At 31.4% G+C, this 144179-nt stretch overlaps 1 protein-coding gene and 1 non-coding gene across 2 annotated transcripts; both read left to right on the top strand.

Annotated features, from left to right (window-relative positions):
* The first annotated feature begins 2610 nt into the window (after nt 1-2610).
* LOC124534753 lies at nt 2611-2744 on the top strand. Its single transcript, XR_006966757.1, has one exon. It is a non-coding gene; the product is annotated as a U4 spliceosomal RNA (small nuclear RNA).
* A 60458-nt stretch (nt 2745-63202) lies between these two features.
* LOC124534677 (tyrosine-protein kinase Dnt-like) lies at nt 63203-128290 on the top strand. The gene is made up of 14 exons (XM_047110660.1): nt 63203-63447; nt 89248-89375; nt 94632-94738; nt 95070-95200; nt 109635-109821; nt 111521-111523; nt 115536-115663; nt 118167-118282; nt 124106-124283; nt 124758-124920; nt 126423-126566; nt 126731-126890; nt 127071-127207; nt 127596-128290. Exons 1-14 carry the CDS (start codon nt 63339-63341, stop codon nt 127705-127707), a joined length of 1803 nt encoding a protein of 600 aa, XP_046966616.1. The 5' UTR covers nt 63203-63338; the 3' UTR covers nt 127708-128290.
* Nucleotides 128291-144179: the final 15889 nt, after the last annotated feature.

Genomic DNA, 144179 nt, shown 5'->3' with positions numbered 1-144179 from the left:
GGAGCGTCACAAACACTGCGGTGTGACACAAGTCGACTGCGCTGCGAAGTTTAATTAGGCAGTCGGCTACAGAAACACACACAGTCTGAAACACGGTACGTTAAGGCTAAATTATTGAGAAATACATTTTGTATAATCATACATTATAATGAAAATTGTTGAAGTTTGATTGATGTGGATAATTATCATACTTTTCTTCAATTTTATTATCACGTAAAGAATATGTTATTAAATATTTAACAAAAAAGATTTATTCATGAAATATTTATAAAATATTATAAAATACTTATGTTAGAGTAACTACTGATTTTCTTGCCGGTTCTTCTCGGTAGAATCTACTTGAATAAAGTTTATTTTGATTTTGATTTATAAAACCGTAGACTCTACGATACTCTACGTTACGAGACTCTACATTCTGCATAAAATAACGAATCCTCTACGTCGTAGAGGTTTCGTTATTTTTTTAAATTTAAGTTTTAAATTAAAGTTTTAATTTAAGATATTCTGATTAAATTTAATTTAGTTTTAATTAAATTTAATTAGAATATCTTTCTTATTTAATGTGCGTATCGGGTACTTATCGGTTTTCATTTGTTTTAATCTACTTTTCGAATTCGAATCCGTAGGAAATATAAAAATATTTTTTTTGTAATGACGCTTCAAAGGTTCTTGTATGATGGTACGAGTATGGTTTTTTATGACATTTATTATGATTTTATATACAAAACATATGTTATGAATACAATTTATAATGAAGAATTTATTCTGCGCTCATTTAATAATAAATAAAAACATATATTTATTGTATTGTATTATTCTATGGCCCATGGTTAAGCCCCTACCTATGCATATAGATACACAGTAATGTATTACTTAAGTACAGTCGTATTATTTTTCCTAAGCCCCTTAACAGTAATACGAGTACAGTTACCGCATATTGTTGACGAACTTTCAGTATTTGACGTTGCCTGTAGTTTCTAGAAACGTTCCAACACCGTTCCGCACTTGCAAATTTAAGTTAAATACCGAATTATATTCATAGTTAGTTAAATAAGTATATAATTTACTAAGAAATATTTTTTATAGCTATTTTTATGTCTTCACACTAAAGGTGAAATGTCATAGAAGTTGATCCTTAAGTTACATACTATGATTTCAATTAAATCCTTAAGAAATATTTTTCAATTGATATGTAATTTCTTTTACGAGCAATATCACTATAAAAGGTTTTAATACATAGAAGAAAGCTAGAGTTTTATTTAAACATTGTTTTTTAATAAGTTTAAAAGACGGATGATCTTAGGATTTCTTTACAGGGATTAAATTTTATAAGTATGTATAAACATATAAAAATTATTAATTAAATATTATAATTATGAAGTATGCGAACCGCAAACTTTGATGAATATGATAAAATACATGTTCATAATAAACTATCAAAGTGGTTGTAAGTGTTTAAAGTAATTTATAAAACTCAATACTACAGTCCAACTATTTTTTTTTAATAAAGATAATGTATTACGAAAAATAATAGAACTATTGACATTAAGGTCCTTAAATATATAAAAACAACACAGAATTAAAAATTGTTACTGAACGAAATCTTGACCGCGTGGAATGCTAGCAAACATTTCCCCGTTCGATTGTAATTGCGATCCTCTGGGTAAAAAAACGAACTTACACATTACTATAGAAAGAACTATACCTTCTGTCACCAGTAGAGGCAATAAGGCTATAAAATTGGTATAACAGTATCAGTTAATTAGTAAAAATATAAGATATTTTAAAAACACTCTGCAAAAAACATTTAAGATGCTTATAATAAAAATAGTGAAATCGTCGCACCATATTGTTTGAAACACTTTGAAGCCTGATGTAGTTTTAAAACTAAACATCGTTTTGTGCCGTTCGTTCGTTTGAAACTCGCGACGAAACTACAAACCTTCACACTCACGAATCGCAATTAAACTTGCTCGTATGCGTTTCCATTATAAACGACTACCGTTAACGTCTTTATTTAACGTCATATTTTATAAGTAAGCTGGGCTCGCGATTTCGTGCTCGTTTGAATAAACAAAAATGTTATAGTTGTAGCCTAAGTACCCTATAACATCAACTTTCTGTGCGTGAAAGACCCTTCACTACGATCCAAGCGTTCTAAACATCAGTAGGAACAAACAAACAGGCAGATAGACGGACAAAAATTGTATTCTGATGATATACTTATTGTCATTTGATGGAAAGTGGTCAACTGCTGTTCAATAAACAAGAAAGGAAGGCTTTAAGAAATATATCAACAACAACAACAGCCCATAAATTCCCACTGCTGGACTAAAGGCCTCCTCTCCCTTTGAGGAGAAGGCTTGGAACACATTCCACCACGCTGTTCTAATGCGGGTTGGTGGAATACACATGTGGCAGAATTTCTATGAAATTTGTCAAATGCAGGTTTCCTCACGATGTTTTCCTTCACCGCCGAGAATGAGATGAATTATAAAGACAAATTAAGCTCATGAATCAGCGGTACTTGCCTGGGTTTGAACCCGCAATCATCAGATAAGATGCCCGCGATCTAACCAGTGGGCCATCTCGACTCAAGAAGGCCATCTCGACTTTGCGCAGAGGCAATATCGTAACCAATGAGGTTAATCCGATGTGCGATTATTGCTAGTTGAAGAAATATATACTTTATCATTATTATTATTTTTAAGTTTTATCAAAAATCTTAGTCCCGTCTATTGAAGATGTTATCAACAATATTATTATAAATAAATAATAATAAATGGAGAATAATTTTATGTTCATTGGTCATATTTTTACGGAAGTTCTGTCGTGAACTTTTCTGAAGCTACTTTAGCGATATGTAATTGCCCTCTAGTACGACGCCTTGACTGGGTGTTTGTTTTTGTTGAGTAATCTTCCTTGGTGTTATTAGTGGGATCCTGGTTTCCTCAGTTGTATTTGTAAAATAGTAACTACTGAGTATCTTGCCGGTTCTTCTCGGTAGAATCTACTTTCCGAACCAGTGGTAGCTTAACTTAATATAGTCTACTAGTAAATACTAGTCTTCAAAGTGCTTCTAAAAGCCTACTTGATAAGGTATATATTGATATTTTTTTTTATTATGTGTATGTCGGAGAACGAGTGACAAAATAAATAGTAGAACCAATTTATAACTAAACAATATATATTTAAAACAATAGCAATAAATTATACTTATTCTTAAACACTAATTACAATTAATTCGATGTACAGAATATTTAAGGTTTAATTATTACAGAATAAATAGAAAAATGCGCTCACCTGGGTTAATCACCAAATAAACAGTTCAGAGCACCGATTGTGCCGTGTTCAACACTGAACCACTTCTGATCTGTTGTCAACTTGTCCTTTTGAGTCAATAGCACAACCGTATTATAAGATTGGAAGTTGATTAAAAATTATTATCTCCCATATGTAGATAGTATTCGGTCAGTTCACTCATAATTGGTTCACCTGTATTATTAACCGCCGTTTACGTTTGTAGTGCAGAACATTTTAGTAATATACATATATATATTCATGCCGTCTTCTGTGAGATTGAACACGTGTGAGGATGGAATCTTCCAGCCATGATATGTTCGTGTTATAGGTTTAGATTACACAGGGTTCGTTTTCTTAGGTTCGGAATGTTGTTATCTCGAGCACCTTGTATAACTTTCGGAAAGGGGTACGATACTACCAGTGACACTAAAGACATATGATTTGGACCTATTTAAATTGAGAAGAAAAAAATTATTTCGGGTCATTTCTTGTTAAAGTTTTAAATTACTACAAGTTGCTTCGCGAAAACATTTGGAACCATTGTTAATTATTTTACGATTTTTTCAATTTAACAAACTTTATATCTATGAAAACTAGTAGTCGCCCTCGTGTTTAAGGGTTTGGTTATCATGTGTTACGCAAAAAAGTAGCCTATGTCCTTTCTTGGAGTTCAAATTTGCTTCATACCAAATTTCATCAAATTCAGTTCATTGGTTCGAAAGAACGACTAGCAGACAGATATACAGAGTTACTTTCATATTTATATTATTAATATTGATTAAAACTATAACAAATTCGAAACGAGCAAATTTTTAAATATAAGTAGGCCGAGCCTTGCCCGTGGTACCAATGGTCAGTGGTAACCAACGCGTATAAATATAGGTACTGTAAGAAATATTAAACAATTCTTACATCGCCAATGAGCCACCAATTTTGGGAACTAAGATGTTATGTCCATTGTGCTTGTATAGTAATACTGGATGACACCCTTTAAACCGGAACATAGGATTATTAAGCGTAGCTTTTTGGTGGTAGAATAATGAAGATGATAATGAACAAGGTTTTAGTCACCATAAAAGTATCTAAAATTTTATCTTTTAATGTGTAAATTTACTAACTAAAAAGTATTTATTTAAAACTAGGTCATATTATATACATAATACAATGTAACCTAAAAATTATTTAAAGTTATATTATTTAGGTAAAATTTTAGTTCAGTCGGTTTGGAATATTTTAATTAAAATTTAGTTGCAAAGCATTGTAATATACGCGAGCATTATACTAGCGTATGTTACAAAGAAATTAAAAAGAACCTAAATTAGACTAGCAAAATTATTTAGATATATATGTTTGTAATATAATATAAACAGAGCTATAACTTTTGCTGCTATTTCTCATGGATTCCCTAAATCACTTTCAGTTGAAAAAACATTGTCGGCAAACAAAAAACCTACCCTCAAATCTGCTAAACTCAGGGCTATAACAGCACTCGAGTCCACTTGAACGGTTTGATGCTGATCGGGACGGGGTGTGAAGGAGTATCCTTATATCCTCCCGATATCTCAGCGCTGTAAGAGGATAAATAAAAAAAAGATGCTAAACTTTTATTAAAATCTATTCAAATATATTTCCACGCGATTTTTACGTCGCTGCTGTTCGGATTATTTATAAATTCATTAAAGTATTGGTTTCGATTGTAGTCCCCATGACTTGGCTACACGTTTTTCTAGAGTGATTTTTTATTAGAGATGTTTAACATTACTATGATAAAAATTGGTGCAAAAGAGTAACTACTGGTATTTGTACCGGATATTCGTTTCAGAAAGTAGTAGTTATTTGAATTTAGATATGCATTGAATTAACTATGGTGTAGTTTTCTAAAACTCTAGATGATGTCTGCATTCCGTGCCCTGCTCCGTTCGGTGATATTTCTTAAGTCACTAATCTAAATTTTAGTTCTTGTTATACTAGAAACCAGTAGGTGATCAGCCATCATTAGGAATCCGATTTGGTTGTATGAATTCCTAAAATATTTAAAAATAGTGAACGTAGATGCATTAAAATTATAGACGAGAATACATAATCAATATTGGTTCCGTATACTATACTAATTATTTATACATGAGAATTATTCATAACAATTTATACGTAACAAGTGTACCGCGGCACGCTGAAATCGCATCAACTATACCGGCGACAACTAATAAACTAACTTCATTAAATAACGCGCTCAAAACTTGTCCAGCGACAATCAAGAGGATCTACGAAAATAAAGTTTATATACAGGTATTCTTTAATAAAAGAATACCAGACCAGGAAAAGTTATGAACCTTGAGCGTTGATTGATGATTATATGCATAGCTGTTTTACCAGTGTTAAGCTTTGCTTTATTTTACGCTAAGCTTACTTAGTGTAAGAGTTTTGTGCAGGCCAATCTGAGTCCACTCACTTATAATTTATTCTATTGCTAAACACCAATACTAAATAATTTGGCAATATGACTACAGTTACGAGGTACATAACATCTTAGTTCCCAAGGTTGGTGGCGTATTGGCGATGTAATGGATGATTATTATTTTTTAAAGTTTTAATATTTGTGGACAGAAGTGAAAGTTCTTGATAAGGAAATCAATTCAAAGTCAGCCTTTAATTTGACCATTATCGGTAGAATATACAGAAAAGGTTAGATACGTATCTATTAATTTTTAATCAGCATCCCAAAAATAATGAGCCATATTTTTAAGGATCTAATTTCCAAAATTCCTCGTTTGTGGAATCAACCAGCCACGACATGTTATTTTTAAAGCTTAGATTTATAATTAATAATTGCCAGATAATAATGAAGGAAATATAAATAGGGCACATATTCAGGATCACATCAGATTAGTAATATTGGCTGAACATACAAATGGATTTGGCTTTCTGCCACACTTCCGACGTTTATTGTACAATAAAGAAAGATTTTATATTTCCAAATGAAAATTGTTTTTCAAAAATATTGTGTTAAATTATTAAAATTTTAAAATAAGTAAATAAAATACATGCTTTTAGTGGAAATCTGCCATTTGCTAGGAACCTGGATATAACATACAATACAATCGAGAAATCATATGACAAAATTACGAATACTTTTCATTTGTAATGATCCAACCCATGATGTTTTGAATATAATTATTGCAGTCACCAAGAAGCAATTTAGTGCAAGCATATTTGCACACATTTTGCTCGTGCTTGCTCAAGTAAACTCGATAAAGTGTGCGTATGTGCAAAGGTGAGCATTGATTGTGATTAATAAGTTTGGTAGCGTAAAGTGAAATTGGACGTAGTCGAGTTTGCGCACCATTTTTTTTGCGTTTTCATCCGCTATGTAAATCTTGACGAGCAGCTGCTTAAATATTTAAAATTATATTTGCAAGCAATAAATAATTATTTCTGCGTTAAATATATAAATCATAGGAAACATATCTAATTATTCAATGGTATTATAATACAAATAAATCTTGAGTTTATTTATGCCATCTCCGATTATCATACATCGGAGTGCATGTCAAGTATTCAGTGTTCTCCAAGTGTTGAATAGCTGGTCGTGTGGGCTATAGTTTGTAGTGGGAACAACGTCACCTGAAGTTTGAAAGTTTTAGCGTTAATACGAGCAAACTTTACCGGGAAATTGAATTTTATTAAATAACAGAATTTTATCGTAATTATCTTGCAGGCAACAGTGTTTATGAGGTTTTGAAGTTCTGAAACAATTGTGCATTGTTATTCTATGTAATTAGGAGTTATTAGTGTGTTACATACCTTCTCTTAAGCTTATTCATATATTTTAATAGTTATTTTATTAATACTTTTTTAACCAGTGGTACTGTCTGCTGATATATTTTTTAAAGATACCACAAAATGTGTCAACTAAACAGTTGTTTAAAAAAGTTTACCTGGCAGGATTTACATTAAGTTTTTATAAAAATCAGTATTTGTTTTTACTGTATGCTCTTATTGAATTTAAAAATATATATATATTTCTTAAAAATCCTCATAGAATTTATTACATATCAACTAATACTCTACTCTGTACTAAAATGTATTTGTATAGCGTGTAAAACATATATTTACCACAATGTAACTGAAAGTCAACTAGTCAAATTTTAATCTTTATAAAATTTTCCGCTAAAATGTATTTACGCTTATAACCTTGAATAGAAGTAATGCATAAATTTCGATTTCAAACTGTTGATTTGACTTTGTTGTTTTTAGGTATTGTGGCTTTTATGATATATACGAATAAGAGCTATTGTTGCCTGTTAAAGCTGTATACTACCATTAAAGTGAACTTAGTTGGAACAGTAGCTCCTATAAAAGCACACTGTAACGCTGCTAGCAAAATGTTTGCTAACAATACCACGTGTAATACAGCGTAACATTCGACGGATATACTACATTCCATAATAGCCCTTACATTTGTTAAAGTAAAGTTCAAAATCGCTTGTTTATATAGTCGATGTTTATTTGGACTATTACACAGGAAGCTTGTTGTAAGGTACACGAGAAAGCGATGCTAAAGTATATAATGTAATAATATAACGAATATTTTATTGGTTAAATAAATAGTAATGTAAAAAAATTACAAAGGAAGAAGACTCATTCTTGCTCTAATAAATAATAATGACTAACTTAATAATATTTATATAACAGTAATTGTAAAATTCGCATATTTTTTATTAGGTTTTCAATGAGCTTCTAATTAATATTTTAATAATATGATTATTATAATATCATTAAAATAAAATAGACTAACCTAGTTGAGTTTCGTTAGTCGGATAGTATTTTGCACAATCGGGAATATATGTACTATTGACATTATAGTATATGTATCTATGGACAAGAGTCATGGCCCATATAAACACAGCGAATATTTATACGGCAAAAAAATAATTAATATAATATAACTCATATAGGTTGGTCACTGAACATTGTTAAATTATCAAAAAGCAACTTTGTGTAGCTGTGAATCGGTTGGTATTGAGAATCAGCTAGCTACAGATTGAGCAGTTAGCGTAAGTACAGACATTATACATGTAAATGTGTGTACATAACAATTCCATCTTTGATACTTCGTTCGTGTTATATAAAACGGCTATATCTTTCTTGGCTAATATCTTTTCAAAATGATCTATGGAAATCGATCAGGAGGAAGTCGTCATTAACCTCTTCGTATAACATTAAGTTTCTTAGTAATGATGTTTAAAAACCACATAATTTAACAAGCACCCTAAAAACAATAGGCAATAGATGCAGATTTACTTGGTGGTAGGGCTTTGTGCAAGCCCGTCTGGGTAGGTACCATCCACTCATCAGTTATTCTACCGCCAAATAACAGTACTCAGTTTTGTTGTGTACCGGTTTGAAGGATGAGTGAGCCAGTGTAGCTACAGGCACAAGGGACGTAACATCTGAGTTCCCAAGGTTTGTGGCACATTGACGATGTAAGGAATAGTTAATATTTCTTACAGCGTCATTGTCTTTGGGTGATGGTGACCACTTACCATCAGGTGGCCCATATGCTCGTCCGCCAACCTATACCATAAATAAAAAAACTAAAAAAAAAATAAAAAATAAAAAAGATGTACATGATATTATTTTTAATATTTTTTTTAAAATAAAAAAAATATTTTAAAAATAATAATTTTTTAATTAAAATATGCACTGTACATTTAACATGTATCAATATGGTTCCTTTCAGCATGTAATTTAAATGAATATTTTCGAAAATATGACAGACTTAAAATGCACGGACATAACGGTTTGTATTTTTTAATGACAAAGAGCGGAACTTTGTAAATAAAGATTGTAGTAAATTTAGTACTGTACCGTACTGGTAGTATAGCACTTAGTGCGAAGCCAAGGCGGATCGCTAGTCAAGTGTATTTCGATTTTATTTGAATTTCGCTTATCACTTGGGTTCATTCAAATATGAAATCTATGTGTGCGTATTGACAACAAAATTAGGCAGCAATATATCTATACCGGCGACCATCACATTGTTAGGGCATTGTTTGCGAATACTATAAATTTGTTCTTCGGTTACCTTTGTTCCGTACCATAGATATAAACTAATATATTAATTAAAATAATAATTTCATACTTCCCCATTAATAAATGATAATTTAATAATGTTAATTTGTGTGTGTGAATTTTTGGTTTATATATTTCGTATAGTTCTTATAATTATTGTATATTTAGCATACAGAAGTGAAATAGATTTAAAAAGGCAAGAACATAAATAACTTTAATCAGGATATAAACAACTTCAATCATTTACAAGCAAACAAAATAGTTCTAACTTCGAAAATATCTTAACATAAATAAATCACCAAATCATACATATTGAAGTAAATTACTTACTCGGTTGAGTTTACAATTCCAAATAAAATACAAATAATACTTATAACAAATTACAAGTCGAGCCATTATTGACCTTACTGTTCGCGCCCAAAAAGATAGAATAATGACAGCTTGATGCGGTGTCGCGCGCTTTTGTTTTTTTTTTTTATTTTATTCTTTCCAGCCAGTTGCATAGTTAAAGAAATCTCCTAAGTGTATTATATTTATTTGAAAATTGAGCACATTGAGCTTGTAATAAGTTAGAATATTTATTACTTACGACGTTTTAAAAAAAATCAATTAAAAAATATGTACTAAAGAATAAAAAAAAGTTTTTAATCAATCCATCGACTCATTGAGAAACAATAAAATCCAAAAGAAGCAAACATTAAAAACATGTCCTAATGTTTTTAATATACCAAATTTAATGACACACAGGTTACATATGACTCAGTCAAGTTATGAAACAGGATAAAAACGGGTGACTATATACGTAAGTAGCATTAAATATAATGTGATCTTTTCGAAATAGGCCAAGAAATAATAGGTTTTTATTGTACAATGTAATTAGTACAATATAATTACAACAATACTGCATACTGTTGTTTAGCGGTAGAATATCTGACGAGTGGGTGGTACCAACCCAGGCGGGCTTGCAGAGAGCCTTACCACCTAGTTCACCAAAAGTTCTTCTTAAAGTTGACTAAAAATCCATATATAGATTTCTAGACTCAATATATTGATTGTTTTGATAACAAGCAGTCAAGAAAATTAAAAATAATTGTAAAATATTTTTCTTATTGACCTAAATCCAGACATATATATGAAGTTATATTGGTTATTTCGCAAAATAAATACAATTTGTCCTATAATACAGTCTTGAATCGCAAAGCCACTCAATATTTCAAGTAATAAAATCGAAAATCATATTCTTCAGAAGTTCAATTCGAAGTAACTTTTATTTCGATTTGAAGCGTCTCTGTCAAACCAAATCCTCAGATATAGAGCGGTTGATCTTGCAGTATAGAAAATTGTATTTCTGTGATATTTCCAAATCCCGTTTACAGTTCGCTCCTGAATATTTTCATTTCGTATTTCAAAGTAGAGTATTTATAGTTAATAGAAAATCGGAATTTCATGAGTAATATTAGTTCACCTCTTTTGATATTAAATATTATTAAGTTATTATTATTTCTCTAAAATCATATGTACATAATAACACGGTTTTAATATTCGTTGCATATTATAAATAATTAAATTTTGGCAATTTATTAATATTGTGTCGTTGGTAATTATAAATGTAATTGTTCCTTGTGTTCAAATGTGCTTTTGAGAGCCAAGTTGAACAATTTTAATTTTAATGAAGTTCTGTGAGGAACAATGAGTAAATAAATATTTCGTAAGACTATCGATAAATAATATAGGAATCAATTAATGTAAAAACTTACCCAAGTGATTCGTTAATAAAATAATCTGTAGCCAATCGCGGTGAACATAACAATATCGCGTATGCTTCGTCCAAACTTCTGGCGAAAGGATAAAATTTTCAGTTACCTTGTTCGGTATGAAATAAACTTTTTACAGAATATTAAGTACACTCACAATCCGTCTCTGATTTGCTTATTTGCCAACCAAAATGTATTTGACCAAGGGCTCTTAAGGGTGCGAATGCGAAAACTACGTATCAAGCATACTATTATTAATATGTTGTAAATAACTAAAATTATTTCCTTGATATTATTAGTTTAGTATTTATCCAATAATAATATAATAAAACAGATAAATTTATTATTTATTCTACTCAATATTGTACATTTGAAATAAAATCTTTGCAATTTTTTTTTAAATATGCAAAATATGCATGATTATATGGTTTTATTACATGACAGACACGTTTATTTATTATGTTAAATAATAATCAGGTTAGCTTAAACACAATGTTAGCGTAACATTGTCTGGGCAAGCCCAACGGATATATCTACTGTAATAGACAATTAATGATTAAAACAATAAATAAAATTTAAACAAAAAGAAAAACCGACTTCAAACAAAACAGTATTTTAAAACAAAATAAAATGCACTAAAAAGTAATAAAAATAATTGCATATTTAAGTTATTTTTGAGAGTCCTCCTAGGTAAAATGAAATGAAAAATATTAGACTACTTAAAAGTCGATTTACGATTATATAACGTAGTTATAGTTATTGTTATATTTGGAGCCGGTGTCAGCCACAGGCACACGCTTCAACAATCAAAAGAAAGAAGCGATACGAGCCTCTTGATTGACCCAGTAAAATATCGTATAAAAGGTAATTTGTAAGAAACATTTCTTAAAGTATTCTCGTATTGTTTTTTGATAGGTATAGTATAGGGTTGGCTGACACCGACTCCAAGTCCGTCAATACATAGTATAAAACAAAGTCGCTTTCTCTGTCCCTATATCTTTAAAACTACGCAACGGATTTTGATGCGTTTTTTTTTAATAGATAGTGTAATTCAAGGGGAAGGTTTGTGTATATAATAAATGAACAATATAGTAAAGAAACACTGACAATTTTAGAAGTTTGCAATGTGATGTCGTAAATAAACAAATTCTTTAGTACATTTAGTCATCATCAGTATTGCACCCGTGAGAAGTCGGGGCGGTTCGCTAGTTGATTATAATATTCGATTATGACAATTACATGAACATAACCACGTTCCGGAAGGTGATTCAAATATCCAAGTAACCCATAAATAAAAGATTCGACCGAGTATTGCTAACGTGCTCCTCAGAATTGTTCCGTTCCCTCCCGTTCCCTTAATTTGTCATAGATCCTATGCTCAGAACCTTACCAAACTTTCACCAAACTACCCTTAAAGTATATCCTTTATAATAAAAAAGAATCATCGAAATTGGTTAACGTGATTTTGAGTTATTCACCTATTTGTCGCGCATATACATAATGCAAATTTAAGACTTATGTCGTTTTCATACGGATACCATCATCGGAAAAAAATTTAAAAAAAAATGGGACCCCACGGGAAGCATTACCTTTCAAAAAATATCAAAATCGGTCCACCCAGTAAAAAGTTATGAGGTAACAAACATAAAAAAAAAAAAAAAAAAATACAGACGAATTGATAACCTCCTCCTTTTTGAAGTCGGTTGAAAAAAAAAACACAAGTTACCATTAATACAAGTCACATTCAATCTTGGAGAAAATTAGTCGAGGGTAGATGTGAATGATTGACTGACAACAGTACAGACTACCGAAATGTCGAACGGATTGCGGAGAGGGGATTGATTAACGGCTTATCAAATACATACCTTATGCCGAGATCATCACGTTTCTTAATTTAAATTATATTTCGAATAAAAAAAGCTATGTATATACAGTTTAATATTTTGGTATCCTGATGTAATTTGGAAGATTGGGACAATTTACGGAATTCCTGACGGTATTATTGCACCTTTTTAATTTATTTATATTCAAATAGGAATGTAGGTATAGTTGTGGTTTAAAAATAAACATTTAAATACGTAAATATTTTTTCCCTTTGAAGATCACGCGTTTAGTGGTCGTTCCCGCTCAAGGTTATTTCAAGAGGCACGGTGTAGAATGCAATTTCCTCTATAAAGGGTCTAAAGCCCTGTCCAAAATGTACACGTGATTGGAGTATTCGACCGTCCCTCTGAGGACATTTCATTCCTAGTTTCATTTTATTTTCGGCTCTTGGGTCCGTAAAATTTGATTTAACATTTTCTGTATGATATATTTTTATTAAAGGTAGCAAATAATTCTGGGCATTTGCTTTAGTAAATTATATTATGTAAATTTGTGATTGTTTGTAATATTAATAGTACATAGAGAATGAAGTACTCATGAGCGTATGTAAATAACCTTTTTTTTATTACTAGTTTTGTAATAAATTTACTATTTCCCACATTTACGAAATGAGGATACCAAATATGGACATCAAAATATTAGTACCGATTAATTATTATGTAAGTAATGTAAAAAAATACGTACGATATACTCGTAAACATAAGATTTTGTTTCTACGCACTAATTCAGTAATAGGATCTCCTAAAGTTTGTTATAGTCCGTTTTAGTTATAGAACCATATATAGATATAAATATGAACTGAACGAACTCGATCAGCACATATATTTTTTTTAATATTAGTAAACAATAACATTTCTGAAGTTTTCATTATGAATAAATGTATGAAGCATATTAATCAAATCAAATCAATTTAATTCAAGTAAACTTCACAATGAAGCGTTTTTTAATCGTCAACAATTAAATACTACCACCGTATCGGAAAGCAGCTTCTAGCGAGAAAAAACGGCAAGAAACTCGCATAGTTGTTCTTTTCAAATAAACAGATTTACAATGCTGTTATTTACAGTAATTAGTGTCCTATAATGGAATCCGAGCCTAACTCCAGGCTTTTCTTTCTAAAAAGTACTCTTTTAATGAATAATATGATTTATTTAATAAATAAATATCATTACAATGGGTTAAATATGTGACTCGTATTTGACAAATAATAGTTACAGTGTACCATAAATTTGTTTCATAAATGTCAACTGAAAAGGGGGATACGATAGACAAATTTGTCTATAGTCGATGTTCGACACCTACCGACCCCCAATGAAGGCAATCAACGGCCGTTGACCCCTGTGGGAGTAATCAATATTTTGGCTTTTCATTTCAATTGACAGTCCATAACTTATGGGTCAGGCATGTTATTACTCCGTTTTGAATAATTTAGTTAAGTGCCAAGTGTTGGAACGAAATGCCTTTTACGGTAGCGTTTGGTGTTTCATTACCCCAATTGTTAGGTAAAGCATTCAATTATATAGTAATTTGATGAGTATCTATAAATAAAATATTATTGAAATATTTAATTTATGATGTGTTATTATCATCTTCATTTATTTTATATTTTTATCTGTTCTAATAACACAACAAGAATTGTCTAGTAATACACACTGTATTATTCGACGTCTATAAAAATATTTATATTAACAATATTAAATTAAAGTAGTAACTTATAACTCTTTACTAAATTGTACCATATAACAAAAGAAATACAATTTTTATATTTTCCTAGAGATATGTTAAAAGATTTGTTTTTTTATTTATAAAAAGATCCAGCCGAGCTTATGAAATAAATGTGATGAATAATGTTGCCTTATTGTTTGTTTTCACCTTTTCCTAAAATAATGAATGATAAACAAATATAATATAATTTCATCATTTTACTTTGTCGTACGCTTCAAGACTCTTTAACAAATATATTCCCTTAAATATCGTTTTGTATTTTTATACGTACGTAGCGTAAAAATCAGGAAGTAAACTTACTCACTTTTATATCACATATTTAATATATTTTATAAACATAGATTATATAAATAAGTTCAGAGCCGTAATGGCGTAGTGATTACAGATCATAATATTTTTCAACATTATAATTTTTTTAATAATAAATTTTATAAATATCATGAGAAATTTTGCATACAATGAGTTCAAACTTTCTCCTTATTAGAGAAAGAAGGCTTTTGCCCAGCAGTGGAAACTTAACAAGTTTTTATTACTGCTGCTTACATATACGCTATATACTATACCATATATACATACATGCACACAGTTTTCATACTACGACATAAACATCAAAAGCAAAAGTAAATAAATACACCAGTATACATAAAATTATTTTATATATATTTTTTATTTAAATAAATCTTATAATACTGAAATAAAGTAAAAGTTGTCATCAATTATTTCCAAAAAATTACACCATTAGATAAATAGAAAGTCATTCATTATTTCTATAAAATTGAATACCTACAATAACAAATTATGATTTTATTAAATACTTATATATTAATAATAATAATATAGTTTGTAATTATTAATTATACAATAGTTAAAACGACTAACGCTTTGAAATTAACTTCTATCAATATTTTTAATATAATGAGATAAAATATAAAGTACATACGTAATATCGGTAGGTTAGGATTCCAAAATAAGTTCAAGCTTGTTAATAATTCTATAAAATTTAACGACATCGGTCGAGTTGTGTGTACACCGGTTTTTGCCCAGCAGTAGTGCCGAGTTCGATTCCCGGTCGAGTCGATGTAGATTATCATTAGTTTTCTATGTTGTCTTGGGTCTGGGTGTTTGTGGTACCGTCGTTTCTTCTGATTTTCTATAATAGAAATGCTTTAGCTACTTAAATTGGGATCACAGTAATGTATGTGATGTTGGCTAAAAAAATAAAATATATTTTTCAATAGCTCACAATAACATGAGTTTTGATTTGATTTGATTTTAAGTATATTTAACTTTTAAACCAAGATTATAGAAAAAGTATTTAGGATATTCTTAAATATCATGCCACATGAAATGATATTAATTAAAGTACATATAACAAATTATTAAATAATTATCCACAATAATAATTTTAAATAAAACTAGTAATCGCCCGCGGCTTCGCTTACGTTTTAGCGGTTGGTTTTCCTTTGAGTTTGAGTTTGTTTCATAGCAAATTTAATCAAATGTGGTTCAGCGGTTTGGCTGTGAAAGAGCGACAGACAGTCATACAGTTACATTCACATTAATAATAATTTAAAACAAACATTTTTGGTTATTATTATTACATGTAATAATAATATGATATAATTAATTATGATATCCAATGAAATAACATAGTTTTGTAGTTTAGGGTTGTTCACTAACGCATACAATATAATTTTAGATTCATCATTAAGCTATTATAATTTGAAAATTTATTTCAGTGAAATGAGCAGTATTTGCCTAATTTATTTGCATAAATGACTAATTTTTTATATAAATATGATTAGCAAAGTTAAGCAAGGGTCAGTAACATAGATTAATTTAACCTCTTAAGGACGAAAAATGACATAATTACGCAATTACTTCATATTACACGACTTTGTTATGAAGATATTACGTTATTAGAAGGGTGTTTCTTAATTATTCGACCACTTGAAGCTACCAGCGGCTTAAATAATTTAACTTTGCATTAATTATGACGCGTAAACCGCTGGCAGGGCTTTATACTTTACAGTGTGTTCACGCTCACGTCGATTATTCTATAGAAAAACAGTAATACATTTTATTGCTGTGATCTGATTTGGAGTTTGAGTGAGCCTATGCACTAGGGCTGTTACAATATTGTCTAGTACGTAGCGGATAATATATAGTATATATTTGTTTTGTTTTTTTTTTCCACAAGTGTTTTACATGCTTTTATACAACATAATCCACTGGGAAATATTCAGTCTCGGAAATCTGTTGTCATTTATGCCAACCACTAGACCAATAATTTTGAATAATGCGTATTTACGATGATAGTCTGTTTAATTTACTTAGGTCTTGCACATGTTATTTTACATTTTGATCACTAGATAATTGCCTCTGACTTTCCTTACATTTTTATCTCCACGCAGAGAAAATACCTCTATTTTAGTACTGTATTATTTAACTCAACATCATTATCAAACAAACGAGGTTGTCGATTGCAAATTTTTATAACAATAACGCAAAACATAAAAGACAAAAGCGAGTCACTTCAGTAATCACTAATAAGGAATTATTCAAAGCTAACAACGTTTACACTTTTAATATTAGATACAAATTGCCGTGACACACTTTTCTATGTCTCCGTAATAACGGTAATAGGCGTAATTACCAATACTTTGAAGCTATACGTATCTATTAGTTCGGTAATTTTCTTTGTTGGCCGAAAGCTGTTATATGCAACTCTATAAATAGAAAATTATAGGCAATTTTCTACACCGATTCTCATAAAAGTAACAGAAGCAAATGCTTATTTGCATAAGTCTCCTGGATTTAATTGGAGCTAGTTTTTGAGAATCATTGCAGAGTTTTCATAAATAATTAATGTAGGGTAGAGTTGTGGTGATGATATGTTTTATAGTGACATATATCTAAAGATAATAGAATAATATTATGTTTAATTAAAAAAAAAAAACAGATAATTATTATATTAAAATTAGTTTTCAGAATCATATAGGTAGGAAATTAATAACTTTTTAGCTAAAAACTTGTTTACAAAATTAATAACGAATATGAGTAGGCAATTTTAAACGTTTAACGTGCATGAAATATTGCATCATCCATCCAGCATAACGTATAGGCATGATTATCTCTTTTTAGGTATCTTTTTTTATAGATTTCACAGATAGAAATCTGTGATCGCTTTTGATAATTAATAAAATAAAAAAGTGAAGCTTAAGTAATGTTTATTTTTGTTTGTTTCTTTATCGTACGCATTCGTTGTTCGAGCTACGATGATTCTGAAGAAGTTTCATTTCACTTACTATCATAAGCTGGTAAGGTACTACGTAATATATACACAAATATACACATTATTATAGTAGGCTACGAGTAGAAAGTGTTTCAGCAATAACGTTAATAAAAAAATTAATTAATGTTGAATATTTTCAAAATTTTTCTGAATGTCGACATACTTCGAGTCGGGCGTGATTAGAAAAATCCAGAAACACAATAACAGTTTTTAAAATCAAGAACGTCCCGCTCAATGTGAGTCAAACCAAAATGTGAAAAGATTCGATCTTACACATATGCAATTACAATCGTAAGGAAGAAATACTCTTTCATTTTGTCTAAATTGAATGTTATTTAAGGTAATAATAATATAAAGTTTTCAATTTCAATATTTTAATATTCATAAAGTAATAACAAATAAATTATCATCCTTAGTAATCTCTCCATCGATTAAAAAACTTTTAATGTTATTAATTAATAATTACTGAACATATTCATGAAGCGTTGCAAGATTCACCTCTGCACTTGAATTAATGAGATGAGGAAGCACAGAATCATCGAAACCGGGCATCGAACGTTGGACCAATTAAAGATACGTCGGATATATAATTTAAATTTGTTTGTAATTAAAAACAATATCTGTCTGCGTTAATTATCTCGTCTCGTCGACCTCTTTTTTCATGATTTCTACCGAATGTCTTTTTATTTCCCAAAAATGTATAAAGTATCGATAATAATTGCACCGAATGCTTAAAGAATTTTTTTTTGTAACCGATATTCGAGTATTCTTTTAAATTGCACATCAGCTTATAATTTTGCTGAAACTGCTTCTTTAAAAGTACCAATTTTATAGTTAATTTTTTGATGACAGTACAAGTGAGTGTTTTATTTTGTTGAAACTATTAACGTTTCTAGATCTTTGTAATCGTCTAAAGGTATCATGATGTGTGATTTACTAAGTGTAGAGAGTTATAGGGTTTAGGTTACCTTGACTTAACCATTAAAGAATATATCTGTTTTTTTTTTATTTGATTGCTGTAGATTTATTAATGTTCACTTTTATACCTACAAGCTCATTTGTTTTGTCATCATATTTTAGTAATTTTTGACACGTAATTTATCAGAATGAAAGAACCTTTTAACTCCTTTAAACTTCCTTATAATGAGAAAACGAAGTGCGAATATATTATACATCAAAACCTTCCCGGAGAAATTATGAAAATGTAATTTACAATTATAATAACAATTTCTTATGACGCGTTGCTTATATGATGTAGCGAATAAATAACTAGGTCAAAAAATATTTTGTAAAACTCGTATCGTAGTATTCAAAAATTAAATATATATAAATATAATTCAGGAGGAATAAAACTTTACAAGAACTGATTACTTGCTTTGATTGAACTTGAATTCGATTTAAGAAAAAAAATATGGAGAAGTATGCTATCGGGCTAAGTGCGTCCGCAAATATTGCCTTAACACACACTTTCCTTCGATATCAAATAAGTCTAGACACGACCAAAATGACAAGACATGCTCAGGACTAAACAGTAAGATACCTCTTAGGGAGAAAGGTAAGGAGCAGGAGGACGAGGAAGGTCAAAATAAAATGGTCTGTATCAGGCGACAAGGGTGCATTCAGATTAACGGGGAGATCGACAAAGAAATGCAATTAAATGTAAAATAGGGGCTGTTTCACACGATTGTTGACATGGTGTGACGAATGAGGAAGGGAAAGCGGCTGTCAATTGCGTTTCAGATTTTTCGCTCCTTGCTCTAGGAAGAATAAATTAACAGAGTAAAAATAAAATCTGTAAAAGTTTTTACAGTTTGTACAAAATTAATTTACACTTTGCGTAATAAAGATCCGAGATAATTCAGTGAATTGAGGAAGTGAATTTTAAGGGGTTTCGTATACAGAAAAATCTTTGAGTTTATTTTTTATTAAAATTGAACACTTGTTTGGCGAAATAGTAGGATATATACCTAATCTAGTGCAATCTTATATCTTTGTATAAGTCACTGTAAAATTGTAAATACCGTGAGAGAGTCTCGCTGGATTATGAACTGTCGAAAGATAGCATATTGTTAGCAATTTAACGTATCGTAGATTATAATGTATCGAAGTAAATTACAATTCAATTATAAAAGCTCTAACCTAACCTAATCGAAAAATTATGAACTAGTGTGTGAAATTGTTTACGTTTTATTTCAGTTGAATAAACGTTTACAATCTTTGGACGGTTTGCAATTACGCGAGTTAGGTTATAATCTAACGATATTTACAATTTTACGGTCACATATATATATCAATTTGCACTAGTTGTCTAGATTCACGATTGTTCGTGGAATGATTTCTAAATCTTCTACAGCAATGCGACATTTACGAGCTGTTACTATGCTCAATGCGTACATGTATAGTTCTGTTCGCTCACGAAACCGCGCCCCTTCACGTTCAATTATCATTATAATAAAATAAATGTAACACATATAATATTTTATTGTGTATTTTTTAGTATTTAGTCTGAGTCGACTCACGCACACCAAGACACACATAAATGGGAATTAAACAAAAATAAATAAGTAAGCTCCATTACACTAACTTCTATCAATGCTAGCCGATAATAATTGATCGCGATACAATGTATGTATACATTTATGGCTTTATCTATAAACCTTGTTTGTAGGTTAATTTGTTAAACGATTTTGTTCTTTTTTTTTAATGTCATAATCACACAAAGACAGAAATGTGTTATATAAAAATATGTTGTTAATGAGTTTCATAAATAATGTTGTATTATATTAACTTTTATTTTTACTATTATCTTTATTGGAATGAAAATAATTTCTATATTGACAAATGTATGATATATTTTTACAAATATTCTAAATTAATATGATATTATTTTAACTGTATTTTTATGTATATGTACTATATTAAAGTTTAATAAGAGAATGTACAAACCCAATTAAATCCAATTGGACAATGTTTTAACCTTGATTTTCAGCCGTAACTTTATGGACAGCCGCATTTGGTACGATTTGCAACCGAAACTCGTTTAAGATGCTTTAACGAAGATATGAAATTCTAGAAATGGTCATAGAATATCTTTATTGACTTGGAAGAAAGAAAGGTTTACGATAGAATTTGTGCTCACTTAATTTTGATGTTATAATTGTTAGCGACTGTAATACATACGATATGATAATTGAAGAAACATAACAATGTCTCCTCATAGTTTGGCGATCCAGTTAACAAATTGGAATGCCAAACTGAAAGAACTGTTACACCAATATACATAAAACTAAATATATATAAATATAACTAAAACCATATCGAATACGCTTAAAATAAGAAGCGTTTCTAGCGCAATGATATAGGGTACTTAAAAAACAGAGAAATTCAGAAAGATTTCTGAATTTGACTTTTTCGGAAATTATCACCTCGCAACTACCACCTGAGATGAACGTACGAAAGAAACTCAGCGGCATATGTTTTTTCTTATTATTTTTTGTAAGTTCAATTGCAGGTTTTCTAAAAGGGCCTTTATCAGGCAACTGTGTGTTTTTCTGAAGTAAATCCATAAAAAAACGGGATATAAAACAATCTTCAAGAGTGAAGACTCAAAAAGTAGGTACTCATCTAGAAAATTTACATTGCGGTTGGTATCGTATCACTAGCGATTACCTATTCATAAAACGTAAAGTTAAATCTCGAGGGAATCCAGTTAGCGGACCGACTGAGCCAAGGAGATTTATGCATTTTAAATTACACCTGAAACATTAATTCCCCCTTTAATAATCCGAGACGACTACGACACGATAAACCTACGATATTAATTAATAATGAAAAATATATAATTTTGATAATTTAATTATAGTTTGACTGAAGGTAGGTATAAAAAAATAATTTTGTTTATTCAAAATAAAATTGTATTAATAATCTAATAAGAGCACCTGCATCTTAACCGATGATTGTGAGTAAAACCTGCATGTGTCTAATTTCATAAAAAATCTGCCGTGCATTCCACATATTCCACAAGGCCATAGCCCAGTAGTGGAAAATTTATAGGATGTTATTGTAAAAAAAGTAATCCAATTCATGGAAGAGTATAATTTATTACTCCGCGTACATATTCTAAAGATTGTGACGATATTGACTGTATTTTTCGACTCGTAAGTAATTACTATAAACATTACATGAGTACGTAAGACCGAATATGTCTCAAGATATAAAAAAGATTGTAAAGCGAAACTAAAAAACAAAGTGTATTTACAAAGTCTACTTGAACAACTTTGAGTATGAATTTTTCAATATGATATTAATGTTATAGATATACGTTTTTCCGTGTTTTATTTTTTCTGCACTAATGCCAAAGTTGCTAATGAATTACAAAATACTATTGATTCTATAATAGCTTAAGTTTTATAATAGCTAAAGGTACTTAAGATATATATTTTTAGATTTAGTTTGTTATGTGTAGTAAGTCTGCCGGGTTTGTACCAAGTAACAGTAAAGTTGGTTAATTTTTAGTGTGTTATGTGCTATATTTTTCTTTTTATTGTAACAATAAAAAACGCAAGTAACGCTTAAAATGATTATAATCTGTTTCTAATTATTGTTATTTTTTTGTAAACTTCTTTTTAAACCCTTATTATCTTACTCGTTGTATTTGCATTGAATATAAATCAAGTATTTATGATGGTTGTTGTTTCCAAAAATCGATAGAGTTACGACGAATATGCTCGCATAATGTATTCGACATTTAACATTTTGGCTGTCCCTTGAGAACTTTTTCATTTCCTCTGAAAGGAAGCGAATATTATGTTTGCTAAAAGCGCTACTTGAAATTTGTAATCCAGAGTTTTTGCCGTGTGATACAAGAACCGAAGTACAGTAATATTAGTTACTTTCTTTTAGCATATAGTATATTTGAAATGATTTTCTATAATTTCATAAGGAAATGTAACAAACCTTTAAATATAATACTTTTACGGGGTACAATGTAACAATGTAATGTAGGTACAATGTAAATGTATGTACAATTTAAATATAATGCTTTTACGGGGTACAACTTCAGCCAATTCAAGAAAAAACATTGATAAAAAAGTAAAAATTAAAGTAACAGTCTGTAAATTTGCAGGTTGCAGGCTAATGCAGGTTTCCTCAAAATGTTTTCCTTCACCGCTGAGCACGAGATGAATTATCACAAAGTCAGCATATATATATATATATATATATAGTGGTGCTTACCGGGGTTTGAACCGGAAATCATCGGTTAAGATGCACGCGTTCTAACCACTGGGCCATCTCGGCTCTAAATATTGATAAAGAAATGTAGAAATAATATGCGATTGAATTTATTTGTCTATGTCTGCTTTTTAACAAGTTGATGTGCAATGATATTGACACAGTCACGGACAATACAAGAACTTTCGAAAAAGTAACTTATTGAAGTAAAATATTTATTGGCTACGTTTATATCAACTGCAGATGTGCTCTAATCATTCACCGTCTTCCAACATGAGACGCTGGATGATTTATGGTGCGTCGGCAAGACTGATGTTCCGTCCAACTGACCTTCGACATCGCTGCTTCCGTCAGGCTGCGTTAGTTTATTAAGATTGTATTTTATTATTGTTAGCAAATGTATGAGATGGTATATGTAATTTATTATTGTATAAATTATTTATTTTATTAATATATGCCGTATCAATTCCTATACCGTTCGTCAATTTGAATTAAAAATACGACAACTCCGCGAAGGTTTCTAGCACAGTTCCATCAAAGTAGGTACAATAAGGGCATGTGAGTGAAAAAGAATAATTAATCAAAATATTAAATTAAATAAAGACTCATGCAATGCAATACAATATTTATTAAATACATGTGTAGTAAGTCTAGAAAATGGGCCATCGGACAAGCATCTACTGCTCTACTACAGCTACTAGCTGCTGCTGACTAATTCTTACAGTGCCAAAGTACATATTATGTACATTGGCACTGTAGGAATTATTCACAATCTCAATGTCTCACTAATATTTAACCTTCAGACGTATCTTGTCTGAATACGTGCCTTTCAAATCGAATGAGTTAGTAATGGCTAGACGGGCTTGTACAAGTCCCTAAAACCAAATAAAATACCCTACCTGTATATTGCAGTAGTTTTTACAAGATGAAATGATACATCTACAATAGTAAGATATGGTTTGATAAAAATACTCTTTTAGCTTAATGATACAGGTTTTGTATTGCTCTGGCAATTTCTCACAAAATGTGACCAACGGTTAGCTTTATCAGCCTCCTTGAAAATAGTGATTGATGCGTCACAAGAGTGATGTTGCTTTTATACGACCTTTGATTTTAGTTTATTCGTCAGCTCCATACTTTATTAGATAATCTAACATGTTCGGTTAGTATTCTATGTTTTTCTATCTATATATAATTTTAAGTTATCGAGAGTTGTATTCAAACAAAGAATATTTACTAAATCAAAATTAAATTAATTGTAATTATCTTTTAAATAAAATGTAGTCTCATATTAAAAATATTTACTTGTATGAATTAAATTAATATCAAATTATATTAAAGGATCACTAAATAAAAGTTACAATATATGCTCTTCATAAATTATATTTAACCTTTTTTAAGGCATATTTATAACAAGAAATTAGAGAGTTTGGTAAGTAAATTCTTCATTGGATATTGAGGTATTATTAATCTTTTGTAAATAATATTGGCAACGTATGCTATCAAAGGTATTTACTATTTTTTTAATATTTTCTCTCTCTTTTCTTCTTCTTCTATCTTATTCTCTCTCTCTTTCTAAGTGTGTGCGATGAAACTATCAAGATTGGACCGTTGAAATTCACGCCCATGAGTCTAAAACCATAAAGCTATATTCAAGAGAACCAGCGACGAAATAGATAGGTTTTTTAAAACGCCTATTTAATATAAATTCAATTATAATCTCGTTTCTTTAAAAATAATTATAGAAGAAAAGATGAAGGTATATTTACACGGGGGAAGTGATTTCGCTTAGCGAAAAGGTAAGGGTACACAGATGCACCCCTTGTTCTGAGGGTGATATAACGGGAAGATGTATAAACGTGGATAAGACTGTAATAGATAATATAGACGACATAAAATTGGAAATTATCATTTTTACTATTTTCGAATTTCTATTTTTGAATTTCGATACCAGAAGAGCTTATAAATAAAACTACAAAATATGCCAATGATTATTTGTTATTTTCCCCTCTTAAGGAGAAAGTAAGTAGTTCTCGTTGCAAGTTATACAATTAACAGAAATCCTCCCATTACAAGCAATTCTCTTCACGATATTTTTCACACCACTGGATATTTTTTTATGGTATAGGTTGGCGGATGAGCATATGGGCCACCTGGTGGTAAGTGGTTACCATAATTCATAGGCAATGACGCTGTAAGAAATATTAACTATTCCTTACATCGTCAATGTGCCACCAACCTTGGGAACTAAGATATAATGTACCTTGTGCCTGTATTTACACTGGCTCACTTACCCTTCAAACCGGAACACAACAATACTGAGTACTGTTATTTGGCGGTAGAATAACTGATGAGTGGGTGGTACCTACCCAGACGGGCTTGCACAAAGCCCTACCACCAAGTAATTATGTGTATGAGTAGAGTATTGCTAGTTCATGTAATATGTACGTTTTGTTAATTTGCTCTTTCTTCTTCTTATTGTTAAGAAAATAATGCATTAATATTGATCCGAGTTATGAATCCACACTAATATTACATTCCGTTGGCCTGTAATGCGGCGAGAATGACAGTTTGATTCACTTAGCTCGCGTAACACAGTATAAACGTGCTATCAACTCTGAGGGTCGTTTTGTTAACGGGGTGGATTTTTTGCCGTCGCCCTTCAGAGGTTTCGTATCGATTTCGTTATACTTACGCAATATTAAAAAAGTGCCTTATTTAAAAAAAAATCAAAGTAAAAGTCAACTATTGCTTTTAGTTACTTATTGGTCGATAATATATTCATGGTTTGGAAGAGAAAACTTCAATCGTGAGAAGAACTAGGGAAATGAATTCGGTTTTTATATAAATATATAAAATTATTTCAAATGTTTATATAGATTTCAGGATCATATTAATGAGGCATTGCATGTCATTTGGACCAACCGGCGTTAAGATACTTTTGACTTGACGACAGCACTGCAAGAAGTATAAAACCTTTTCCCCATAACAATGGCAGACTGTTGACATTTGGCAGTAGAATAATTAATGAGTTGTACGTACCAAAATGGGGATAAGCTATAATTAAAAGTATATAGATCAATATCTCTGTATTCTTATATAATAACAGATAGTTACAAATATATATTATTAGTTTTACTTTATAAATTAATTTCAGTTTAATTAATCTAAAGTAAATGTAATAAAATGTTATCCTTTACTACTTTTTATTTCAATATCTCACTGTAAATAGTTGCTGTTATTTTATAAAAGAAACTAAATTATATATATTTAGATTGATTTCTATGAACGCCTTTTACAGATGTAAATTATTTTTGCAAGTTAACCAGTAAGTATTATTGAGTAAATGTAGTAACATTATTTTGGAATACATGAAATGCTGTTTGCATTTCATTACTTGAGAGAAATTTTTGCTGTGGTGATTTGTTTTAAATGTATAACATACCTACATTGCAAATAGATTAAGGGTCGAAACAGTAAGAAGTACATATTTGTTTAGTATATATCTAAATTATTTATTACGATTTTTACTTGAAATTTTAATATTAAGCTCTTCTATTGTACTTGTTTATAAAATTTGTACTTCATAAAATAAATACTAGTGTTTGTCTTTTAAAATACTAGAAACAAAGTTCTCTCGTTAGTGAAAATAAAAGACAGCAAGCGAGAATGAACAAAGTCGTATGATTTCAAGCGTAACTGTCTCTTTGTCTTAATAAAAATTATGTGATGTGTAATTAATTATGTGATGTTGTCTCATATTTATTTAATAAACAATTTCATGTCAGAACAATCACAAGCTTAGAAACAAAGGATTGTTTTATGGGCGCTTTTTTCACCAATTAAAAAGGCTGTTGTACGTTAGGGTTGACAATACAATTATGTTTTTCATTTTTCCATATTTGTTATTAATATTATTTGGACTGTGAACTACGACAATCATTATATATATCTAGGAGTATCGTAAGTTATCATGATATTGATATAATTATATATCGTGCTTAGTTGTGGCAGCCCTGGATGCTCGCAACTTGTCTATAGTTAGAGCAGCACTGGAACGAGTCGCACCACACGCGGTTTTGCAATTTCGCCCGAACAGTCCGCGCTGTCCGCAGGCGACGATGCCTAACACTATTACATATGTTATTGCTATTGCTTACGTTTAGAATTGTCTTATATAAATATATATTTAAATTTTTAAAAATGTTAAGGTTAAATATTATTTATTATATAAAAATAATCTATTAATTTGATTACGAATTGCCTTACGAAAATGGTCAATATATCTCTCACTTGTTTGTAGTCTCGATACACACACATACAGGCGAAAATAAACTCTACAAAAATGTTTTCTGTATAACATATGCATATTACCTGTCTCAGTTTCGCTCAAGAAAAAAAAATAAGTTAGTGCGAGACGCGTTTTGTCCACGCATTATCCTTTCTGTTATGTTGAATAAATAGGAAGGTTTCCAAATTCCAAGACTACGTAATATAGTTTGACTTTGCGCTTATAATCAGTCAAAGCACGGTCGTTTAAATACAAATATAATTAAATGACCATCAACAAAAATGGAAATTGAATAAGCAATACGTAATACGATCCCCAGTCGTGCTGTCCGCAAGCACGGATCGTTGAAATCCGTCAGCCGTGAAATCCTTTGGCTTAAATCGCTTAAGCGCTCAACGCCTCATCACACCAGCGGTCGCTCAGCCTTTATTTGTAGCGCCTTTTTCCCAAATTCATTTAGATTTTCTTTCAATCCTATATACTCATTATTTAAATTGTTTCCTTTTGACTCTCATTCAACAGTGGAATAAACTTTTGGCATTTAAGATATTCGCTTGTAAGGATTTTAATCAAGGTGATTTATATATGGATATATAATTTTCTTTTTGTTAATCAGTCAGCAGTTATATGTTTAGACTCTAAAGGTTGTCTGGAAATTATGCAGCTTTATTAATAAGACAGTCTCGTGCTCTTTTTTCTTATCCTTTGTTTTGTTATGTGCATAAAAAAGTATTTCAATTTGATATTTTAATAATTCATTTCTTAAATTGTAGCTTTTTGTTGATTTTTTAAATTAAACGAATTTTATTATAAATATGTGCTAATGAGATTAAGATGCAAGAAGAAAACAGATTTGAATAGAGTTCATCTCAACCCGTGATTGTCGTAAGAGCCCACAATAAAAAAACATTTGATCATCAAACACAAAACAAACAAATAGAATAAATAAAAATAAAAGCAATAAATATAATAGCTATGAACCATTCCACCGTTCAATGTACAAATAAAACTATTTTATTTATTTAAAATTTTATTGATATAGCGTTTCTTGTCATGCCATTGTTACGTGAAATTCATGTTTTTTTGGTAGCCGAGAAAATCTACTCACTTCACCAATTAAAATAATTGACAGGACAATGACATGTTGTTTGAATATTTTGAATTATTATTTTACAAAACTATTTGTGTGTTACTTAGACACTGTCAGATCAGATCTCAAATAATCCGAACTCAATTAAACAAAAAATTGGTTTAAATCTAGTTTAATCTTGATATTATTGCAATATAATTATACATTGTTACGGTGTCATTAATAGTTAGTAAGTGCATAAAAAAAACAAAAGAAGATAAAAAAAATTCATTTTATGATTATGATATTATTGATTATATGATATTACTTTTTCTTTTTGAATGTTGTAAAAAAAGGTTTTATATATGGCAAAATAATGTTAATTAAAATTAAATAAATTAAGATGTTTATATAATATAGATATAAATAAAATAAAAATCACATACGTAACACTATTATATGAAACTACCACCGATTTCTAATGTACATTATATCGAATAGAACCGGCAAGAAACTCAATAGTTTTCCAACATTTAAAATACAAAGTTTTCTGTGTTAAATACGTTTATGCATATATCTTACCGAAAGTTAATAGTCTACCGATCATATTCTCACTCACACAATATTTATTTAATATAAAAGGGCTCTTGCCACCATCGACGTTCCTGCTCTTACTGAGCCTCGTGGAATTAGTCGTGATGATGGTAAGAGACCTGATGGATTAACATTGGTTCCCTGGGAACGAGGTCGGGCCCTTGTGTGGGACGCTACATGTGTTGACACGTTGGCCCCATCTCATATCCGAGAAACAATGTTAAGAGCCGGTGCCGCTGCGGAAAAAGCTGAAGCCAAAAAAAATAACTAAATATTCGTGTATTATGTCTAATTACTTTTTTGTTCCATTTGCTGTCGAAACGCTTGGCCCTTGGAGTAGTGGTGCAAAAAGCTTCATCAAAAGTATAACACCTCGCCTCATTGCCTCCACTGGTGACAGGAGGGCTGGTTCGTTTTTTGCCCAGAGGATCGGAATTGCGATTCAACGGGGAAATGCTGCTAGCATTCTTGCCACCATTCCACGCGGTCAAAATTTATACAGTAACTAGTTTTAGTTCATATTTGTATATATATATTTAAGCATTTAATGTTGTTAATTCTTATGTTAATAAAGATTAGAATTTTTCTTAAAATTTAAGTGAGCTACAGCAAGTGGCACAGAGGACATAACTTCTTAGTTCCCAAGGTTGGTGACGCATTGGCTATGTGTGGATTGGTTAATATTTATTACAGTGTCAGTGCCTATGGTGACTACCATCAGGGTCCATATGCTCATTCGCTAACTTATGCAATAAAAATAACAATAAGCAAATTCCATACAAAACAAAGACCGCTATTTTTTCTCAGTATATTACACAATGTTTAATCTTCACAAGAAGTATGCACAACTTATTATGTCGGACGAGATGATTAAAAGTATGCGCCTTTTAATACACGTCATGAAACTATTTTAACTCTAGCGAGTGCATACAGGAAACTCATTAAGTAATTAAATAGTTAAGAAATTTGAGAGTTCACCAACTCACAGTGCAAGCATTACGGGCACTTAGCAATTTTACTGAGAAAAATCAGGTTTTAGAATATTGTATTTAATTGTATATACGCTAAAAAGATTTATTCACAATTATCTACCGTAATAATGAAGGAATAAATCTAATGAAAAATAAAATAAAATGTATGACCTTAAGTTCGTTAATCGTTTGTTTGTTGTAAGTTTTTCTCTTAAAAAATTGAATTTTCTGTCTACCTACGATCGTTTACTAATTCGCCTGTTCTTTGTTAAATGGAATTCCGTTGATTCTATAACTTCAAATACGTTTAATAAAATGTTCAGCCAGAATATAAGCTGTTCAGCATTCCTGTAGACTCTGCGAGATAAGTCTTTTTAGAAATTTCAGCTTAATGTATTCAATACAAATACTGAGAAAGTTGAGACAGAAACATCAGCTCAATAAAGGCCTAACACTATTCATTTCTTACACGCTCATCGTTTTGTTGGAAATAATTGTATGTATGTATAAATGCATGAATAAATTCCACATGAAATAGCATGATATGAAGGATATCTCAAACAATGTCAGGGTCAGTAAATCGCATTTCCCCTGGACTGACAAGCGACAGATGCAACGCACCCTATCAAGTGCGGTTATCATACATATATAAAGTTGTGATTTACGACACAATCTATGTACGTGAATGATGACGATATTGATCCGTTTCCAATTCACGGTGGCGACCAATATTAATTAGCATACTAATCAAACGGTATAATTAAGATAATGAATTTACGGGTAATTCATTTATGTGAAATATGTTTCTTTCAATGTATCGTTTGGACACTTTTTCCTGCCTGTACAAACAGATATCGAGATATAATAAAACAATGCGTGGAGAGAATATTACTTTTTTATAGATCTACAGATCTACGTAAAAAAAATCTTTTTGCGAAGCCGGGATGGGCCGCTAGTAATATAATATAATGCTGCTAGCATTCTTGCCAACATTCCACGCGGTCAATATTTAGATAGAAGCTACTTTTAATTCATAATTGTATATATTTAAGGACTTAAAGTTAATAATTCTTTTGTATAAAAAAACACATATAGTTATATAATTTCAGTTGTGACAGAGCAGACATTTAAAACATGTATAATCCATTCCAATGACAAAAGGAAACATTCAAAACATACCGTATTCTTCAATATCACAAGTGTTTTGTTGATAATTCCACTATATGATTAACTACAAACAGTTCTTGATTAATATATCTTCATTTGTAATACAACAATATTTCACTAAACTACATAAATCCACTTTAATTTCACTTCCAAAGTAACAAAAACAGTTTTGTCGAGATTCAAGAGGCCATATTTCGATGACGAACATTAAAAATAGAGGCCTCAACTAAGGATGTCGCTAAACGAATGTAGACTGAATGAATTTTTACAGATAAAAAATATTTTATTTTAGTTTTAAGACTCATTATAGATAAATCAAATCAAATCAAAATAAACTTTATTCAAGTAGGCTTTTATAAGCACTTTTGAATCGTCATTTTACAATTAAGTGAAGCTACCACCGGTTCGGAAAGTAGATTCTACCGAGAAGAACCGGCAAGAAACTCAGTAGTTACTCTTTTTTAACATTTAAAAAATACAACGTCATGTTAATTAAATACAATTATTTCAATTAATGTATCCTGCTTGGAAGTCAACAGGTATTAACTCCACGCTTTTTTATCATCTACAAAATCTTGTATCGAATAGTATGCTTTTTCTACCAATGTATTTTTAACAAACGATTTGAATTTACTAAACGGCAAAGTTAAAAATTTCTGCGGAATTTTATTATAGAAACGGATACCTTGCCCCAAGAAGGATCCATTGACTTTGCGGAGTCGGAAACTTGGCGTTATAAGTTTATCCTTACTTCTAGTGCATATACAATGATTATCACTGATTTTATCAAAGTGATCAATGTTACTGTGAATATACATGATATTGTTGTAAATATATTGCGACGCAACAGTAAGTATTCCTTATTTTTTTAATATTTTTTTAATATATATTTATTTAATTGGTTGTAATATATAATATGAATTATTTATTAGAAACGTAAAAATTTACCTAACGATAGATAAAAAAGTAATTTTTATACAGTAAGGTTTTTACATAAAAATAATATTTTTACCAGAAATGTTAAAAGAATTATTTTACTTAAAATAATCTCTTATCTCGAAATGTAGATCAGTTTTGTGCATAGCAATTTTATAGTTTTGAAAATAATACAATGGTAAGAAAGACATTCGTCTCTCATCTTTCGTATCATGTGCACGGATGCTTATTCGGAATTCTCGAGAGGTTTTTTATTACGACCTGGCTTTATTTAAACGGAAAATTACTTTTAAAATCAAAAAAAAATATATCGTTCTTTAGCATTCATTCAATTATTTTCACCTCACTAGTCGAACGCAAATGACATATCAATTCAAGGTCAAAGTTGTTTATTTACCTTTTCTCCTGTTCCCATTGGAATAGACTATATATTTCTTGAGCTGAGATGGCCCAGTGGTTAGAGTTCTTAACCGATGATTGCGGGTTCAAATCCAGGCAAGCACAACTATATATATATATATATGTATAATTTGTCTTTATAATTCATCTCGTGCTCGGCGGTGAAGGAAAACATCGTGAGGAAACCTGCGTGTGTCTAATTTCATCGAAATTCTGCCACATGTGAGTTCCAACCCGCATTGGAACAGCCTGGTGGAATATGTTCCAAATCCTCTCTTTTACGGAAGAGGAGGCCTTAAACCCAGCAGTGGGAAATTTACAGGCTGTTACTTCACTTTACTTTACTTATATTTTTTTTCAACTTCAGGGGAACGAGTCATATATTCCCGAACTAATTAAAATTTTATTCATTCTCTTGACCTTATCACATCGAATTAGAGTCGGCGTAGTGTGTTACTTGCACGGAAAGCCTTTGGTGGACTTTTACAGCCGGCCGCTTTCCTGAGCCAACCCTCCCCGGGAATGCTATTGCTGGTGATCCCCGCCGACATACGTTATATGTCCCAGCCAATATAAGGGGTGGTTAAGGCACTTTCGTGCTCGATTCACGGATGCGTTTAATGAAATTTCCTTTTATCACACAAATTGAAATGGATCGCTTGCATTTGTTGTATATATAACAATAATTAAATATCTACTCTATATATTTGGTGTTTTATGCTTTTAAAAATAACAAAATATTTTTAATAGAAACTAATCAATTGTTTAAAATATAAAATAATAATATAAACTTGTAATAATAAATTAAGATCAATTAAGCTCATGCAAAAGCATTGATAACTAAGGCAGATTACTCAATCGAAGATTATATTAAGGATAAAAAGCGTGAACTTAGTATTTATTAATTTCTAGGTACGCTATATAAAAAAAAAAATTGTATCTATACTGAAATACTCTGCAATTGAAATCGCGGATAAGAATAACTTCTAGCCTGTTCTTCTCGGTAGAAACTACTTTTCCAATCGATGGTAGTTTTACATTTAATGTTTTACTAACATGACATGCAAGTGCTTTTATGATAGTACTTTTGAAAAAAGAATATTGTTTTGATATATTATTTTGAGTATCAAATTAAATTTGTTTTAATAAAAAAAAAGAAAAAAGAAACGTTCAAAAAAATTCATTATATAATTCTTAATTTTATTTTTACTAATAAACTATTCATGTTTAAAAGCTTTATATATATTCTTTAATGTCCAGTCATTTAGTGTTCGAAGTATTTTTTCCATTTGAAAACTTGGTAGGTCGTTATATTTCTGTCGGAAAGGATATTTCAATTGGCGTGCTATTTGAATAAGTTACCCTCTTCCTTGATGGAGCGATGATTGATTTCTGTTTGCATTGAGGGTAGATCGCAATTTAATATCTTATTGTTAATAGACTCGTGTTGGCTCTGAGTTTCTCAGTTGTTAATTGTTGTAAACGCCTCGGCTATTGTTTTGTTTATACTCGTATTAAACAGAACTCAAGTCAAATAATTGTGCTGATATGAATTTTCGAGTACAACATTATTATTTTGAATTTAAAAGGTTACATAATGAAATTGGTTATTTTGACGTTATTTGAAGCCATACACTGTTTCTGCAGCATATTTATTCTGCTGTAACCTTTCACGAGTTAGGTTTTACATAGTATACATTTAAAGTTATTTTTTACTTATAATTTTCCTGTATATTACTAGCAATATATTGCCTCGTATTATTGTTGAAACAATTATACTACTATTCTAAACATATAACGTCATTAAATCAAAGTTTACATTTAAAGTACTACTTTTAAAATTTCATGGAATTTTAAAAAGAGCACGTGTCAATGTTACTCAAATATAATTCAGATTATTTAAATAACTACTAAAATTTTAGACTAAGTATCGTTATCCTTACAAAATTTTCAATTTTCTCAAGTAGTACCGATGTCATAAGTCAGAAGTAACCGCAGAAGGGGTTTATATTGTCTTTTGATACACACCACCCTGACGATTAAAATCAAGTTAATGGAAACATAGCTTTCTCGATTGCAAATGATTGAATAGATTTATACGCGTGTGTTTCTTTGCCTTCATTAAACAGTTTTAACTAGTCAGTAGTAGAAGTAATAAATCATTTTAATGATATGAATAAATCTGCATAAATATTTTCATCGATTATCATGAATTTCTCTTAATATGGCTATCTTCAAAAAATACTTTTTTAAATTTTGATATTTTAATATAAACAGGTTTTTTTTTAATAGTAAAGGTAGGTTGCCTATCTGATATTAAGAACCACCGTCCATATACATTATCTTATTAATAAATATTAAAAATTCCTTAAACACACCATCAAGTTTGGGACCTGTGATGTTATATCCTTAATGGTCGTACACTCGCTCACTCACTCTTCGAACTAGAATACTAAAATACTAAGTATTGCTGTTTGGTGGTAATATAATGGGTGGTACCCACCCAGTCGGATTTGCACAAAGCCCCAACCACCGAGTAAAGTTGTCTTTACTTAAGTCATCCTTATTCAATTTTATATAACGTCATCAATAATATACTATTATTGTAAACGATAACTTTGTATACATAAATTTAAACGTAAGTCCGTGTGTATCATACGCAAAGAAATAATCACATTAGTGTAATTGCGATGCAAGGCGGAAAGTTTGTCCATTAGAGCATTATTGATGGGTTTTAAATTGCATCGGTCCCGCCGGGACATCCCTATCATTTGACATCGGGGGTGACGCGGCGCATATTTTTGATTTCTATAACTATTGCTTCATATTTTTTAATACCTTACCGTCTTTTGCACAATTCAACTCAAATAAAATTTCAGGTAAAAACATTTTAGAAGAGTGCTTGTAATGTTTGTATGTTTAAAGTATAAAACTTTATAATTTTTTTCATTGAAAACTTCACTTAAGATATTAATTATGTGTAAAGCGTTGGTTTATTAATCATTCACGGTAAAACAACTAAAGCGGCTTGATTGAATTTTTTTTGATAAAAATCAATACGTTTTGCTATCACCGATTAAAAACGTGAGTAAATATTACATTAGAGGGATAAGGGATATACAACAAAAGCCAGTAAATTCACACTGCTGGGCTAAAGGCCTCTCCTCTCCTCCTCCTCCTCTCCCTTTGAGAAGGTTTAGAACATATTCCACCACGCTCATTCAATGCGGGTTGGTGGAATACACATGAGGCAGCATTTCTATGAAATTTGTCACATGCAGGTTTCCTCACCGCTGAGCACGAGATGAATTATAAAGACAAATTGAGCACATGAATCAGCGGTGCTTGCCTGGGTTTGAACCCGCAATCATCGGTTAAGGAGCACGCGTTCAAACCACTGGGCCATCTCGACTCTGATCTGGAGGGATATGTTTATAATAAAATTGAGATGAGCAAAAAGACAATTGAAGGTGAATATGAACTAGGATTAACGGTTATTGGCTGTCCACTGTTCATGTTCTTACCTTATATCAATGCAACTGTAAGAGCGTTAAGCAGGTTTCCTGTTTCTACTTGCAGCCGTGTCATCGTATTTGAAACGGTGCCAGGTCTGCAATCACGGCTATGTAGGCCAAGAGGCTGCGTCGGCCGTGGATGTATTGTGTTACGTAAATAAATCATTATTTACGAATGTAACGCTACATTCGTCGTGTTTTAATGATTTTAAAATATATTTTTTTAAATTTATTTTTTATGTGTATATTGTTATTTAGTTTGAAAATTATGCATAGATAAAATACGTTGATCTTATGAGATAGACGAAACTTCAAAAATTTCGTAATACATATCTAATGTGTTACGGAATCGTATCGAATAGATATAAAGAAGAACATAGTATAATGCCGCATATGAAATAAGTGAGAAAGAAAATTTAAGAAATTTTAAAGAAATAAAAGCAAGAATTACTCAGTGAACCAATAAAACGTGCTCCTGATACCGCAGACAACACTTGAAGGTTAGTTTAGTAAGCTTTTCTGTTACATATTAGGGAGTTCGTTCGATAGTTTAGAATGAAGAAATAAGGGGAAAGGATACCAGAATTATGAACGGAAACTTTAAGTAGGAGAGTATCGTTCAAACATAGCCCGTCGTGTTTGTCGGATAAGAATTTTAATGATGTCTTAAAATTCTTCCGTGAAATTGAAAACTATTTTTTTTTAATTGGACTGTTATTTGTGCCAAGAGGGCATAGATTATTTCGCCAATGTCACGCGCGAAAATTGAAAACTATTTAGGATTAGCTAGGATGACAGACGTCAAAATAAATAATAATATAATCATACAATACAAGAACATCTATCGTTCACTATTCGTTCAATGTTGTCTTAAATTTTCGCGATTATTACACATTTAAATAAAACTAGTTATAACGGATTTTAATCGCGTATATTAATTATTTTTGGCATGCCGACGTTTCGACCACCTTACAGCGTTCGTGGTCACGGGCAGACTAAGGTGGCATTTGTCTATTTGAGGAACAAAAGAAATATTATTTACAACTACCGCCAACGATTTCTCAATTGGTATCTTGAGTAACGTTTCGGTTGCACGCAGAAGGCACTGACTGTGTCTTTAGGTCTTGCAGTCTGTTGGATTTGGGATTTTAAATTTTTAATAAGTGGATTCCAGGTGTTAGAACACCACGACCACCACGTGCTCGAAACGTCGGTATGCCAAAAATAATTAATATACGCGATTCAAATCCGTTATAACTAGTTTTATTTAAACATCTATCAGTTTTTTTTTATCCCAATGCGTGGTATCCTTGAAACATTTAAGAAAATATCGGTGAAGCTGAACAACTAAACCGAATATATATAATATGAAATACAAGATATATTAGATGGAAGTGAAATATATATTTTAATTATTAATATCAGCATGCCGAAGTAAGATTAGTAATTACCTGCACGGCAGTAGTTAAGGTTTCAATAAAACTTCATTAATATCAGGTATGAAATATCCTTTCCACCTTCCGGTGTGATATTGAAATGGTTATGCAATTTAGAAAAATATATTAAGTCTTTTCATACTGTTTGCTCTTCGCCATAAAGGGATGAAAGCCATTCAAAAATTTATGATGTGAACCTACTTATATCAATTAATTATGTATATTGAATTGATTCTCACAGTGATGACCCAAAGTTATAAAAAATCCAGCAAGTCAAAAGATATAACATTGTGTTAAATTAGATTTGACATCAGTAGTTCCAAATTAAACAAAGGAAATATTATTAGAATATTCGTAAAAATCTTATAAAAAATTATATTAATAGCAATTTAACTTTGTTAACTGTTATCATAATTAATTAATAGAAGTTTCTGTAATTTCTAAACGGAATATTTAAAAAAATGTCACAAAAATAATGTTTCCATTTATTTTTTTGTGTAAAAATGATTTTGACACAAATATTATACTGCATAAAACCGTTTCACGCGTCATACTTCACTCACACACACGCAACCCGACTTTACAATAGTTTACAAGCGAAGTACTTCTTAAATGGAACGCAGTTTAATTACACCATAACGGTATAATACGCTAAAAAGAGAATTATTTTAAAAATAGCCAAGTTAAACAAATACAAAGCAATGTCAGAAGTGTAAAACAAAGCCTTTCGGGTCAAAAATAAAAGTTCTTTATTTATTCGATGATATCGCATCTTATACGGAAATATATTAAAACATTCCTGTTCGGTATTCTCACAGCAAAAGAGTTTTTTGCCCGATATTTGTCGGTAAACCTGTCTCGCCGATCAAACAACATATCCGATGGAATATTTGCTCGTCACTAGATATTTCTACGCCGGTCTAAGTCATAAACATGTCGAAACAAAACACATACCTATAATTGCGATCTTTAATAATACTGTCAGTAGAAATTACAATAAATTTTACTCTGAAAACCAAGAAACATAAAAATTTATGTTAAGTTATGTTTAAAATAAAAGTTATCAGCTATATAATATTAGGATATCTCATTAGAAGAAATATACATGGACATATAAAAATACACATTTCACAAACAGATTGGGTATTTGTTTTTGTACCGTATTACGCGATAAGCTTTTATTATGGACGTCTGGATGGAATCGTAGTGTTGAGAATGTTTTCACTTTTCTACACCGTTGAGCCGGATACTATGAATACATAAGGAAAAATTTTAAAGTGGGAATCTTCCGGAGCGACTGCAGTTCGAAAACACCTTCTACCTTCGATTCAGGAGATAGTGTGACCAGAGAATAAACATTTTATATTTGAATAAAATACAAATCATTTTTCTAAAATTTTTGAGTGTAATTGTGATATTTTTTTTATAGATATATATTATGGATATGATAATTCAATTCCCTTGCAGATTCCTTCACTAAAACAAAAATAAAAATTTGAAATATAATAATAGTAGAGGAAGTAGAGAAAATACTATTATACTGGAAATTGGTAACCGGTAGTTTTTTTTTTATGTATTTACAATTTCTTCAGAGCATCTGAAACATGTGTTCTTAACTGGAATATGTGTTCTTAATTTTGAAAATTTCTCTATATTTTAAATACAAAATTAATCTGCTCTGAATTTTAAATCATAGTCAAAGTCAAATCGTTATTCAATATTTCAATATTATATTGAGTAACGATTACTATTTATATAGCGTTAAGCTCATTGATTGTGAAAAATCTACCACCGGTTCGGAAATAAAGAACTCAAATCTAAACAGAATCAATGGAACCAACTTAGTAGGATTAATGACATTAAAAAATGTTGTTTCTATACAATAATTAAAAATATATTTTCTTTCTATGGCGTGAAATTGACTAATAAGTCATTAGTTTTGTGGTATCCCTTATATTATATTACAATAATTTTGCAAATTGAATATTTGAATAACGTTCTCTGAAACCTTGTAACAACTGAATTTTTGAACCTGTAAAAATTGAATTTTTATTTTAGTGAACTTAGTTAGTGCAAAGATTGATATTGAATATGTATTTTTTATTTATTTCTATTATAAGCATTTTGCCGTTGTAGGAGTAATGGTCTAGTTCAGTGATTCCCAAAGTGGTCCAGGTTGGCCCCATGGGTTCAGGGGAGACATGATGGGGGTCTACGTAGGCGTGAATTAAAAATGGGGGTCCATAAGATGTTAATGGGGGTCTACGAAAATTTATCTGCTTTTGATAGTGAAGAGCTAAAATGTAAGCATAGTTATATATTAGTTATATATATATATATTACCTTATTATTCTTTTTTTGTAATTCTATTCTTTTAATAAGTAAAGTGTAAGAAAATGTACTTTTTTTCGTTTTTAGTTTACCTATCGGTATATAGGGACAGAATTCAGAAGCGATTCAATTTTTATTTTTTGGGGTCTTTAAGTTTGTGGTAGAAATGTAGCAGCAGGGGGGTCCATCGAAACCAAGAAAATTTTGAAAGTGGTCCACGAGAGAAATAAGTTTGGGAACTACTGGTCTATTTAAAAATGACAAATTGGAACCCAAAGCTAGTGCTTGATTAATATTTAAAATTATCCTGTACTAGTTATAAGAAAATGTCTCGAGGTAACCTACATGTTTCCCGAGACACTCTCATCTGTTATAGAGCAGCGTGGTGAAATCATCTCCATATCGCCTTTAATAACGCCAGATGTCTTTGTTCATACTGGGAGTTGCAACTCGTGAATGTGTAGTACAGATAGATTATACTTATATTTATCTGTATGAACTGAATGCAATCATGTTTTTTGTATCATCACAAATAAATGTGAGGAAGGTTTAATTGTGATATTAGAAACCTCTATATCATATTTGAAGCTCCTTTGAAAAAAGTTCCTAGTTTTCATACATTTTTGGAAACCTAATAAAAAAGTTATGTTTTTAAAATAATCTGCATAACAAGTTTCATAATGATATTTTTAGTTTTTAAGGCATTTTTGAGAAAAGAAAATTGAAATAATATCGATTTCCGCCTCCCATTTTGGGAGGGCCCCAATTTTGGGCCGATAATGGTTGTTTAATTATTGACATACATATATCCAGTGTTTGTTCGTTTTTATAAATCAGAAGAAAAAAATTGATTTTTATTGATATTTTTTTCTAAATAAATTTTGGAAGTTGGACTTTTGACAAATTTTGAAAGAAGCTAAAAAACGCGATAACTCAGAAATGGTGCACTTTTGGATGATGCATATGGGTATTAAAATTATTGCAAATAGGTGACTATCACTATCACCTCCTAACAGATGTACGTCGAATTACCAATAACCCTGTATAATGTTCATGTAATGAATAAGGAGACTAAAAACGTTCTGAAATAGAAATAAGTGTTATTTCTCAGATAATGATATATATGATAAGCCCCAGCAAATCTATTGTAATCTGTTACGGAGTCGAAATTGGATTTTTGAAATCGTATATGCATAATGAAAGACGAACATGACATTGACCGTTGTATACATGACACCAGCTGTCCTATAATGTATAAAAAATGGCTGCATGGCGGCACTGCGACGGTGGTGCGGTTTTTATTCCTCATAAATTAACGGTGCGACACCGATGCCACTGCTATTTATGAAGGTTTTTATAACTACTTTGTTACATATTGAACTAATGTTTAGCCTGCAAATGTTTCTCTCATAGTCAGGGTCTCCACTTTTCTTGAATGAGTACACGTTCTTTCAATGCGGAATAATAAAAAACACATGAAACTACACATTAACACGCGTTTGTCCGTCGAATAGACAAACAGACATGGTCATAAAAAAAAATACGGTTTACCAACTTTATCTATGTTTGGAGGTGTGGTACTTGCCAAATTTATTGATTCTAGATCAATAGAAAATATTCTATATGGTTTTGGTTTCTTTTCGAATCTATGGAAAATCTTTAATTAAAAAAGAGTCTTGACGGACAGACAGATAACTAAGTAATCTTATAAGAATTTTTCTTTAGAGGAGAAGAGGAACCCTAAAACTTATTAAATATGGTTATTTGCAGAATTACTGTATTAATTTTACTGTATTAATTATTTACATCTTGTAATGAACGAGAATATTCTATATGGTAAACCACTTCAGTGCTACATAGGTATTATATTGTTGGCTTACTAAGGTTTAAAAGCGGCAATTGCTCTATAAGTAGCTAAGTAAAGCCTGATTTACAGCCCATTAACTGTACAATGTTGTTGCTGACCATAATGTTGGAACATCACCTGTTTTTGTTGAAACAACTAAATTGTAAGGGATTCTCAGATAAGGAATGATTTAGTAGCTGCAGAAACTAGTTGTTATTTGAATTGAAACATATATTTCCTATTATATTAGGGTCTATGATTCCGATATAATTTTTTTACTAAAACATTGGTAAAGTGTCACGTACTATAATTACTACAGTAATATTATAAATACTGTATGCTACGCTTTTACAACTAGGCATTTGGTATAAAGCTAGCTTAAACCCCAAAGAAGGACATATACTATTTTTTGTATAACTTTTTAACGGAACCGATGCCGAATAAAATCCCGTATTAGTAATTATATTATTGCAGTGTCTTTAACAATCAACGTAACTTTAAATTTTACAATTCGTGTCTTTTAGACTAAAAAGAAGTAAAACATGCGACACGTGAATCATAATTTGTGCTACTCAGTATATAATTGTATTTAATATCTCTTTGTATTTGTGAATATATCATTCGAAATCGGAACAAGAGTAATTTTCAAAACAAACATACAGTTTTATATTAGTAAAAAAAAACGAGTCGTGAAAAAAAAAATTACATATTAATTAATATTTTTTATCTCATAAATATATAAATAATCGTTTGATGTTATGTTACATTCATTGCGAAGAGTATTTTTTTTTATATGCAGTTTCTTAAAGCAGCACAATATTAGAATTTAGTTTTTAAATAAACATAACAGTAAATGCTTTGGATATACGTTTTATGTTACAGAAATCTAGCGCAATTCGCTATCAAAACACACGAGAATAGTTTCGTTTGCTTGTATGTGCAATTTATACTTGCGCCAATCTTATAGAGTCATTTTGTTCTTTAAAGTTCGTCCCGGAGTCACGAAGTGCGATAACACTTCAGCGTGATAGTCTGAGAGCATTCTGACTTCAGCAATTAGATTAGAACGTCACAGTTGGAAACTTAGACTGAAAAACTTTGAAAATCTTCGAGAATGAAGTGGAGTAGGTTGTATTATGTTAAGATTTAACAACTTAGCGTACAAAAAACCTGAATCGATATAAGTAACGTACTTTTCAAGTATTATTACATAAAACCTGTTTAAATTGATTGAATATGTAGTTCTTATTTGTTAATGATGTATAATGTTGTACTAACATACGGCTTATTAAAAAAAAATGTTAAATGTACAATGTGTTTTTTTTAGTTTAGTGAGGCTGTTGTTGAAAAATAGTAACTACTGAGTTTCTTGCCGGTACTTCTCGGTAGAATCTACTTTCCGAACCGGTGGTAGCTTCACTTAATTGTTAATTGACGATTCAAAAGTGCTTGTAAAAGCCCACTTCAATAAAGTTTATTTTGATTTTAATTTTGCTGTATGCAAGTGGCCTTTGTTATAGAGGCGAGAAGTAAAAGTCACTCCTTACACCTTGAATGTGGTACTAACCATAAGGTCTAAAACGTTGTACATTATTATTACATTGTGATTGTAATGACTCTGGCTCTCTCATAGTGGAACACAAGCAGTACAGACCATTCATGTCAGACGATAGAATAGTTTTTGTATGAATAACTGAAATCCTAGCAGTTCGATCTATTTTTTATTTTGCAATTTTAAAATCTGTTATTATTTTATTTAATAGAATCAGTTCAATAAGAAAAATATAAAAATTAATATTCTTAAGCAATTAGGTCGCATAAGATTTAGAGCTGTGAAAAGTATTTATGATTTTAGTGTTGGTAAAAGTGACGGTTCGGAAACAAAATAAAGTATAAGGTTTATGTGTCTACATCATGCTACTGTGGTGACCAATGTCCATTTGCATGACGGTACATCGTTTCATGAAAACCATGTGTGGTGCATGGTATACGTTTTAGCGATTTTTTAGACACATAATTATATACATGATTCTTATTATATAAGCTGCAGATTAGACTGTTAGGTTTAATAAGAATTGCCGTAGGTCCAAAATTAAAAAAATAATCTTATGTTAAAGCGGCAGTTCGATCTACTTTAAACAATACATTTTTTTTTTATTTATTCGTTACCACAGTTTACATAGCATATTTAAAGTTGGGTCTCTCTAGTGAGCATGTGTCATACTTGTGTCAGAGGGACCCACTCTTCCATAACATAATGTGTTATATGTATAAGCAACCAGTGTGTGTGCGTGTGTGTGTGTGTGTGTGTGTGTGTGAGTGCGCGCGCGCGCGCGTGTGTGTGTGTGTGTCTCTGTGTGTGTGTGTGTTCGTGTGTGTTTTGTTTACTTCCTACGAACGAGTAGTTCGATCTCGTCGTAGCTTTTTGTTATTAACCATTCAAACGTTAATTTTTTAACCTTAGCATATTGTACGGGATAAATATTAAGTATTTCATTCATGTTATTGTAGAGATAAGCACATTGTGTTAGATATTGATGACTAGCAAAATAAGTTTTGGGAGCATACACGTCAGTAACTTTGTAGGAATATTTAAATGTCGGATCATAGACGAGGAATTCCTTTTTGCCCAAAATAAGATACATAAATTTCAGTGTTTATAAAAAAACAAATTAACCAAAAGATAACCTCCATTTTTTATCGCCGTGACTTCCCAACGAATTATAAATATCGGAGTTCTGAGATTACCAATACATAATTTTTCTTTTTCGAAACAAATATACAACATTTTGATACAGTGATCAACAATTGGTAATATCTTTTTTATTTCAACAGTATCATTATTGTTCTATTTATAAAATCCTGAGATATTGATAGATTGTATTTAGTAGTGATTTCAGCTAGATATTTCAAAAATTAAATTAAGTTAATACCAAAAGACCCGCCCTGGTATTCCATACACGGCAATATAGGTATGTAGTATGTATGTATGTATGTATGTATGTATGTATGTATGTATGTATGTATGTATGTATGTATGTATGTATGTATGTATGTGTGTGTGTGTATGTATGTATGTATGTATGTATGTATGTATGTATGTATGTATGTATGTATGTATGTATGAATACAGGGCCGGTGATAAAGAAAATTATATTATACAAATATATAGGTACTCTATAGCACTCGGATTAAAGCAACATTTTATTAGTAAAAAAAAACTTTAAATAAAAACAATTAAATTTCCTCCTTATAATATGAATAAATAAGAGTGTTATATTTCTCTCATGCTTTTTACAAACCATAATCAATAACATAACATGCATTTTCAATAAAGTTTACTATAAATGATGTTGTAAAATTAAGCTAAATGATACAGTTTAATTTAATTACCTTGTACCATCGTCAATATTAATTCAAATTTCTAGGTTTACGACTTTATAACGACTCGCTAACCAGTGAAATATGCGCTTGGGAATGTGTTTCACAATTATTTGATAGTGTTCACTTACTTATATATACATTGTATTGTATAAAATGTATGATTTAGAAGCCACTAGCTAAAATTATAGGTTAACTGTATGAACCTATTTTTAGAATAACATAGCATAAGGAGTGAGAATATACCCCAAGCCACCTATTACTGTAAAATTAATGAATATACCTCAGATGTACAAGACTCACGTGAAGATGTGAAAGTCATAGGCCGTAAAGTATTGAAGTCGTAAAAAGACTTTTGATCGTTTCTTGCTATATAACAGTTTTATTAATATAATACTTTATACTCATTATCCAGACATTTGGCATAAATCTCTTACATTTCTTTGATTGATCCTACTACTATTATAAAGGCGAAAGTTTGTATGTATGGATGTATGGATGTTTGTTACTCTTTCACGTAAAAACTACTGAATGGATTTGAATGAAACTTTACCACAATATAGCTTATACATCAGAATAACACATAGGCTACAATTTTTGAGGTTTCTAATGTGAGGTCGTAAAAAAACACATTTTTTGCGCTTACATTGCAAACTTTGACTGAATCCTACAAGATAGATCAAAACAATGTACTACAGTATTGTACAACTTAAAAAGGTCTACAAAAAGTTGTACGAGAAATAATGACTTATTTACGAAGCGATTTTAAGCGATTACTAGACTAGACGGGACGAACCTGAAGTCCACGCGAACGAAGTCGCGGGCAAAAACTAGTTATTCATAATGTACTTGTATTGGATTTATGAGCATTTTGGTTGGAGCTACTATACTCCTTATTGTTATGGAGTTCAGTTACACATTATAGTTCAGTAAGAAAATTTGAACAATATGTTTCCCTACTAAACGAACTGTTTAACCCTAAATTAATTATTGATAAAGAACTATTCACTTTTGAGAACAGAGAAAGACTTAGTGGTACTGCTTAAAGGGAGAGGAGGCCTTAGGCCATATAAACTACTGGGACATCTCCGCTTTTTGAGGTACAGATAGAGTAATAGAAAGCCCTTATTATTTTCAAACGTGACCATCTGCGTACATTTAAAAGTAAAATAATATAATGACATTACATCTGTAATAGTCTTTATATTATCGTTATTTTCCTATTAAGTGTTTCATGGCCGTAGGCAGGCGGGGGTTTTGGGGGTTCAAACCCCCCCCCCGAAATTTTTTCGCTAACCGCTATCGTATTATTAAAAAACTATTTTGCGCTAATTAAACAAACAAAACGTAAGTATTTATTGATTTCTTCACAAAATTAAGCCGTTTCGTCTAGATACAACAATAAATCTAAACAAAATGAATCATTTTACGCAAAGACTAGAGGCAATTATAATCATACCCTTATTAATATTTTATTAAGATACAAATTTTTGATGTCATAATGTCACGTTAGTAATTTTAGATACTAAAGAAGACCTTTTACAGAGTGCCATTACATTTTGAAATGTGTAAGACAGATTGTAAAATTTCGGATACATTCTATGTACAGGGTTATTGGTAATTCGACGTATATCGGTTAGCAGGTGATAGGGGTGACTATTTGCAATAATTTTAACGCCCATATGCATCATCCAAAAGTGAAGCATTTTTGAGTTATCGTGTTTTTGAGCTTTTTTCAATTTATTTAAAAAAGTATCAATTAAAATCTATTTTTTTCTTTTGTTTTACAAAAATGATTAAACACTGGATATTTGTCAATATTTAAACAATAATTATTGGTCCAAATTTAAAAATGCAAGACGGAAAACGAAATTATTTCAATATTTTTTTTCCTCAAAAATGCCTTAAAAACTAAAAAAAAACATTATAATAAATCTTGGCCTGCAGATTATTTTAAAAGTATAACCAATGTTCTTAGCTTTCCAAAAAATTATAAAAAGAAGGAAAGTATTTTAAATCAATCGAAATAAAATGATCAGAAAGGACGCTGGTGGAAATTGGTAGTCGAACATGAACGAATTCGTACTCTACTACTAAGTTTTGTTTGAAGTCGGTTTTTCTTTTTGTTAAAATTTTTATTTATTTTTTGATTTTAAGTGAAGCTGATGTTTACTAACTAATTTTTTTTAATATGGATAGATTAAGCGTTCCGTTTATATGAGTCAGAAACTACTTCGAGGACAATTTCAAAGGAAACTTGCGAATAAAGCAAAAATAGATTTTCGAAAATGCGGATTTAATACGTCACGCGGCGTAAACCACAAGGATCCCTCGAAAGAGCTGTAATCGAACTCAGCAAAAAAACTTTGAAAAAGACCAACTATATTTCGGACATCATATGACATCATATCACATACACAAAATTTGATCAAAGATAGTAAGAAATTCTGCCCCATATCGCACCCTAACTGCGAGCCGTATAGGAGTGCCATCACTACATAGTATAAAACAAAGTCGCTTTCTCTGTCCCTATATCTTTAAATCTACGCAACGGATTTTGATGCGGTTTTTTTTAAAAGATAGTGTGATTCAAGGGGAAGGTTTGTGTATATAATACATGAACAATATATTAAAGAAACACTGATAATTTTAGAAGTTTGCGATGTGATGTCGTAAATAAACAAATTCTGTAGTATATTTAGTATCAGTATTGCACCCGTGCGAAGCCGGGGTGGGTAGCTAGTTGATTATAATATTCGACTATGATAATTACATAAACATAACCACATTACGGAAGGTGACTCAAATATCCAAATAACCTATAAATAAAAGATTCGACTGAGTATCGCTAAAGTGCTCCTCAGAATTGTTCCGTTCCCTTCCGTTCCGTTACTTTGTCATGGATCCTGTGCTCAGAACCTTACCAAACTTTCACCAAATTACCCTTGAAGTATATATTTTATAATAAAAAAAGAATTATCAAAATTGGTTAACGTGATTTACAGTTATTCACCTATTTGTCGCGCATATACATAATGCAAATTTAAGACTTATGTCGTTTTCATATGGATACCATCATCGGAAAAAATTAAAAAAAAAATGGGACCCCACGGGAAGCACTACCTTTCAAACAAAAAAAAATTATCAAAATCGGTCCACCCAGTGAAAAGTTATGAGGTAACAAACATAAAAAAAAAAAAAAAAAAAAAAATACAGACGAATTGATAACCTCCTCCTTTTGGAAGTCGGTTGAAAAACAGATAGACGGCGCTTTTTACCGAATAGTCACCGACTACGAAAGCAGCCGTACTTCTGGAAGACTACTTTGGTGCATCCTATCCCTAAAAAGAGCAACAGCCCAGACCCGTCCAATTATAGGCCATTAGCCATCACCTCCTTGTTTCGTTTCCATCGGGGTCGTTCAGCCAGTGATCTTCTAGATTACCTTAGTCATAGATGGGCGGAAGCAGTTGAGAGCAAGTGGGAGGCATTGGCGGCCAGTCTGGAAGGCCTTCGATAGCGTATGGCACAAAGCGCTTCTTTCGAAGCTCCTAAGGGCCCCTAAGCTTCCTACAGCCTGACCGAGGAATTATGAAATTGGATCACCAGATTTTTGGCAGATCGGAACATTAAAGTCGTTATATGGTGCATTCTCTGATTTAAAATTCGTCAATGCTGGTGTTCTAAAAAGCTGCGTTCTATCACCCTTTCTGTTTCTTCTGCATATCAGTGACTTGTTGCAAATCTGTAACATTCACTGCTATGCAGATGACAGTACTGTAGACACCTCATACACCGGCCGGGCAAATATTTCTCGGGAAAACGTCTGAAATCGAGTCTTCATTAAACAAAGTCTCTAACTGGGGCCGGCTAAACTTAGGCCACATATGATTGCTATTTTGCTATTAAAATATCTGATGGCGGGGAAGTACTTTCCCTTAGTAGTCCTTTAGGCTCACTTAGTAGTTTCGGATCCCTAAAATTAGTCCACTTCAACCCCAAAAAAAGGGCAAGTTTGCGCGTTAGCTGCTAAAAAATTACTATTTCTCGTATCTCCACGATTTCAGAAGATTCTAATAGCTGCCACAGCTAGTATTGACGTGGATATTTCGAGCCTCGTTCAGTTCCGCGGTCAATTGGAACGCAAAGCCAAATTGGCATCAAAAAGCTCGGTGTGCTCAGCAAGCCATAACAGTATTTCACGCCGTCCCATCACCTAAAACTATACAAGGCGCAAATTGAACCCCACATCGAATATTGCTCACAACTCTGGGCGGGTGCTCCTTAATACCAGCTTCTTCCATTTGTCCAACGCAGAGCGGCTCGAATTATCGACGATCATGCCCTTTTCGACCTGCTTGATCCTTTAGCTTTTCGTAGAGATATTAGATCACTCTGCATCTTCTACTTTCGAATATTTCACGGAAAATGTTCGGACGCATTGTTTGGATTAATCTCGGCTGCGGAATTTCCAACTCGTCAAAATTCTAAGTTTCACCCACACCACCTTAATGTTCAAAAATCCACAAGATCACGATTTTTAAGACATTTTCTACGTTGCACAACCACTCTGTTGCACCAACATTCGCAAACGTTTTTTCCGAACCGATACGACTTCGGAACCTTAAAAAAAGGGCGTACTCCTTCCTTAAAGGCCGGTAAAGCATCTGCAAGCCCCACAGATGTCCATAGGCGATGGTAATCGCTTTCCATCAGGTGAGCCTCATGCTCGTTTGCCCCTTATAACATAAAATAAGCCATCGGTTGTCTTTTAAATAAATGTGTATAAATTATATCTAATTTTAATATACCTATTTATGCTTATTTTAAAAAAAAGGGGGGGTTCCTGGAGCACGAACCCCCCCCCCCCGAAATGAAATCCTGGCTACGGCCCTGAAGTGTTTAATCTAAACCAAAGATAAAATCTTAGCTCTATATAAGGCAAACGTAAGCTTCACTGTTACTTCTAACCCTATTCGACGTGTCCACTTTATTGCGAATACGTGCATTTCACGTGGTCTTGACAAGTTTAACTTACTTAAGCTCAGTGCACACTGATAAAACCAACATATTGCATTTAATAGATTTTTTTTAAATGTAATTTAACACAAACTATTTGCGACTATTAAAAGTATTCTATTTTTGATTTGTAAAAACTGTAACATACTGGCATGAAAATGAAAAACAAAAAACTAAACGAGGTGTGGTTCATAAATGCGCTAAGGATAAATGAAGGCCTACTTGTTGCTTTTGTCGGTCTAGTCTTTTAGTCTTGGTGCTTAGAAAAAAACGGTACGATAATAAATTTTTTACTTTGCTATACATTCGTATGGAGAAAAAATTTGTAGTGAGACCACATCAGTATGCCCTTATATCTGCAAGTCAACTGTCGAGTTTCAAGTTGTAGATTAGGAAAGCTACAACAGACTTCAGCAACACTCGGCAAACTTCGTCTGCTGAAAAGGAAAACAATACAGATAGGAGGAAACTGAAATTGGTTTGTTTCAGCCAAACCACGATACATGATGCGTGGCTTTGTGCTGAGTTCTGAGGTGAAACTTTCGTTCGAGTCTGATTTGTTTTTATACTTATGTTCTAACCTTTAAGATGTCTGAGTACATTCAGCTTGATTCGAATTTTTAAATGAACACACCTAGCCAACCAAAATCTGGATCTAGATTTATTTGTTCATTAATCTTTTCATAATTTGAGTAATAATTTAATTCAAAAAAAGAACATTTATATCAGTAGCCAAATGTTACAAAAGGCTACTACGTAAATTCCTAGACAGGACTAATTATATAATACAATAAAAGCAGTTGACAAGAGTATCTTATTTAAAAATGTCATTTACCGCGAAATTATAACTGTTGCTGTTATTTACATAGTTTTAACATTATTAGTGACTATAGCAAATAAATGATACCAATATTTTAGCATAAACTCTTCGTCTTTGTAGTTTTTTGAAGCTTGTCTGTCAGTGGCTAAAAATTGCTGTGTGAAAAATGCATTTCAATAATAGATGAATCGAATTATATTTTATAATATTTAGTAAACCTGGTAATATTTTCTATTCTATTCTCATTATGATATACTAAAATATTATTTCTGAACTAGATACAATTGCAAATAAGAACTTTATTTGATTCGTTCGACAAGGATAATTGACTGAAATAATTGATCATTACGATAACATATTATATTATACATAGATAACTAGGAATATTACAAGAGCTTAAAAAATGAAGAAATATTACTATGAATTATTACACTATTACAGCTAGTAGCTCACTTACGGTCAAAATTAAATTGAATTCAAATATCCCAATACGCCCAATTGTTCATTAACAAAAACATCTTATAATGTTATTGTTATTTTAATTTATTAAAAATTAAAGTAATTATTAAATATGTGTATTATGTAAATGTTTGAACAAAATTAAACTGCCGTGTAATCGGCTCGATTGGCTCCGTAATTCGGGTTCCGTCACAACCAGAGCGGTTACCTAAATCAGATTGCATTTTGCGGCAACGCGTCTAAACGGAATATTGAATGAGTTTATAATGATTTGCATCTAGTTAACGATCTCTCTTACTTTGTCGCTTAGCATTTTATACACAAAGGCGCTTGGGACTAAAACTTTAGAATTACAGGCTTTGTAAGGAGCTGCGGTACAATGATAATATTCTCATGAATTTTCCTTATCTATTTTGGTGCTGCAAGAAAACGAGAAAGATACAGTCGAATCAGATAAATGATAACTTGAATCATTAAACATTTCATTATAAAATATACGTCATAACAATAAAAAAAATTTATTAAATTATACAGGCAGACTAACTCTCTTGAAAAGTTTAGTATTTTTTTTTGTTTTTCACCTCCTTTTTTTTAAATAAGTAATCAACTCAAATGAATAATTACGGAAATCAGTGGTGCGTACTGGGTTTCGAACCCATGATTTAATGTTAATATACACCATCCACTGCTTATCTTCTATGCCCTAACCATGCCCTATCTACTGCGTCATTTTGGGTAAAATAATAAGACAAGAAAGATAAGAATTTGTACCGGAACTTGTTAAGTATAGTTAAGATTTTGATAATTATTATATCATAAATATGCATAAATTCTAAACCTTAAAAGGGGTAGACGTCTTTACTTGGTAAATTTACGAGTTGTATACAACTTATGTTTTACTTTATATAGGATATAAAATTGTTTATTTTTATATATTTTAAGTTGAAAGAAAAGTGACTGTTGTTTTATATAAACAATGCACAATTGTATTAACGAGGTGATTTGGTTAAAATGGAATAAGTGCGACTAAAAATTAGGTGGCCCATATGCACGTCCTGTGTTACCTGACTACATATGTTGTAAAAAAAAATATTATCCGTCATATTTGAATCAAAAGTGGTTTTAAATGCTACTTAGAATTACCTAACGTACAAGATCAGGGATTAGGTTAGTTTAGTCTTAATTTGATTATTTTCATGGTATTGTATTACACTTAGATACGAGTATATGTATTTATAATAAATCATTTTATATTTCTGAGTTATTTTGAATGCAACAGATATTGGAACACCTTTCAAGATTTGTTCGGGCTACTAACAATCTCAGAGATCGAGAATTCCTTAGGGATTTTTTAAACAAAGTTAGTGTACTAACAACCGCTTTAGTGTATTTATAAAAATATTATGAGTATTTTTTATTATTACAATAGAAACTATAATGTTTTATAGAAAAAAAAAATTACAAACTTAACACCTATGTAAAGTCAATGCAGCCTTTTGGGAAGGTGTTAGTTTCTAATATTAAAACAATAATAATCTTGACTTAATAAAATACTGTCAAGGGATAAAAAGTGAGGTATATCTAATTATCATCGATGTTCTTGCATGTATATTATAATATATTTATTATTTTTACATTCACATGTACAAGATGAAGATTTAACTTTAATTTAATTTAATGAAATATTGTTTCAAAAGTGCGTGTACATGCTTGAATAAAAGTATATATATATATATATATATATATATATATATATATATATATATATATATATATATATATATATATATAGTATTTGAATCGATTTAATTATAATTATAACAAAATCGTTTTTAAAGGAATAAATTAGTTTTTTTTTAATGAACCTATGTATTTTTATACTACTAGCTTAATCATACCGTAATGGATACATTTTCCGGGATAAAAGGTTACCTATGCCTGTGAATGACCGACAAAGATCCATACATCCAATATATCCAAACAAAATCATATAAGTTTAAAAATATCAAAACAATCAGCCTCAAAAATTGTAGCAAATACTTTGTTTTTTTTTAATTAGACAACCACATAGTACTGTGAAATATATATCGTATGGATTCCATTCGCTTGTGTAAAAACATTTGAAAGCGAAATCTCCGCATCCGTTTCATGGTTTGGCATACCGTTCGTTTATTTGGTCGCGTCATTCTATCCGACCAAAGTGCCCTGGCAACAAGAGATTTAGGACTATGACTAATATTTGCCCAGGCCTGGTGAAATATTAGATAATGTATTTGGATTGCAATATCAACGGACTGAGATAATATTAAAGAAGATGAAGTGGAAATATGAATTATATATTTCTGAAAGATGACGTACTATATTCATTTGTATAATTAATCAATGTCTAAAATTTATTGACTGGATTAATTTAATTATTTTCAATACGTTATTAGTCTTCTTGTTATATACCAGAGTATATTAAGAGGCTCCATTACACAATACTGGTAGCTGCTAATAAAGGAATTTCATCGAATATAGTAAGCGTATACTAAAATCTTTAACTAAAATATAAATTGTTATATGCTAGTCACTACATATTAAAAAACAAAGGCCGCGTCTGTCTGTGTTCGCGATAAACTCCAAAACTACTCAACGGATTTTCATGCAGTTTCACTAATAGACAAAAGGATTTGAAAGGAAGGTTCAGGTATATAATTTATGAAGGCTTTTGTGTAAATAAGTTGAAATTGAATGACAATTGTTAAATATGTCGAAAAAAACAACAAAAAGGTAGGTAAAAATATAAAAAAAAAAAACTTACGTCCACCCGTGCGAAGTCGGGACGGGTCGCTAGTGTATAATATAAAATTATTTATAATTTATTTTATTATTAAATTTATTTATTATATTAAGCTGAATAGTTGATGTGGTAGAACACGCTAATCTCAGTAATTATTTTAGATATTTTATTCTGGATACTAACTAATGAAATACACAATTTTAAACTGACACCTCTAAAGAATTAGGGTCAAACAATCTAGCAGATTGTTCTGATAATTATTTGTGAATTAAAACGTTTTCACCATTATCAACGAAGATTAAAAGTGAAACGCTTCCCAATTAATCAGATTATTTTGAAAGTGTGCTCTTTTATATTTTTACCAGGTAATTCGATTTTAATCTGGTTTTTGTTAAAGAGTATCTCAGCGCTGGTTTAAATAATTTTGGTCAATATTTCATATTTGGATCTATGAACAATTAATCATACCTATAAATAATATATATATATATAGGTAGGTACATATGCATATAAAAGCAAATAATATTCCACCAAGTTCACTGCCTATTGCGATGATTATCTTTGTGTTACAAAAAAAAAATGAAAGTAATGGATTCCATAAAGTTTTTTTGCAAAAGTTTTGTTTTTTTTTTAAGAAATGTCAGTTTGAATGGGAAAATTTAAGGAAAGAGTCATAATTACCCAAATCAATCTGAGCCCACGGGGTATACATAGCTTAGCTAGTTTTATAAAGCTTAACAAGAAGTAATAACCATTGAACATTAGTGTGTTTGTGAGACCGTGATAGATCACATTATAAAAATATTGTAACACGAATTCTATAAACAGTCTTAGTCCTCATCCGCTCTGAATAAATCTCATCGGAGATTATCATAAAGATTTCCGATATTGTAAGAGCGTGTTTGCGTAGACTGTGCAAACAGCTAAGTTGAGCATACAACGAATCGTGAATCATGTCATAATATTTGCGTTATATGATACTAACGTTATGATTACGATGGAGTTATGTAAATAGTATTTTTAGCATTAAAAATATAACATTACCAAAACTATCACTGTGAAGACCTGAGCAATATAATTTAGTGTATTTTTTTAATTAATTTATTGTATAACGTCTACGAGCTTACAGTTACTCGTGCCTTTTTAAACATTCTACTTATGCACATTTTGGCGTTTTATATTTTTACTCAACATTAGCACATACAGCACATCTTCCCTGGACTTCAAGCCTGTCATATTGGTAGACGTAGCGCAAACTGATATTTAATTTTTTTTAATTTTAAAATGATATAGGTATAAGTAATCCATAATAAATAATATATATTGTATGTTCATCGCGTTATCGATTGATTGTAAGGAATGTTAACTCATCCAGCCAGATTGGAAACTGTTGAAAACTTAACAATTTGTCTAGGATTTAATGGAAAATGTTCGTGTTTAGCGTTTTCGACGTTGACAATTTAGCGCCATAAAGTTCATGTGATGATGTAACTTATACAGCAGCGAAAACATTCTCAATTACAGTCGGTATTTTGTACATCGTGAAAGTACTTCACTTTGATCAACTTAAATAGTCGTCAACCAAAAATAAGTGAGTATATACAAGTGATTTTAATAACTGACATGTACTTAATTTCATCATTTTAATAATATTACTACAGGCTTTTGACGTGTATAGGGGTTCCATTATTACGACTAATAGCATGCTTATAGCACGTGAAATGCTTATTTAACAACAACAACAACCTGTAAATTCCCACTGCTGGGCTAAAGTCCTCCTCTCCCTTTGAGGAGAGGGTTTGGAACATATTCCACCACGCTGTTCCAATGCGGGTTGGTGGAATACACATGTGGCAGAACTTCTGTGAAATTTGTCACATGCAGGTTTCCTCACGATGTTTTCCTTCACCGCCAAGCACGAGACGAATTATAAAGATAAATTAAGCACACGAATCAGCGGTGCTTGCCTGGGTTTGAACCCGCAATCATCGGTTAAGATGCATGGGTTCTAACCACTGGGCCATCTCGACTCTTATTTTTATTCGGTTTATTTAAAATCGGTTGCAAATTATTATCTCATATCTACATTAATATTATAAATGTGAAAGAAACTGCCTGTCTATGTCTGTCTGTCTGTGACTCTATCACGACTAAACCAATAAAATGAATTTGATGAAATTTAATGTGAAGCAAACTTGAATTTCAAGAAAGGACATAGGCTACCTTTTTTGTGACAAACAACTTCCTAAAACGCGGGCGAAGCCGCGGGTGACAACAAGTAAGTTTAATATATTAGTCGATATACTTTATAAAAAAGTCGATATACATACTTTGTAAAAGCGCGCTGAAATCAATATATTTTTATAGAAATAGATTCATCAGATTAATAGCGTGTAACATTGATGAAAACATTTTATAGAACTCAATAAAATTTAATGTAAGGCTATAGTGAATAATAACTAAATCTGGCATATAATAAAAATATATTACGCACATAGTCTGCAACACAGATGCTTAAGTACTTAAAGCTGACATAAATAAGCGTTTATTAAAAGTCACAGAGTGCAAAAAACGGGAACAAGCTCAATATTGTCCAACGTAACGGTCACAAAGCAAATTGCATGGCTTGTGGCTTCGTTTTATTTGATATGAACATTGTTTTACGAGTGAACAATAATAAAAAAGTATGTGTTCAATAATAAGGTTTTTACAATAAGGTGTAATATGGAAGTATATTAAAATATAAATTTTTAATATAATATAATAAATTCTCGCCGAGACGTAATTTATATTGTGATAATTATACATATATTCTTACATTTGTTCTATTATATTCAGGCACCACAAAATATTTTTTCTTTAAATATGAAGTTCTTAGAGTGCCTTTTCAATATTATTGTTAGAATTTTTGTATAATCAGTTTTAAATAAATTCAAAGTTTGTTTCGAATGTTTATACGATTCATGTTTAAAAAGTTTTATTCGTGTCCACTACAATAATATCGCTATTACTTGGCCTAACATTAAAATATGGCGTAATAAAAATAACTATTCTGAATTCGAAAAATTCGTAGCAAGTCGAGCGTGAAACTCAGCATCACAACTTCATTATTCAATAGACGTTCCTTTTTCAAAAATAAAAAAAAATAAGCAAGCGGAAAGTTTGCGACGACGTGCATACTCCACGCCCGTGTGAGTTTCTACAATTTTCCGTCAGAGCGCGCTTTAAAGCGTAAATAGGGTTACCATTTATTTTGAAGAGTCCTATCACGGTAACCAAAAAGCATTTTAATTAAAATAAGCAAATCTTACGTAAAATATAAGCTTCGACATTAAATAGTTTGAAAATACAAGATATATCAATAAATATTATCACATATGAATATAATTGTTACTATAGAATATTCGAATTGTGTTTAATAAGATAGTAGAGTCATCATTAAGCAGCTTAAGCGCTGCAAGTTTCAACACGCTCAAAACAAATAAAGGAAATAAATAAATATAAAAAAATCCATGGAAAGTCTTTTTTATGGTATTCCCAAATATAGGTGCATCCTATGCGAGTCTACATAATACAAAATATGGTAGTAATTATGTTTATGAGGGACTTGAATTCAATATGAATTGCAAGAGAGTGTTTGAAATGTGCCAGTATAATAACATGAATAAAACAGTATTCATTCGATGCTTTCTCAAAAGGCGTTTGCATTGCAACGTTTTAAAATATTTTCTTTTATTAATTATCTATAATTGTAACATAATTTGAAAAAATAACACTTCTTAATGTCAATTTAAGAATGAATGTCTTATTGAGCACCGTTCGATTCGATTGAAAAAGTGTTCGAATTTTGAAAATATAATGAATCGATTATAATGATATTTTTTTTTATGAAAACGACTTTTTGCTTGTCCATATCTACTCTGAATATTTATCGAGTAAAGAAATATCCTTTTTAGCAAGGTCTTTAATTTAGACGGTTCGATAATTTATAAGTAAATAAATATTATATGGCCTCATTGATATTTTTTATTAGTAGGTTTGTATAAAGAAACAAAATGACAGCATAAGTGAAATGGCGGCGTCTTATGTCGTTCTAACCCCAAGGTGCGCCAGTAGATGCCATGTCATATTAAAAGACAAACAAGCTTCATATTATTTGATTTGGAAACGAAAGTTACAACCAGTAAGTATCATGGTGGATGTTCAGGTTTTAGGTGTATCTATCAAAGGAAAAACAATTTTCTCGATGACTTAAATTCTAAATTAAGAAATTAAGACTTGAATTCATCAAATTAAATGGTATCCAATGAGGATACCATTTGATTTGATGATAGAAGCATGTTTTTCAAGACGTATGCAATAAATGATTAGATATGTGAAATCTTCCATTCAATATTTAATATAAAAATAATTTATAGCATAACCTTTGAAAGTTGATTTACAAATTGAATGAATACTGCAGATATCTGAGTGCATAACAAGTTCATCTATCACTGCCGTTGTCTTTTAATTAATTATTTATATAATCGCTACGAGCAAGAAATCCTTACTGAGAAAAACTTTTATAAGTTCAGAAATCACTTAGATTTGTATAGTCGCACTCAATTTATTTATAAATGAAGTTGTTTTTAAACATTCAATTAATTTTCTAGGAATGTAGGATGTAGATGTTTTGTTTATTTAATACTAGGGATAATCTGTTGGATATTATTCTTTACCTGGTGGTAGGTCTTAAGGCACCACCCACTCTACTGTCAAACAACAATACTTAGTATAATATATTTTATAATCGGAATACAGCCGGTTTGAAGGGTGAGTAAACTAACATCACTACAAGCATAAGAAAGAGACATCGTCTTTGCTTCCAAATTTGGAGACGCATTGGTATGACGTAAATAATTCTTAATATTTGTTATAGTGACAACAAATTTTTGCGGTGGTAATCATTCTAATTTACCCGTCCAACATATTACATTAAAAAATATCTTGGTCTTAATAAAAAAAAAATTCTGATCAAAGTTCGGTCACCATTGACATTTACTTTGGTGGTAGGGCTTTGTGCAAGCCCGTCTGGGTCACCCACTCATCAGTTATTCTACCGCCAAATAACATTACTCAGTATTGTTGTGTTCCGGTTTGAAGGGTGAGTGAGCCAGTGTAACTACAGGCACAAGGGACATTAGTTCCGAAGGTTGGTGGCACATTGACGATGTAAGGAATAGTTAATATTTCTTACAGCGTCATTGTCTATGGGTGATGGTAACCAGTTACCATCAGGTGGCCCATATGCTCGTCCGCCAACGTATACCATAAAAAAAATTCGGGGATGTATAAACATCGAATAGTTTATTATAAGGTACAAATGTAAGCGCAAACATAGGTTCTACTTAATTTCTACACTCTTATAAGTCGCTAGAAGTATGGATCGATCAATCAGCAATCTGGCAAGAGGAGAGAAATCGAGCATAAGACCGACGGTTTAGGTGCCTTCCGAGGCATGACAGTTCATAGACAAAAACGTCTATAAAATGGGCTTAGTTTAATGCCGTGCAGTGGCGGATTTTCAAATCAGCTGCTAGTAGGCTAGTAGACAACATTTATGCTTTGTGTTCTATCGTCCTCATTACATCCCGTTATTAGTATGATTAGAAACTAGGTGATATTTCTGTCAGTTACTAGATTATTTTTCCAACCCGCTATGTAGGACGTAATGTGTATACATATAGTTATAAGATTTTCTTAAATTTCTGTAAAATAATAACAAATTTGCGCAAAATTTGCCGCCCCTCTAAATCTGCCGCCCTAGGCTCCAGCCTGCTTAGCCTATTGGTAAATCCGCCACTGATGCCGTGTCAAAACCGCATATTATATATTAGATTGTCTATACATCTAAAATAAATGTATTTATATACAAGTAACAAAGTATAATGAACTCAGATCCCACTATAGTTATATTATGAAGAATAAGATCCTTCATCAAGATACACTAATAATTTATCAAGACACGTTTCGTAATGATTTAAGTTATATATGCAATAATTCAATATACATTTTTATTTACGCTTTACAAGAAAATGTCATTTACAAACATTGAAACATCTAATTTCATCGAATAGTATAAAAATATATATCTCGTAGATGCAAAATCAATGAATCATATTTAACACTTAATAAAATCATTTGAAAAAATCCGCAATCGCTTAGATGCAAACATATGACCGAAGCTTTATAAATAACTACGTCCCATCCCTTCGCTTGGTCGCGCAAGTGTGTTCTATCCTTAAAGTTTTTAGAGAACGAAATAAAACGAAGACGCGATCCACATCACAACCTATGCATGCATGCATGCTGTTTAAAAATAAAACAAAGAAAATTTTAATAAAACATGAAAAAAATACGGCATAATTTTCTAGAAAATAACAAGATTTAATTTCACTAAAAGATTTCTGAATGAAATCCATTGTTGCCTTCATCTCATTAACTGCCTGTAGTGTAGTGTAAAACGGATAATGAAACGGTAAATTCCCGTTTATTAAGCTAGTTCATCCATCAGTGCCATCGTGTACTTAATTATTTATACATTCGCCACAGGCGGGTAATCGCAACGAGAAACTTGTTTGATGTATTAGGTAAATGAAAATATACTTTGCTTTGTTAACAATAAACGAAACATTTTGTATTGGTTAATGGATTAATCCTACATACTTACACTTCAAGACTATAATTTCTATCTTCATCACCTACCATCACCATACCTCCTTGATTAAAATTTTTTGCTAAAGTGTAAATTAAATCCATATCCATGTATACCCGCCTGGATTTAAAAGTCTCATTGTTAAGCTGTACTCCTTTATGAGGAAATAGTTCGGAACCTAATCCACCACGCTTTTCCAACCTGGATCGACTGCGGCAGATTTTCATATAACACATGCTGGTAGATATGATTTATTAAGAAAAAATAAACACGTGTCAGTTCAGTAGTTATAGTTCAGTAGTCAGGTTTAAAACCGTCATCATCGCTAAAGAATCACGAGCTATAACCGCTGGGCCATTCGGCTCTAGTAAGATACAATTGTTTGTAATTCTACACATTGAGTCAATGATGTGACCGTCTGAATTCTGATGTATTTCGAATAGAACTTGAATATGTTGGCGGAATACGAACAGAATGGTTTGTAGCAGATGTGTGTAGTCATTTGTTTAATTTTACATTTACAATCGATTATTTTAGTGTTAATAAAAGTAATTAAAATCGGAGCCGAGATGGCTTAGTGGTTAGAACAAGTGCATCTTAACCGATGATTATGGGTTTAACCCAAGCAAGCACCACTGATTTTTCGAGTGCTTAATTGTAATTGTAAAATGTTTGTAGTTCATCTCGTGCTTGGCGGTGAAGGAAAACATCGTGAGGTAACCTGCAATTACAACGAAATTCTGCCACATGTATATCCATTAGAGCAGCGTGGTGGAATATGCTCCAAACCTTCTCTTCTAAGGAAAAGGAGACTTTAACGCAGCAGTGGGAAATTAACTGGCTGTTGATGGTGATGATGTTGAATTAAATAATACCTATAATGTTATATTGTATTACTTAGATTAGATATCTGTATGTATTTCCACACACTACACAAATTCGAAATCTGCTTCGTATAAAATATGCCAATGACTAACAAATTGGTAACATAAATTTATTTTCACATGATATTCGAGCAAAAGAGAAAATAATTTGATTAGTGATGCGCGAATGGGCCTAATGCAAAACGGAAACACCACTCCCTTGAGACAAACTCAATTAATTCTCTTTGGGCGTCGCTGGAAAGCCTTTCAATTTTTAACGCACTTTCACTCCAATTGAAAGAGTCGTAATACGACTGCCTTTGTAGATAATAATATTTATTTTACTACAAGTAAATGTTTTCGTTTCGAATGAATATTTTAGTATCAATGCCATTTCATATTAAATACGGCATAATTATTCGTTAAATTGTTGTATAAAATGATAAATATTGTAAATGTTTGGCTTTTACTGACACGAATTATGATCTCTCTCACATCATCAGTCATTATTATTAATTTGCACATTTTTAATTACTTCATAGTAATTGGAACGGGATATTTTGTGTTTTTAGTTTTATTTACAGCAATTTTATGTTAGTAATTTTTAATTGTTAACTTTATGTCAATCTGTGGCTGTGTCAATATAACCGTAATGTATTTTCATATACAATTTAAAAAATAAATAATGTATTAAAAATCTTGATTTTAAATTTGGAATAACAGAGATTCGTGAACTATTTTCAAATAATTATATGACAATTATTGACAATATGACAATTTTTCTAGATTATTTTTCTAAACTGAGGACTAACTTTAAAATTCCCGAACTAAAATGTCCAAAATAATTATTTCATCTAAAATGAAAATATAAATTAATTTTATATGAACTCGTAGTTGGAAAGACTAACAAAACTATAAGATAGTGTCTATCTGTATCTAGTGTAGTGGTCCATTGCATATGACACTTCAGTGTGAGGGCTGGGGTTAAGCGCGCATGTCAGCGAGTAACTTGTTGGCTCGCGATATCCGAACGACACGGCAGTGCGGCGCGGTATGGCGCCCAATGCGTAACTGTGTTCCGTGTTCTAACTTCCGAACGATTCCGAATTCGAATTTCCGCGTCGCTAGATTTGATAGTTCGATTTTCAAATTTTGATACAATTATATTTTTAATATTTTGTTTTCAATTTGATTTGTGTTTGTGTTTTATATTTTCTTAAAGCATGAAATCAAAGGCATATTATGTATTATTATTATTATGTACTTCTTTAATTAAAAAAATAGTTATTTTTAATATGAGTATTTTTTAATCATATTTAAAATAAAACTTTAATTTTTTTTTCTGGAAATGTTTCTAGGCTGAATAAATAAAACCGTCGTGTAATTTTGTTTTTTTAAATATTATTCAAAATGGTTTGGACATAGTTATGAATAAACGTGGACAGTGTAACAATGTATTCACGAGTGAAACTGAAATGATCGAACAGTGAATTATTTGTAATGGCGTCGAAAAGGCTCGTTATCGCTTGGGCGGTCTGGCTCGCGTTGCCCCTGGCAACGGGCCATCTCAACGTGCTCATCAGCCAGGCTGAAGTTATGAAATTGTTAGGTAAGTTTTACGTTGAACATTTCATTTTCGAAGTATGCAAATTTACTGTATAATAGTGATATTTGTCTTATAGTAAAAGTTAATATAAACCAAAATAAAAGTATAAATATTCAGCTCGCTTGCATCCCAGGGGAATCAAGCATTGGAAATAATTAATATCTTAAATGAAGAATGAAACATTTCATTTATGAAGCAAAATCATGTATTACTTTAACGTATGGGTAGAATTATAAAAAATAAAATATAACTGCATTATAAAATAAAAAGTATCTTATTAAAGTATGTAGGAAGGCTACCTACATAGGTTTAAATCGTCTTTATATTATGCTTATACTGGAAATAAAGATGAAATATATTAATGTATTTTGATTGTATTATTAATGTGTTATAATCATTGAGTAATTTCGACTGAAAAGCATGTATTTTTACGTGTGCTCAAGCAAAGTCGGATGAACTTGCTAGTACCTGTGTTCAAATTATGTTCATAGTATATCTAAATGTTACAAACATAGTATTGACATAATGTTAGTAAAGTGTAAATTGTTTATTCTTAAATGTCTATAAATAGTTTTACGATCGTCTCTTGTTTTGAAAATAATATTTTCTATTACAGCCATTGTAAATAAGTCATTGATAAATTTGTACTGAATTTTTAATTTTTACGATTAATGTTAATAAACTCTTGTTCAGATGAAGATGACAAACAAACAATTTATTTACTAAACATATTATTTTTTATTTCAACTGATTGTTAGTGGTAAATACCGCTCATAGAAATTGACACTTACAGTTAGTAATATTAACGAAGTAGGTAATATTCGTTGTATCTTGAAAATAAAGTTAGTAAGTATTGTTACATATTGATATATGATAGAATGTATGTATATGTCTTGAGCAGTTGGACCTAGCCATCGAATCTCAATTAATATTGTAAATGTTAATTGATTAAATATGTTTCCAGCTTAATGTTATAATGAATGCCTGAAATAAAATACACATTACATTTACTCTGAATGGATTATAATGGAGAAATAAAAACAAACTTCAAAGGGATCATTCGAATAGTACTCAGTCAATTTCTGTTATACAAGGCTATAGTATACGTTAATTTGATAACACTATTTTAACATAAGCAAAACATGTTCATACATTTTTTTTTATAGTATAGATTGGCGGACGAGCATATGTGCCACCTGATGAATGGTCACTTTCACCCATAGATAAAGACGCTGTAAAAAATAGTAACTTTTCCTTATATCGTCAATGTGCCTCCAACCCTGGAACCTAGGATGTTATGTCCCTTGTGGCTGTAGTTACACTGGCTCACTCACCCTTCAAACCGGAACACAAAAATACTGAGAACTGTTGTTTGGTGGTACAATAACTAATGAGTGGATGGTACCTACCCAGATGGGCTTGCACAAAGCCCTACCACCAAGTGAATGTTAACCATTGAGGATGTTTATTGTCTGTAATCAATCTTGGATAGACTCATTATAATCATGGAAATTATTGTCACCGGAGTTGGACTAGCAATTATTATTCTTTGTAGGATGATTGTTAGTAGTTCTAAGTCGGTTTGTAAGATCTGAGAAGCTTGTAAATAAAAATACGACGTTCTCAGATGTAGTCTATAATATCAAAGTAGAGTTAGGTTTTTATATTTGTTTCAGTATATACCCACTTTAAAAGTAACACATACGATTTTCGTTAACGGAAATAAAATATTTATTAAAGGTTGAAATGTGCAGAATAAATATTATGATTCTCAACGGTTTATATATTGACTTTATGTATTAAACATAAGCTACTGCATTTATGAAATTTAATGCAGTATCAAGATACGACGAAAATTTCATCGATGTTTTCATCCTAGTTAAGTGATTTTCATCTGGATTTTGATGCTGATCGAACTTTTTTTTAATAAATGGTACACTAAAAATATATGTATTATAAATATTTAATAAAATCTATAGTGGTTACATGTTGTATGTTGTAATATCTATATAGATACCAAATTATATATTTATTATTTTTTATCCATAAAATATTTATTTATTAACACGTTTTTAATTGTTAAAAATAGATTAAAATTAAATGATTTTATGTATGAAATTGTAGGCGAACGTTCAAATAGGCCACCTGTTAGTAAGTGGCTACCACCGCCCATAGACGTCGGTGCCTTAAGATATTTTAATCACTCATTACAAATACTTAGTATTGTTAGGTTTTGGTTTGAAGGGTTAGATATCCAGAGTAACTGCAAATCTGCAAACACAAAGGAACACATCCTAGCTCCCAAGGTGGCGTAAATATTTTTTGAGCACCAATGTTTGGGAACTGGTGGTAGGGCTTTTACTTGGTGGTAGGGCATTGTGCTAGCTCGCTTGGGTAGGTACCACAAACTAATGAGTTATTCTTCCGCCAAATGACAGTACTCATTATTATTGTGTTCTGGTTTGAAGGGTGAGTGAGCCAGTGTAACTACAGGCACTAGGGACATAACATCTTGGTTTCCAAGGTTTGTGGTACATTGACGATGTAAAGAATAGTTAATATTTTTTGCAGCATCATTGTCTATGGGTGATGGTGACCACTTATCATTAGGTGGCCCTATGCTCTATATGTTCTTCCGCCAACCTATACCATACAAAAAACTGGTGACCACTTACCATTAAGTTTCACATAAGTCAGTCAGTCTGTGTATTATACAAAACACTCAATAGGTTATAGCTGCATTCCCCTATGGTCAAGTAAACGCAACCAGACAAAGCTATCCACGCGTCACATATCCTTGACACTATCAAAACACCTACACGACAATAGCTCTGTACTGACGTCATCCCCCGTTTTCGAAGATCAAAAAAATGTAATTATCTACCCCTGATCTACCCTCAACCATTTATATTTGTTCTACAAATTCGACGTATTTCCTATACGCAATTGGGTGTATCTCCAATGTTTCACGATACGTCATAACTGCATATGCTTGTTTTTTGTCAAGTTTCATTTTTATATTAGTATTCTTAATTTTTTTTATTTTCTACGAAAATACAACAATAATTTATGTTTAAGTACAATAAAAAAATATTTATTAATAGTTTATTAATAAACAATAGCAATTTATTTTTAACTTAAACAGAATGTACGTTGTATACATTTAAAAAAAAGATTTACTTCTCGCTTAGACTTTTAAATTGCATATATACTTTTTACTATATTAAGTTTTCTTAAATCCATACACTGTATGACAACAAACAATAATACGACAAAACAAGTAAACATTATACATCATAGAGTAGCGAATTTCCTAAACTAACCCGTAAAAGTAAAAACTTTGAGACTAAAGTCATTTATATCAACGTAATAACTTGCCGCCATAAACAATGGAGACATGGCCACAGCGCACTAGTAGTTTATTACTTTAGGGAGCCCGCGACATTCGAATTGGGATCTTATTAGAGATAAAAGAAACTTGCCACCGCGCAATGCATACTGAGCCCGCTATAAACTATAACGTGGAAATAAATAAGATGTGATGAAAGCAAAAGCAGAAAGCAGATAATAGATTGTTAACTTGTAAATTTATATTACACTGTTCCTTAATACAATTACGTAAAAAAGTCTATAGCATTGACTCAATCCTGTAGGGATTTTTTAAATATAAATTTAGTAAGCGTTGGAGCATAATAGTGGTCACCATCGCCTATGGACAGAACCGCAGAAAGACATATTAGCTATTCCTTCCAACGCCCAATACACCACCAATCGGCACATAGCCACCAATCTCATCAATGTTATGTTTCTTGTGCCTGTACGTCATGTGAGCCATTTTATTATGTTCCTTGTGCCTGTAGTTACATAATTTAAGTCATTTTAGGCCGGAGTACATCAAAACTGAAAATATTTGTTTGGCTGCAAATAAGATGAGTGGATGTCTTGCAAGAAGCCCTGCCCTCTAGTACTTTACATTTAAAGAGTTAATTTTTTGACCTCCTAAAAATATATATAATTATGGTACTCGTCTCATCTGTTTTATTTAAAAATTATATAATACTTGTTTTAGAATAAATTCCTAATTTAATATTATACATATGTATAACTTAGATTTACTTTCCTTTTATCATATAGTTTGCGGTCGTGTACAATGCAACAAAATCCACTGCCGCGTCCCCGGTAGTGTTAGCTTATATATATGTACATATTATAGATTCTTTCTTATGTTATAATCGAACACATTTATCAAGAAATGGGCATTCTAACGCAAAAAAAAAAACAATTAAATAGGATAAGTAGATGCTGAAATAAGCGCGTTCAATAAATATATAAAAATATTGATACATTGATCTTAGACATTGTTGTGTTTCAGTTATGAATATTTTGAGACATGAAAACCTACAATACCTTCTAATAATTATTGTACAGAGTATGTATTAAATTCAAATGTATATTGAAAAGTAATAACAAAGTTATAGCTAGTGAAAATGTACATTCAATCTTCATCAATTTATGCAATTTAACCTCTGGAACATAGAATCGATTCATAAATTTAGTAGTCTACAATACTGACGCTGAAGCATAATTTGAAACGTACAAGAACTTTCCGAAGTGTATTCTCAAGCGATTGCCGAAAGTTGGATATGAATATTAAATTCTATGAACTAAATGAAATTTAGCCGTCAAGAACGAATGTGAAGAAAGAAATAAACGTTTTCTGTTTTCCTTCATACATAATGAAGAAAAAGTATAGTGACAACTCATGAATATCTTCTTAATGAGCTAAGATACTTTTAAGAAGGTTTGCTTAAGAAAATTAATCTTCCTTTGTCGTCGACTACGACATCTGAACAAATATAAAAATGCGAAATTGTTTTAGTTTATTTATTAACCGATACATAGTAAATGACTTAAACATTATCAGAGATACAGAAAAGATATAGGTAGAAATTATTATTAACTTGCTATTCGCCCCGGTTTCGCACGATCAATGCAGTATGTGTATGCTGTTTTTATATATAATGTACGCTTTATATACAAAAACCTTCCTCTCGAATTGCTCTGTTTTAAAAAAAAAAAGCATCAAAAACCGTTGCGTCATTTTAAAGATCTGAGTTTAGAAAGCGGTAAGCGACTTTGTTTTATACTATGTAATGATATTTAGTTGATCTTACTCGAATTTGAAGCCGCGAGCGTCGCTTAATATCGACACGTTTTATCAACAATACATTCACGCAACAATACGATAACTTAATTACAAAGCATTCTAACGACAAATGACAGTGTATGAGTCAAAAATAATAGACTGAAGCGACATCTGTCGGGCGCGGGATTAATGACAGTTCAAACATCAATTCAGTTGAGTCTTATCGCGGGACGCCAGCGAGGGGTGCTACATTCACTAACAAACATTCACACATACATATGTAGTAATGATGAAAAACGTATTTGGGAAACAGACTACAATTTCAGAGTCATTCTATGAGAAATGTACGTATTATTATTGCTGTGATACCATTTTTTCGATTATTTTATCGTTGTAAATACTATTTGCATCCATCAATAGAAGATTTTAATACGGCGCGTTTTAGATTCGCAAACAAATCGCGGTTAACGAACTGTTATTTTAAATTTAATTTTCACGTCGATAAATCGAGATTCATTTCATACATTCATTTCAAATTTACGTCTAACCAACTAGCGTACACGAAATTTAAAAATGCCTAACCTAACCTTCAACTAACTCCAATTTTTCAGATAAAGTTTACATTACTTAACACAAATGTTTCCAAATGGTAACCATTTACGGCAGCTTAACAGTCATTCTACTTTCCTCTTCCAAATAGAAGCAATTGGTTTTATAGATATTTATACTGTTACGAATAATTAGTATTACTGCTTGATTTTAAATGAAAATCTCATTAATTAATTATACAAACACGTGCCGCGTAAGAAAATTAAGTGTATTAGATCGAATAAATAAAAACCTGTGTTTATTCCTCTCTTCAAAATCTGGGATGGCAATCCGATAGGACCGCAAAGTGAAATTAAGGACTCGACAATACATTATTTTCTGTAGCACAATAAGACACTATCAAAACCCCTAACTCTAGGTTGCTACTGATAATTTCCTATTATTTGAGATTGAATACTAGTCCTTAATCCGCAACCTTGGGATATGTCCTTGCCACTCAACTAATTATGTCCTATTGGTTTAATACTACGTTAATAAAATCATGTCTTATAATTCAAGATAAGATTATAACTAAAACGACTTATGTGATTGAAACGATTTTAGAAATAATTTTAAAGTATACTGTTCTATACAGGTACAAAATGTAATAATGGCTTAAAAGTATAAGCAGATATGTACCTAATTTATAATGTAAGAGCTATAAATGTACTTCATAGTAATTTATAGGTCTTCCGTGCAGCTGTTTTGTAACTCGTTAAATTTATCATGTTTTCAAATATTTTATAGTCGTTTCCTTTTTACTGCTTTTATTATTACTTATTGCTTGTACGAGTATTTACCGTACTAGATGGTTTTAATTTATATTTTCTTGTATTGTTTGTAACTGCGTCTTATTCTAAATATTGATTAAAAGCGATATAAAATATAATAAAGGAAGTTCTTAGTAATATTTTTTTATGGACCTTCAGACCGTAGTACAACAACGCAAAGAATTGCTCCTGGGCGGTAGAATATGTGATGGTACCCACCCAGATGGGCTTAAGAATTTTAGTTAGAATTGTCTGTTTTCTAAGCAAATGCGTGAATGGACCGATTATTATTCAATAACTTGAAGAGGAGGTTACAACAAGGCATGGCAGGCAAACTACAACAGGAAAGGCAATAAATTAAAGTAACAACTACATATATTGATTTTCATTTACGCAGACCTCTTTAATGTCTCCTTGATCTTGTAACTATATAGACACAGATCCTGGTTCAAACCCAGATTGAAGACTAGATTTTGTTTTTTTTAATTTTCAAAAAATCTCAGAAGCAATTCAGAGTCTGGAAGTTGGTGAGGTCTGTGGAAGTGTTTACGCTAGCGTGATTCAGAAAGCACGTGAAGCAATTGGTCCTTCGTGTAAACTCTTACTGATTTTTGCGGATTTGCTGTTCCATCGGATTATGAGAGTCAGATTTGTGCACAAACTTGTGATCTATAATATGCCCTAAGTTTAGCTGGTTTTCCTTAATATTAGCCTCCAGACTAATCTCAACTATCTTGTCACTCCTCCTCTTTTCAAAATCATGTGATTCTCGTAAGTATTAATCGTTTTAATAAACTTAAGTTTGAATAAATGAATATCTTATCCAGTAACGTATTCGGTTATCGGGTTATTTCCTCAGTTGAAATGCGCTACTTGTTGCGCTTGTAATAATACGAACAAACACTAGAATCCTTATCGAGGGCGGTATCCATAAAACTACAAGTAACTTACAAACTTTCGCAATACTGGTAACTTGTGTAAGAATAAATTGCGAAAGTTCTAGAATTTCTGGGTTAAAGTTATTAGCACAATCGCTATTTGTCTCGAATTTGCATTGCTCGTCTTTTGATACACAGGCAAATGGACCAGCTGATGGTAATACGTCATCGTCGCCTCTAGACTTTGGTGCTGAAAGAAATATAAATGCGCTGCTTACTTTCGGAACCAACATGTTATGCCCCATGTGACTGCACCCGTAATTCCTCTGGCTCACTAGCCCTTACAACTGGAACACAAGAATACCAAGTATTGCTATGTCGCGGTAGAAGAATATATTATGAATGGGTTTTATTTACTGAGATGGATCTGAACCAAGCATAATTACTGTTTTAACGTTATTCAAGATTAAGTAAAAATCCCACTTATGTAAGTTTTAAAGCCGCTCCATTCAATTTAAGGATCCGTTAAAAAAACTGTAAAATTTATGTTTTAGCTTTGAGATATGTACAATCTTTCTTTTTATATGCGATAATAACCTGACATAACCAGATAATGACGAAGAAAGAGAAAGAGAGAGTAAGAAAGGTAGAGAAATATATCAGGTGTTTCTAAATAGGGAATATGTAAAGATCATTGTAAGATTTTGGTCAGCAAAAAAGGATCACTGTGAGAATTAGTGGATTCGAACAAATAAACAAAAAACTTTTTAACTTTATATGTTAACGTATTAGTAGCGCTACATAATATAATATGTTCTAAAATATCTCCAGATTACAATGTAATGTTATATATATAACAACAATTTTATAAAAATAGTTTTTGAATCGTCTTTAAGAAAGCGCTAGTTTTCTGTTTTTCATCCCACTTAAGCTGACAAAGACTCAACATAAAGAATACTATGTTATATAAATCGGATCTGTTATAATTATGTCAATTAAATAAGGATTTTAGTTCCAAGAAGAATAGACGAACACCGTTTTGCTTTTTAAAATATTATTACGATTTTAAAAGTACCTACCAATTCAAGTTATTATAGTATGGTATATGTATTTTAAGTGCAGTCACATTCCTTTCGATTTATCAAAGCTGAATAAATCATAAACTTGAAAAACTGAGAAAAACTGAACAAGTTATCATATAGAAATATGAATATATTATAACACAGAGTATGAACCGGCACTAGCATGCTTATTCGTCCGGCTGGACGAAATTTTAAAACTTGATAGGTATTTATGTCGAAACCAGGAAGCGAGTTACAAAAAAAAAAGATTAATTGCTAGTAAAAATTACAACAACGGTTTCACAATTTCACTGAACAAATCATCTCAAACATATTTCAATATACCTGTACGAAGTGACAAACGAGATTTTTAATAATGCTTGACAATTTAGCACGTATTCCGTTGCTTTTTAATTGGACTCTGACACCCGAACTGCGAGAATGATTCATCACGACGTATGATCGAGAGGGTGCGTAGTCAATACAAATTGGTGGCTCTAGGTTACTTCATTAACTCACTCGACTTGATTTGTAATGTCTCGTATTGTGACAGTTGCTAGTTATTTTTTATGATTGGTGAGTTATGCTGAAATTTATGTGATGTCTTTTTTTAGATTAACGAATGGTCTTTAAGACGTTTCGGCATTAAACAAATGGCTATTCCACTTTATTAATACAAGCCTCTGTTATAACGATGTCAATGTTCGTCCGATACAAAACAGAGTAAGTGGGCTTATACATTATATCCGATTTTAATATAAAAATTTATGTTTTTAAAAAAGAATAGGCATCTCGCCGTGCTATATTTACCGGCACGTGCTCAGCCTGTCAATCGCTAATAATTATACCTATGTTATATTATTAGGGTCTGCGGTTTTTGATAATGTAATGTTTGAAGATATTTCTATTTTGTTTTGTATACTCTATAAAAGTATCATTGTCGTGAACAAAAAAAAAAACTTTATTTTTTTTTTGAGTCATCGTAGTTTTGAAATTCTGAAAATTTTTTTTTTTTTTGAAACACCAAACGTAATGTTAATTCTTTTTTTTTATTCAATTATATTTTATTGTTCGCATTGCACTTGACTACAGATTAATCCTTTGTTATTCGCGGTCAGCACCAATATAGACAGATTCAGAGAAAAAGTAAAATCTTCATCAGAGCTTGAAGCGATATGTGGAAAAATATTAAACTCAGCTCTATAAAATTGCAAATATTGGATATGCCTATTAAAACGAAAAATGAAAACGATAATAAATCTGAAAAATAATGGATAGCGGTTCAAATATGTAAAGTGAATAGTTTTTTAATCGGATAAGTAGTTCCTCAGTAAAGCTGCAAAAGTAATTAGAAGTCAAAATTATTTAATAATAATACCTATACAACATTATATTACAGATTATATATTAATACATTAATTATAAAGCATCAACTCACATCTATTATTTGAGTAGTCTTAATTATAATTACAACTTATACAGATTCGTGACGTAGTACAAGTATCACTTACTAATCCTAATACTTATCAACCAATAATTACTTAGTGTAAATTAAACGAATGCAATATCCCGATTGTGTGTCTTTGTGTTTTTTAATATGTCGTAATGTCAACAATTTTTCCAAAGTCATCAATTCTCTGTGAGTCTGAATTTGCTTTCCCTTTTGATGCTTCCTTATATAATATTAGGCGTGATCCATCTGTTTTTTCTTTTATAATCTGATACCGCCAAGTATAAAACGATACATACAACAATTAAACAGCTATTAATAATTTTATTTACGCTTAATAATTCGAAGGTGAATACATAATTAGCGACACATTAATCAGTACAGATAATACATCCCACGGGCCTTCGTTAGCAAAAATATCATCGTAATAAATGAATATGTACGTGTGCATGGGTAAATATATGAATGCATTTATCGCTTATCATTTTTGGGCTCACCTTGCCCACTGGGGGTGATTCGGTTTGACATTACAAGTTATCACGGCGCTCGCTTGTTTTTCAGCAAAACGTTGTTATCGAAACCATGTTGCACATTGCGCTTGTATAATCTTTCATTTGTTATTTACTGCTATGTAATATTTTGTATTGTCGAACAAACAGATAATTAATAAAGTAATGCTTTTATAATCGATGAATACAATATACAAACGATTCAGATTTTCGATTTTTGCGAAGTATAGCTACTTATATAGTTATATTGTATGCGAGTTCGTTCAGTATTTTCAGATATAACAAAATTATGTCAGTTTTTTAAAAAGACTAATATCATTTTGACATTTTTTTAGGGGGCAGCTTTTTTTTTATGGTATAGGTTGACGGACGAGCATATGGGCCACCTGATGGTAAGTGGTCACCATTACCCATAGACAATGACGCTGTAAGAAATATTAAGTATTCCTTAAATCGTCAATGCGCCACCAACCTTGGGAACTAAGATATTATGTCCCTTGTGCCTGTAGTTACACTGGCTCACTCACCCTTCAAACTTCAAACCGGAACACAACAATACCGAGTACTGTTGTTTGGCGGTAGAATAACTGATGAGTGGGTAGTACCTACCCAGACGGGCTTGCACAAAGCCCTACCACCAAGTATATAGCTTAATTCTATGTTTTACAATTTGTATCTCTTATATTATATTTGAAATATATCACGAACAAAATGCCTTAACAAGCTTGTTTATTTAGTATGCTGTATATATATACAATAGAAAAAACGTATTGGTATCATTTGCTAAATTCTGATACAAAATATACATATTTAGTCAATTTCATTAATAACATATTGCAACAGTTATCGAATGTGATAAATATAATCTTTAATGACATATTTAAGTCGTGTTTCCTCATGTTTAAATATATTTTATGTTTTTCAATATTCATCCCTCCCCTCCGAACTCATGGGGTGGCATTAAACGAAGTGTGAACGGTTTACATTCGCACCTTATAAGTAAAGCGTGAAAGTGTGCCCTTAGCCCTAAGAGTGCTCGCGCGTGATTGAAATATCGCCTGTTTATTTTCTGAGTAAATATTTTGTTCTAGTTAATGTTATAACGGTAATTGCGAGCTACGTGCTAGAATATTCATTACGAACTCACTTTGTAGTTATGACGTATTAAAAATTAACAAATATGTCCTTTATACATTATTAGTTAATATCAATTATTTTTTATTTATTACGGAATATGTACGAAGAAATTCGAAACTCACCTCGGAACAAATTGTAATGTCAGAATCTGATAAGCGATTTTGGTTGTAATAATCATAAAATTTATAGAATTCACGTACCAAAATGGCGTATCACTGCTAGTCATCGTTTCACAAGTGAAATACAAAGAGAATTCTTAAATCGAATTCTGTGGCAAGTTTCGAGTTTGCTTTTAAGGAATAGTGCTACTATTGATTGATATACATATATAGAAATTTCGCAATTTGGCTGTTACTGTTTTAATTGTTACTCTGTCTTTAATTACTTTCTATTTTATAAATATAATTACGCAAGAAACAATTGTTACAATTATCCTGGGCTCAATTTTAAATTAAAATTAATCTTGTATATAATAAAACAGAAGGGCTTCTAAGAACGTTTAATAAAGTTTATTTTTATGTTGTTTTCCATAACTTTGGAAGGTTTGTAATTTAATTATATAATTGATTAAATAATACTAATCATATGAAACTTATAGCCAGTTCCGTAATTGTACATATTTTATTATAAATAAAAATACATAAAAAGTGATCACGAAATAGTTTATATACCATGTTCTAAATGCGAACTATTGGAACCTTGTACATAGAAAACTCTATACATATTTATTAATCCATCAACTTTTGATACAAGATAATTTATAATTTATATTCTGATATTCTTAATTAAACGGTATCTTAATTTAAATAATTCATCCATAAACATTTCGAAAGGATTTCTCTAACGGCTTAAGTTTCAAAGTACTGATACATTAGCACTCTATAAACTTTCGCGATGTGTGTTATCCATTTCGCATTACTGCGAGCAGAAACCGGTCGTTAAATGAAACATAAATGCAAGTAACTCTAATTCAATAAAATTAAGCAAAGACACTACAGTACCTTAGTCTTTTTTTATATGACGTAGGTGGCAAACGAGCTGGAGGCTCACCTGATGGAAAGTGACTACCACCGCCCATGGACATCTGCAACATCAGGGGGCTCGCAGGTGCGTTGCCGGCCTTTAAGGAAGGTACGCTCTTTTCTTGAAGGATCCCACGTCGTGTCTCTTTTGGCTGTAAATTTTTTGTTCAGTTTGATTGACAAAACAACCTAATCTCTGCATAGTATAAAACAGAGTCTCTTTCTCTGTCCTTATCCCTATGTATTATCTAATCTTAAACCTTTAAAACTACGCAACAGATATTGATGCAGTTTTTTTAATAGATAGAGTCATTTTAGAGGAAGGTTTTTGTATATAATAAGTACATGGACAATATAGAAAATAAACATTAATAATTTTAGAAGTTTGTAATTTGATTTCGTAAATAAACAAATTCTATGGTATATTTAGTAGTAGTATTGCACCCGTGCGAAGCCGGGGCGGTTCGCTAGTTCACAATAATTATGTTCTCCAGTTATTCTATAACCGAATTTCCTAAATTGACCGAACAATGCAAAGGCAGAGAAATCGGTTTCAACAGTTTATATCAGCAGTCCTCATTAATTGGTAGGATATTAATATCATCGATACGAGAGAAAAAATGCTTTATTATTAGTTACGACCACTTGTTGCGAATGGCCGTACGTGCGTGCAAATCCACTTAGCCCTGGAGTAATGTCATTGTTATCCCCGAAGCCGGAACGCGTTCTTTTATTAACAAATTAAGCGTAAATCTCGAACGTCCATATTGCGTAATATAGACGGATTATTGCCTCCGCTTTGGCAAACGTCGAGGTCGAAGATGATATGTGACAAATTGAGTATTCGACGACACGTTTGACCTCTACGTTGATTAATTATTTTTTGTTGGAAATTAAAAATAAACGTTTATGTTTAGACTTTTTTATACGTCTTATGTTTTTTGTATAAGTGAGACCGAAACGCTGATTAATTAATTAAAAACACTTGCAAAATGAAATAAGTTCTAACGTAAAACAATTAAAATATGGATTAATAAACAATAATCTTAAAATATTTTGTAATTGTGAATAAGCAAAACTGCGAACCAATTTTAATGATTTTGAACTTAGTGAACTAAGATCACAAATTTTATATACGGGTACATTGTTCAAGTTAAATGTAATATAAAATCTATTTATATCCAACTATTAATATTAACAATTGTTTGAGTTGAGCAGTTAAACTTTACTTTACTTAGATTAATAAATACGAGCGATCGGCTACCCTCTGAGCGAAGATATTACGCTATGGTTTTTAATTACGTCTGGACGTTTCAAATAGCAGAGAAACCAACACGAGTCGTATTTAATCCACTCAAAACACAGACAGCGTTCCCACTAAACGATTCAACATTAAATTTAGCTACACGACAACAATTGTAGCATTAAGGCGGGCTCTAATAATGTTTTTGCTCGGTCACAAGATTTGACTAATGGTGCCCTTGTCGCTAACACACCGCGCTTCCCACGGACTCTTTGTGAGGGATGTAATTTAATGTCTCTCCTTGTAATACGTGCTTTTCAAACGAGTTTAATTTTAATTTTTATGAGACCATTTGTACAGTTTTGAGCAAAAACGTCTAGCGGATTTACACGACAAATTGAAATGGGTTTTGTGACGAATATAATGGGTTAAGCGGGGACGGAGAAATTGTCATCTGTTAACACGTCTTCAATGGGATATCATAGTTAATAATTTTAAAGAAATAATCAATGTTAATTATGAATATTATGGATATATAGATGGGCTTTAAAAAAAATGAAATTCAAATACGTACACATCAAATAAGGACAGTGTTTGAATAATAGGTTATTTATCGAAGAATTTTCGACAGCTTTCAGAACTTCTATGGTTTTTATTGTTCTCGACCCTGAATAGAACGTTTAGAATTAATGATACGCACGAATCCATGTATAAATATAGAAATTTGCTACAAAAATTCATATTAATGTACAAGTATACATATAGGTATATTTCATCAGTGAATTAAAATTAAAAACTAATTACTTACGAAAACTGTTACGCTGAAACCACCACCTGGAAAATGTTGAGTCATTTAAGAAATTAAAAGAAAGCACAAAATCCACGGTATGAATATTACATGAATATTCGCGGGTTGTCGGCTGGCTTATACTTCCGACAGCCTTGACAGGTTTCATTATAATCTACAAACTTAATGAATCACACTATTACGAATAAAAACGTTCTTGACATACTCAGCTGTGCCTGTAAATTTGGTTGTAGAAGATAATAGTTATTTGTACCACAGTTTGTTGAACAGACCAACAATAGTACATGCAAAAGTTAAGCTAGTTTTATACTTGCTAATAATACAATAATAGGGGCTCGAGAGAGAAATAATTAAAAGTGTGTCACCACATTAGCAAGCTGTACAAAGGTCTGATTTCAAGTGGTGGTACCACCTAGATCTAGTCAAGTGTCTGATACGGCTTTGGAAGTTTTATTGCCCCCCAAGTACCTTAATAACGTTACACCAGACGGTATGTTTAACCAGACAACAAAACATTTGTGGCTTATAAAGTATACATGTACTTTGATACTGAGGAAGATTTTTGTCTATCCATTGTTGAAAATACAATATTTCTAATTTTTCCCTTTAGAAAGTTTCTTGCTAATGTCAGGGCATCAAGCTCAAGGTATACTCAATTACACTATGCAACTATATGTAACTAATGTGTGCAAAAATATCAACATTCTCTATACCCTCATTGTTATAATCCTATGGGATGACAATCCGACACGACCAAGGCGAAAACCAACGTGCATTCCACTTGCGTATGTGACACTGGCAAATTCCAATGTAGGGGTTGCTACTGAAAATTATTTGGCAGAAAAACTCGATGAAATGGAGCCTGCAGCTTATGAGCTAGACTATAGAGACATCCAATATGCCCAACTCTTACAAATTAAAAATGCCTTTCCTTATACTTGTCACTCTGCGTTGGCGTTGGCCTAAAACAAATGGAAAAATATTTATAATGATGTTACGAGTAATAAAACTGATTTCGAACTTTAAGAATAGTAAGGCTTCAAATTATATTTAATTTAATTGAATAAATCCTGTAGGTACTATTTATTAGTAAATACTTAAACTGTTGTTTTTTGCCATTCATAGCGCCTTTTACCTTGAACAAACATAAAGTATTACAGGTTTAATAATCAGCTACGAAAATATTCTTCCAAGTAGCAGACAGTAATTTTCAATTACAGCTACCGAGAAGGCGCGAAATAAAGGATTTATCTCCGAAAATTAGGTCACGAACAAATTGATATTTATTGTTGCGATAACATACTTTGGAAGGTTTCATAAATTTTCGGAAGTAAGATATTTTATTTGGACACAATTGCATAATACTGGAATATCTCTTTGTGTTTAAAATGATTAAATGAAACTAATTGACTTTTTTGTCTTATGGTAAGATTATACGGTTAAAGATTATAAGTATAGTACCAAAAAGCTTTTCTACCAGACTATTGGATTTATCCGAAAATTTAATTTCAGTAGCACTTCATATTATGGTATCTCTCCACTTGTTATTCCCGAATAAGATACTAAAACAAAAGAGATACCTATATACCTATACCTATATTGACATTTTCTGCCTCGCACAACCACTATGTGGAATCAGCTTTCACCGGCGGTTTTTCAGCGCCGATACGACATGGGAACCTTCAAGAAAAGAGCGTACTCCTTCCTTAAAGGCCGGCAGCGCACCTGCAAACCCCCTGATGTTGCAGATGTCCATGGACGGTGGTAGTCACTTTCCATCAGGTGAGCCTCCTGCTCGTTTGCCACTAATGTCATAAAAAAAATATAGCTCCGACAAATACCATCTCGATTGACTGTAGTGATGGCTGTTTCTGATATTGGTCAAGAGTACTTGCATTCTGATGACAGTACGAATCTAAAGACATTCAAATCTCACCAACAACTGCTACGATCCAATTTTCATAATTATTTTTGAGTTAAATAGTTCTTTTATTGAAGAAGATCCTCCGAGGCAGAGCAGTGTTGTTAAAAGAGTGATAAAATGTTAAAAGTGGCTGGAACCGCGTTGAACAACTTGTTTTTTTATAAGACAAATATATACTTTATATAATAAAAATTCGCGTACGTAGCTAGTTTCAATATTATACGAATTAGGGCTTACAAGTGCGTGTTTAATTAAATTTTAGGCAGTATTCAATCATACAATACGATAACCTTAATGAATAACACTACTTAGCACTTACTTTTTTACTAATTACACAAAAGTAAGTCCTTGTTATATGAACCTTAATAAAATTTAAGCACGAAAATTGTATACTTCATAACTACATATAAAATAAGCATATAGATTCATTTCCGTTAGAACTGCTTTCATTCTGTTTTTTCCCTTCAAAAATCCTCAACAGCAAAGCTAGATAAGCTGCAACAGTACATACTAATGCCCTGAGCATTGTAGCTCGCGTGTGTAACAAACGTCTAAACAATAAATACACGGTTATCGCCATTTTAATAAATGTCCGTGAAAGTTTGCTGAATAAATAAAGTAGCAAGGGTATATACGCTTATCTTTGAACACTGCACACAGATAGAATTGTATATGATGTCTGGAATGTCTTTTGAAAGAGTTCATTGTTGTTATTTAAATATAAAACTGTTTTGTTTGAACTACTTTTTTATTTATGAAGTTTATTCAATGGATATTCCATTGAATAAACCTACCTATACTGAAGTAAGTAAACTATACATAAGAAATATTATCATTAAGAAATAACGTCATACCAGTTGCTTATACTTGTTTAAAATAATGCATATCTTATATTTAACTAGCGACCCGCACTGGCTTCGGACGTGTGCAATGCTGAACTAAATATACTACAGAATTTTTCTTGTTTCTTTACTATATTGTCCACGAACCACTCTTTCTTTTAAAAAAAACCTCTTCAAAATCCGTTGCGTAATTTAAAAGATATAAGCATACAAAGGGCGGTAAAAGACTTTGTTATATACTATGTTGTAATGAGATGTAATTCAGAACTAGTATCGTAAGCTTTGAATTTGCAATTGTATAATTAATATTTGTAACAATAGCTACTTTACAAAGTTATTCCAATTCTGTCCATCAACTCAATTATATGCATATGTATATATTGGAACGGAAGAGCATTATTCGTAACGATGCGATGAACAGTTAAGTGTGGTCATTGTTAACTTTATTGTACAAATGAATACTGTTTATACACATTATTCATTTTTTTCTATAATTTTTATTTCAGATTTTATTTAAATTCAGTTTTAGTAGACGTGGTTTAATATTAAAATATCTTATTTAACTTGCAATTTATATTTGTTCGGATGTGATCTCGCATAATATTGCAGCAGATGTGTTCAACCGATTGAGCTGAATTTTTTTGATTGGTGAAAGGCCAGTAGCACCTTACTCATTAGGCAGAAGGAATAAAAAAAATATTCCGATGATTGATGATTTCATACTTTCATTGTAATAACAAATGTCATCTAATACCAAAAATATATAAACATGACTTTTTTCATAAGTTATTTAAATTTTTTATTTATTTGTAGATCTATATTTATAAATGTGAGAGTAACTCTGTTTGCCTGTCGCTCTTTTACGACTAAACTGCTGAACTGAATTTGATGAAATTTGGTATAAAGCAAACTTGAATTCCAAGAAATTAAAAAAGCGTACTTTTTGCCTAACACATGACAGTTATCCGCCTTAAACGTGAGCTAAGCCGCGGACGACTACTAGTGTTATATATTTTATGGAACTAACAAGAAATTCTATAGCTTACAAAGAACTAACAAGACCCTTATTTACTTTAAAATCGTAGTAGGTACAGTGTAGTAAAATGATCCAAATTACAGGTTCAATGGTGACTCCATTGTCCATAATTACGTATAATGGCTCATTATACGTTGAAACCGGAGTGCGTGTCGCTGGCCGTTACATTGTATTTATAGACACTCCAGTGTTCACGGGTCTTTAAAGGCTGGATTTCGTAGTTATGACAATCCTGTGTAAAAATTCATTTTAACATGTAAGTGTAACACTGCCGATAATACTTGCAATTACATTTAAAAGGCATAACCTTAAATTTTGAGTCTTCACAAAGGCTACTTTTCACGATTTTATCTTTTCGTGATCTGTCGGTGAATAATCTCACCTATGCTTCGAAGGCCGGCAAGTTGACTCCAATTTCGTGCTTTTTGGTCTAGAGTGGCTAGTCTTTTTCTTCGGGTACAGATCTGCTCACCGCGCGAGCGCAGACGAGTCTCGCATACTTGCGCAATCTGCATCGACCATCAGTATACCATCCGACGTTCGGGACGACCCACTTAAAGCATACATATGTATATACGTCACCGACTGACTTCATCGTAACTCAAAGCCCGACCAACTCATCGTCTGGATCAGAAAATACTTTCTTGGTGTCAGATATTATGAACACGATCATCCATGACGTTCCATTCCGACACTATCACACAAGTCATATCGATCCAATTGAGTAACGTCTCCCCTCTTAGATCGTCCCTGGTATTACTACTACTACTACATTTATTTACAAAATTTACAGTTTTATTAACAATGTTCTCATATTTTACAGGCCTACCGATGATATATAGTGTATACTTGATACATTTTGGTCCTTTTTTTATGGCATAGGTGGCTAACGAGCAGGAGGCTCACCTGATAGAAAGTGACTACCACCGCCCATGGACATCTGCAACACCAGAGGGCTTGCAGGTGCGTTGCCGGCCTTTCAAAAAGGAGTACGCTCTTTTCTTGAAGGTTCCCATGTCGTATTGGTTGGGAAAAACCACCGGCGAAAGCTGGTTCCACAAAGCGGTTGTGTGAGGCAGAAAATGTCTGAGACATCGCGCTGTTGTGGATTTTCGGACATCAAGGTGCGGGTGAAACTTAGAATTTTGGCGAGATGTCCGAAGGTGAAATTCAGCATCCGGGATTAATCCGAACAATTCCCCGGAACATTCCCCGTGAAAAATTCGGTAGAAGATGCAGAGTGATCCGACATCTCTACGCAAAGCCAAAGGATCAAGGAGATCGGAAAGGGCTTGATCGTCGATAACTCGAGCCGCTCTACGTTGGATGCGGTCAAATGGAAGGAGCTAGTACTGGGGAGCACCCGCCCAGAGGTGAGAGCAGTACTCCATGTGAGGCCGAATTTGCGCCTTGTAAAGTTTTAGGCGATGGGCCGACGTGAAATACTGTCTCGCCTTGCTGAGCACGCCCAGCTTTTTTGAAGCCAATTTGGCTTTGCCTTCCAATTGCCGCGGAACTGAAAGAGGCTCGAAATATCAACGCCAAGTATTCCGATACTTCCTGTAGCGGCTATCGGAATGTTCTTAAATCGTGGAGATACGACAAATGGTGTTTTTTTGGCGGTCAACGCGCAAACTTGCGTCTTTTTGGGGTTGAAGTGGACTAGATTTAGCCGGCTCCAATTCGAGACTTCGTTTAATGAAGACTCGATTTCAGACACAAGTTTGTTCCGGTTCTCTTCGACGTTTTCCCGAGAAATATTAGCTCGGCCGGTGTATAAGGTGTCAACGGTACTGTCGTCTGCATAGCAATGAATGTTCCCGATTTGCAACAAATCATTGATATGCAGAAGAAACAGAGTGGGTGATAGAACGCAGCCTTGTGGAACACTAGCATTGACGAATTTTAAGTCCTAGAGGCAGAGTTATATTCCTTTTCGAATGCGCTGGTATTTACATCACGAGACGCAGATGTATTAGCCCAGGTTTGATAGCGTTCCCACTTTCGGCGTGATGCCGTTTTGCAAAAGCGACCAAACCAAGGCTGAAACTTGCCAACGATGGGTACTACAGAGTAAGGAATGAATAGTTCCATACCGTGAAGCACCACATCGGCAACAGAGTCAGCAGCAGCGTTCGGATCATCCGACGAGAAACAAATCTGCCCCCATGGGTAAGATGCAAAAAAAGACCGCATCCCATCCCAATCTGCTGACTTGTAGTGCCATACTCGGCGGCACCCAACAAAGCGAGGCCGTGAGTACCGCACAACCGGGACTGTACTCCGGACGAGACAGTGGTCAGACGAGCCCAGAGGGGGATCGACGATAACCTAATAGCCATCCGGATGTGAAGTCAGCAGAAGGTCCAACAGGGAAGGTGTATGATCCTCCATATCCGGTATTCGCGTTGGCGAGTTGACCAGTTGTGTCAGATCATATGCTAGAGCGAAGTCCAGAACATATCTACCCTCATGATCGGTGGTGCGTGAGCCGAGCCATTCTGCGTGGTGAGCATTAAATTCCTGAAGGATTTACTAATTTTAATTAAAAAACAACAAAAAAACCTGACCTGGAATTTAAATTTGGAATTAAAACTCCAACATGAAACATCACAACATCAACAACGCTCACACTATACTAATGATCAAAGTTTTATTTCCATTTTCCATTGTTCAATTACAAAAACAACTAAAAACTAGTCACAGTGAACACGATTCGATAATATAAACATGTCGTTAACAAGAAATGGAAAAATGTTGACAAAAGGCACGACATGAGGGTAACTATGAACATGCAGTATGAAATACTAAGGGTGGTCTCATTAACAAGTACAGATTGAATCTAGTAACGAGGTACACATTCGCGCCTTGGTAACAAAGGCACCGCCGCGGGGTTCATCCGCTTGTTAGTACGTTTGTATAATTAGAAAACGATTGTTTCAAAGAAAATGTATTTAACAATGTTAATTATGTTAAAATATGCTTTTAATTTTTATCCAAGATATTTGTAGTGATTAACTTTAATGATATAATTAAGAAGGATTTATTCCGTTGAAAAATATGTTAGTAAGAATGTTGTTTTTAAAATATTTTTAGCTTAAAGCTGAGCAAAAAGAAGGCAGATTTGGTAAAAGAAAAGTTTGTTCATATTTTATTATTTTGTTTATGTTTTATTATTTATATAAAATATATTTCTAATAAAAATACACTTTTACTGCGCTAGCGTATATTACAGTTTGCTTATTACTTTATATTAATATTTACTTTGATAAGTATTAATAGTGTATTGTAAATGAATCGAACTAAAGTTATTGTTTATAATTGACAGTTTTAAAAACATGAAAACAGATCCTGCGTAAAAAATGCAGGTAAAAATTTTAAGACCAACATATCTTTCATAGAAAGATTTTCGTAAATCTCCTATGAAACACCATAAATTCAGTATTTTTTTTAAATGTTAACATTTATCAAAATGACAATTTTAAGCTCTTAGTGAAGATGTCATCATACACAAATCATTTAAAATTCAGACTATACTATTATTGAACCGACCCTTATTGCGACATAGCGGCATAACCACCAAACTTTCTCCATTGGATTTTTTTTATTTTACTGTAGTTTCTCCACGCACGTGCTACCCATACTGTTGTTATATCTTTAAATTTTAATTATTTTATTTTAATGCGTCTGCATTATGGCCAGATCACAATCTAAATTTTTGGGATGCAATATGATGTCGAAAGTGAATTTAACTCTACGACGATGCTTCTTTATTGACTTTAGTTGGCCTTGGTGGTGTTATTTGGCATCCGGATATTGTTGATTGATGTTGTTACGTGCCTACGAGCAATTTTGTAGTTCGCTACTGATAATATATATATAATATTAATCTATAATTACCTAATATTACTGAAGTACGATGAGAGAACTATTACGTGGGCTTTTAATAATTCTAATACTGGGTTTCGTCCGCGACTTCCGTTCCGCAAAAAGAGTAGCCTATTTCCTTCTTTTGGGGTTTTCTACATACATTTATGAAATTCGGTTCATTGGTTTGGTCGTGACAGTGTGACAGACATACAGACATAGTAGATTGATATAATTGAATATATAAAAATAGCTACAAATACATAAAATAAAGACTCTGAGTTGATTATTTTACGAAATAGCCGTGCTAAATATCTACAAACGAATTTTTTTACGAATTTAACGAGTGTTTTCGAATTGATGAAAAAAAATTGAACAGGGCATTCATTGAAATTTTTTAAATAAAATTCACATTAAAACAGTACAAAAGCAATGATGTACGAAAATCTATTTAATTGGAACTAACTATACGAAATAATAATTAATAAAAAAAAAAACAAAAAAAACGTTAAAAATAAGATACAGTGTGTGTTATCCTCACAAACATGTCTATAGCAAACAGATAAACACGATGATGCACTCAAAGTGGCTACATGGCGATGTCTAGGGTGTCCGACGTCAGTATTGTCTAAAGGTACAAGGGAGACTGGGGTGCCGGAGCACAGGCGTAGGGTTGTATATTTGAATGTAATTATTTTTATTAACTATATAAAAAATAAAAGAAAATGAAAAATAAGTCTACTAATAAACAGTAATGTTTTGTATTGATGTGTTTCGGTTTGAAGGTATAATTAGCAGTTATATAAACATTAGATTCTGTAGTTGGTAGGCCTTGACATGTTAGGATATGAAGAGGCTTACAGCTAAACGGCCCTATTCTCTCATCTAGCGTCCTAAAATCAATTATAAAATAACGTCTAAATTAAAACAAGATCTTCGATGTAGTAAGTTTCTTTAAGTGTAATGATTTTATAACAGCTCAAATCTGAACAAATTTTAGAATCTTTAGGTTTGTAATTATTTTCAATATATTTTTTTCTTTTTTAAGAACACACGGACAATTTGTCAACCCTATTAGCTATATGTGCATGTTCAAAGTAGGGGTAGTGATTCATCAATTGTGCAAAGTGCCACTTCATATTCAGTCCGTTTGACTGTCGCGTTCGCTTTGCCGCCTCCAAATGAACGCTGATTGCATGATCCACCATTTTAATTTTTATCTTTTTTTTTTCCAACCGTACTAGCGATTTCAATACTGAGCTAATATTACAAGTACCACTCGAAAATGATACGTTTCACAGTTTGTTTTGTTAGCTTCCATTTTTTCGTTATTTTTTGCAATGCAATGTTTGCGCAAACATATTTTTTTATCTGTGATAATACAATAAATCACAGACAAATAAATTCAAAATCTTCTAACAACTTTGTATTACAAATGAAATAACCAACAAGTTATGTTAACTGTAAACTTGCTTAAAAAATATTATTTTCTATCAACAACATTGTCAGGTTGTGTTGAAATATTAATAACTTAAGCGCTTTCTCTAAAATTAGTTAGCGAAAGAAATTATTGTAATGAGGCTTCATCACTTTAACTTTAGTATTTATTACTGTAATTATGGCATTAGTAGCAAAATCGACATTAGCATTGGTAATATTGAAAAAAACCCACCTCACGTAGTCATTTTATTAGACAAAAATGCTAAAGTACCAGAATCGCTCGTCCAAGTACACTTTTTTTTGGCTTTGGAAATGGAGTTAGTTGGATAATTTGACGCACTACGCCCCACGGGAATCGAACTAGCATCTGGGGTAGAACACCATTTGCTCAACGCATTCATTCGTCTGTACCTTTTAAGTAACATCGCGTTTCTATTATCAAGGAAATTTGGATTCTATGATGTGGTTTTACGGATTACGTTCCTTTGAACTCAATAAGCCATTTCAAAAATTAGAATAATTTGATTTTTAAACAGGATGCATCTGAAATATTGATGAGGCAACTTGGATGCAATGCTCTTATCAACATATGTACACTTCGCAAGGAAAAGGGAAAAGTCTTGTATGATCAAGAGATATTTTTGGTGTGAACTATCTATTGGCGCCTTGTGTTAAAACCATTTTTATGCCGTGACGGCTTACGGCACGGTCACTTGCGCTGTCTTGTTCCCCCTCCGTTGACGATTTCTACTCCCTTGAGTATTTCTAACATACTTACAATATGTGTCCTTATTATATATTAGGTCCTTAGTGTATTTATTTATAAGCTTTCTTTAATTTTGATTTCCTTCAATAGCCATTCATTTCAATTTTTCACAATTTTCTCCTGACAAATCATTTTGGAAATTATTTCAGAATAAAAAAAATGAAAACTGATATACATGTTAAAAGTTCTTAATATTTAAATCATAAGGATGATATGTATTGACAAAGATAATTTTAATTCAAGTAATAAATATTCCATTTTTATTTTAACAAACATCAAAGTTTATCTACGCGAAATTAAATTACACTGTATTTGGTAACTTTTTCTTAAATGATGAAAAAAAATCTTGAATTTACTTTAACTTTTTCCCTTTCCTATGTGTCACATGTGGTACATGCTTATTGTTTAATTATTGTGTTCGAATATTTAGACAGGGTATCTGAGCCGTCTAGAATTGTATCAAACAGGCTTTGCCAATATCTCGACCAACAATCTTTTGCGAAGAAATTCCGTATTGGTTTTATAATAAATATCCCGTAATCGAAGAAGCTGGACAAATGTTTTTCGGAAGCTTTTTTTAATAGAAGATACTCAATCCACCGGATTCCAACACTTCCTTCCGTATCTAATCTAAGCCTATATCCATTGAACCACTCGAAAAAACACCCAAAAATTTCCTATAAATCGTCCCGAGAAGTAATTAAATACATAAGTACAGAAGATTTATGTACTTATATAAAACTACCTAAAGGCTAGGTGCAGAAATTTATATAACACAATCTTAGAACTTATATCGAAATATTAAATTCGATTTAAAACCCGTAACACGTATGACAACTTTCCAAGCGAAATCGAAAGAAATCATGATTTATGTTTATGCCAATGCATTATTGTAAGAGCAAATCGAACACGTAGAGAATTTGCGTTATTTATTGCATCCTGCCATTTAAAACGATATCATCTTAAAAACACAACTTTTATGTCTTTATTTTTAATAGTTAGAACTTTGTCAAAAACTATTCGAATTTTATTATTAAGAGTGCATTGATAAATAATGTTGACATTTTACTTTGGTATTGGACAGTGAATTTATTACACTCGTTCTAAATTTGAATTTTATTCGAAAGTTCGCAAAGGTGTTCTAAGAAATTCATATTTAGTTTAAAGAAAGACAAGTGGTAATATATAAAAGATGTGAATAAATAACTAAAACCGTGTTTTTTGCAACAAATTTTGCACAGGATATAATTTTATCGTCAAAAATACAAGATTGTCTTTATACGAATACTTTCTAACAAAGTGTCTTTTTGTTTTAGGATTAGACGCAGAGCTGTATTACGTAAGAGAGGGTGTGGTTAATACCTACGCGACAGGCTTCATAGTGCCAGTGCCGGCGCATATTGCAGATTTGGAATTTATGTGGCAGGCGCTCGGGAAGAGACCGGTAAGATATAATATACAAAATCAGAAGGTTTTAATATCACTTCATATATTTTAATCAAACTAAATAAGAGACTTTGTATAAAGACTTCATGTAAGCCTGTTTGGGTAAGAAACGCATACTCATTATTCAATAGCCAAACATCTTTCCTTAGTATTATTGTGTTCCAGCTTAAAGAGTTAGTAAATTGAACTAATAATAATAATAATAAAGAGACACATAGCTTGGCCAGGTTTTTAATTCATTTACAGAGGCATTAAGGAGCCACTTACCATCAGGCGGCAGACATAGTCAGTCCGGCAATGTATTTGAATTTTTAAAAAGTAATAATATTAAAAGTAGGCAAGTGAATTTGTAGGTTCTGCCCCATTGCGCATACGAGACGAATGAAACAAACATATAAAATATAAAAATGTTATATCCTAATTAAAAATATATGACGAATTGTCTCGTAGCAAAGTTATGAGTAAGTACGGTCTTAATTCGTTACAAACCAATTTAATATCAGTGAATTATCTAAATATAATATTAGAACTGGCGAGACCTTACTATAAAAATAATTAAAATATTAATATTTAATAAAAAATAATCGAGAAGGAATACTAGAAGTTAACGAAAGGTTGCGGTTACAGATTCGTGTTTAAAATTAATTTCCTATTCGATTATAAAGTGAATTATGCATCTTTTGATATTCTACAACCACAGAGTAGAAGGTCTTCTAACGAGAAGTTACCATTGACCAGAGTGACATTTACAATCGAGAACTTATTTATTTTTAATGTATAAAAAAATGATAAATTTATGAATACGAAAATGTTTTTTGTATAATCATTAATTTTCTTAAAAGATTTTTCTGATCCGTAATCAACGCTGAAGATACGCTATAGCAGTGAATTAGTCTTCCATTCAAACACTGTTTCGAATCGCAACTTTAATTGTTCTGATGTTGTTTCCTCACTTTCCAATTTGGCTTTAAAGCGCTTAATTTTACGAAACAAAAGACCAGATTATGTCGTCGTTTTTCATTGAAATTCTGAAGCGTGTTTCCGAGTGTTCATTCTACAATTTATTTGATAGATATTTTAACTAATTAAGTAACAGGCGTTGATTGTAACTTCATTACATTAACAACATTATTACCTAAGCTTGTCTTTTCTTGTGCTTTCGTTATACTGAAATTCGCTTCTCCAATTGAATAAAACCTACATTCAAAATAGTACAAATTTTGTAAAAAATTAAATCAATTTATAAAAACGTTTAATCTTATTTTAAATGTGTAAACATATTTTTTAATAAGTATATTAAAAAATAGATGTAAAAGAAGAAAAAATTTATTTAATTATATGTTAAAATAAAAGAGAGAAATATACTTATCAAATTATAATTAAAGAAAACTAAATAAAAAAATATTCATATTGAAACAAGAATAAGTACTTTATAAGCCGAAATACAAGAAGAAACATTCCATGCGATCTAAACAGAAATTGCACGCATGTATTATGTTTCATTTCATAACTATTTTGAAATGAAATGAAAATAGTATTGCCGCTTTAATAAAATCACGTTAAGAATTGTTCACTGCGACATTTTAAATTCTGCGCAGTTGCTTTACGTGATGGTTGCAGACTGAGAGCTGCAATTTCTAGTTTTGCGGCGAATTTATTAGATCAAAGTTACTTAATAACTTTTTAAAATTCATGACATGGAACTAGGCAACTAAAGATATTTTAGATCATTTTTTTGTCTGTAGAATAGACAGTCCTTGCATGCAGTGGTCTGGCAATGTCGCCTTACCCCTTCCCAAAAAACATTTAAGAGACATTCGGATACACCTTACCAATAGACTACGACTTCATTATCATGGAAAAGGCGCGGCGCGCGACCTGAATTTTTAGCATCTGCAACCTAGAATTAAAGGAGCCTGATACAAGACACTACAGTCAGTCACTTTTTCATTCAGAAGCATTTAAATCAATAATACTTTCCTATTAAACGTCATAAAATCGTGATATTTATGCTGTTAAATTTACCTTCCTTTGTTTTTGTATAATATAAAATATGATCAGAGTAAGGTGATATTTATGTTGACGATTGAAGTCTAAAAATCTCTTTATGCGTGTAAGTACAATTTAAGTGCCTTGCTAATACTCTATTTAATAAATATTAAAAACAAGATACGTTTAGTCCCAATTGGATAATACGTATAAAATTGTAAGTTAATCACTTTTGATATCATCTTTTGAATCGGATAAGACGTTTTATGATGCCTAACTCAGTACTGCCTCACTGAGGGGCTTTTAATAGCCGACTTGAAATGGCTTCACTCTTCTTGTGCTAACTGTGGTTCTAAGCCTACTCGTTCTATGGAACCTTTTACCATTGCATTCGATAATGTTGACAGATAGTAATGGGTAAATTTCGCACCCATAGTTAATGGTCATTCTATACTAGTAGTTACTAATAGTTAGTATAACACCTTATACTAACTATTAATAACTACTATTATAGAACGTTACAATTCCTACAGTAATAGTTGTTTTGCATATTGTGATAAGGTTTACCTCCACAATTATATCATCGCTGTGGCTGGCGGGTGGCGGGGGGTGATGAATGCCGAAATTGTTGATGGTGGTGGTATCTGTGGTCGTGACTGTGTAAAATCGGCTTGGGAAGCTCTTCAAATGTGAGAAGAATTGATAGAAACAGCAGGATTTATTTTGAAGGGGCTTGCTTTCATAGTTAATATAACTTGTCTAATAAATATACTAACATTGATTTAAAAGAACGTGTATATTTTTCCTTCGCATATTAACGTACATAATTATAAACCTCATAAATTTAAATTGAATTTCTTTAGTCAAGTACTCCTATATTCAGTGATTAATTTTTAAAGGAATGTCATATTGCTATACGTCCTTACATCAAAGCAATGTCTTTTGCCGAGTAAGCTTAACATATTAAATTTTCAAGGCATACGTGCAATGAAAACGCATGCATCGTTTTAATCTTAAAGCACAGTTAAATGGTATTTCATATAGTCGTTGGATTATTCTGTGCTGTTTGTTATCCTGAGCGCTGCGAAATTTGATGGAGATTGTATTTAATCTTTATTCGCAAATCTATGGATCTATCACTGTAACAATCATTTTTTAATCTTTAATTTCAAAAGTATTCTTCATATATTTTTATTTATTTATTTTATATAGATAGACAGAAGAGTGATTAAAAGGTGTCTTGCTATCAATATTTAATTATAATGTCTTATTCCTTGTGCCTGTATTTATTTTTAACCGACTTCAAAAAAAGGAGGAGGTTCTCAATTCGTCGGGGCCTTTTTTTTTTTTTTTTTTTTATTTTTTATGTATGTTACCGAATTACTCGAAGATGGCTGGGCCGATTTTGACAATTCTTTTTTTGTTTGAAAGGGCATGTTTTACAGGTGGTCCCATTGTCAGGAGATCAGGATCTGATGATGGGATCCTGGAGAAATCGAGGGAACTCCTCAAATTTTATAGGCATACCTATAGTGATTTTGGTTTTATTCAAAGTGCCTTGGTCATATGCTCACGAAAAGTGACATTTGATGAAGTCGAACTGATGATGAAGACCACAACTGGTAATCAGAACCTATTAGTAAGTAACTATTTTACGGGTTTAGTTCTATTTCTTTAAGATAGTCGTCAAGCAATTGATGTTAGTAAACATGCCTATGATGAAGTCTAGCTGATGGTGGATTACCCGGAGAATTCCTCAATGATTAACGGCATTGCATCGGGAAAAATGGTATTGTCTAATTGGCGATGAGCAGTTAACATTAGGCTATTGTAACTTAGGTAACGCTTAATTTGAGTTGGAGTCCACATCGTATTGAAACGGTGTTGAGTTATGTTTAGAGTCGAAAGCCGAAATGTACTGAGTATAATAAAGTGAATGATAAACACTACCAATTGTAATTATAAATAACAAAACAACACTGAAAAGCATTAAATAAATTTTTATAAATAAAAAAAAACCGCCTTCAAAAATGAACTAAAAAGAAAAAAATAATCAGTTACATCCATATCCAATTTACGATTTTTTAATCACCTTTTGAAGTCGGTGCCAACAAAGTAAATAAATTCCTATATTGAAATCATTTAATTTGTATCGATAGTAAGGTTTGTCTAATGGTGTCATCTATACAATAAATAGATTTAGTTTTTGTATGTATGTATTATGTATTATGTACCTATATTAGCAATGTCGGCACCGACTTTGAGAGGTGATTAAAAAATCGTTAATTGGATATGGATGTAACTGATTATTTTTTTCTTTTTAGTTCATTTTTGAAGGTGGTTTTTTTTTATTTATAAAAATTTATGACTCATTCACTCCTTAAGCCGGATATGCTATGTATTGCTGTTTGGCGGTAGAATTTGTGATAGGTTAATAATCACCATACACAGGCACAAAGCCCTACCATCAAGTAAAAATTGTGTATTTATGTTCTAATTAGGTACGTATTATTTACTGCTACATTTTATGTTATGTATATACAATTTCCTTTTTTCATTTTCCCAAAATTGTATTATATATACCTACATATATCTTCTTATATTATAATTTACCGAAGGAAATTTCAGTTAAATTTTAAAAACACTGGTTAGTATTTTAAAATATAAACGTATGATTTTTCAAGTTATAGGTGAAGTCGAAATAATGTCGTCTAACCGAAATATTAAAACTTATTCAAAATTTCATACATTTTGTTGTAGCTCATAAAATTTTCAAATAAATAATAATCTGCTAGTATTTACAATTAAATCACAAAGTAAAATTACTTAATCATATAATACACGATATCAGCATTGTTGTAATAAGTTTAATAGGGGGAGTTTATTGTGTGAAGTTAAAATTCAGTTGAAAGGAAATATGTTTAATTTTCTTCATTGTATTTACTGAATAAAATAATCTATTTGTCGTGACCAGAGATATAAAATAGTACTTGTATAAAAAATTACAAATACTTACAAAACAAAATTATAAATTTTAGACATTAAGATAATTATTATATCTTACTATTCTTACAAATACCATGTTCGTTCAAGTTAATGACCTACCATACCTAAATGCATGTCACAAAAACATTCTCGATTATTCATAAAACTTACCACAAAGTCATCATTTTCATTTACAGATGATAATTAAATTCAAGTCGACTGTTTTCATAAAATGATCTCAAAATCATTCATTATTCATACAAGTGTTGTTTGCTCGCAGTTGCCGTACGTGATGGGTATAGACTACGAGAGCAGAGGCGCCATGCTGCCGCCGCAAGTCAATATATCCGAGCGAGGCTACGTGCCTACCACGCTGCAGACGTTTAGGTAAATTGGCCTTACCAAGGTCAAAGTTTCCCCTTGTGATTTCAGGGAGTTTGAACGGAATTGTTGTTGTTCCGTAAGTTTTTTCATATTTGAGATACTGCGATTTATATTTTCTTGGCAATGTTTTTATGTTTAAAACAAAATGATTTTTAAATAGATTTCCAAGTAATTTAATATTAATAAATAAACACTGTTCAAGTCGCTGCTATATAAAAAGAGAGTTTGATATTATTCATATATCTGAATGCAGAGTCTGTATTTATCGATTCCATAAATATATATTTTTTAAATTTTCATAATGTTATATAACTAATATTAAAATTTATACTAGGGTTAGACTACCGTGTACGGGTTCGAGGAGTGCGGAGATCTTAGTTACGATGCAGCTGAATATCTCAGCACCAGATCGCGCCCACAAAGACGTAAGACTGATCTTCAAGAGAAATAAAATTTGCTTGAAAGGTGAGTTAATTTAATTGTTATCCCACTTTTATTAAATAAAAGAAATCAAAAGTATTTTCAATTGGATTTAATATAATATTAATTAGAAACAGCATGAAGTATTTATTTGAATCCTTTTTTTGAAAATTTTATGTGTACAATAAAGAGAAACAAATGATATATTATTCGCATTAGAAGTAATATGCAGACAAAATTATACCAAATGAGAACTAAGTAATAAAGGCGTTATCTCTTATAGAGATCGTTTCTAGTATACCCAAGGAAGAAAATAATTTGATAGAAAATTAAGAGATACGCCACACGTAAAGTCATACGAGAGCAAAACTACATTTGTATTAATATTAATGTTACAGTAGCTCTGTCTGCTGTCTGTATGTTGCGCTTAGCTAAGCTAAAGGCTAGAATCGATTTTGATAAAATTTGGTTCGAAAGTTTGTCAAGTTTAAGTTTAGAGGCGTTTTTTAGGGTTCCGTACGTCTGAATACAAAAACGGAACCCTTATAGGATCACTCGTGTGTCTGTCCGTCCGTCGCTTACAGTCAATTATCTCCGAATCTATTAGACCGATTAAGTTGAAATTTGGTACACATATCAATTCCTGTAACCCAAACACAGAGGTGTGACGTGAGTAGATGAAATCTGTATATGGGGGGTCATTTTGGGGGGGAAGGGGAAAATTAAAAAAAAAATATCTGAAAACTGCATCGTGTGGCATATCAAATGAAAGGTCTTGTTGAGAAGATCTTAAATGTTTTTTTTTGTAATTTTAAAATAAATAGTTTCCAAGTTATTCAAGAAAATAGACGAAAATCGACCATTCCCCCCCCCTTATCTCCGAAACTACTGAACCTAAAATTTTGAAAAAAATACAGAAATTAGTTTTCTCCTTATAGATTATAGGAAAACCTATAAGAAGTCCATGATATTAAAATAACATGGTAAATCACTCAATATTGTGCGTACCAACTTACATTTGCAGGTGGAATGTGTGGGAGAACATATTTTTAACTCCAATGTTAAGTTTTGTTAAATCGGTTTGTAGATGAATATTTAACGAAAAAAATAAGCCCATAATGAGCATTCTACGACCAATGTTTTAGGAGATATTAATTAATTTTTCAATTTAATTCCGCCCGCGGTATGACAAATAAATGCTTAGTAAGGCGCGGGCCCTTACTACGGCATTATGAGACATGACCTTCACGTTGCTCTACTTGAGACAGATTTGTGCGCTAGTGTCTTGTTTCAATAATATAGTTGTAAACAAATCAATGAAGACATAAAAGTGTTATAGTATGAATCGTTTAGAAAAATTAAAAATTTAAATGTAGAATTTATGGGAAAACCGATCAGGATGAAAATGTGCATAGAAGTAGTATTCGAGTCCATAATTAAACTTTTTTTTTTAAGTTATTCATATTTTTTTTTCTTTTAATTATAAGAATGTGACTGATTCTTTTTTATTTTTTATTATTATTTTTTTCCTTCAATTATTCGTAAATTTTAATTCATCTATTATTTGCAGTTAAAATTATAGGTAGGTGAAAAATAAAATGTAATGTGTTATACGATTTTTTTTTAATTTATTTAAAAATATTATTTAATTATAAATCATGATCAAATGGTACATGCTTCCGAATAATAATCATTATAAAATATAAATTGAAAATATTTCGTATGGGAGATTATATTTCATTTTCTACTTACCTCTAATTTTCACCGCAGATCATAAATAAATAGAAATTTACAAAAAATAAAAGGGAAAAAATTAATAATAAAGAATAACTAAGAAACAGTCATTTTATTTTTATAATCAATGAAAGAAAATATAAATAAATAATAATATATACATATATACCTATATTATACAGTATATACATATATACATATATTATACAGGTAATATATACATATATACCTGGAATACTACCTTTACGCACATTTTCATCTCAATAGATTTCCCCAAGGTCGTGCCCTCCACTAGTCAGTCCGATCAAAGTGATTAAAATATATTAAAAAATTCATCTCTACATTATATATATTTTCATTGGTCGGTAATCTTATCAAATACAAAATTTTCACAGTTTGAAAAGAAAACATATTTCGATTACACTCGATTAAAATTTAACATTCTCATTGCTTTATAGCGTCAAAAATTCGAGGTATAATTAATCTATTGTTATACAAATGTCTCGATCTCTGATAAATATATTACAAAATATTGTAATAAAATGATTGTTTAAGCAATTGGTTTTTTAAACAATAAGTCTTATAATTTTCTTCAGGGGTTGTTTGTTTTTCATATTCGATTAATAATTTAAAGAAAGAAAATTAAAAATCGAACGTTTTTGAAGCATTTAATGACGTATTGGCTGGAGTAATATTAATGTGATGCGCGCTGCGCTGCGAGTGTGGTGGGGATTTCGAGTCTATGTCACAGACACAAGGCCCGCGCGGCTCATTCGCGCGGTCGGCTCCCTATGCTGCAGACGTATCCCAGACTTCTATATATTGATGTGATAATTTTCGTCGTTTCTATCGTAGTAAGATTTATTACAAAAAAAAATATTTCACAAAAAATATTTTTCCCTATTGAAAATGACTTCTGTACAGTTATCATATAACTATCTGTTGGATAATGGTAGTTATGTTGAAGAAGATGTTGTGGAGGAGTTTAACTCCTTACTTAGAGTAGTTCATGGGTATCAAAACCGAAGTGTTTATGAGATAACAACAGAGAGATTGCGCCAAAAAGCTCTCCCTGTTGATCCGAACTCAAATTTTCTACAGGTTTTATTTCGTCCTGATTCTGACGATTTTTCGAAAGTTGGGCATTGGGTTTGTGTCTATTATTCATCTCATACGCTCAAAGTTTATGATAGTTTGTATAAAAATCTTAGTGAAATACAGGCAGAGTATTTGAGAAAATTGTTTCCTTACATTCTAGAAAATGAAATCATATTTCCTGTTGTACAAAAACAACCAAATTTGATTGATTGCGGCTTATACGCAATAGCATTTAGTACTTCAATTGTGTTAGGCCTTGATCCATGTAATATTAAATTCAATGTCGAGTTTTTAAGAAGTCATACTTTAAACATTCTTTTAACACATAGGCTAACAGAATTTCCGTCTACAGTTATTAATCGTGGTGGACGTCCCCAAAACAAATACTGTGGCACTAAGTTAGAAAGAAAACGTATTGGTGAAAGAAACAAAAAAAGGCGCCAAAAAATCAATAAACTATCGAACTGTAGTCAAATAGAGGTTTTAGGGAAAACTGTTCTCTCGATTACTATTCCTGTTTCCTATGAAACATTGGAAAATCCTAATTGTTCGTATGATCAGAACGCCCCTATAAATAGTAATTTCAGCCCAGTAAAAAGTACTTCGCTTATTGCTTGTAAAAGAAAATCGTCAAGGATATTAGAGAATAACCTCAAACGAGAAAGATTATCCAGATGTAGTGATGACACTAAAAATAGAAAAAAAGAGCGAGATAAAGAGTCGAAAAAACTGCAACGTTCAGTACCTCGTAGACGCAAGACGGAGCAAAAACGCAATACTGTTTCGCGTCGCATTTCACGTCAGGATCGTACTTACAGGGAACGCGAACGGGTACTTAACACTGCATCACACCATATTTTACGTCAGGATCCTGCATATAAAACGCTAGAACAGGAACGTGATACCATAGCGCATCGTTTATCACGTAAAAATCCAGAATACGCTACTCGTGAAACCGAAATTCGAAATATACGAAATCAGAATATTGAAAATGATTGGGACAAAATTGAAAAACAATTCTTTGATTCTATTTTACATGGCCACACAAGCATTTGTTCGTGCTGCGGAAGATTGTGGCATAGAAACTCCCTGAAGTCATTAAAAGTAAATCATCTGTCTTTTTTCCTAGATGAAGTCATGAGAAACATAAAATTAAGTACATTTTCTGATAATAATAATTATATGTTTTGCTACACTTGTCATAATAATTTGAAAGCGGGAAAAATACCGAGATTAGCAATGAGTAATGGTTTACTGTTCCCTGATATTCCTGACGTTTTACAAAAACTTACACCACTTGAGGAGCGATTGGTTTCACCAAGACATATATTCCTTAAAATAGTAAGAAAAGGGCAGGGCCTTGGTTATCAACATGGATTAACAGGTGGAGTTGTTAACGTGCCTGTGGATGTAAATACTATGATTTCAGCGTTGCCTAGACATCCATCTGATAATCACATTATTACAATAGAATTAAAACGGAGAATGTGTTATAAGCATGGTCGAAAAGAGCGAATCCGGCCGGACGTAATCAGAGAAGCTGCAAAGTATTTAGTGCAAACTGATTTGTTTAAGAAAATAGGTATCAAATATGATGAAGAGTGGATTTACGATGACCAATCCGATGACGAAAATTGTCTCGAAAAATGTACGTGTGATGTTTTGGCACAAGAAGAAAAAAATATTAACCCTGGAAATGTAGAAACTCTATTAGATAATGAAAAAGATGTTACTATTACAATGGCGCCAGGAGAAGGTAATCAACCAAGGTCACTAATTTATGATGAATATATGGAAGAATTAGGCTTCATTAAAATACACGGAGGGGTTGAGCGGAAATTCAAAATAAATTTGAGTAATTCCGAAATTATGAAATCAGAGATAACAAGATTTGACCGGAGAGCCATGAGGGCTGACTATTTATTTACTTTGTTGAAAAAACAACAAATGTTACAGCTGCGAAATAATATTTTGACCTGCTTACGAAAAAAAGTAAATAATTCTGTACCTATTATAGTTTCCAATCTGCTGAAAGATGAGTATTTGAATAATCTTATACAGCATGATGACGGGTATAGAGTTTTGTGCGACGTGAGAAATTCACCAGCTCATTGGGAAAACGAAAAAAAAAAGGTACTCGCTATGGTTCGACAATTCGGAGTGCCAACCCTTTTTGTTACTGTGTCAGCTGCAGAGGCCAAATGGCCAGAACTTATAAAACAACTTAAAAAAACTGTTGATAAGGGAGAAGTTAGTCTTAAAGAGGCACGATCTATCTCTTATGAGGAAAAGGCACGTCTTATTCAATCAGACCCATTTATTTGTGTCACATTTTTTGAAACAAGGCTTAAAGAATTGATGAAGACATGGTTAGTTCCATCAGGACCATTTGGGGACAATAAGATTAGCCATCAGTACCATAGGATAGAATTTCAACATCGTGGATCGCCACATGCACACATAATGTTGTGGATAGAAGGTGCACCAATATATACTCCCGAAGACGAAACTTCTATTGAAAATATCATAAAATTTGTTGATATGATCGTATCTTGTGACAGTAATGAAATAAGTAACGATCTTGTAGCAATACAAACACACAAACACACTCACACATGTCACCCAAAACCAGACCGACCATGCAGATTCGGAATACCTTTCTTTCCAATGGACAAAACAAGATTGTTGACTGAATTGTATAAAGACGATCCTTCCACAGCAAAATGGAAAAAAAATTCTAAAAAGTTAAAAGAAGACCTATCTAATGTTTCTAATGATATCACATTTGATGATTACTTGAAATCCACTGGATTAACTATATCCGAATATATTTTAGCCGTAAGAGCTACACTCAAACGACCAAAAATATTTTTGAAAAGAAAACCCAAAGATATCTTGTTAAATCCGTTTTGCAAAAAAATATTAGAACTACAGCAGGCGAATATGGATTGCCAGTTTATATTAGATCCTTTTGCATGTTCAGTTTATATTGTAGACTACATTAATAAAACTGACAGAGGTATGTCCAACTTACTTAGAGCTGCTGTAGAGGAAGCTAAAAATGGTAATGCAAATATAAAAGAATCTCTACGTGCGATATCTAAAGTGTTTCTCAATTCATCAGAAATTTCTGCGCAAGAAGCTATTTACTGCCTCGCAGGATTGCCTTTGTCTCGTGCCAGCGAAGCTGATATTTATATTAATACGGGTCATCCAAACGAACGAGTAGGTATTCTAAAGCCGATGGAAACATTGAAGTCATTGAATGCTTCCTCTACTGATATATTTCAAAAAAATTTGTTAGACCATTACATCAATCGACCACAGGATGATTATTTCGAAAGAATGAGCTTGGCATATTTTGCTGCCTATTATACCTATTCAACTAAGCTATCAAAATCGTACGAGAATGAAAATATGGAAGAAAATACCGAAGATAGAACAACTGGTAGCTGGATACAATTATTAAATAATGACGGCTACATACGAAGAAGATTAAAGCCTAAAATAATACGTTTTCGACGATATAATCGTGAGCAGGACCCAGATAACTTTTATAGAGAGCAGATTATGTTATATGTACCTTGGAGGAATGAAGAGTCAGAGCTTGTAAATGACGAATTAAATTTAGAAGAAATTTTCCTCAATAAATGTAATATGATAAAATCAGAAAGTATACAGTTCAATTCCTTAGGAGGGCCAGAAGAATTTGAAGCGTTATTAGCAGCGGTTCGAAATGCAGAAAATGATGATGAAGAAAATGATAACAATCGAGCTGAAGCAAGAGCCTGTGCTCTAGGTGAATATGAATTGGAGACCCAAGAAATTGATCCCGACCATTGTTTGCAATTACAAGGGGAACAAGGCAATGACTTGATATGTAGAGTAATTGCTCAACCATTATTAATGAACGAAGATCATGTGCTCGCATTACTAAGAATGTTGAATAGTGACCAAAGAAATTTTGTTTTGCACCTAGGAAATCTGTTCACGCAACAATTAGAGCTCCCATTTTATTATTTTGTCAGCGGCGGTGCTGGAGTTGGTAAAAGCTTGCTGATAAAGGCCCTTTATCAATATTTAATGTTAATCTTTAATCGTGAGCCTGGAACTAACCCAGATGAAATAAAAATATTACTTTGCGCCTTTACTGGCAAAGCCGCGTTTGGTATTGGAGGACAAACTGTTCACAACGCATTCTGTTTGCCAATTTCACAGTGTGGTAGTACTATGCCGTCTTTGTCGGCAGGCACGGCTAACACATTAGCTAGTAAGCTATGTAAAGTTAAATTAATAATTTTAGACGAAATATCTATGTTGGGAAGTAGGACTTTCAATCAGATTAATCGCAGATTACAGCAAATTTTTCATACAGACGTCCCGTTTGCTGGTAAATCTATTATTTCTGTAGGAGATTTTAATCAATTGCCGCCAGTTGGAGACAACTGGATTTTTCAGCCTAATACAGGACGTAATCCGATGGCAGTTCTAGCTGGTGCACCATTGTGGGAACCATTTCGGCTGTTTCCGATGACTAAAATAATGCGTCAGAGGGATGATCTCAATTTTGCTATTGCTTTGAATAACATGGCTACTGGTAATATGAATCACATTGATATTCAACTTATCAAGTCGCGGTGTTTCAAAATGAGCAGCTTACCTGCTGATGCTGATGGTGCTATACATTTATTTGCAAGTAACAAAGAAGTGGACAATTACAACAAACAAAAATTATCACTAATGAATACTGAAGGTTGTTCTGTCAAGGCTATAGACATAGTTTCCGGTTCACCCAATCCGATAGCAAAAAAAAAAGCATTACAATCAGTGAACGCATTACCAACAATGAAGACATACGGCTTGCCTAAGATACTGTATGTGAAAATAAGTGCCCGATATATGATAACAGTAAATCTAGATACATCTGATGGACTAGTTAATGGCACTACAGGATTACTGAAAGCTATAGAATATGGTCGCCATATCACTACTAATGAAAGAAGACCTTTGCGATTGTGGTTACAGTTTGATAACAATGTCGGTATTGCGACAAGGAATAAATTTGAGGTTCATACCCGGAATCACCATGCATATATAGAATCTCAGTGGACACCGCTAGAAACTTCTACGTATACAGTGAAACAATGGAAGTCATCGAACCTCAAGGTACATCGGTCTCAATTTCCAGTAGTACCAGCTGAGGGAATGACGATTCATAAATCTCAAGGCTGCACTATGGAAAAAATAGTTGTTCATTTGAGTAGAAATGTGAAGCGATCAATGTTATATGTAGCCTGTTCTCGAGCTACTTCAGCTAGTGGCCTTTATTTGGTTACATCAGATGGTAATTTCAATCCCCCAGCAAAGGTATCAGAAAAAAGTGCAGTTCATTTGGAAATGATGAGACTGTTAGAAAATAAATTGATACCCCAGTTCGAAGTTTTACAGTCACCAGGAGATGAAATTCAAATAATCTTTCATAATGTACAATCATTGCGTAAACATTTACTAGATGTAAAAGCTGATTGTATAATTCATTCATCTCATATTACATTATTCGTAGAAACTTGGGGCTCTCGAAGCGACAATTTTGAGTTGGAAGGTTTTGAGCAAGTGTGCAGAATAGACGGTCCCAATGTATTGAATGCAAATCCCGGAAGGGGTGCAATAGCATATATAAATTGTAATTACGTCAATGAATTAGATGACGGTTCCAATAAAGGTTTATTTATAGATAGTCCAGGAGGTGGACACTGTGAATGTCTTCAATTCAAAGCATTTGGTGTTCAATTTTTAACCGTATATAAATCACCAAGATGTCTTCCGAAAATTGCAGTCGAATGTATTAAAAAGGCTATTAGTGCAAACGAAAAGATTATTATTGCCGGTGACTTTAATATTGATTTTAAGGACAAATCAAAAAATGAAATATCAGAATACCTTCTGTCACTCGGTCTTACTCCGCGTATTCAAGAATATACAACAAGACAAAATTCAACAATAGATAATATATTTAGTAATATCCCTCTCCAATCAGGGACCATTCATACTTTTTTTAGTTACCACAAACAAATTTGGGTCAGATTTAAAAAAAACATATAGGTAACATCGTACGGAACCCTCTTCACGCGAGTTCAACTCGCACTTGCCCCCTTTTTTACTCTTTACGTGAGTAATATTGGAGGTAAATGGTTTTGTACGTTTAACAATAACTGAAATCACTTACCGCCGAAGCCACTCATTGAATTCTACGTTAGTAAATAACATATACTACATTCTCAGTCATATTGCCTTGTAATATATCACAGGCAATAATTACGTTCATAATAATAGGAAAGAGATAAAATATTTCAATATCTTTTATGAAAGTTGTATGAAAAATAGTTAAACTTATACCGTATCATCCCCTCGAATCTCTTTTTAACAACCAATAGATGCACTTAAACCATATAAAGCAATATAAAACGAAGTTCCTCGAACACTTTGTCTGTGGTAATAATAATAACAATAAATTTGTCGACGACTGCCTTTCGAAGGAGGGCTTATATCACTCCGTATTTATTCAGAATAGCTGTTGTACAATCCACAATAAAGGATGAATACTTTAATCGCATTAAATAAAATTATGTAAAAAGTTTTCCTATGAATTAAGCTACTCAGAAGGTACTTTAATTTATTTACATTGAACTAGATATTATGTAAAATATTTTTACTTCAAATTGCTGAATGAATTCAATAAAAAATTAATTACGTATATTCAAAGAGATAGTATTGATAATGTTTTATCTTAATAGAATACATTTTAAATAACCCAAACTCATAAAGACGTAAGAATAGGTAGAATTTTATATTTATTTGACTTTATTTAAGAAATGTGGCCATAAATAGACGACACACATTGTGTAACGTATGTAGAGTAAATTAATTACTACATTGTTGCAAAGGAATATTATTGAAAAAATATTTGCTTGAAAACAATGACCATTAGATCATACACAAATAATATAAAACATCTAAGATTTACTTTTCATATTGTTCTTATATATTCTTTGATCCAGTTGTCTATTTTATACCTCTATTCAATTAAATATTACTAGATCGATCTACTTTAAAATGATTCGAACTTTCTATTACGATACTTATGACTATACAAATATAACCCAGCACAACATATAACCTACCTTCCAGTATGTGAATAATATTCAAAACTATGTATATACTGCTATAATATCATAAATACGAGTGTGTTTGTAAAATTTTCTTAAAGAAGTAAAAACGCCACGGATCGAAATGATTATTCACAGTTCATGGGTCGCATAGTGTGACATACCTTTAATCAGGGAAAATCATGTTTGTAAACAATTAAAAATACTTTATTTATAAGAAATACAACAGTTACATGTTTTTTTTTAAGTTAGATTAAATTTAAACTCTGACGTAAGGTGCCATTTTTTTTATTATCTACCAAACAATTTGTCTTACTATACAATACCGTGCCTTATCTACATGTAACTGTTCCTCTTTGTCGATTTTCATCTCAAATTATTTCGAATTCGTATATTATTATCGACAAAGCGTAAAATTCTGCCCAGATGAGCAGTTGATGATTTGACGTTTTATTAGCATAACAATAAAACTTATTTAAATTTCAAAGGCTTTTATAAGTCATAAAATAATCTATAAATTAATATGTGATTATCGAAAACTGGTGTGTTAGTGTTTACTAATTCAGTTAAACTTATGTGCTTAATTTATGTAAGTTATCGCTTTTATAAATAGGCCTGAAAAGATGTTAATATTCGTTTTAAAAAACGTAATAATTTTATTAAAGGAATGTCAAAAGAAAATAGATAGTCATCATAGTCAAGTATGGTAAAAAGTTTTATGTCTTAATAATAATAAGAGTATATCGTCTGATATACTAGACCGAAGTATAATTTAACTTTTATCGTAGAAGTTTTTTTGTTTTAATAAATTTATTGGAACGTTTCTGACAACTGCTCCAGGAATATTTTCGCCGCCGCACGATTCTTAAAACAAAATTGTTCTTTAATTTTTTAAATTTAAGCTAATCCTTCTTTACTAATTATTATTACATTCTTGCGTGTGTATGATTTTATCTTCATTTTATTATTATATTTCTTAATTTAAATACGCATAAATAAAAAAAATTTAAACAAAATTCGTACTTTGATGATTTTATCTTCATTTTAATATTATATTTCTTAATTTAAATACGCAGAAATAAAAAAAAATTTAAACAAAATTCGTACCAACATAATGGTTGGTACGAAATGCTAAACGTTGATGTAATTTAATAAAAAATAGGTGATTCAAAAAAGGTATTTTACGTTCTTTGTAAGAAATATCTTTGAAGCAAAATCATTTGATTCAAGTAAACTTGTATTCGAACGGATACAAGTTTACTTCACAAATCACTCCCTCGAATTCTTTATTAGCATGTAGACGAATCAGTAAACGCAACAGGATATTTTGCGAGGGATGAAGACGTATTATGAGGGGCGGTACTCGAATCCCCTCTTTAATGTGTTTACAAGGAAGTATCGATTGTTCTATTGTACTTTTATTTGACTTGGAAATTTTATGTTCCCTCTACGAGCCTCAAGTTTATTGTGCGTTTTATCAAATTCACGATTCGAATGTCGGTAATTGTGAGATTCGAAAATGATTAGATGTTTTGTTTTTGAGATAAATTATCCAATTGTTTTATGTTTAGTTCTCGTGTTGTTATGTTTATTTAGATTAAAAAATTAATAGCATTTGTTTGTACTACAGTCGTTTTGTTTTTTATATAATAAATTATTCTCACTCTTTAAGCCTACGTAAGGAATCTTTATATTAAATACAACAACAACAATAGCCTGTAATTCCCACTGCTGGGCTAAAGGCCTCCTCTCCCTATGAGGAGAAGGTTTGGAACATATTCCACCACGCTGTTCCAATGCGAGTTGGTGGAATACACATGTGGCAGAATTTCTACGAAATTTGTCACATGCACGTTGTTTCCTCACGATGTTTTTCTTCACCGCTGAACACGAGATAAATTATAAAGACAAATATAGCACATGAATCAGCGGTGCTTGCCTGGTTGCGCAATCTTCGGTTAAGATGCACGCGTTCTAACCACTGGACCAACTCGACTCTACATACATTGTTGTATATTTAACTATTATTAACTAGTTGTCGCCCCCAGCTTTTTACTTTTAGGGGATTGGTTTTCATGTGTTAAACATAAACGAAGCCTATGTCTTTCCTTTAAGTTCAAGTTTGCTTTACACCAAATTTCAACAAATTCGATTCATCGGTTTAGTCGTGAAACGCCATAGACAGACATACTGAAAGAGTTATCAATACATATATTAATATTAATTGACATATTGTCTGTGAAGTAATTAGCTATACGATTTATATTTTGAAAATTTTGTTAATTTTATCGAACTATGTTTTACAGATACATTTATATGATTATATTAATCAGTGTTTGTAGCTTTTTAATTACAACTGGCAGATAGAGTGCGTCGAACATTATGGCGAAGTAACAAAAGTGAATACAAAGTCAAAAGCGAAACCACTCATCGTTTTGTTTATACGTTAAAAGTGCTGCCACTTTAGTTATTAATTTTAATCCTAGGTGAATGTTTACGGTTAAAAGCAATTAAAATCGTTCGTCATGTTTTGCCTGAACCTCTATTTTCGTGTACGGTTATGGATAATATGGAAATATCAATTCTGGTCAATCTCCCACAAAATATTTAGAGCTTGATCACGGGATATCAAAATATATTTTTTTACTTGCTTTTTATGGATTTAAATGTTTAATACAGATGAGTTTTTCTCTATAAGAACTTTTGTTATACGGTGAGTAATATAGTGACTGCTTGTCAAATTTCCATTGCTGGGCTAAGGCCTTTGAGAAGAAGGTTTGGAGCATAGTTTACCAAGCTGCTCGAATGCAAGTTGGTGGGATATACATGTGGCAAAATTTCATTGCAAATAGACACATGCAGGTTTCATCACGATTTTTCCTTCACTGCCAAGTACGTAATGAATTATAAACACAAATGTAGCACATTGAAATCATCGTAACCGATGCACGCGTTCTAACCACTGGGCCATCTCCGCACTTAATATCAGAGAGTTATTTTATTGAGTGCACATGTACAGTCAAAATAATGAACTATACTTATCACATATAAACGATACATTGTGTATTCCCAATTCAAAATATTTCCAAAAGTATGACAATTTTATTCGTTAGTTTAACTTAGATACTGCTATCCGAAATTAATGTTTAAAGTTAGGCTCATAAATGCGTGCAGTCTGTTTTAATTGCAATTTTAAACTTTGCTAAGAGGAATTCGTTAAACTATTATAGTTTTGGAAATTTGAAATTGGCTTACGTTATTTTCATAAATTATTTAAACAGTTATGTTATGTTTTTTTTGTATTATATTTATATGCTAAGAATACGACATAAACACTTCAATTGTCAGAAGTATACATTTCATCAAATTGCTAGTATGTCTAGACTTAGCCATCACATAAAATGCATTCATTACGATTAAGCCGAATCAGTTCACTGCTGGACATAGGCCTCTTCCATTGTACGACACTGAGCTCGAACATCAGTTCTCCTCCTCCAATACCCGTACGCTGTCTTACGAATATTATCATTCCACCTGCTGTGGTCTCTAATAATGAACCAGTCTGCTTTAACTGCCATTGGTTTTGTGAGACACGGGCACTGCTGCTGCATTAATCGAATTAATGGTAACGGATTGTACTATAATAATTAGTGCTTCATGTTGATTATCATTTTATCCAGTTGCACGGCTGCATGTGAACAATTTAAAATTACGGAAAAATTCTCTATTCCCACCATCAACACCCAGACTGACCCCATCTCAATAGTTACAGAAAGCAAAAACTTATATGAAAGTAAAGCATATTTACAACAACAATTTTACTTGCTCTTGGAAAAGCGTTTGAAATTGAATTATTATTTTAGTTCTAAAAATAAAAGATTCTTGTAAATATAGTTTAAAATGAAAAGCGTTTTTGAAAATGGAAAACCAACATGCCTTCATTTTAAATTTAAGAATATTAAAAAATCGTCTGCGAGAGAAAGTTAGCTAAACGCTTACAGTTGCACCTGTCGCCATTTCGATCCCTATTTCTTTCTAGCATTCAAAATATTCCATTTGTCGATTTCTGCGTAATATTAAACGTTTTTAACTTGAAACCTTTTGCGAACTATTTTCTAAGAATACTGAATGAAATCATTTCAATGATTTATCTAAATTCTTGATTAAATTAATTCATATAAATGTTTGTTTTATTTGAATTTTCATTCATATAACTTATTTATAATATTTTCCTTAAACAACTATTTAATTGCTAAATAAAAAATATGTAAAATCATAAGAACCTGACGTAAACTACTGAACTATGGACCTAACCCAAAGATTTATAGAACAATTTTATAATGCTTTATTAATTATTCCGTCTTCTAAACAATAGAACTGTGCAAATTTTGTTACGTAAGCGTTGTTTTTTGTATAATATGTAATTCTTAAGAGCAGCTCACATTTTTATATAGTTCTATAATATTTTGTTATTTTAATAGGCTTATCAACAATCGTAACGCACAATGAAACAGCAAGACTAGCTGGCGATACAAATCGAGGTTCTGGTGGAGTGCTGTTCGCAGCCGGAGGCTGTGCTGCAGCTGCACTAGCGCTACTCGCAGGTGCGGCTGCTGCAGGCACATTGTACAAGCGGGGAAATAAAGCTAGGCATCATGATTCTATACAGTAAGTAATTTAAGATACATTAAACCTATTAAAGTAAGTTATTTAAATTAGTATTACTGTGCAGAGTAATTAAACAAGGTCACACAAATAAATTTGCTGGCTAATATAAGATATATTGATAAGAGCATAATGAATAATTAAACATATCAGATTGTAAAATATTCGCTAAGTTTTTCCGTCGTCGTTGTATCTGTCTGTAAAAGCTGAATTATTGTTGATAAATATGACGTCATCATGATTTCTATGACATGATATTTACATAAAGCAAACACAAATATTGAGGAGAACCTCAAAAGGGAGAGTTTTTGTTGTAAACATGCGAACCTAGCTGAAAATATCTCGCGCAAAAATGGGCAGCATAGTATAATATATATAGACTATACTACAGCGTAAACCTATGAAACAGTCATAAGTCAGTAAGCAGACATGACGAAGCATGTGTTATGGAAGATTACCTAAGCGCTAGTAATCATGCTATATATTATATATTCTAAAACAGAATACATAATTACCTCGAATTAATTTAGTTATGTTCTAGAGAAAGGCAAAATAGAAGTCTATAAATATTAGCGAGAGCAATCTACAAAAATATTGCTTTATTTATTCAGAACACATTTTGTAATCGAAAACATAAGTTATTTTATATGGTGTTAAAATATTATGGACAAAACAAAGATGACATAATTTTATAATTATTATAAAAATATACGATAACAACAAAACGACTATTAGTGAAATACAAAATACAACATGTTTGCTTTTCGTCATACTAATAAATGTAGGATCACTCTATTTAACGCTAATGAATATTATTTTGAACAGATTCATCTTAGAGCATAGTTACTTTTAATAATGTAATAACACTCTCAATGAACACTTAATTGAGACTAGTCACTTTGCACTCTTTTGTCCATCGGACTATAAGAGTAACTTAGTTTCGCTTATAGCCTGACGAGAGTATAAATTATAATACACACAAGAGCATCAAAACAATCAACTTATTACTTATTCGGTTGATATTTAAAATTAATTGTTGAAGTAAAGTAAGAAGTGGACTATATCATCTATCCTTAGATGTAGGTACAAGAAATATAAATAGATTTCGTACTTTGAAAGGACTTCTAATTCAAGTATTGTTCACGAGAAATTATGAGTTCACTGAACATTCCCAACTCGGTAAATCCAAAACTTTGAATAATTTAACGATACATTTTACAAACAAATAAATACTCTATCTTAAGCCATGTGTCTGAAAAAAATATCAATAATTTTAACCAACGAAAATACAGACGAGTTTTCTTTTTTCGCCTTATTTTCATATAGGCAAATGGAGCACCCGGTAAGTGGTCACTATCGGCGATAGATTTTGGCGGTACAATATATAATAAGTGGTTGGCTAGGTGGGTTTGTAAAAAGACCTACCATCGGATAAAAAAAGTATAATAAATAAATGTAATCACATTTTCATCACGTAGGTATAAAACAGGCAAATATTTATAAATACTAAACTTATTATGAAATATACATTCAAAAACTTTCCTTATTTAACAACAAAATTTTAATGGGCTCTGTAGTATCTCGGTGGCTATTACGATATAATTTAGAAGGAGTTAAACGTTGTTCCTCAAGAAAATGGGAAAACGGCGAGTTTCAAATGGAGTTATCTCACTTTTCAGCTTTGACTAATTAATTGTGAAAGTTCGTTCGAAATTTTATTATTTCTATAACGAGAACCTGTCAAATAGGATATAATTAATGGCAAATTTTCGGAAAAATTCCGTTTGTTTTAACGTTAAATCTTAAAGATGATAAACGAGTCGTTTGCATCGACTTGCTATTATTTAATTAGCAAAACGGTATTCCACGTTTAAATTATAAATGTAGTTTTTTTTTTCGCCAAAATTAATAGCACATGGTATTCAATTCTAATATCATGTTATAGTTTATCTACATTTAAATTATATTCACTATCAACATAAGAAAAAAAAATTAAATAATTTTAATATATCACAAATCTATATGATCGGCAGACTTACAATATGTAGTGATTTCTAATATCTGGATTAATGAAATCTGAGCTCAATGTCGATGAAATGAGAAAATAGTTCACGGCGCTTCATTTTGTACAGGCTGAATGACACTCATACAATCTTTGATCAATACTAGTATAGTTATAAATAGAAATTAATAAAAACAACAATATAGTTGTTGTAGTTGTATATATAGATTGGGCTGAACTAAGCTGTGAATTCGAAACTGTAATATTAAAATTCTTGCTTTTGTGTGCTATGATTTTCTTCGGAAAATTGAGTTGGCTATTTTCGTCATCTAATTCACAAATTCTTAAGATAAATATGGTCTAGCTTATTCTTCTTGTTATAGTGTCTTGTAATCGTGAAATGATTTGGTACTGCCGACCAGACAATTTACTAAAACAGCTCTACAATGCCTACTAACTAAGACTAATTTAGTTTATTTTGACGAGCGTTCCCACCTACCATACGTAAAGTCAGCCATAAACTTTAAGCAAGCTCATATTCAACATTAGAGCGAATGTAATAAAGACTGCATTTTTCGATTACACTTCACGTGAGCTGAGCTGCTGACGAGAGCTACTGATTGGCTAACCAATGTCCGCAGCGTGTATTGTCGAAGTATTTCAATAGGTAAACTTATTAGATTATCTGTACGCATAGCGTATTAATCAATATTAATATTATATAATAGTATTAAAAATCATATATGAATATTATAAGTATGAATCAGGTTTAAGTTTAATTTCGTAAAGCCAAACCATAAAAAGACTTCGTTCTAGAATACTCGTGTTAAATATGTAACCCATAGTGATAGCTTATACTCTTCCCTTCGTCTATTAACATATACGTGAGGGTAGATCGGTGATACCGATCTTATCGATAGCCAATAAATTATCCAGTGACGGTTAATTGCCCGTTGCCTGTGTTTTAGATGAAAAATGGTTTGCTTTCACATAGACGGCGGAGGAGGCTGCTTTACGACGATATGTATGTCTATTACATACTGATGCTTTTTTTATATTATTTTAGCCGAGACATGTTTGATAGGTTTTGTTATTCATTTTAAAGTTATATATATATCTTTATGATGATAGAAGTCAAATTGTAGAATGTATTTTTGCGAGCATGTAATATATATGTTTCAAATACTACTGACTATTAAATTTCTATACGATTGATTTAAATTTCAAAATACGAGTTGAAATTTATTGAGTTTCAACTTTTATTTCTCGAAAATTAAACAGAATACGTTTTACTCATTGAAATAGTTTTGCCTCGTTAGAATTTGTGGCATATCAACTTGAAAGACTAAAAACTGTTATCATAGCATTGTGTGGGTAATTATAATTGTTATAAAAAGGGTATTTTTTCTACTTGTTTTATTAAGTACTTGATACGAGTTTCATATTGTATCTGACATAAATATTTGCAAAGAGCTATACAGAAACCGTAGGTACTTGTTTTTCGCATTCAGAAATGTCAACATAGAACAATGTTGTTATATAATATATATTTTTATGTCGCTTGTATTGTTATTGTGTTTTTCTATTATATATATTAATTAAAACGCGCACTCGTCTTTAATAATGTAACATTTGTTTAACAAAAATAAATAAAATATATGTATATCTGGATTTTATAAGTATAAAAATACAATTGCTTGTTATTTAGACTTTTGTTTTAATTTAAATAATTAAAACAATTATTTATTATTTTCTCTAGATTACTCTCTGATAACGGTCAACCCCAAGCCGCTTGTCTGGATTTGAAATTGTACCGTTCACCTTAAATGGTTTCGCGTATCGTATTCCTATTAACGTATATCTAGATTTTATGTTTACGTTCCGTTAACAGTGAATAAATTAAATAGATGATTATCATGGTTTAAATTAAAATATATATTGTCTTAAAAATTTAACGCTGTAGTTTGATAATGTGTATATGACCACAAAATGAAAAGGGAAATAAAATTTAATGATCATATTATGTAACTTTTTTGTACAAGATTTTTATTTAAGAAATAAAATTACAAGTCCTATATTATTAAAATGTATCGTAATAATTAATTTCGGAGTGTGTTACAGACAGAGCGTGTTCTTTGTTCTTAAATAATAATACAGTAGCATCTTAAGCTACCGCCTCTGGAGCATTACGTACGCTGCATCTAAATCTTTTAATGTATAAATGTTTTGCAGAAACATCTGAACAGCAATTCTCTAGACATTACTGATATAGTATAATTATAAACAGGAAGAGAATTGTATTTAATTTTGTAAAATATTTAATTGGACGTCCAGGTGTGCAATGCACACTACTGATCAGATATTTTACCGCCAAAAATCAGTACCAATTAGTCTTGTTATATCTGGGTGTTAAAGGTGAGAGAGTCAGTTTAATAACAGGCACAAGAGATATAACATCATTGTTCCCAACTTTGCCAGCGTATAGGCGATGTAACCCATATTTATGGCCTGTGGTTCCGTCTTCCATCAGGGGATAACATATTGTATATATATATACAGAGTCGGATTTAAAGGTCTGGAGGCCCTGGGGCCACAAAGCAGTGGAGGCCCTAGACCAACAGGAGCGTGGAGATCCTAATAATTATATCATGGATTAATGGATTACTTTAGCTTTTATTAATTTGAATCAGTAAGTATTTCTTGACTGGTATCGGTAACTTTTAAAATAATAAGTAGTAAGATTATTATAATTTGACTATATCTCGGTATTTGTAATCTCACTGAAAACTTTTGTGGCCCCCACTTATGTGGAGGCCCCAGGGCAGTTGCCCCGGTGGCCCTGTATATATATATATACAACTGTAACATATTGTAATAAATAAATATCTGTTCTGCATCTGGCGGGGCTAGTGGTCAGGGTATACGGTTTTTTAGTAGTAGTCACACTATTGCGAGTTTTATTCATGGTTCATGAAGTAACTTCAATACAAACTCAGAATTAATTTCGACTTTAATAAATGTTACATGAGAGCAAAAATTCTGTCACAAGTTGCCAAGATTGCCTACTTAGGAATCAAACAGTTGCTTTAATTTTATTATTTCCATCGCCCACACCAATCGTCTAAAGAATCGAAAGAGAAATCGTATAAATTATACTAAAATTGATAACAATAGATTTTGTATGGTTGTATGGTTTCTTGGTGGTAGGGCTCTGTGCAAGCCCGTCTGGGTAGGTACCACCCACTCACCAGTTATTCTACAAATAACAGTACTCAGGATTGTTGTGTTCCGGTTTGAAGGGTGAGTGAGCCAGTGTAACTACAGGCACAAGGGACATAACATCTTAGTTCCCAAGGTTGGTGGCACATTGACGATGTAAGGAATAGTTAATATTTCTTACAGCGTCATTGTCTATGGGTGATGGTGACCACTTACCACCAGGTGGCCCATATGCTCGTCCGCCAACCTATTCCATAAAAACAAAAAACAAAAAACATTAATTTTAAATTTTTTGAATGAGTCACGAAACGTATTATTGTAAACCATCTAAATAAAATATAATTGATATTTTAAGAAAATTGAATGGAATTCTGTTACCATGTAGATTTGTACTAGAGTCCAATACAAACCGTTGAAAAAGATCACATATTTATGCATTATGATTGACTATGTTTTTGTTGGGGCTTTATTTATATTAACGAGACTGTGATTGCAGCACATCATATACGACTGCAGCGTACGGCAGTCACCAGAACGTGTTGCTTCGCCTCGACAACCTCGGACGGCCTCCAAGCTCAACTGGATCATACGCAACTATCGCAAGCCTACATAAATTTCCTTTCGGTAAGTATACTGAATTTGAAAATAATAATTTTAAAATTACTATTAATAATTCACACTGGTGGAATAACGGTAAGTAGTCGTCTGATGGTAAATGAGAGTTACGTTAATATAGATCTTGACTACCACGGGCACACTACTCGTATCATAAATAGTAAATTTATTTATAACTATGTTATTACCTTTATATTTTTCTGTAACAAAACATAATATGCTACAAATGTATATATTTCTCTACTACTTATTAACCGTGCCTCTTTGAGTTTCCTTAATGCATTATCGATAAAAAGGTACACCTTTTAGGTTTCAATTAGCGATCCGACCGTCTTCGCACGGGTGCAATATTGATACTAAATATACTACAGAATTTGTTTATTTACGACAACACATTAATAATTTGAAAAATTATCGGTGTTTATTTAATATGTTGTCCATGTATTATATAAATAAAGCTTCGTTTCGAATCACTTTATCTATTAAAAAAAAAAAACGAATCATTATCCATAGTGAAATTTTAAAGATCTCATCGTCAAGCGACTTTGTTTTATACTATGACGTTTTGATTAATTATATTAATGATGATAATGTAATAAAGTTGCTTTTATTAATGACTTAAAACATAAATTTTTTAATTATAATAAATACTTTAAAAATCATAGTAGTTGATAAAAGAAGTTAATTAAAAATTACCACTGCAATGAGTTCTAATATTTCTTTCATGACAATGAGTATTGAAATTCGCTGTGAATTAAGTTTTTGTGCCGTCCCTTATCGCTAGCAGCCAACATTTCATTGCGTTATTGAATGATGTTCTCATTTTCATTTTCAAACGAATTAATCAATTTGCATCCGCCTGTGGTTCTTTTGTTCACTTTACACTGAATTTTATCAATTAATGTTTTTTTTTGTCTTTGTGTTTACACATGTCTCCCGCAAAAATGATGACTAATTATAAAGTAAATCTACGATTGGAAGTGATTTTAAAGTCAACCTAAAAGTTTGATTTGTATTAACATAATCATGATCTAAATAAAATAAAAAACGGAAACAAAGTTATACTGTAACGACGACAATCAAAGTAATGTTATGGGAATAATTACAAGTTAGGACGATGCAATAGGCCATCACTGTCCATACACAATGGTGCTGTAAAAAACGATAACTAAAATTTACATCGTCAATGCACCACCAGTCTTAAAAACTTAGTTGATAATTATGTCTCTTGTGCATATAGTTACACTGGCTCACTCATACTTCGAACCGTAACACATCAATTATGAGTACTGTTATTTGGTGGTAGAAAATCTGATGTGTTTGTTAGCTACCCAGGCGTATTTGTAAATAAATGACAATGAGTCACTACGGCAATTAATCTATTGTGATACGAAAAATCAACATCTTTTAGGTTTACAATATATATACAAATTCTATTTTCAAATATTGTTAAATGTCCATGCTATTTCGTTTTGAAACCTTTGAACAAAATGCAGAATATATAGTTTATTTAAAAAATACTTTATAACTATTTTTGTTTTATTTAGTTTTCCTTAAATTAAACAACTATTTTTAAACAGAATAATGCCTTGGTTGCCTTGCCTTGAAGACCTTTAGCAAAGGTCAGGTAGCAGAAAAGATCTTTGCATTATTGGTATACTTGATGTTTATCTAGCCATTTTGTTTAAATAAACCTAACATTACTTCATTCGGGTATTTTGATATGTTCCATACTCAATTAAATTATTTTTATAAACATTCATATAAATAAGTTCTACAAGTATTATACTATTAACGAAACAAAATTATAATAAATGTATAACAATACCTAATACAAAATAATAATCATTAATAAAAAATACTTTAATCATTTTCTGTTTCGCTAATACTATTTACTATTACATTAACAGTATTACAATGATACGCCTGACCGTATTTCGCGCTGCCTCCCGCCAACAAGTGAATGAATTTGAAAGCCATCTAAAAGCTTGACGTATGACGTTCGGAAAGTCACACTAACTCATCTTATGGTTCTCGTATTTTACTATTTATACACATATAACTTGTAATATGTTTATTAGCCCGGATCCGGGGTTTCCTCCTAAAACTGACCCTGCTCATTGGTCAAGGGGTCAGCCGTCTGCCATTTCGTTCCGTCGAAGTTTGAGTTCGAACTCGTATCGTAAAACCTTAAACATTTATATATTTATTTTTCTATAAAGATTTCTCGTCGCTGCCAGTAGCTAGGAAGTCAACAGTTTTTACACATCCGTGCCTCGGAAAGCTCGTTAAGCCTGCGCTCGATCTCTTTTCACTTGCGTCGTATTACTGTCCCATGGGGCTAAGAAACTAATCGAATAGAGTGCATCTCTGTTCGCGCATAATTTGTCTACTTTACTGCGCATATGGCATATCTGAGATTAACTATCCTGGCAAAAATGATTATGATGACATTCTTAACTCTTGTACACTAAAACTCCAGGGCAAATATAATTAAAGCAACTCTTTGTAGGTAGTCGTCGGTCTCCATCACCCTATGCGACAACACACATCGGTGAACACATTTACGCTAAGCCAGAGTCACGAGTTTCCTACTATGCTGCGTCAAACCTCACACACGTGTCTCAGGTAAGGATTAAAACTTTATTTTTTATTGTTATTCAACCTCTTTATATTCACAGTATTTTTAAATATCGAATAGTGGGAAATCTTAAAATAAATAATCCTCCATTGTTGCGATGAAGATCGTTGCATACATACGGTACATCGTTAGTTACTAGTAGTATTAAAAAATCAGCTACATTAATTTCAAAATTAAATAACTTTAAATAACAATTCTTTGAATTATAACATTTAAAACATTTATCTCAATTGTGTCAAATAAAATTTTATTTTATTTTATAAGATTTCTTACTATAGGTACAATAAATTTTCGCAACCCTAATCCATCAATCTAAGAAGTACCGGAAAACACCAGAAATAGTCCTTTTTCGTTTTCGCTAATACTTTATTAGAACGGAGCTCTGGATAAAACATAACTTAAAGGTATAATATTATATTAACGTATAATATAAAATGTATAATATATATTTGTTTTAAATCAAAATTATATTTCCAAAATTTTTTAAATTACATTTTAATGTTATTCATAAAATGTAGGTAATTTTGGAGATGGCCCAGTGGTTAGAACTTGTGCATCTTAACCGATGATTTCGGGTTCAAACCCTGGCTGGCCTGATATGGGTATAGATATGTGCTTAATTTGTGTTTATAATCATCTCGTGCTCAGCGGTGAAGGAAAACATCGTGAGGAAACCTGCATGTGTCTAATTTTATCGAAATTCAGCCACATGGACATTCCACCAGCCCGCATTGGGACAGCGTGGTGGAATATGTTCCAAACCCTCTCCTTAATGGGAGAGGAGGCCTTAGCCCAGCAGTGGGAAATTGACCAGGCTGCTACCTTACTTTACTTTTACTTTAGGTAATTTTAAAACGTATTTCAATTTTAAGTACGTTTAGATTTCCAAATTTACAGTCTAGATGTGTCGGTATTGTTCATTATCTAATAAGGGCCACTTTCTTCAAACTTTTTGAGCGTCGTAGGAGATTGAATTGCGCAGAAAATGAGCCCTTTACCTCATTAAGGATCCAATTTGAGCGAGCAGCAGACATCCCTTCAGGTGATACAAACGTAATGCAATTAGTGATCTTCTTGGCATGCCTTCTGTTTTGCTGGAAGAATTATCGCTGACCTCAATTTTATATGAAAGTTCTACTTCAACTTTGTGCACGCTCTCATATTGATGACTTGCGTGAACTACTTTTAAGGCTTTTCTAGTGCTCTAGTACTTAACCCGCATTTAGTATACTGCGTTCAAATACGCATAAATACTAGGAAGAAATTGTGATCACCAATGTTTATGGAAATGACATTATAATCAGCCAAAGTAACTTCACTAATTTAATACAAAAAATGCAATACGAATGTATTTTTTTTTACTTTTACTTATTTAAACTCTGAAACAAGTTCATTAGACTGTTCATATCTGTAACTTCAGTAACTTGTCTCTTCTAGTTTCGCATATCTTTCCTCGTAAGCCTTGGCACGGAACGGCGTTTTTAATTTGCGACCCCTTTGTTCTTGAATTTATCGCCCCGTTGAGTTTTTAGGAGAAAATATGAATTAGTGCTCTATATAGAGTAAGGCGCTAACGAAGGTGGGAATTATAAAGAATTTCTCTACCGTACCAATTGCGAATAAATTAACTCGTAATTACTACCTTTCGTACTATTTTAATATTATTCGTATTTTAAAATGTGTTAATAAATATTGAAACGACAATCAATATTTATTAATTAAGCTATTCATGAAATTAACTCTGCAATAAATCAAATAACTTAAAAGAACTCAAATGAGTCTAAGCGTAGTTTAAATCAGTTTCTAATATATACATATAAAAAAAATGTTATGCTATGTATTAATGATCAGCCATTTATCAAAATAGAAAAAAAAAACTAAAACTATAAAGTAATTTTGTCAAGTTATACACATCACATATCACACACTTACCATTATAAGAGTTAAGTAAATTGAGGACTTAAAAAATCAATTGAGTGAATCAAAATCAAAATCAAAATCAAAATCAAAATAAACTTTATTCAAGTAGGCTTTTATAAGCACTTTTGAATCGTCATTTTACAATTAAGTGAAGCTACCACCGGTTCGGAAAGTAGATTCTACCGAGAAGAACCGGCAAGAAACTCAGTAGTTACTCTTTTTTAACATTTAAAAAATACAACGTCATGTTAATTAAATACAATTATTTCAATTAATGTATCCTGCTTGGAAGTCAACAGGTATTAACTCCACGCTTTTTTATCATCTACAAAATCTTGTATCGAATAGTATGCTTTTTCTACCAATGTATTTTTAACAAACGATTTGAATTTACTAAACGGCAAAGTTAAAAATTTCTGCGGAATTTTATTATAGAAACGGATACCTTGCCCCAAGAAGGATCCATTGACTTTGCGGAGTCGGAAACTTGGCGTTATAAGTTTATCCTTACTTCTAGTGCATATACAATGATTATCACTGATTTTATCAAAGTGATCAATGTTACTGTGAATATACATGATATTGTTGTAAATATATTGCGACGCAACAGTAAGTATTCCTACTCTGTTAAAAACATCCCGAAGAGAGTCTCTAGCTCCAAGATTATAAATAAACCGAATTGCTCTCTTTTGTAAAATAAAGACAGATTCAATATCTGCAGCGTTACCCCAAAGTAATATGCCATATGACATAATACTGTGAAAATAACCAAAATAAACTAAACGAGCGGTATCAATATCAGTTAGTTGTCTAACTTTTCTAACCGCGTATGTTGCGGAGCTGAGTCTTCCTGTTAGGGATGATAAATGAGAGGTCCACTGAAGTCTGGAATCTAATTCTATTCCTAAAAACACCGTAGTATCAGCTACTTCAAGACGGTCACCATTTAAAGATATATTATAATTTTGCTTGCTAACATTAGGTAGGGTAAAAACTACACATTTTGTTTTTTGAGCATTCAAAACTAAATTATTTACTGTAAACCAATTGTGTATCTGTGATAATGCACCGTTCACATCGTCATAGTCATTTTTTTTCCTGTCAACCTTAAAAATCAGCGAAGTATCGTCAGCAAACAACACTATATCACAAATACCCTTAACATAGAAAGGAAGATCATTTATATATACTAGGAATAGAAAGGGACCCAAAATTGAACCTTGTGGAACTCCCATTTTTAACGTAGATCCAGAAGCTTTATTCCATTAATGAAAACTTGCTGGATTCTTTGACTTAAATATGAAGCGATGAGATCAAGAGCTTTACCTTTAACACCGTAATATTTGAGCTTATAAAGAAGCGTTTCGTGTTCTACACAATCGAATGCTTTAGATAAATCACAGAATACTCCAATAGCGTTCTGTGATTTCTCCCAAGCATCGTAAATATGTTTGAGAAGCGCAATTCCCGCATCAGTTGTCGAGCGACCTCTTCTAAAACCGAATTGCTCACCATGAAAAATAGCATTTGTACCGAAATGGACGAGAAGTTGATTTAAAATAATTTTTTCGAAAATTTTACTTAAAGATGGGAGTATTGAAATAGGCCTGTAATTACCGGGATCGCTTCTGTTTCCAGTTTTAAAAAGTGGTAAAACTTTACTACATTTTAACAAGTTAGGAAATGAACCCGTGTCCAAACTCTTGTTAAAAATTACTGCTATATACGGAGCAATATCGTATATGATGTTATTAAAAAATTTTACCGAAATGCCCCATATGTCGTTAGTTTTTTTAATATTTATAGTTTTAAATACTTTTATGACATCTATTGCAGAAACCGTTTCAAATGAAAAATCAATAACGCATTTAGAAACACTATTATTTAATAACCTAGCTGCATTTGATGTAGATGATTTTAAATGAAATGTTATTTTATGGGGTACTTTATCAAAAAATGATTCAAATAAATTAGCAACCTCTAATTCAGAACTCGTGTATCTACTACCTGTGTTCAATTCTATTGGTATCATTTCCTTTTTGTGTTTTCCACTAACACTACTAATAACATCCCATGTGGCTTTAATTCTATTATCAGAATTCAGGATTTTTTTCTTTAAATATAAGGACTTAGCAGAAATGCATACTGTTTTAAAAATTTTTGAATATTTAATGACGTATTCTAAAAAGGCTACGCTTCGATTCCACCGCCTCATATCATATAAGTCGTATAATTTATTTCTACTTTTATAAATACCAACAGTAGCCCAGTCACTAAACTTTAATTTTGTGTTACTATAACATGATTTCATATTAAATATATTGTTAAATTCTTTTAGTATTACTTCAAAAAATGAATTATAAAGCTCATTTGGATCCTGTGTCGTAAGATCTAGATTAGACAATTTATACGCCACAATATCTTTAAAACAATGTAATTTGTTAGCCGTTATTGGCCTGTATGTTATTTTTTTTAAATGATTTATTTCTTTGTGTTTTAATGAAAACTTCTGACCACAATGGTCAGAAGTTAAATTATTTATAATTGATACTTCATATATTTCACAGTCACAGAACACATTATCGATACACGTAGAAGTGCCGTCGGTTATTCGCGTCGGTTCATTAACTCTATGAGTTAAATTAAATGACATAAACAAGGCAACCAACCGAACACTTAACGTAGTTTCTTTAAGTAAGTCGACGTTAAAGTCCCCACATACAATTATATATTTATTAGTTTTACATAGCTTTTTAAGAATGTCCTCCATAGTGGTTTCAAACAAATAATAATCTCCCGATGGGGGCCGGTACACGCAGACTATAATGTACTGTGGAAATTCCACGCAGGATAGTTCGATAGTACGTTCGATAGAGAGGGCCACAATATCTTTTCGAGATTTACAAACGATATCATTCCGTACTAATATTAATGAGCCACCACGAATAGCACTCCCTCTTACGAACGAACTTGACAGTTTAAAGTTTGAAATATTAAATATGTCAAATTTTTTAACCCAATGTTCTGTGAAACAAAATACATGTATTTTATAATACTCCGAAAATAATTCTATTTCATGATCTTTGCCACCTATGCCCTGTATATTTTGATGTATAATATTTAAGTAAGAGGGCGCAGATGTTGTCGTTTTATTTAGTTTAAACTATTAATTTGAGTATTTTTAATTTTGTCGGTGTTAATATAAATTAAATTATTATTTTTATTATACATATGATCCTTGGTAACATTACTTGTAAAATAATTTTTGATATTGTAGGCAATTAGGTTACCAATTTGTCTTTTCGATTTCATTGGTAGGTACATAGTATCCTCTGTCCACTTAAATCTATGAATAAATTTATTAATGTCAAATAACATTAAATCATTACTGCAATGTCGAGTCAAATTATATAGACATAGGTTTAAGTCATAAATATGTAAATTCTGTGCATCTGTCAAGGTATGTGAATATGGAAATAAACTAATTATAAATTTGCATTTCTTTTGATTTTGGATTTCAATTAATAATTTAATATCCTTAATTAAACTCTTTTTGTTTAGAGACAAACTGTCACCATGCATTAATACTACTACATTATTAGAACCCAGATGCATAGAATTTATTTTATTTATTTGGTATTGATAGGTTGCCCCGGGTGAGCATGTGTTAAATACATTTTTTATTTCACTTTTAATTATTGAGCCAAAGCCCTGTCCTAACTTATCCGATACTACAATAACATCTTTATTTAATTCTAACCCCAGTTTATTATGGTGTGTGGTTTATTATTACATATATCAATATGTTTACTTGATATTTTTTCGAATGTGAGTCTTAGTTACGTCACAATAACACTAATCCTTTTTTCATCTTTTTCGCTATCCAACAGCAAACTATCACAAAAGATCGTATAACCGACCCAGCAGAACAACTTCGTCACTTAACAACCCAGCGGTCTAACATACGTCTTGAAATCCTCGTCCACGAGGGAACTTTTGGAAGGATATATAAGGGTGTTTTCAAACGAGGGGACACGTATGAAGAGGTACTCGTTAAAACTGTTTCAGGTAAGTCAAGTTAAAGAAAATGTGTGTCTACAATTAAATTTCACTTTAATACTAATTATAATAAAGCCTTTGTGGTTGTTCTCATTGATTACATATAAATTAAATAACTCGTTTTTAACTTTTGCCTCAAAATTTGATGTAAGATATCGGCCCACGGTCGTTGATCTCTTACAGTTTGTCGTTTAACAAAAGCCTCCTCTAAAGATTTCCATTCATACCTATTACGAGTCCTTATTGTCAAATTTCAGTATTGTCGTGACGCAAATTAATTGTATCGAGTACATTTAAGTTTTTATTATTGATCAAGATATTTTTTATAAATATCCGAAGCCAAAGAAATAGTATCTCATAAAAATGACTACGAAATGGCAATAAAACTCACTTATAAAAACATTGTAAAAATTTATACGATTAATTGCTAAAAATATTAATAGTAATATTAATATACATGGTAATATTATTCTATAATATTAGAAGCAGCGTCAGCAATGCAAGCAGCACTGCTAGTCGCTGAAGGTCTAAGACTCTGTGGGCTTGTCCACGGGAACGTACTAGCTCCCATGGCTGCTTGTGCTGAAGAGGCCAGGAAACCAATGCTAGTTTATTGTTGTGTGTCACATTCTTCAAATCTTAAGCGGTAAGTATTGATAAATAACATATCGTGTGACTATATTGAAATAACTCGTGAATATCTCTATCTCATGTCAGTCGAAATAATCCAGATGGTAGTTGAAAATAAATCGAATATAGTATGTATTACTAAGACATGGATACCGAACTCAATTATACAATAAATTGCTTTAAAACTTAGTTTAATAGTGATAAATCTTGTAGTATAATCATACATTATTTCGTTGTCATTAGTAGTTATAAAACAAAAGAAGATGACAGAACATTCGATTTTACACATAATTTTTTTTTAATGTTGTAAAGAGAACGTTTTATATATATGGCAAAATAATTTTAATTAAAAATAAATGAATGTGGATGTTGTTAATATAAAAATCGTAAGCGCGAACAGTAAGTAAGATGTTAAAAATAATCAATGTTAAAAAAATGAAGGGTACAAAACCTAAAAAAGGACTCTGTTTACTTACCAGAAGTTATCCTCTGCTTCAATAGTATATTACTCGCTGTTACTTAAAGGATCTGTACATTCATCACGACAAAGTCAATTTAAAAAAAGAAACGAAATAGGCACGGCTCAATCGAAAACGTACATATTATATTATACATACACTTAATTTAGAAAGAGAACATCATACCTAACGTTATTAATTCAAGGAAAGAGCACGTAGCGCTTCCACACTAATGTGTAATTTTAATTTAAATACATAAAGATACGTACTCATAAAATCAACATAATTAAATAATTTATTTTTTCACCCGTTGATAAGAAGTTTTCATAAGTTCATGATAAATACAATTTATTTACATGGAATATATCTACTTAACTAATATTTTAATTGCCTTTCGAAATAATACTCGCTTTTACGAGAATATATTTTATGACATGGCCATAATATTATATTAAAAACACGACAATAATCCAATAGACATGCAAATGAAGTCTCTTCGGAATTGGAACGAATTGTAATCAGTAATACATACGATTAATAAAATCTACATTTTTAAGTAAAGCCGACAATATGTAATGAAATTCCAACGCTAACGTATTATGCTAGTGCCTATGTTTTAAACACAATATTATATTGATACTGATAATGATAATTAAATAGAGTACAATTATTACCAAATAGAAATATAATTATGTTCTAGGTTTAAATTAATAATTCAGGTGTGGTTACGATGCGGCCGTTTTTCGTTTCAAACAAATCCGTATTAAATAGATTTCTGGTTACGTTATCGATTACGCCTTTCTCGTTAATAAACAATAATGTATGATTATTGTATTTAAAATTCAAAGTAAATCGAATTACAATTAATAATTATTACTATTGTTTCTTCTGTTTACATTTTAAATTGATTAAAACAATGGTTACATTCGAAGTATTTTAAATTATAACTGTCAGTTTCAATGTTCATTTGTTTTTCATTTTCGAAATATGAATATTTTTTTAACCTGTGTCTTTTCCAGAATATGTTGTTAATTTATAACGAATTTCGTTTTACAAATAGGTTCCTAACATCATGTCGGCTTGGCCATCAAGCGGCTCCAGCGACTAGAGAACTAGTAGATTTAGGTGCTCAAGCGGCTTGCGGTTTGGCGTATTTGCACGTTCAACGACTAGTACATTCTGATATAGCTGCTAGGAACTGCATGTAAGTTGTCACGGAACCATTTCTATGCTCCTCGAACAAATAAAGTCTTTATTTTAACAAACAAAAGAATATTAGTAATTTTACATGTTTTAATTTTCGAATGTTAAATTAAAAAAAAATAAATAGAAGAAATAAATAAGTTCATTGACCTTTATTTCCTATAGAGTGGACGAGAAGTTAAGACTGAAGGTGACCGACAATGGTCTGTCACGCGATCTCTTCCCTGATGACTATCATTGCTTAGGAGATAACGAAAACAGGCCGGTAAAGTGGATGGCGCCGGAATCATTACTTCAAAATCAGTATTCGACGGCTTCCGATGTGGTAAGAGCAATATATTAAGCCATACATACATAACGATAAAGTAATGTTTAACAGTCAACTTTTTTAATTAGCCTTTCAAATCTCTAAGTGGTGTCGTTCAACGAGCGGCCTGATTCACTTAAAGCCAATTTATAGTATTATTACACACTATATTATTAAGGTAGTGTTGTTTTGAAACAGTGGTCGATAGGAATTACCCTCTGGGAGCTGGCTACTCTCGGCGCGTCTCCGTTAGCAGAATTAGACGCAGCGGACGTCGGAGCCTTCCTCAATGGAGGCTACAGACCTTCGCAGCCACACAATTGTCCTGATGAGCTGTAAGTAGAAAAATACATTTTATATCATACTCAATAGTATCAATTGCGGATTCATATCCTAACAAGAGTCCCCACTGAATTTTAACGTAAATAATGTGATACTGAAGAATAATATCATAAAAAAACAGCACGACATATTGGTTGATTTTAAAATTGGAATGATTTTCAAAAGTTGTTTTATATCAGGCTCCGTAACATGGCATTTACATATAAATGACCTGTTTGTTAGTCTGAATAACTTATTGAAAACTAATAATGATTTCTTATAGAATTTTCTATGTGATCTTCGTCTTGAATAAAAATAAACACTCGTCAGAAATCTTCAAGATTAGATTAAAAGTATTGGTATCTTTAGATGTAATGTAAACGTGCAACGTAATTCTATCAGGTATGGTTTAATGTCCTGGTGTTGGACCACCTCGGCACCAGCTCGACCAACAGCTCCGCAACTTTTAGCCGCACTCCATGATTTCAGACAAGCACTCAGTACTTACATTTAAGTCTATCTACTAATATACTAAAAACATTATTTCTAAGGAGTCCATTTTTTTTTAAATTTAGAACGCACACTATACTTAACTATTTTTGTTGATTCTCGTAAATCTTCTACGAACTTTATGTCTCTTGCAATAAAAGTCAATTTTCCAAAATTTCAAGGCGATATATAAGTTACTTTTTCTTCTCATTTCTTCTAATTTAGATAATACCAATGTGCCTACTACATGATTTGAATATCCAATGATATTATTTGTAATGGTACAATTTTAATAATAGCCAATTATTATTTTTCCATTATGATAATTTTTATCGCCATATAAATTATGCCGTTAAGAAGTTGAAGGCATTTGTCATCATTAAGATTTTTTGAAGTAAAACTATAATCATATAAGAAATGAAACTGTATATTTTTAATAAAAGTGATATAATATGTGTATAGAATCTTAGGTAGATAGATATAAAATTGTATGTTTACTTAAAAGAATTCTTAGAATTCAGATAAACTCGAATTACAATACCAAAGAATATTTGACACAACGGAATTAATAGTCTGTAATCCTAACACAAATTCGGAATGTAAACAGTACGCAACCATATTTAAAAGATAATCAAAGAGTTCATTAAATACAGATAAATTAAAACAACAATCAAGCTGTACATAATGAATAAAATATATTCCTCTAAATAAATGAACTAGATGATACATTTATATAAGATGTAAATACAAAGTCGATGCAAAAGGAATTAATTTCTATTAAAATAATATTAAATGTCGTAAACAAGATAATGCATTTAGTAGCTTAAATATATTGATGTTTTAGGATAAAGCTAATATAAGTTAGGTTAGAGTTCCTGAGGACATTGAAGTCCGTCCAGGCCGACATAAGGATCAACACCAAAACAGTAGTTAGTCATGGTTTAAATGTAGAAGTGGCTTCGACGGATTACAATACAAGTTCAATGACCTCAAATCATAATAACAACGAATATAATAAACAACAAGAAACAATAGAAGTCAAAATTAATCGTGGAAGTGTAAATAAGAGCTCAGACTTAAAAGGCGTAAATACTTTTAAGCGAGCGTTGAATGAAAATCAATCCGATACCGTACAAGTTATTGTTTGTAATAATAATCCCTCGAAGCCATATTTCGGCGTAAACCATGAACATGAAATAATTGTCTATTAACCAAATATTATACATAAACATTTAATTACGGTTATTTATATAATTTACTCTGTAGTTAATATTGTAAATATTTAATGTCACTTGTTTACATTTAACACGTTTATGATAATTGTGTAAGAGAATAAATATTCATTCTATACTATTCGAATAAGTACATTTTATAAAAAAACTAAAGCCACTAGTAAAATGGTAGCTGTTTTCGATCGATTTCGAATTTATATATGTGTAGTTCACGTCGTTTCTCATATTCTATATCATGGATAATGATTAGTACGATGGATGCTTCTAGAATATTCGTTTTTCAATTGTTTGTTATATGATTGGCTTTCATCTCATTCTCCATGTTAATTAAAAAATAAATCACCTAACTGTTACCTAATTATCACACAGTGCAATATTTTCACCGAATCGAACTCTTTTGTTCTGTTTGACTATCCATAGCTTTGTATAATTGTTATTACAAATTCCTACCTCGGAAATATTTGAAAATGTTACACGATCCCACTTAAATTTAATTTATTTTCATTATTTAGCTGATTTGTCTGTAGTTTATTTGTCGTGTCAGTTTTCGTTATTATTATTAATTCACGCATGTGTGTTAGAGTTTTGTTAGCGTTGTTTTACTTATATTTAAAACGCGTTATGGATTATACAGGGTGTTTAACTCTTAGGCATGTCATGCGAATGGTAGGATTTTCATTATTTATTTGCGCTTGTCTGCGCTTTTAACTTAAGATTGATGTTTCTCGTGGAATCGGTGTTTTATATTATTGTAGGTTAAATGTCTATTTAAATATCTTCGTAATTAAATGTATTCTATTCTAGATCCTGCAATAGATCGCTAGAAGCGCTATCTGTACTAAATACTATTTCTAATTCTAAGTCTTTTTAATCTAAATGTTTAATTAAGCATACAAACATTTTCATATGTATGTACAGGCGAATAATAATTTATCCGAAAATAGAATATAAAATTCATATTATTTGGAATCTTGCTTACAATATTTTTGAGTAAAAATTATTTATTGGTAATCATAACACATTTTAAATGAAGTATGGCCCGAGTTACATTCATTTTCTAAATTTTCAATAACTATTTTTGAATTAAGCGGTTGCAAACAGCTTTCAGACATGATTTTTATGAGTTCAGTTGCTAACCAAAAAATGACAGATTAGTTATTATTCGTATTTCTTTCTTTGTTAACTTAAAGATATAGGCATTTTAATATTATTAAAATATAATTCAGCTTCATCACTTCAAACCAAATATATAAAGGGATAATCCCTTATTTATCTCGAACTAGATATTGATATTTCCACTTCATAATACCCAATGAAAGGGTAATATACCCATACTATTAAACAAAGATCACATTTCGCAAAGTATTCGTTTACCACAAGCTAGATTAATTTTTGTTTATTTTAAATACCTTATCGATATTCGATCGAATAATATTATCATTACTACGGCCAGAGTAAATGTTAGTTATAATTAATTTATGATTTTGCCAACGGTTGGGCTTATCTCATATTTATTCAATTGCATTTTATGGTTCTGTAAACGAATGTTTACACCATTCATTGTCATCACTTGTCATGTCGACTGTATCAATATTATCAACGAAAGGTTACATAGTTCGTGTATTGATTTTGATTTTTATGATTTATAGAATATCACTGTTATACCGATTATTAGTGAGTGTACAAGTTGTCTAATATTATTGAAGTATCATCGCAGCCTTGTTAATAAGTTGTTCTCAATCTTTTGAATTAGGTATTTCGTATCATAATTTTCTAGTACAGGATAATTTATAGAATAGTTTTGTTTTATAATCAATAATACTCATTATGTATATAAGCATATTTCGCTTATAAGTTTTTTTCCGTAATATGTATGGAGACTTCAATCGATAAAAAGTAATATATAATATGATATGTTAGCAAGTTAACTATCTTATTTATAAAATGCGCTAAACGCTACCTATTGTTATATTCATGTAGGTAATTTGTATCTATAAATAGCTAATTAATGAAGCCCCAAATATAATACATAAGACATTTGTAATAATTTATATTTTTGTGGTATATTTAAAGTATATTTTACACGGTGCGAAATATTAGTTAATGTTACACGTAATATTTTGTCTTAAATATAATGGTACGATCATTCAAAACAGAAGCAAAGACCTAATAATATGTATTATTTTATTTTATCTGTGTTATATACAAAAAGCAACTTAGATTATTTTTATATTATATAATTTTTTTATAACATTTCTTGTTTTTATTTAAATGGATGTGCAATACGTTTAAATGGCTCATAAAGTATTCTTATTTTTTAGATATCATAAACGAACGAATGTTACATAACGCGTAAAACATTAATGTAAATTAATCATACATACAGAATAATATATATTATTATATGCTTATATCACGTTCATAAATATGAAAAGCGTTTACGCTGTATGTAACTGGAGTTTGTTTCTACATTAAAATTAATATTATATAATGAACTTATATTGAGTGATTCATAAATGTCAAATATGACATTGAGTGCCAGATGAATGTGATTGTATACGTGTTACGTGTCTAAATAACGTCTAATATAATTGTATGTATGCAAAATTGCTTCAGTGAAATATAAGGATGAAACAAGATGTTATTTTATAATAATATTGTAGTTTTATTTCTATATCCTCTTTATTTACTGTATGTATTGAAATATGTTCTATACTTATTTAATACCGCACTAATATGCACAGTGGGTTGGTTAAACGCCGCTGCAACTTTCATATTATGACATGACGATAAATATTATAATAATTTTTAAAAACACGACGTTTATTTAACCGAGCATTAGTTTATTTTTAATATGTAGAATAAAATGAATTCATTATGTATGACTAAGATGTTTAATGAATTTTGTATAGATGATTCAACTTCTGGAGATAGAATTGTTTTTTTTTTTTTATTTAAACGAAAATAATAAGTAAATCAGTTTAAAGAAAATTAAATGATGGTCATTTTTTTATTTCGGCACTATTTTTAGACAAATGGACGAACAATTTAAGCTGACGGTAAGTTTTCTGCTTCAATTGACACTGGTACTGCAAGCTTATGTTTATTTTGTTTCTTATTATTAGACATGGAATTATATGTATATGCATTTTTGAATATGCAAATTCATATAATACTATTTTTGTAGCCTTATTGCATATTTAGATACTTTTTCATTAACAGTGCTTATTTCCCTAGTTAAACATGTTAAGCGTGTAAAGTTACGAACTTATCGGTCTTAACTGATAAAGAGATTTGACGCGTTTTTAAACGACACCGGTCAAACTCTTCCTGTATCTTGTATCTTGTATGTATCCCCAGGAATGGCGCCAAATATCAAGGTTTGTCTAGTAACGTCAGTTTACGTCGAAAGGTTATTTTCTGCGTATGTTATAACTTATAGTTATATTAATTATAATTTATTATAACAATAAGTTATAATTTAAATAACTGTCAAAATCTAATTAGAAATGGTTTTTTTATTGTGCATATTTTGGCATTTCGATAGTGCATATAATCCGATGTCTACTTATTATACTTCTTAATATGATGTTGTCCCTGTATGGGCTTTGGACATAGAATTCAAATGGTTTACAGGCCGTTCAAATCGAATCACAGCAATATAGATTATTTCAGTTTTTTGGTCAAATATTTGGTTAGTGTGGTATGTATTCAAATAAACTGAATCGGCAATAATTCATTTTTGTGTAATGTATATATTTTAAGAACATGCCCGTAAAATTGGCCCTCATTTTTTTGTATATAACGGCAAGGTTTGACCTTCAACAATGCAACATAATAAAGTTAAGAGCTGAATAATCAAATAATTAATTGGCTATGGCAAAACCCCTTAGATTTTGGACTAATTTGATTTATTTCAACAGATCTTATAACACTAAAATAAGTAACAATTGACTGAAGATAAAATTAGAAGGTGGAGCAAAACTCTTAAATTCCTACTGAGCTTCGAGCTTAAGCTCGTTTAATTGGTTTGGAAGTATCCGACATATGCACATGGTGAGGTACATATATATCATAATATAACAGAGGTAAACAACGACTAGTGGAACTCTTCCAATCAAAATCAAAATTTCATGAGATTTGAACATTAAAAATTAGAATCGGTAAGATTTTCTCATGACCTTTGCAAAGAGTAATGTACTATGTAATGTTAATATTAAATAATATAAGTAATATTATATAATAATGATTTAAATTTATAATTTTAATTAATTAAGTAAATAATAGAAACAGTGATTGCTAAAGTTTAGTTAATATTGCGGGAAAGAGATGTCGTGTAAAATCGTGCTTAAGGGTTTATATAATAACAATAATATAATCAACTTTGTATCTATAAAATATAATAGTACCATTTTCTTTAAACTTTGAATAGCCTTAAAAATGACTATGCTCACTTTATTAAATATACATTTACTAGAAGTAATTCGGTTATGAAAATCAATTTCGGTAAGAAATTACTAAACAAATTTAGAGGCAAAGTGTTTTGGTGCTGATATATAAGTACTTTATGTGTCAATTGTGATAAATCATTATAAATATCTACTAAAACGAAAATACGAAAATTGCTATCGGTCTATGAGCAGCGGTGACCATTTCTTGACTAATACTTCTTACGGTACTAAATATCAGTGGCACAAGCCTTGGGAACAAAATATGCGATAAGTCCCCTGGGTCCCCTGGGTCACTTACCCATCAAACAGGAACACATCAATACTAATTATAACTGCTTGGCGACAAAATATATATTATGTGAATGGCTACCCCGAGGGTCATCTGAGTATCATAATAATAAGAATTATTCAAAATCTTGTATTTGAAATGTTGACTAAAGTAAATTTAATAAGTATATTAGTATACTGATAAAACAATGCTTATAAAATAAGGATATGTGGATGCTCATGTTGCTAGGCTTCTTCTAAATCGCAAAATATAAAACGAAAAAAATTAAAAAAAAAAACGGGTGGTTTTATAAAACATATTTACTACGGTAAAACCCGTCTAAAGCTTCGTCATATTAAAAGAATTAAAAAACTGCACGAGGAAAACGCAGTCACGTAAATTCCTTTGGAACGATAAAAATTTTGCCACGAGCAAAGTTCGTTAAGCCAGCAAATCACAAAGCTACGAGAGATTTTCTTTGCTTTTTGAAAATTTTAAAATTTTCCAATATGTATTTTCCTGCATCAACACTAGAAAAATTGCAACGTCTCTGTCTACAAACAGCCCGCGGGAGGCCGCGCGACAAAGTGGCAATATTCTATCTCGACGGGGCTCTTTAAACAAGGGGACGAGAGTGAGACGGGAAAATACAAATAACCTTAAGCACAAATGAGACGGCGTCCGGTTATTAATTGGAGAGAATTGACGGAAGTTCAGACGGAGCCGTGTTTTTGACAAATTTCGCTTTGATACGGCGATTACTTTCACCTCAACGCTTCGAGGGTCGATTCTTGAGCGAGACGAGATAAATAATGTCTCAGATGACTTGTTTATAAAAACTGTAGACGTTTACGCAATAAATAAGTCTTAATAGAGATTGCATGAGCTTACTTCGAAATGGGGACTCTTTGATTCAGTTACAAAACGAAATTAACAGTCGCTTCGAATAGATTAAAAGAGAAAAAATAAGAGTACACAAAACACAGTGACCTGGAAGTCTCTATAGAGGATGGTTTTAAAAAGTATTTGAATCGAATTTTTTGAGCTTCTTGATTATCAAACAACTTTTTATTCATTAAAATAATTGGACGGCTTATAATAAGATGAATACTTGCAAAAAGATCGTGACATTTCTTATTAATAATAAAAATATTTTCGAAGGTAAATAATTACAAGTTTTAATTGGAAAGTATTTTTTATAAATTTTAAGCTAAGTATGTTACTTTGATTTGTATTTAGTATTTTATAATTACATATAATATTATGAAAGTTTCAAATATTTTAAAATTATCATACCAATATGTAAACGATTAATCTTATTTGCTTTTTTCAGAGTTACTAACAAAGTAGGTCTTAGATCAACTGTTTAATTGTTTATTAAATCATTCATGTGAAACATAAATAAAAAATCATAATAAATCAATTATTCTTTCACAGTGACTATGGGACGACACCTGCACATAAAAATCTTAATTGCAATTTACTAAATTGTTACAATTATATATCAATTTATCATCACAATATTAATTATCAATTTTATAGAGCGGCAAAATTCTACTGACCCGTTAGAGTATAAGAAAAAAAAAATTAAAAAATACGTTACTTTAACTTTGTTTACAAAATTAAAGTAACTTGTTAGTCAATAACAAATAACTCTAATTTAGTACTAACTTAACTAATATAAACTGGTGGGTGACCTACTAATACAAATTTAATAATTGAGTAACAAGTTTTGCTAGAGTTTTGCTAGAGCTAGAGTAACAAGTGTAAGTACACATAGGTATGTGTACTTACACTTTTGTATAAAATTAGTATAGTTTATATTTTAAATAATAATTCATAATTATACTATCGAGAAAGGTAGAATCCATGCTGCAAGTCATGTGTGTAGTTCCATATACCAAAGTATTAGTTATATATTATTACATAGTTGCATTTAATAAGCTGATATTCAGAAATCATTACAACATTTTTTATAGATTTGTATACGAGGTAAGGCAGGAATTTCTCTATGTGGACGTTGTATGTTTGCAGAACGCGTTATGGGCATTTTTATTAGTGCCATTACACGAATTTGACGATGTCATAAAGAAACAAAAACACGCTATGGACATATTTTTCACTCAATGATCGCTTGTCTTCTTGGGCTCTAACATAACAGTCTTTGAGTTTGTTAAAAGAAAACAAAACTTGTACATATTAACATTATTAAATTTTTATGTTTTACAAAATATTCTTGTAAAATTTTCAGAGGTTTATCAGTTCCAATAGGTGCTCGGCATCGGCAAACCCACCTTAGGGCACCCTTCAACCCAACCCTGGTGTATGTGGTATACAGAGAGCTGCACAGTCTACATGCCGTGTACCTTGGGAAAGGGTTAAAACTTAAATGGCATTTTTAAAAACAAAAATGATTGTTTATTTACTTTATTTTATATGAATTTGTTTTCAAGTGAAAGTTCAGTGGACTTACGAATTGTTATATTAGTTGTTGTTGGCGGATTCGTTCGCATTTTAGGGTCATCAGTAATTAGGCATAAAGAGTAGCCAAAGGCGTTATCCTTTCTTGAAGTTCAAGCTGGCTTCATACGAAAGTTTTATCAAATTCAATTCAGTAGTTTGGCTGTGAAAAAGAACAGACAGACAAAGCTACTTTTGGATTTTTAATATTAGTTCAGATGTATTGTTAGGTACTTTTTTAAAAGTACCAACATTTTTGACACAAATAATTCTTAAAATAAACAATGAATGTGATGTAAATATAAATTTCAATTATTAAATGTTTGTGCGTTAAAATTAATTGGATAAACATTGTTAAATATAGATAAATAATGAAAATTAAGTCATGTGTAAAAATGGATTTAGGCGCCCGCTGGAGTGATATGAAATTCGGAAACAACTGAATAAAACTCGTTCGTCACCCTTGCCCGTCCAATTTGAATCGTAATTTAATTAAATTGATATAGACAAAGCTATTTTTCGTTGTGACGTTCAACGGCTCACGTAATCTGATTATTTTGATTGGTCTGCCGTTTAAAACGAACCTTTTTCAATCCTATGATCTCGAATTTAGCTGTAACCCTGTTTGTAATAAAAAAAATACTTATATCGTTTTATTTCATCAAACACAATATATTTTATAACTTTATTTTATAATGGTCAAGGATTTTAAATAAAGCTTGAAAATGACAATTTTATCAACCGAATGTGGCTTTGTTATAAGTAATAATTGAATATGATATTTGACATAATTAAAAAAGAGTTATCAAATGTATGGTATACCAAATTTTCACTTTTTACGATTTATTTCAAAGAATAATCATTTTTGTGGGCATGAAATTAATAAAATATGGTGTATGACTTATGATGACGACAATTTGTTGCAGCATTTCATTCATTTAGAAAAGATTTAAGTGTGACAATATACCAAAATAAGATTAAGTACAAGAGTCATAACGAGATTTTATTGTTGTTGGAGATTTTGGTCGTTGTAAAGAACATAATTCCCGAGTTTCCAGTTATTATTTTAAATGACACTGTGATAAGCTATAGCAACTGAATATATTTTTTATTCAATGAATATTTAAAGTCGGATACTTTATAAAAAACTTTCCAAGATTTACCTATAAAACTTTATGTTTTCTGGCACGGCATCATGATTTTAACATCTTCGGCGCCCATGGAAAATACAATTTACCCATCTTGTATTGCTAATGTGCTACTTACTCGCTCTTAAAATCGGAACTCAACGATACTGAGTTATGTTATTTGGCAGTAGAATAAGATAAGCTTCTCTCACCCAGATTATCTTGCCACAAGATAAGTCAACTATTGTTGTAAGATTTGGTATCAATAAATGATTTATTAATAATTTTAGTTTTTGAAATACTTTAAGACATTTATGCTTTGGCTACATATTTTGTTCTTAATTTAAAAATTAAATAACCCATTAAAAATGTCGTATGTTTGGCGGGAAATGGTGAACTATAAAGACGTGTGACATCGCTGTTGCAGTCATAAAAATGGACAAACGAAGTATCTTGGTTGTTGGCGCGACAAACGTTCGCTCGTCCTCGTAAAGGCATTTATTACTCCTCTGCGGGTTTATGACTTGTTCAACAGAGTAACGAAATTATCCCGGTTGGTTTAGAGGTTTCTTAAATCTACAAAACTCTATAAATATTCTTATATAATTTTCAAGCGAACTACGATTTTGTTTTAATTAAATCAATGCAAATTCTACTCACAAGACCATCTCGGTTGTTTAATATATCATCATAAAACTAATTGCAAAACTATTGTACTATCATATTAATAAAAACACTGTAAAATATATTTTTTCTTTAAACAACAAAATATTTTATATGGATTCACAATTTCAATTACTGAATTAAACTTTAGCGCGTAATGTTACGGTCGTTTCCAGCCATGACAGCAACGGGTCTGTGATTTATAACATTTCATAACTGACCACCAATCATTGCCCTTATTCTGTTATCTTTAGAACAATATCAAGTTTCTCGCACCTTTGCAACATGTGCCCTTAATGTACAACCTTCGGAAACCAAAACGTCTTATGACACAAGTCTTTCAAGCGATTTCATACCACATTTCACTCGTGGTATAGTTAACGATTGTATACATAAATATAAATGAGAAGGTTTTATTATAGGTGAGGTTTTTGTATTGCAATGTCATCTGTTTTGGAGGCGTGATTTAGTTTGGCAACTGACCTACTATTATTCTGTGACTTGGACAAAGCGACCAAGTTTTCCTATAATTTTGTTTGGTTTATTGCTCTGGACTGAGAAATTTATATTTAAGTGCAGAAGTTTTGTGAAATTTCTTAATAAATTAACGTAAAAGACGCTTTAAAACATTTTCTTAAGGGATATCAAATGACGATGTAAAATGTCTTTAAAAATAGATGAAATATTATGATGAATTTACGAAAACGTAATAACTTTCTTATTAATTTATAAAAAAAATTTAAGTTGTCTATTTATAGTAGGTTTAGTCACGACGCCTATGAAAAAGCCCTCTCCACAGATCTGCCTGGAAATATGAGTGAATCATCTTTACGAGCTAATTTCAAAACGAATGGAATAAAATTTTCTACACGCCTCAAAAGATCCGTTATATTAATAAATAACTTGTTTTAAATTTAATTTATTATTATTGTTGATTTATAAGTAATAAATATTATTATAGAAATAAGTGAAAAGTAAAGAACAAAAAGATACAAGCTCATTGTTTAAATAACAAACAATATTTCATTATTACGTCAGGTTCGAAGCAAAGTTTGGGACTTCGAAGTAACAATTAAAACATCGGTGCTCTGTACTTCCGTCTGTTTGTTTGTTCTATTATCTTAAATAAACTTTGTAAGGAATACGGAGTGAAACGTTGCTATTTCTTCGAGTAGGTAATTGATGGTATATATCTTTATACATAATGTATATGTATACAAATTAATAATTGTTCTTTATTGAATTGATACTTTGCATGATTATTGATAATGGCGTTTAGGTTTTGACATTGTTAACGTACAAAATGTGTCGTATGATTCGTACATATACATATTTATGTTGCTATTACAATGAATATAATACATGGAATTAGCTTGTTATTTATGAAGCGATACAATGGATAACTTATAATAATCTGAAGCTTATAAAATCAGCTAGTTGGTAAAGATGTCGCAGCGAACTAGTTAAGTCAACCATTAAATGAAATACCAAGCTATTTTACTAAAGGGCTCTGTTGAACCAGTGGCCTGAATAACATCGACCAATTCATCTTCCGTTCATAGAATACGGTCATTTGTTCTAGATCTTTGTTTTCTTTTTACATTAAATGACAAAAGTCGATTCCGATAACGGGCTAACGCTAAGTGTTTATGTATTAAAATCTAGAGTGTTTTTAGGAGATTTGAATGCCATCGAGTGTTGAATTTATTGATAAACAATCTCATTTACAGAAGCCTATTCATTAACATATATAAAAAAAAAATTAAAAATCACAGTCGATCAACCGAAAGGGCCAATTCTGGATCTTCAGTGGCGTGCAAGCCTTATTTCATAAATAATTTTGAACGTTAATTTTTAAACTAAAAAAAATGCTTATTATGTTATTTTACGTGAATATGTTTTATATATCTTAATGCCAAAATGTATTTCAAATTTTAATTATATTTCCTGCTATATGTAGACATAAATAAAAGTAGGAAGAATAAGTAAATATTTGAACCAACTTTGCACAACGTTTATATTGTCCAAACAATCGGTCATTGCCCTAAAGGTCCATGTAGTAAAATTTATGAGAGCATTGGAGAAGCCATCAATCCCGTTTAGCATCTAATAGCAGGCCATCGCACATTTGTCACGGTGACGCGATCTGACGCGATATTAACGTTTTACGTGAAGATGTACTCGTTGTGCAGAAAATTCCACTATCAAACGTGATTTCTGACTTTTCTTTCGACTAAAACGAATCTTATATATTACTAGAGTAAGCCAAAAATCGAATACAGTTTCATTTTGGAGAGATGTGCAGATAAATAAAGAGGATTTTTGATTTGACAAACAATTAATTTTCGAGAGCGAAATAAAGTAAGAGACCACTTAGAGAGCAGTGATAAGGCTATCTAAAAAAAAAATGGAAATTGTGCGAACAGACGTCTTCAGTTTATGACATTAAATTGTAAAAAAAACCTGTCATATGTTAATAAACGAGAAGTTTCGCGTGTTACGAAATTTAATTACCTTTAACATTAACAATACATATGTATGTTTTTTTTTTATTATAAATAAATATTGTTAATAAATTGACTCCGTTAGATTACTTTGTCATACACGATTACTTTGTAACTGATATTAGTAGGATTCATGTTATTTGTTCGTATGTATTCAATTACTTGGAATCGGAATCATTCATTATTTTAACAATTACATTCTATTTGCAGAGGTAAAGTAATTGATATGTATACGCTACCGGATTATTGTAAGGACTGCTGTTATATAGTAAACTAGCAGTTACTCGCGACTATACTCACGTGGAAGTTAAATATAATTTATGACCTCTCTGTATTACCACAGCTTGTTGCATACCACATGCTTGTTGCATAAAAAATGGCGGATTTCCATTTAAATTTAAACTCTTAGGGATATCATTTTCAAAATTCCCTAGTAGGCATCTACTCAATAAAACGATCCTACTAACCAAATATCATGTCCTTAATTACCCAAAAATATCAGCGGTCACTAGAGATAATCAACGCTATATTGTATAGCGAAATTTTATGGACGTTATTGTTAATTGAAGCATTTAATTTCTAGTTTTCCTATCGTTATCAACTAAGTCTGAAATTGTTTGAAAACGGTTCTAAAATTTTATTATGGTATAATAATAATAATATCATTTGTACCAGTCACTTACCACCAGCTAGCTCATTTGCAAATATTTATATAAAATAGTAACAAACTTACAATAAACAATATTTTTAGATTTATGAAGATTAAGTGGTTGTTAATATTTAATAATGATTTAAAATAATTCGTCACGAAATATGAAGGAAAAATTCATTCGTCGACCGCCTTAAGACAATATTTAATTAAATTTTGATTTTAGCGGGGAACTTAACATTGAGTGGGCACAGTTTGAAGAATTAGGGGATACCCACTCAATCTTCAACAAGATCCAATGTACCCGATGGATTATTATTTTATAAGCAAAATTAGCATTAGTAATATTAAAGAAATTTTAATAACAGGAGACGACGAGTGGTCGATTATTGAAAACACCATTGGTCACGTCACTTTGAGGTCCCGGGTTCGATTTCCGGAGTCGATGTAGACAAAGTTCATTAATTTAAATAAAATAAATGGTCTACCCGTGACCACGAACACTGCAAAGTGCTCGAAACGTCGGGATGTTTAAAAATAATTAATATACGCGATTCATCCGTTATAATTAGTTTTATTTAAATGTGTAATAATCGCGAAAATTTAAGACAACATTAAAGTTCATTAATTTACTATGTTGTTTTGTATCTAGATGTTTATGGTATCGTTGTTACTCCTGTTTCCTCCATAACCAAGTGCTTTAGCTTACATTTGGTTCAAACTGGTGTATGTGACGTAGTAAAAAAATACACGAAAACATAAAAAAAAAACATTAGTTGTTGTTTTCATGCATGCATGCTTGCATGTTTCTACATGCATGCTTAGGGATGATAATTATTTTATATAAAGTATCTATCAATCCTTGTTATATGACTATGTTATATTCATATAAGTATACAAGTTTGACCGCACCGACCGTTACAATCTAACTTTCATTTTAATCCTAAAACTCGACCTGCGCTCTGTATGTATAAAATTTATGGACAAACCGACCGTACAATGTGCATTTTACGATAGCGGGAGTATCGGTCCATAGCGATAGTTAAATTTATGATGCTATTCGCTCATGGGAAAAAACTGCCCGCGTAAATAATGCCGCTCGATAAGGCCGTAACACTTTCGTGTAACCGCTCCTTGTTGTTCATGAGTTATGTGCAGTACCATAGAGAGAGGTTAATAAGTGGACGTTACTTGTAAGTCTTCATGATTGCATGTCACATACATAACACGTGGGTGTAGCTTTAACATTGACATTGGTAGGTGAATATCAGCGTTATACTTATGTTTTATGGATCGCAGTACCTTCAGTGTTGCCATTGTTAGAACCCTTACTAACGACGATCATTTGGCGCCATGCCAAATGCAATCTACTTGCGAGAACGTTCCTTCATTTTTTTCACTCAGATTAAAGCAGAAATCATGAAAATGAAATTGGTTTGCTACGTCTTCTCCACTCCTTACTTAGTCGATATTTATGCATAATTTGTTTTACCTAAAAGAAAAACTTTGAGTTGATTTTTAATATTCAATGTCTTGAATAAATAACGCGAAAAAACTTGAATAGTTCTGATCATTTAATATGTTATGATTGGAATAATCATTTATCATCTGTACTCTCAAATACACAAATGTCTTGACAACAAAAAAATACAACTGCAGAAACTGAACGTCAAAATAAATGTGTACTTATTGGTACAACCTTAAATAAAATTCATTTATGAGAGCATTGAAATCATTCGAACGCAATCCTACAGAGTAATCGATGTGTTACCAGGGTGGTGTAATGTGCTCCAAAACAAAGGGCTGCGAGAGGCTTCTATAGGAGGGCACGTAAGCAGCGGATGAATCATGTTATATTGCTACAATTCTTTATTGCATTCATAACAACAATGATTTATAAAATCATGGTAAATCATGGTTGGAAAAATGGTAATAGCTTCACTTAATTGTAAAATGACGATTCAAAAGTGCTTGTAATAGCATACTTGAATAAAGTTTATTTTGATTTTGAAAACATTATTACACTTTATCACAAAATAATATTGACGACCTTCGTGGTTGGGTAGTGTGTACACGGTTTTCATGGGTACGCTACCCCGAGGTCCCGGGTTCGATTCAAGAACGAGTCGATGTAGAAGAAGTTCAAGTGGGTCCGGGTGTTTATGGTAACGTCGTTACTTTTGATTTTCCATAACACAGTTGCTTCAGCTACTTACATTTAGACCAGAGTAATGTATGTGATGTTGTCTAATATTTATTTTCTTATTATTTATTTATTAATTTTACTATTGTTAGTAAAATATATAGGACGTGACTTATATAATTACAAATTGTTTATGAAAAAGTCGCTCGTTATCGTCAAATTCTATTATTCCATAATTTGAAATTCGAATGAAAACAAAATGGAATCGAATTCAACAGCAGTTACAATAAAACTTCAACGATTATTTCGTGGCCCCATTGAGCGTTTGCGCTCGATGGTGCAAGATCAAAGGTTGCTAGGTCACCAAACATTTGAGAATAGACTCTCAAACTTCTCCTATTTCTTGTTATACGATATTAATTTATTGCTCGGTGACGGTTTCTTTGCTTTTGTTTTTATTCCGATACTAGTCTTTTTTACAGGTTCGCTCGCATATATTTATTAAATTGTTTGTTCATCAACTCGAAACTTTGTCACTTATTATTTACTTGCAGGGCTCGCCAATTTCAAGTGTAGAGTTGCATCTCTTCTGATTGGTTGCAGAATGTGTGACGTCATAGAAGGTGCCGTACAAGCAACAGTCGGTGCAATTTATATTTGAACTAAAGATGATTTTCTTTTGGTACACTACAATATATGCAACAAGTACTATAAAATGGATCTATCCAGCTTATTATATCTTGCTTGTGAACTTAGAAGCTGACCAAATTTATTGGTCTTAATTAGAAAGTGTTAAGAAGGTCAGTAGAAGGTATAGATCTATTTAGTCATGATAGCGCACAACTCTGTGCAATATAAATATTTTTTTTAAATAATATACAAGTAGGTACCTACTTATTTTGTATGTTATTGTCATGTTTGCCTCATGCATACTAAGACATATTATAAGCACAAGATTCACACAATCATATAACGTACGTCAATAAAAATTTAACGTAGA

This window comes from Vanessa cardui, chromosome 1 (genome assembly GCF_905220365.1).
Source record: "Vanessa cardui chromosome 1, ilVanCard2.1, whole genome shotgun sequence".
Lineage (NCBI taxonomy): Eukaryota > Metazoa > Arthropoda > Insecta > Lepidoptera > Nymphalidae > Vanessa > Vanessa cardui.
The sequence above is the reverse complement of the archived record's forward strand: the minus strand, read 5'-3'. Positions and strand labels throughout refer to the sequence as shown.

Excerpts from the sequence above, each read along its gene's own strand:
- LOC124534677 (XM_047110660.1), top strand. The coding sequence starts at position 63,339 with ATGGCGTCGAAAAGGCTCGTTATCGCTTGGGCGGTCTGGCTCGCGTTG. Across the intron at positions 63,448-89,247 it reads TGAAGTTATGAAATTGTTAG|GATTAGACGCAGAGCTGTAT; the intron begins GTAAGTTTTACG and ends TTTTTGTTTTAG. Across the intron at positions 126,891-127,070 it reads ATTCGACGGCTTCCGATGTG|TGGTCGATAGGAATTACCCT; the intron begins GTAAGAGCAATA and ends GTTTTGAAACAG.